Genomic DNA, 111,523 nt, shown 5'->3' on the forward strand with positions numbered 1-111,523 from the left:
ACCTTAATTCATCCATCAAGTATAAGGGTGGAGCAAAAACCTGCAGACACTCTGCCCTCCGTGGAATGAGTTTGACACGTGGTCTAGTTGCATGCTAGCTGCTCCTGTTGACTTCCAGTCATTACATTAACAGTAGTTAGTAATGGCTCCAGAAACTACCTTCAACTTCCTTCATATTGCACACAGTTAATCGCCTCTGGTAAGTAGAAGAAAAAAGGGCTTCATTGGCAAAATCTTGAACTATTCCTTTAAAGGTTGATCCATCCTACAGTACAGCCAGAAGAGGACTGGCCACCCCTCATAGCCTGGTTCCTCTCTAGGTTTCTTCCTAGGTTTTGGCCTTTCTAGGGAGTTTTTCCTAGCCACCGTGCTTCTACACCTGCATTGCTTGCTGTTTGGGGTTTTAGGCTGGGTTTCTGTACAGCACTTTGTGATATCAGCTGATGTAAGAAGGGCTATATAAATAGATTTGATTTGATTTGATAGCAGTCAAGGTCTCTGTCGTCTCTATGGAACCATGGGTGGTGACCTTTGCTAGCGCTTCACTGTTTGTTTGCAAGTCTTGGCTGTCTGACATCAAATTGCAAGATAAAGACAGAAACCATTGAGGCTGACAAAGTGCACTGAAAAGTACATGCACATTGAGCCCTCACGTAAGCCAGCCCACGTGCCATGAGGGCATTTAACACACCAGGATGGCCCAAAGATATTATCAGTGTGATTTTTTTTGGCATCTTCCTGAAATAAAGGGTCATTTTGGGGAAGGATGTTTGGCATACCTTACAAATCTGTATCCAAAACAATTATTTCAAAATAACTAATAACATTTGGTAAATTTGTGACATTTTGGCCTTACCCATTCCTTCTTTAAAACCCATAAGAGTCTAAGCCCTGTCTAAGCCGGGGGGGTACTACTAAGATATATGAAATAGTTTTAAGGTCATACCAAGGATAATTTTAAGACCCCTTGAAGTAACAAAAAATATATAGTCAGGAGCTATCAGTAAAGCCAGTGCTTGAAGGGGGGGTCAAGTGTTGATCTGATTATTGTTTTATAATCCTTTTTTGATGGGGGGGTTGAGGTGAGGGATTATATAAGAAACTCTTTGAAGAGGTACGGTTTCCTTGGCGTCCACATCACTACAGTGCCTTTCAAAAGTATTCATCCCCCTTGCCGTTTTTTTCCTATTTTGTTGCATTACAACCTGCAATTTAAATAGATTTTTATTTGGATTTCATGTAATGGACATACCCAAAATAGTCCAAATTGGTGAAGTGAAATGAAAAAAATAACATGTTGCAAAATAAATAAATGTTAAACGGAAAAGTGGTGCGTGTATATGTATTCACCCCCTTTGCTATAAAGCCCCTAAATAAGATCTGGTGCAACCAATTACCTTCAGAAGTCACATAATCTGTTAAATAAAGTCCACCTGAGTGTCACATGATCTCAGTATATATACACCTGTTCTGAAAGACCCCAGAATCTGCAACACCACCAAGCAAGCGGCACCATGAAGACCAAGGAGCTCTCCAAACAGGTCAGGGACAAAGTTGTGGAGAAGTACAGATCAGGGTTGGGTTATAAAAAAATATCTGAAACTTTGAACATCCCACAGAGCACCATTAAATCCATTATTAAAAGATAGAAAGAATTAGGGCGCAGCGGTCTAAGGCTGTGCCACCAGAGATTCTGGGTTCGAGCCCACGCTCTGTCACAGCCAGCCACGACCGAGAGACTCATGGGGCGGCCGCACAATTGGCCCAGCGTCGTCCGGGTTAGGGAGGGTTTGGCCGGCAGGGATATCCTTGTCTCATCGCGCACTAGCAATTCCTGTGGCGGGCCGGGAGCAGTGCACACTGACCAGGTCGCCAGGTGTACGGTGTTTCCTCCGACACATTGGTGTGGCTGGATTCCGGGTTGGATGCGCATTGTGTCAAGAAGCAGTGCGGCTTGGTTGGGTTCTGTTTCGGAGGACGCATGGCTCTCGACCTTCGCCTCTCCCGAGTCCGTGCAGGAGTTGCAGCGATGAGACAAGACTGTAACTACTACCAATTGGATACCATGAAATTGGGGAGAAAAAAAGGGGTAAAAAAAATAGAAAGAATACGGCACCACAACAAACCTGCCAAGAGAGGGCCGTCCACCAAAACGTACCTTTATTTAACTAGGCAAGTCAGTTAAGAACAAATTCTTATTTTCAATGACGGCTTAGGAACAGTGGGTTAACTGTCTTGTTCAGGAGCAGAACGACAGATTTTTACCTTGTCAGCTTGGGGATTTGATGTTGCAACCTTTCAGTTACTAGTCCAACACTCTAACCACTAGGCTACCTGCTGACCAGCTGAGCTTTATGGAAGAGTGGCCAGAAAAAAAGCCATTGCTTAAAGAAAAAAATATGCAAACACGTTTGGTGTTCGCCAAAAGGCATGTGGGAGACTCCCCAAGCATATGGAAGAAGCTACTTTGGTCAGATGAGACTAAAATTGAGTTTTTATGCCATCAAAGAAAACGCTATGTCTGGCGCAAACCCAACACCCCGAGAACACCATCCCCACAGTGAAGCATGGTAGTGGCAGCATCATGCTGTGGGGATGTTTTTCATCGGCAGGGACTGGGAAACTGGTCAGAATTGAAGGAATGATGGATGGCGCTAAATACACATTAAATTCTTGAGGGTAATCTGTTTCAGTCTTTCAGAAATTTGAGACTGGGACGGATGTTCACCTTCCAGCAGGACAATGACCCTAAGCCTACTGCTAAAGCAACATTTGAGTGGTTTAAGGGGAAACATTTAAATGTCTTGGAATGGCCTAGTCAATCCAATTGAGAATCTGTGGTGTGACTTAAAGATTGCTGTACACCAGTGGAACCCATCCAACTTGAAGGAGCTGGAGCAGTTTTGCCTTGAAGAATGGGCAAAAAGCCCAGTGGCTAGATGTGCCAAGCTTATAGAGACATACCCCAAGAGACTTGCAGCGAAATTACTGCAAAATGTGGCTCTACAAAGTATTGACTTTGGGGGGGTGAATAGTTATGCACGCTCAAGCTCTGTTTTTTGTCTTATTTCTTGTTTATTTCACAATAAAACATATTTTGCATCTTCAAAGTGGTAGGCATGTTGTCTAAATCAAATGATACACCCCCCAAAAAAATCAATTTTAATTCCAAGTTGTAAGGCAACAAAATAGGAAAAATGCCAAGGGGTGTGAATACTGTCGTAAGCCAATCTAAAGACATAACATGAAGTCATGAAGAGATAACGAAAGCGCATTTTCCCCTTCAGGAGTCTGAAAAGATTTGGCATGGGTGGGCCCTCAGATCCTCAAAGTTATCCAGCTGCACTATCCAGAGCATCTTGACTAGCTGCACCACTGCTTGTTATGGCAAATGCACAGCCCTCGAACACAAAGTGCTACAGAGGGTGGTGAGGATGACTCAGTACATCACTGGTGCCGAGCTCCCTGTCATCCAGGACCTCTATATCAGAGGAAGGCCCAATAAATTACCAAAGACTTCAGCCACTCAAGCCATAGACTGTTCACTCTGCTACCGTCTATGTGCTCTGAAATATGAGTAGTGTTTAGATTAAGAATACAAATTCTTTACATCAATCTATGGATAATTACAAAAATAAACATAAATATCTAAAAAGTACACTTTTTGCTTTTGTAATTATTGCTTTTTTTAATTAATTTTTTTACATATTCTTTTAAACAATATACTCATGTACATCACATTTCCAGAGTGGCCTAACATCCTTCCCTCAAAGGACCTTTCTATGGTTTTTATTTCCAGAGGATCCAAAACATCATAAATATCTTTGGGCCATCCTGGCATTGTTTTGCCTACAAGTCCAAATCACTTGACTGTTCCTTTTTCTACTGGCCCCTGATAGGAAATGCTCAATCAAAGGAGATCTTGTCTCAGCGGAATCATGCATTCAACACAAAAATGAAAGATATAAACAGCAACCACATATTGTGTTCCTTCATTTTGCTATAAATCTTCACATAATCTTTTGGTGGAGCACTGGCGGGGGAGGGGTTTACTTGAAAAAAAAATCTAATCAAATTGTATTTGTCACATGCTTCGTAAACAACAGGTGTAGACTAACAGTGAAATGATTACTTACGGGTCCTTTCCAACAATGCAGAGTTAAATATAAAGATAAGCAGCTTACAGATCATTGCACCTGTACATAGCCCATCTGTACATAGCCCATCTGTAAATAGCCCACCCAAATACCTCATCCCCATATTGTTATTTATTTTTTTGCTCCTTTGCACCCCAGTATCTCTACTTGCACACTCATCTTCTGCACATCTATCACTCCAGTGCTTAATTGCTAAATTGTAATTATTTCGCCACTCTGGCCTATTTATTGCCTTACCTCCCTAATCTTACTTCATTTGCACACACTGTATATAGACTTTTCTATTGTGTTATTGACTGTACGTTTGTTTATTCCATGTGTAACTCTGTGTCGCACTGCTTTGCTTTATCTTGGCCAGATCGCAGTTGTAAATGAGAACTTGTTCTCAACTAGCCTACCTGGTTAAATAAAGGTGAAATAAATACAAATAAATAAATAAAAATGTATTTAGATATATTAGCGACACAAGGAATAAATACACATTGAATAACGAATAACAATAAAGAGTAAAAATGACATGGCTATATACAGTACAGGGAGTACCAGTACTAAGAATATGGGTTGTGTCATGCAGTTTCCACACATTAAATAGTCATAAATATTCATAATAGCCTCAGGACCCAAAACAATGTAACCAAAGGGAATGAAAACAGTGGGACTTATAAAGAGGATGTAATTCATGAACCATGTTTTGTCTCACAAACTGGGTCCATTATATTTTTGGGATGTTTTTTAGGTCATCATGCCAACAATAGGCTTTCATATCAGGCTTGATCATACACAGTACCCCAGACCAATTCTGTAGACCAGCCTCTGTCAATTGACTTAAGTTGCTATCTCTCCATGTAGCTGTGCAAGTATTGAACTGGTAAAGATGAATTCACTTATCGTATTGTTTTCACTTCACCCTTTGACCTCATTGGTTCAGATGAAACAGAGGTGCCAATGAGAGGTCACTAGAATACAGATGCACTGTGGACAAAGTCTGACTTGTTCTGCTGAGAAATAGGGTACACTAGGATTGTAACTCTCACCATTGTCTGTTCAGGGTTTCTCTTTGAGCAAACAAGGACTCTAAAAATAGGTTGTTGGTTTTGAGGAGTCACTGAACCCTCTATGCTTGCTGAGAGAACATGTTTGAAGAAATAATGCTTGATTTCAATAGTGATTTCAAAATATACCCCAAAACTTACTGCCATTGCTGAACTTTTTTGAGAGTGTAATTTGATACATTGTCATCTGCATACATGGACTCATTCCATTATAACCCAGTTTTCAAACATACAGTTGAAGTCGGAGGTTTACATACACCTTAGCCAAATACATTTAAACTCAGTTTTTCACAATTCCTGACATTTAATCAGAGTAAAATGTCCCTGTCTTAGGTCAGTTAGGATCACCACTTTATTTTAAGAATGTGAAATGTCAGAATAATAGTAGAGAGAATGATTTATTTCAGCTTTTATTTCTTTCATCACATTCCCAGTGGGTTAGACGTTTACATACACTCAATTAGTATTTGGTAGCATTGCCTTTAAATTGTTTAACTTGAGTCAAATGTTATGGGTAGCCTTCCACAAGCTTCCCACAATAAGTTGGGTGAATTTTGGCCCTTTCCTCCTGACAGAGCTGGTGTAACTGAGTCAGGATTGTAGGCCTCCATGCTTGCACACGCTTTTTCAGTTCTGCCCACAAATTTTCTATAGGATTGAGGTCAGGGCTTTGTGATGGCCACTCCAATACCTTGACTTTGTTATCCTTATGTCATTTTGCCACAACTTTGGAAGTATGCTTGGGGTCATTGTCCATTTGGAAGACCCATTTGCGACCAAGCTTTAACTTCCTGACTGATGTCTTGAGATGTTGCTTCAATATATCCACATAATTTTCCCCCCTCATGATGCCATCTATTTTGTGAAGTGCACCAGTCCCTCCTGCAGCAAAGCACCCCACAACATGGTGCTGCCACCCCAGTGCTTCATGGTTGGGATGGTGTTCTTCGGCTTGCAAGCGTCCCCGTTTTTCCTCCAAACATAACGATGGTCATTATGGCCAAACAGTTTTTTTTTTTCATCAGACCAGAGGACATTTCTCCAAAAAGTACGATCTTTGTCCCCATCTGCAGTTGCAAACCGTAGTCTGGCTTTTTTATGGTGGTTTTGGAGCAGTGGCTTCTTCCTTGCTGAGCGGCCTTTCAGGTTATGTCGATATTGGACTCGTTTTACTGTGGATATATATACTTTGTACCTGTTTCCTCCAGCATCTTCACAAGGTCCTTTGCGGTTGTTCTGGGATTGATTTGCACTTTTCACACCAAAGTACGTTCATCTCTAAGAGACAGAACGCGTCTCCTTCCTGAGCGGTATGACGGCTGCGTGGTCCCATGGTGTTTATACTTGCGTACTATTGTTTGTACAGATGAACGTGGTACCTTCAGGCGTTTGGAAATTGCTCCCAAGGATAAACCAGACATGTGGAGGACTAAAAAAAAGAATCTGAGTTCTTGACTGATGTCTTTTGATTTTCCCATGATGTCAAGCAAAGAGACACAGAGTTTGAAGGTAGGCCTTGACATACATCCACAGGTACACCTCCAATTGACTCAAATGATGTCAATTAGCCTATCAGAAGCTTCTAAAGCCATGACATAATTTTCTGGAATTTCCAAGCTGTTTAAAGTTACAGTCAACTTAGTGTAAACTTCTGACCCACTGGAATTGTGATACAGTGAATTATAAGTGAAATAATCTGTCTTTAAACAATTGTTGGAAAAATTACTTGTGTCATGCACAAAGTAGATGTCCTAACCGACTTGCCAAAACTATAGTTGGTAAACAAGAAATTTGTGGAGTGGTTGTAAAACTAGTTTTAATGACTCCAACCTAAGTGTATGTAAACTTCTGACTTCAACTGTACATGTTTGGGGACGAGCAGTTGCATGTCATAGCCACCAGAGGGTAACCTTGTCTAATTTAGCTACACCTCTACATCTGCTGGAAACACAGAACAAATGTCAATATTTTAACATCCTTTTTTTTAACATCCTTGTTTGCTACACTGATGGGTTAAATAATTACTTTAAAACTAGTATCTCCATTTTGACGGGTTACCAAAGTATTAACCAGAGTCTTTGGGAAAATAAAAGAATAATCAATCACCAATTAACTGATCAGCATTACGCAGACCAGCTGGCAAGTGTCTTCACTGACATTTTCAATCTCTTCTTGTCCCAGTCTGTAATCCCAACATGTTTTGAGCTGCCCCCCATTGTCCCTGTTCCAAAGAACTCCAAGGTAACCTGCCTAAAGTACTACCACCCTGTAACACTCACAGCTGTAATTATGAAGTGCTTTAAAAGGCTAGTCATGACACACATCAACACCATCATCCCAGACATCCTGGACCCAGTCCAATTCATATACTGCCCCAACAGATCTACAGGAGACACAATCTCAGTTCCACTTCACACTGCCCTCTCCCACCTGGACAAAAGCGGAAATAACTATGTGAGAATGATGTGCATAGACTACAGCTCAGCGTTCAACATCATAGTCCCTTCCAAGATCATCCCCAAGCTCGGGACCCTTGGACTGAACGCCTCCTTCTAGATCCTGGACTTGCTGACCGGCCGGCCTCTGATGTTGAGGGTTTAGTCCCTCGGGTGCATGCTTAGCCCCCTTCTGTACTCCCTGTTCAACCACGACTATGTGGCCACGCACGACTCCAACACCATCGTCAAGTTTGCTGACGACGGTGGTAGGCCTGATCACCGACGATGATGAGACCGCCTACACGGAGGAGGTCAGAGACCTGGCAGTGTGGTGCCATGACAAAAACCTCTCCCTCAATGTCAGTAAGACAAAGAAGCTGACCGTGGACTACAGGAGAAAGAGAGGACAGCACATCCCCATCCACATCGACAGGGCTGTAGATGAGTGGGTGAGGGGTTTAAGTTCGTTGCATTTTAGTAATTTAGCAGACCCTCTTATCCAGAGCAACTTACAGTTTGTGCATTCATCTTAAGATAGCTAGGTGGGACAGTCACATTTCACAGGCACAGTAAGTACACTTTTCCTCAATAAAGTAGCTAACAGCAAAGTCAGAGCTAGAAGGGGGAGGGCAAGTGTTGGATCAGGATTTTATTTTAGTATTTTGGGTGAGGAGGGGGATTATTTAAGATACTCTTTGAAGAGGTTGGGTTTCCTTGGCGTCCACATCACTAAGGACTTAACAAGAAGTTATGAAGAGGGAACGACAGCGCCTTTCTTTCCTCTCAAGAGGCTGAAAAGATTTGGCATGGGTAGGCCCTCGGATCCTCAAAGTTCTTCAGCTGCACCATCAAGAGTGTCTTGACTAGCTGCATCACCGCTTGGTATGGCAAATGTACAGCCCTCAACCTCAAAGCGCTACAGAGGGTGGTGCGGACAACCCAGTACATCACTGGGGCTGAGCTCCCATTCATCCAGGACCTCTATATCAGGCGGTTTCGGTGGAAGCCAAGCCATGGACTGTTCACTCTGATACCATCCGGCAAACGGTACCGGAGCATCGGCTTTCGGATCAACAGGCTCCGAGACAGCTTCTACCTACAAGCAACTAGCCTGCTAATTAGCCAAAAGACTACTAAATAGTAAATTAAATGGTTGCCTGGACTATCTGCATTGACCTTATCTTGCACTGACTCTATGTAGTCACGAGACTATATATAAACACTGTATAAGCCTTCACACACACTACACTGACACACAAAATCACACATAAATCCATACATATACACACTTTCACATTCATCATTGATGCTGCTACTCTGTTCTGTTCTCTTACTCTTATTAGTATCTATCTGATGCCCTTACAAATTGGTACTGGTACTCCCGCTATGTAGATTAATTGTGTATTTTATTCCTCTTTCTATTACTATTTTTGTTATCATTAATATATTCTACATTGTTATGAGGCTCGTAGGCAAGCATTTCACAGTAAAAGTCTGCAGTAAAAGTCTGTATTCTGCGCATGTGACAAATACAAAAATATTTTACTTGTTTAGCATCTGGTTGGGGAGGGGGTTTGGAAGGGTTTTGGGAGATGGTGAGGGTTCGTTACAAGGTAGTAGTGCTCTTTAATTTATTTATTTTCGTGAAGAAGAAGATGATCGCCTGGGATCAGCTCTCAATGTATGTCGCAACAGGAAGTTGTTGGCATTCGGATCAGACAACAACAACAACATCAGCAGAACAGCGGAGTTCTCAGTCGAAGTCCATCCGACGAAGTAATAACGACTTATATTAATATGATGTCAGTAATATGTGCTTGCATATGAACCTCTCGGGTTTCCCTGGCTAATGTTAATCTTGCTTGCAAGTGTTATGTGAGTGTGGCTGCTGTTTGTGCTAACTTGTTAGTTAGCTGCCTTGGTTGGAGACACTGTTGTAGATGTCAGTCCATAGCTAACGTTAGCTAACCACAAAAGCCAGTCGAATATGATAACACATTTTAAAACAAACAGAGCTAGCTAACTAGCCAATGTTAGCCCGATGTATTAGCTAACTAACGTTAGCTCACATAGCTAGGGCCCTGAGAACATTAGTGTAGCTATCCAGTTAACGATAGGTGGATGATTCCTTTGCTTTGAACTCTTTCCTTTTGGACCATGACCTCATTCTCTCTCTCTCTCTCTCTCTGTGTGTGTGTGTGTGTGTGTGTGTGTGTGTGTGTGTGTGTGTGTGTGTGTGTGTGTGTTCAGTATTATCGATGGATAACACCGGATATTGCAACGATAGCTTCAATAGCATACGAAGTAGCACAAGTGACGAGGACATGGTGGAGATAGCAGGGTCGACATTAGACTTCTCTAACACGGAGGATGTACCACCCTTGGACCGAGACTATGGTTCTGGTAAGACCAAGGCCCATGTCTCTGTTGTAGTGTTTACGCGCACACACACAAAGCATGGATTTGTTAATGTGTGTCTTGTCTGATCAAATGTCTACTAGTTATTAGTAAACGGTAACACATTAATCTAGGCCAGACTACATTGCTGGGATTTAATATAAGTGACAACAAAGTCCTCTTTGCATTTCTTCCTTACTTTGTTTAGATTTGGTTTCATTTGACACCAATTGAATTTGGAATATGCCGTTATTAGGCCTAAACTATTCTGATCACATCCCAAACCTCACACTCAGTGAGGTGCCACTGTTTTTCATCAATATTTTCCAGCTATTTTATCTGTAACACATTGTTCCCTTTAGGTATGTGTCATTGATATGAATGTAAAACCTTTGTTATTAGATAAACGCTAAGGGGTAGTTTCCCAGACACTGATTAAGCCTAGTCCTGGACCAATGGATAATCTACATTTAAAAATATATATATATATATATATTATTAGTCGAAGACTAGGTTTCAGCCTAATCTGTGTCTGGGGAAACTGCCCTTCAAGCAATGCCAGCTCTAGAATGTGTTTTACCTCGGTCCTTTGAATCTCTTCAATTCCTCACATCTCTCCTTCCTTCCTTCCTTCCTTCCTTCCTTCCTTCCTTCCTTCCTTCCTTCCTTCCTTCCTTCCTTCTCCTCCAGGGGATAACCCAGGTATGGAGGAGGTGAATGGGGTTCCTAAACTGATGGACCTGCTTGATGAGCCTGTGCCTGGGGTGGGCACCTATGAGGACTTTAACACCATAGACTGGGTGCGGGAGAAGTCCAAAGACCGTGACCGGCACAGAGAGGTGACCCACATCCTATTTATCTCCTTGTCCTTTTAATTCTTAGTCTTAACCCACTTCCCAACCCATAAGAAAACGCGTGTCTCAAACAGGCTTAAGATCAGTATCTATGTATACTTGTCATCATTATTAGGTGTAGTAGCAACACCTGTATAAGTTACATGGCATTACTGTCTGAATCAAAAGCATCATAGTATTATAACAACAATATTTATGTCACCTGTCTGATGTGTAGATTACCAGTAAAAGCAAAGAGTCTACATGGGCACTGGTGAACAGTGTCTGTGATGCTTTCTCTGGATGGCTGCTCATGCTGCTGATTGGACTCATGTCAGGTCAGTCTAATTGTATACAGATTGATGATACATAAATGCTTTTTCATTTGATTCCCTCTACTAAGACCCACACAGCAATGCACCTGGAAGCCATTGGTAGTGTTAGTAATTTACCTTGTGGTCTATTCCAGGCGCGTTGGCAGGTGGGATTGACATATCAGCCCACTGGATGACAGACCTGAAGGAAGGGGTTTGTCTGAACGGGTTCTGGTTCAACCATGAACACTGCTGTTGGACCTCCAACGAGACCACCTTCCAAGAGAGGGACAAGTGTCCACAGTGGAAAAGCTGGGCTGAGCTCATCATCGGTGCAACAGAGGTGTGCTAAAATATTACTACTTGACCCATTGTGTTTATTGTATGTGATTATTTTGGTCACAGTCTGATTGTGAAATGTCTGTCTGCAGGGTCCCTTTGCGTACATTATGAACTACTTAATGTACGTGTGCTGGGCTCTGCTATTCTCCTTCCTGGCCGTGACACTGGTCAGGGCCTTCGCTCCCTATGCCTGTGGTTCTGGAATCCCAGAGGTAAGATTACTTCATTCCTTTACCCTTATTTGATATGTCTTCTTTTGAATGAGGACAATGGATGTGGTTTATTTTCCCATGCTATTTATTTTCTCTCCCAGATCAAAACCATTTTGAGTGGTTTCATCATCCGAGGGTACCTGGGGAAGTGGACCCTGGTGATTAAGACCATCACCCTGGTCCTGGCTGTGTCATCGGGGCTCAGCCTGGGGAAGGAGGGGCCCCTGGTCCACGTGGCCTGCTGCTGTGGCAACATCCTCTGCCACCTCTTCACCAAGTACCGCAAGAATGAGGCCAAGCGCAGAGAGGTGAGAGATGAGGCCTAAAATTCACTTTTTTGTCCACCAGCCACTGGCAGGTAGATGGAAAAATATACCAGCCACTCAGATTTTTTTACCAGACAAAATATTTTTTTATTTTATTCCATAATTACCTAAAAAAAACAAGATGACCATGCTTACTGTTTATAAAACAAGAAATGTATTAGTAAGAAGCATTGTGATATATATTGGGATCTATTGCTCATTCATTTCATTTCTTTTAACCAAAATATCAGATGAGACAAAATGTTAAGCTGCCCCTTTAATGGTGGGAGGATACCATGGTAACGGGACCACTGAGTCGTGTGTCTGTGTGTGAGATTTTGGGATCTGACTTGTAGTAGACAGCATGTCTTCGCTATCAGTTGAAGCAGCAGACTCAAACTAACATTGAAAAACAACTGTCCTTGTGAACAAAACAATGCAAATAGCCAAGAAACACGAGGACAAAGTCTCACTTTGTAGACTTTCGAGTAAATTAGACCAATTTTTATGCCTGTGCGCTTTGCCTCCAAAAATGAATCTATCAGCACAATGCACAAAGCATCCCAGACAGCAGGTACTGTTGCTGTGCGAAGTGGGATATAGTTTAGTATTTATTTGTGCAATAAAACAGAAGAAATACTTTGAAAAAAGCTACTGCAGCATTTTTCATACTTTTCACAATTTTTATTTGTGACTAACGCTCGATTTGTAGAGCCTTGCAAATTGACCACCCACCAGCGTGGCTGGGGAAATAGACATTCTTACCCGCTAATACCTAAATCTACCTGCATTTGGCGGGTGTTAATTTTATGCTGCACTGGGCTATTCACAAACATCTGAACCCTGTTTTAAATGGATGGATACAATACTAGTTAACCTTTTAAGTATTTCTTTAAGGAACTGGCACAAATTGCAAAAGCTAGGACCATTGATGTTGTTTTGACGCAAATCAAGCTGTATCAAGAGTGAGAGCCTCAAGTCAGATTCAGCAGGAAAACCCCATTCATCTATTAATAGCCTGTGGCTGGTTTCATGATTTCAACAAACACATACCCCAAGGTGATGTTTTTGCTCCTCTGCTACAGTGAGATGGTATTAATGGAAGTACAATGCCACAAACATGCGGTGACTCTGTCTCCCTTCTGTAAACATTGTGGCTGAGATTTATTTTCCAACACAGAGATATTGAGTCATGAATCATCGTGTTATATTATCTGTTATTTAGCCGTGTTGCTGAGCTGTGTTGTAAAGCATTAATGTACTGACACCGATCTCCTTCCTTTGCTTGGTGGTTTGTGTGGCAGGTTCTGTCTGCCGCTGCAGCAGTTGGTGTGTCTGTGGCTTTTGGGGCCCCCATAGGAGGAGTGCTCTTCAGTCTGGAGGAGGTAACAAGTGCCTTAGCTTCCTCCTTGTGCAAATCTATGGGCTCTATGACTGTCAAGTTGAAACACTCCTAAAGGTAACTATTGAATGTAGTAAAGTTGACTATAATCACTGTGTAACTGTCTGTCTTCTCATGGCCCTGTCAGGTGAGCTACTACTTCCCTCTGAAGACCCTGTGGCGGTCGTTCTTCGCGGCCCTGGTGGCAGCCTTCACCCTGCGCTCCATCAACCCGTTTGGCAACAGCCGCCTGGTGCTGTTCTACGTGGAGTTCCACACCCCCTGGCACCTCCTGGAGCTCATACCCTTCATCCTCCTGGGCATCTTCGGGGGCATCTGGGGCGCCTTCTTCATCCGTGCCAACATCGCGTGGTGCCGGAGGCGTAAGACCACGTGGCTGGGCCACTACCCGGTCCTGGAGGTTCTGGTTGTCACCGCAGTGACGGCGGTGGTGGCTTTCCCTAACAGCTACACCCGCACCAGCACCAGTGAGCTCATCTCTGAGCTCTTCAACGACTGTGGCCTGCTGGACTCCTCCAAGCTGTGTAACTATGACAACGCCAACGTCACCAAGAGCAGCAATGAGCTGCCGGACCGCCCGGCTGGAAATGACGTTTACACGGCCATGTGGCAGCTGTCCCTGGCCCTGGTCTTTAAGATGCTCATCACAGTGGTTACCTTCGGCATGAAGGTACTGGAGAACCTCCGTCACATCTGTATGGCACATCTGTGATTTGAGCGTTAATATAAGGATGTCGTTCCTCCAGGTTCCCTCTGGGCTGTTCATACCCAGCATGGCGGTGGGGGCGATCGCAGGCAGGCTGCTGGGTATAGGCATGGAGCAGCTGGCCTACTACCACCATGACTGGGCGATCTTCAGGGGCTGGTGTTCTCCTGGCGCTGACTGCATCACCCCAGGCCTCTATGCCATGGTGGGGGCTGCTGCCTGCTTAGGTAAGGCCTGCGTGGCTACTGTATGTTGGCACCTTGCATGTTTAACAGCTTTTCCTTCACTTGTTTTGTCTTTACTCTAGGCTCCTTTTTCCTGGTTAAATGGTGTCTTGTGGTTAGAGGTTGACCGATTATGATTTTTCAACGCCGATACCAATTAATCGGACCAAAAAAAGCCGATACCAATTAATCGGCCGATTTTTATGTATATGTGTTATAATGACAATTACAACAATACTCAATGAACACTTTTATTTGAACTTAATACATAAAGAAAATATATTTAGTCTCAAATAAATAATGAAACATGCTCAGCTTGGTTTAAATAATGCAAAAACACAGTGTTGGAGAAGAAAGTAAAAGTGCAATATGTGCCTTGTTAAAAAAGCTAACGTTTAAGTTCCTTGCTCAGAACATATGAAAGCTGGTGGTTCAATATTCCCAGTTAAGAAGTTTTAGGTTGTAGTTATTATTGGAATTATGACGCATCGACTATTTCTCTCTATACCATTTGTATTTCATATACCTTTGACTATTGGGTGTTCTAATAGGCACTTTAGTATTGCCAGCCTAATCTCAGGAGTTGATAGACTTGAAGTCACGAACAGCGCTGTGCTTCAAGCATTGCTAAGAGCTGCTGGCAAACACAGTAAAGTTTGAATGAATGCTTACGAGCCTGCTGCCGCCTACCACCGCTCAGACTGCTCTATCAAATATCAAATCATAGACTTAATTATATTCTAATAAACACAGAAATACGAGCCTTTGGTCATTAATATGGTCAAATCTGGAAACAAAATGTTTATTATTTCAGTGAAATACGGAACCGTTCTGTATTTTATCTAACGGGTGGCATCCCTAAGTCTAAATATTGCTGTTATATTGCACAACCTTCAATGTTGTGTCATAATTATGTAAAATTCTGGCAAATTAGTTTGTAACGAGCCAGGCGGCCCAAACTGTTGCATATACCCTGACTCTGCGTGCAATGAACGCAAGAGAAGTGACACAATTTCCCTAATTAATATCGCCTGCTTACATGAATTTCTTTTAACTAAATATGCAGGTTTAAAAAAATATACTTCTGTGTATTGATTTTAAGAAAGGCATTGATGTTTATGGTTAGGTACATTCGTGCAACGATTGTGCTTTTTTCGCGAATGCGCTTTTGTTAAATCATCACCCATTTGGTGAAGTAGGCTGTGATTCGATAAATTAACAGGCACCGCATTGATTATATGCAACGCAGGACAAGCTAGTTAAACTAGTAATATCATCAACCATGTGTAGTTAAGTAGTGATTATGTTAAGATTGATAGTTTTTTATAAGGTAAGTTTAATGCTAGCTAGTAACTTACCGTGGCTCCTTGCTGCACTCACGTAACAGGTAGTCAGCCTGCCACGCAGTTTCCTCGTGGATTGCAATGTACTCGGCCCTAATCGGCGTCCAAAAATGCAGATTACCGATTGTAATGAAAACTTGAAATCGGCCATGTCGATTAATCGGTCGACCTCTACTTGTGGGTATGCCTAATGTTTTCTGCCTCCGCCCCTCTCTCTGTGCCACCCACTCCCTCCCCACTGGCTTTGTGCCCACAGGTGGGGTGACCCGTATGACCGTGTCCCTGGTGGTCATCATGTTCGAGCTGACCGGAGGGCTGGAGTACATCGTGCCCCTGATGGCTGCGGCCATGACCAGTAAGTGGGTGGCGGACGCCATCGGGCGCGAGGGGATCTACGAGGCTCACATCCGCCTCAACGGTTACCCCTTCCTGGAGGCAAAGGAGGAGTTCAGCCATAAGACCCTGGCCATGGACGTGATGCGTCCGCGTCGCAGTGACCTGCCGCTCTCCGTAGTGACCCAGGATGGCATGACGGTAGAGGACGTGGAGACCATGATCACTGACACCACCTACAGCGGCTTCCCCGTGGTGGTCTCCCATGAGTCCCAACGCCTAGTGGGATTCGTGCTGCGAAGGGACCTTACCATCTCCATAGGTAGGGATGACAGATCATCATCATGCTGAGGTGCTGTCTTTTGACCCACATGCTCTGTCACCTTTGTCAAAACAATGTCATGTATTCTTAATAATAATAATAATAATACATTATATTTATATAGCGCTTTTCAAGGACCCAAAGTCACTTCTTATTTGGTTTTATCCCACTGCCAGCCCTCAGTAACCCCTCCCTCTCCTCTCAGATAATGCCAGACAGCGTCAGGATGGGATAGTGAGCACATCGAGGGTCTTCTTTACAGAGTACACGCCCCCTCAGCCCCCCAACAGCCCCCCTCCTCTGAAGCTCAGAGGCATCATGGACCTTAGCCCCTTCACCGTCACAGACCACACCGCCATGGACATTGTGGTGGACATCTTCAGGAAGCTGGGCCTGCGCCAGTGCCTCATCACACACAATGGGTAACACACCTGCTACTGAGAACTAGCTATGTAATAAGGGACCTCTACTTTCATCTATAGTGGACTGATTTCATAAGTAGAATAGAGCAGCCCTCCCCCCCAAGACAGACACAAAAACTGACTTCAATTGGCTTATACATTTATTTTTATTTTTTATCCTTCCTAAAGTTTTGTTTATGGTAAGAAGTCCAGACCTCTTTGACATTTTGTCCCTCTTTTTTACAGCCGCTTGCTGGGTATTATCACAAAGAAGGACATTCTGAAGCACGTGGCTCAGATAGCCAACCGGGACCCAGACTCGATCCTCTTCAACTGATGCTATAGTACCAGCTGCAGCACCGTGGGCCAGACATCTCTGTGGAACCACCGCTTTCACCCAGGCCTCTCTACACTGCACTATGTTCATGTCTAGTGGACTCTTCCCTGCTGTGACAACTGGCCACTCCATTAGAACTCTAGTGGATTCCTCCCTGCTGTGACAACTGGCCACTCCATTAGAACTCTAGTGGATTCCTCCCTGCTGTGACAACTGTCCACTCCATTAGAACTCTAGTGGATTCCTCCCTGCTGTGACAACTGTCCACTCCATTAGAACTCTAGTGGATTCCTCCCTGCTGTGACAACTGTCCACTCCATTAGAACTCTAGTGGATTCCTCCCTGCTGTGACAACTGTCCACTCCATTAGAACTCTAGTGGATTCCTCCCTGCTGTGACAACTGTCCACTCCATTAGAACTCTAGTGGATTCCTCCCTGCTGTGACAACTGTCCACTCCATTAGAACTCTAGTGGATTCCTCCCTGCTGTGACAACTGTCCACTCCATTAGAACTCTAGTGGATTCCTCCCTGCTGTGACAACTGGCCACTCCATTAGAACTCTAGTGGATTCCTCCCTGCTGTGACAACTGTCCACTCCATTAGAACTGGAGAAGTAGAGGATTTGTTGTTCTTCAACAGCAAGATGGCTTTCCAGGATTGGCCCAAAAGATGAGTTGGATTTAGAAAAGGTGTTTGACTTCTTAAATGAGCCTCAGTAACTGGGAGAATATTTTTTCTTGGCTCTGTTGGCAGGAGTGGTCTTCCTTTTCAGTTGACAGATGAGAGCAGGCATGCTGGGTAGGGCATGTGTCTCTGGAGAGACCAAGGATTATAAAGGAGCAGAAACCAAGTCTGGAGTCTGATATAAACCACACCACTGCCAAGACATACTCTATCCTCCCTCCTCCACAAAGACATCTCAACCCACACAATCACTAAGCTAGGAGTGAAAATGATCAGCTCCTACCTATCAAAGTATCATGAAGAAATGCACCGTTTAAAATGTGATGTATGCCTGAAATATTTGTCAAGAATGAGCACTTGCATATGGCTGTCAAGACTAAATGTATTTTCTCTGGTGTTTCTTTCCTTGGAAATGTCATATTCCTCAGTTTTTTTCATGTAATTAGTTGTGGTTTATCACAGACCTGGAGATGATGTCCTCTTCGTACAGGGACACTGTAAGGCAGCATGGATTTCTTATTTACCAGGATAAAATAAGCTCCGTAAATAACCCTCCTCTGAAACCTGCATGCTGTGGTTCTCTTTGACCACAGGGAGGCGCTGCTGTGGTTAGTCACATTACTATACTTTATTACCAGGTCATCAGTAACAAACACTCAAAAGATGAATTGTATTACTCATTTAGAATATGCATCTCTATATATTTCTGGGTTGTATTACCTTTTCAATGAATATTATGTATTGTATAAGTTTATGGATCACTTTATCCAACACTCTAGAATCCTCAGTGATGAACAGCCTAACAGGCAGTCTGAGTACGAGGTCAAAGAGAAGAGTAGTGTTGGATGAGGTGATGGGATGATTGAGGGAGAGGACTCCAGTGTGTCGCATCTCTTTTCATCCTCCAGCTATTACCTCTCCTCTCGCAATGTCTATGGATCTGCATGGCCTTACCTGCTGGCCAAGCAGGGGATCTAGAGACAGGACGGGCCTGTCAACAGTCTAGTAAATAACTCTGGATCTCTTCTCCCTTTTACCTCATGCTCTTACCCTCCCTACAACATCAAAGTCCACACTAAGAATGAGCAATTGAAATGTAGCATATACTGTCTCTTATACATGAACAAAGCAGAGGAACCTCAAATCTCCCTTTTATCTAGAGCAGATACCCTTGGAGGTTGATGGTGGACATTCTTAAACTAGATTCATGTATTCTTGTCAGTCATGTCTTATCCTTTAAGGACAAGTGTGACTTCAACCAAGTTCAACCATTTTTTTTGTATTGTATACCGTAGTTCATTACATCAGTAAAAGGTTTGACTTTGGGGTCTCAAAGTTAAACACATTGTCATTTAAAAAGCACTCCATTTCAAAATAACATGCTTATCAGTTGTTTTTGGAGATGCAACTACAGTAATCGTATTTAACATCATCAAGCCATGTCTATTTGTATTTCTGCAAACTGCAATGGGTTTGTATCACTACCGTCTTATGTAAACATGCAACTGAGATTCAAAAACATTGAAATATCAATTTATTCCCCGTCATTTCATATTTGCCTTGAATTAAAACAACGTTGACTTCCACATGAGTACTTTTGTGCTCCTTGTGCCCAGTTACTCAGCAATAAGTGTTATACATACATGTTTGGAGTCATTCTCACTCAAACATCATGAACCCATTGAATCCCTCCCTGAGGATCTAACCATTATGACTCACTGCTGTGGGCTGTGGGCTGTGTGTGGGTGGCCTGTCATGCCTTTCATGAGAAAGTGACAGGAAGATGTCTAGACAGTAAATGTTTATAGTTTCAAACAATGGTCAAATACACAGTCAAAGAGTCACTCTTTTTAGACATTGCAAACAGTTTTACATCAAACCCAAACAAACCAATAACACATTGTCCATTGGGATGTGGCCCTGAACAGTGCTTAACAGGAAGTTCAAAATTGGCTATTACAATACTTAACATCCTTTGCATTCTTTTTTCACAGGTATGTTGCCTGTAAAAATAAAACAGGCAATGTTTTTTAAAACCCAATTCATACAATCTCATTTTTACCACATTCTTCCCGAGATAGGCCTTTTTTTTAAATCGCCTGTGCCGGCAAGTTTACATTTACGTCATTTAGCAGACGCTCTTATCCAGAGCGACTTACAGTAGTGAATGCATACATTTCATTTCATGCATTTTTTTTGTACTGGCCCCCTGTGGGAATCAAACCCACAACCCTGGTGTTGCACACACCATGCTGGCATTGCAAACACCATGCTCTACCAACTGAGCCACAGGGAAGGAGTAGATGTGGGTGGGCAGTAGTTCAGGAGTGGAAGTAGATGTGGGTGGGCATCTACAGTATTTTAATAAACCCATTGAATATAGACTACACCGTCACAAAGAAATCCATTATTAATTCGTTTTTAGGCAAATCCTAAAAAACAGAAGACTAATAAAATGTATTTTCAAAAGAATAGAATGGCATATATTGAGTTTAATTATGTGACTGGTCTGTGCAGGCTATGGGCTACATGGCTACGCCATGCACATGAAATCCATAGTTATTTTGTTCATTTAACAGACAAAACACATGTAGGCTACCTTGATCACAATCAACACATTTTATAGTAGGCTAAGAATATAATGAAATACAATAGAATAAAATACAAATAATATTTTTGCCACAGAACGTGTGGAACCGCTGTCATAAAACAAGTGATATTTTGAAAACAGCCCAAGGCAAGATCTATTTTTTTATCCATGTTTCAGCTCTTTCTTACCATCACTCCGCTTTGTTAGGGAGCAGACGTAGGGTCTTACATTGAGAGTAACTTGGCTAACATGATAACAGTCTAATTGTAGAGGCTTTGTCGCCAACATGGTCTCAGAGCATTTTGTATGATATGTTATGTTTCGTATGGTGTGTTAATTAGTGGGATGTCCATCATCCATTTCATATAACATGTTAGGAATTGCAATTTTTTGTTGTGGCTAACGTTAGCTAGTTGGCTAGGTGGCTTCCGCTAATGTTAGCTAGTTGGCTAACATTAGCTCTAGGGGTTAAGGTTAGGTTATTGGGTTAAGGTTAGGGTTAGGGGAAAGGTTAGCTAAACGGGTTAGGGTTAGGGGAAAGGTTAGCTAAACGGGTTAGGGTTAGGGGAAAGGTTAGCTAAACGGGTTAGGGGAAAGGTTAGCTAAACGGGTTAGGGTTAGAGTTAGGGGAAAGGTTAGCTAAACGGGTTAGGGTTAGGGGAAAGGTTAGCTAAACGGGTTAGGGTTAGGGGAAAGGTTAGCTAAACGGGTTAGGGGAAAGGTTAGCTAAACGGGTTAGGGGAAAGGTTAGCTAAACGGGTTAGGGGAAAGGTTAGCTAAACGGGTTAGGGTTAGAGTTAGGCAACATGCTAAGTAGTTGCAAAGATGCAACAAAAAAAAGTAAGTAGTTGCTAATTAGCTAAAATGCTAAAGTTGTCAGTGATGAGATTCAAACAAGCAACCTCTGGGTTGCTAGATGTTTGCGATATACTTATTATTATAGTATTATTAGCTAGTTGTCTACAGTAGTACTAAGTTACTGTCCAGTGCTGAATCTGTCCCACTGGGCACACGCTGGTTGAATCAAACAGACGTTAAATTGATGCATATGCTCAGTGGAGACTAGTACTGGTATCTGGTTAACTGTAGTAATCAGTAATACCTCCACCCACGGCATAGATCAAACAAAAGTTGTTGCTGAAAAAAGCAGTTCATTGCCATTTTATTTAACTATTTAACTAGGCACGTCGGTTAAGAATTCTTATTTACAATGATGGACTACTTGTAAAGCCCCCCCCAGCCAAACCCTCCCCTAACTCGGACGACGCTGGGCCAATTGTGAGTCGCCCTATGCTAAACGGAATAAATAACATAATTCTCAGTATAATGAAGGAATCCCAAAAGGGCCATTACCAAAATCCCTTCGAGCCTTACCGATGCCCATTAAATAAGATTTTGTACAAATTAGAAGATTACGCCAGGATCAAGAAGAACTTTCACCATTCATTGTTTTTACCCCTGGAGCCCATTGTTTGTTAATCATCCATAATTAGCTATAGTTATGAAACTACAGCCCCTCAGAGCTTGTAATGATATTCTCAATAGGTACATTCAACACTAAAATAACGCCCTGATGCAAGAGTGCTTGTTTAAATCAAAAACAAATGTTAAAATTGGAATCAAATTTAGTGCAAGTTACAGGTCAGATCAGAGCTAGTCTTGGAAATCCCAGACCTAGGGCAACATGTACATTGTGAGAAGCAACCGGTATGTCTAGAGAGATCAGGGCTGAAGAGTGGTTACATATGGACACCACAGCTATAGTTGTAGTTGGTAGTGCTGCATGCCATACTGTATATGGAAGAATTCACACATTCCTTAGTCTTATGCATTTCCACTATCCCTCTCAGTGCTTTAGATTCTTATTTGTGATTGTGCTACAGTACCAAAGCGGGATGTCAATTAGTCCGCACCACTCTATTCAAATATATAGTTCTAATGTAGCCATCTGTGAGCCAGTTTTATTAATGGCCTGTGCACCAGTCTGTGGCTGGCTATGTCAGAACCATGGTGATTTGTAGTCTATGTACAGTACATGTTTAGTATTCTCTTGTGTGAGAGAGCTTTTTGCCTCCTTAACCTCCATGCTCATGGGTCAAATCGGAATGCCCCAAAATAGCTGGATGAGTCCTCTGCGTGCACGGCTGTAGGCGACGACACAGAAACAAATATCTCATCCCCGGCCCTCAGCTCAAACAGGCCTCCCTGGTAGACAGAGAGGAGGGCATACTCAGTGTCAGGCGCCCAGCACTTGGTGCCCACCCCCTTCAGCAACTGAAGGGGTCTGGCGTATGACGTCTTCTTGTAAACACACTGGACCAGCTGGTAGCTGGAGGTGCCCCCATGGTGGTTACCCCCCTCGTGGGTGAGGGAGGGGTAGCGGAAGTACACCTGGGCATACAAGTAATAACGTCCGGACCGGGGAATGCGGAGGCGTCCATGAGACAGGGTCATGTTGTGGAGATGGGAGCCGAAACTCTGGTTGCCCCAGGACCGAACCGGGTGGCGGCAGGACTGATGCAGGTCTTTCTGAGAGGCCAGGGATATAGGGCCTATAAGGAGGACAAAGGAAGATATTTCAATACAGACAGTCCATTCAAAGCATTACTACTGTAGACTCAAAGATGAGTCGGCCTATACAGTGGCATGCGAAAGTATTCACCCCCCTTGGCATTTTTCATATTTTGTTGCCTTACAACCTGGAATTAAAATATATTTTTTGGGGGTTGTATCATTTGATTTACACAACATGCCTATCACTTTGAAGATACAAAATATTTTCTCTTGTGAAACAAATAAGAAATAAGACAAAGAAACTGAAAACTTGAGCGTGCATCACTATTCACCCCCCCCAAAGTCAATACTTTGTAGAGCCACCTTTTGCAGCAATTACAGCTGCAAGTCTCTTGGGGTATGTCTCTATAAGCTTGGCACATTTAGCCACTGGGATTTTTGCCCATTCTTCAAGGTAAAACTACTACAGCTCCTTCAAGTCGGATGGGTTCCGCTGGTGTACAGCAATCTTTAAGTCATACCACAGATTCTCAATTGGATTGATGTCTGGGCTTTGACTAGGCCATTCCAAGACATTTAAATGTTTCCCCTTAAACCACTCAAATGTTGCTTTAGCAGTATGCTTAGGGTCGTTGTCCTGCTGGAAGGTGAACCTCCGTCCCAGTCTCAAATCTTTGGAAGACAAACAGGTTTCCCTCAAGAAATTCCCTCTATTTAGCCCCATCATTCCTTCAATTCTGACCAGTTTCCCAGTCCCTGCCGATGAAAAACATCCCCACAGCATGATGCTGCCACCACCATGCTTTACTGTGGGGATGGTGTTCTTGGGGTGATGAGGTGTTGGGTTTGCGCCAGACAGCGTTTTCCTTGATGGAAAAAAAAATCAGAGTAGCTTCTTCCATATGCTTGGGGAGTCTCCCACATGCCTTTTGGTGAACACCAAATGTGTTTGCTTATTTCTTTCTTTAAGCAGTGTTTTTTTTCTGGCCACTCTTCCGTAAAGCCCAGCTCTGTGGAGTGTACAGCTTAAAGTGGTTCTATAGACAGATACTCCAATCTCCGCTGTGGAGCTTTGCAGCTCCTTCAGGGTTATCTTTGGTATCTTTGTTGCCTCTCTGATTAATGCCCTCCTTGCCTGGTCTATGGAATTTTGGTGGACGGCCCTCTCTTGGCAGGTTTGTTGTGGTACCATATTCTTTCCATTTTTTAATAATGGATTTAATGGTGCTCCGTGGGATGTTAAAAGTTTTTTTATAACCCAACCCTGATTCTGTACTTCTCCACAACTTTGTCCCTGACCTGTTTGGAGAGCTCCTTGGTCTTCATGGTGCCGCTTGCTTGGTGGTGCCCCTTGCTTAGTGGTGTTGCAGAATCTGGGGCCTTTCAGAACAGGTGCATATATACTGAGATCATGTGACAGATCATGTGACACTTAAATAAAGTCCACCTGTGTACAATCTAACTAATGATGTGACTTCTGAAGGTAATTGGTTGCTTCCAGATCTTATTTAGGGACTTCATAGCAACGGGGGTGAATACATATGCACGCACCACTTTTCCGTTTTAAAAATAAATACATTTTAAACAAGTTATTTTTTTCACTTCACCAATTTTGACTATTTTGTGTATGTCCATTACATGAAATCTAAATAAAAATCAATTTAAATTACAGGTTGTAATGCAACAAAATAGGAAAAACGCCAAGGGGGATGAATACTTTTGCAAGGCATTGTAGGTAATTGGATTCCTTTAGCATGGGTTTCTTTAACTTTGGCGAAATCTGTGCAGCAGGGAAACAGCATTAAGATGGATTGGATAGGAGAAAGAGAAAGTGGCAAGCAAAAATTCAGTCAACAACCAAGTATAGCTATTCTTACGTATTTGTTAATGAGGACAACATTACTGCGTTCCTGGATACATGATCAGAGAGATTGCTGGTGATCTGAATGTGAAAACAGCACCCTGTATGTGAAGCCTGAGGTTTATGTGAAATTGTGACATAGTTTCAGTGAATTGGTTTCAGAGATGATGTTCAGGTTTGGTTCCAGGCATAAGCGGCATAAGCGGTCGCTTCGGACCCCCGAACGTAAAAAAAAAAATATTTTTAAGAAATTAGTCAGGGTCTCAACTTACAATTGAGAGTAAGAATAGTAGAATACACAATGTGTAATTTTTTAACATTTGGTTGTGCATCAGCAGTTTCTCTTGTTATGTCAGTCACTCAATTAGCCATGTCAGCTAACAATGTTGAGACTGGTAGTTAGTCTAGCCAGCTATCAAAACTTGTAGTAATCGGCCAAATACCGACCGGGCCCACATTGATTTTCTAAGTCATTCTCACTCATTAATCATATTAACATGGCATAAGTCATTAAAGAATGTGTAGAATTGCAAGGTTTTCTTTCCGATCCATGGCAAAATGTGTAGAATTGCAGAAAACGTATTTAAAACTGCAATATTTTCCCTATGTTCCATGGAAAAATGTGTAGATTTGCATGAAATGAACTAAAACTTAAATACTTCACTACACTGTCAACAGGGGTGCCACCAAAATATTTGCAGTGAGTTGGGGTGCCCCCCAATCAAATTGCTTAGGGCCCCCAAAAGTATAGATCTGACACTGCAGATGTTTGATATTAGTACAGTGTTTTTAAAGCTATACTGTTGAAATTGACTGACATTCTGCAAATTTATCCCAGCATAAAAACATTAGATTACATTAGATTAAACAAAATCAAAACAACTGACAAAAGTGAATGTCCCACCAAAAGAACAAGCAAGCACAAACATACTAGTCTCCCATACCCTGTAAGCTACTGTCTCGGAGTGTGAGGTGAGCAGAGGGCTTCTGATGCCCTTCAGAACTGACTGGCTTGGTTCTGGGCTGGGCACTGGGCTCTGAAAAGGAGCATAGCAGTGAGAGAACAGTAGCACCAGGAGTGGATATTAGATAGATAAGATGATGATGACTGAATGATTACCTGGAACAGCGTGTTTTGAAATAATATTTTCTGTCACCTGAAAGACAAAAACTCTTTTTAAGATGTGGCATAGATCTCAATAGTGAACACACAGCGTAGGATTGAGTATAGAACCGCCTATCTATGACATGCAGTGCAGCATTCTACTTGAGCAATCCAATTCTTTGTAATTCCAATTTCATGCTGAACACAATTTTTTATTTACAAGCTCTTTTGACAAAGTCGAGAGGGTACACATTTTATTGGGACCTGGACACATCCCAGTAAATTATCTCACTCCCTAGATTTCATGGAAAAACACAAGGAGACAGACCAGATATGCGACTGCCTCAATTGGTTTTTCAACTGAAATAATGAAAAACAGCTGTGCTCTTTGAAGATGAATCACCATGCACTCTCAAATGCTTCTCCCACCCACCCCGTGATCAGGATCTACACTACCGTTCAAAAGTTTGGGGTCACTTAGAAATGTCCTTGTTTTCCATGAAAACATACATGAAATTAGTTGCAAAATGAATAAGAAATATAGTCAAGAATTTGACAAGGTTAGAAATAATGATTTTTAATTGAAATAATAATTGTGTCCTTCAAACTGCTTTCGTCAAAGAATCCTCGATTTGCAGAAATTACAGCCTTGCAGACCTTTGGCATTCTAGTTGTCAATTTGTTGAGGTAATCTGAAGAGATTTCACCCCATGCTTCCTGAAGCACCTCCCACAAGTTGGATTGGCTTGATGGGCACTTCTTACATACCATACGGTCAAGCTGCTCCCACAACACCTCAATAGGGTTGAGATCCAGTGACTGTGCTCTGCCACTCCATTATAGACAGAATACCAGCTGACTGCTTCTTCTCTAAATAGTTATTGCATAGTTTGGAGCTGTGCTTAGGGTCATTGTCCTGTTGTATGAGGAAATTGGCTCCAATTAAGCACCATCCACAGGGTATGGCATGACATTGCAAAATGAAGTGATAGCCTTCCTTCTTCAAGATCCCTTTTACCCTGTACAAATCTCCCACTTTACCACCACCAAAGCACCCCAGACCATCACATTGCCTCCACCATGCTTGACAGATGGCATCAAGCACTCCACCAGCATCTTTAATTTTTTTCTGCGTCTCACAAATGTTCTTTTTTGTGATCCGAACACCTCAAACTTAGATTAGCCTGTCCATAACACTTTTTTCCAATCTTCCTCTGTCCAGTGTCTGTGTTCTTTTGCCCATCTTAATCTTCTATTTTTATTGGCCAGTCTGAGATATGGCTTTTTCTTTGCAACCCTGCCTAGAAGGCAAGCATCCCGGAGTCGACCCTTCACTGTTGACGTTGAGACTGGTGTTTTGCGGGTACTATTTAATGAAGCTGCCAGTTGAGGACTTGTAAGGCGTCTGCTTCTCAAACTAGACAATCAAATGTACTTGTCCTATTGCTCAGTTGTGCACCGGGGCCTCCCACTTCTCTTTCTATTCTGGTTAGAGCCAGTTTGTGCTGTTCTGTGAAGGGAGTAGTACACAGCATTGTACGAGATCTTCAGTTTCTTGGCAATTTCTCGCATGGAATAGTCTTCATTTCTCAGAACAAGAATAGACTGACGAGTTTCAGAAGAAAGTTCTTTGTTTCTGGCCATTTTGAGCCTGTAATCGAACCCATAAGTGCTGATGCTCCAGATACTCAACTAGTCGAAAGAAGGACAGTATTATTGCTTCTTTAATAAGAACACCAGTTTTCAGCTGTGTTAACATAATTGCAAAAGGGTTTTCTAATGATCAATTAGCCTTTTAAAATTATAAACTTGGATTAGCTAACACAACGTGTCATTGGAACACAGGAGTGATGGTTGCTGATAATGGGCCTCTGTATGCCTATGTAGATATTCCATTAAAAATCTGTCGTTTCCAGCTACAATAGTCATTTACAACATTAACAATGTCTACACTGTATTTCTGATCAATTTGATGTTATTTTAATGGACTTTCTTTTTTTCAAAAACACAGACATTTCTAAGTGACTCCATACTTTTGAATGGTAGCTTCCTGCCATCCAGGACCTATATAAAAGGTGGTGTCAGAGGAAAGCCCATAAAATTGTCAGAGACTCCAGTCACCCAAGTTATAGACTGTTTTCTCTGCTACCGCACGGCAAGCGGTACCGGAGCGCCAAGTCTAGGACCAAAAGGATCCTCAACAGATTCTACCCCCAAGCCATAAGACTGCTGAACAATTAATAAAATCGCAACCGGGCAATTTACATTGACTGACTCCCCTCCCTTTTGTACACTGCTGCTACTCGCTGTTTGTTTGTTTGTTATCTATGTATAGTCACTTCACCCCCACCTACATGTACAGATTACCTCAACTAGCCTGTACCCCCGCACACTGACTTGGTACCGGTGCCTCCTGTATATAGCCTCGTTATTGTTATTCTTATTGTGTTACTTTTTATTTTAGTCTACTCTGTAAATATTTTCTTAACTCTTCTTGAACTGCACTGTTGGTTAAGGGCTTGTAAGTAAGCATTTCACGGTAAAGTCTATACTTGTTGTATTCGGCACGTGTGACAAAGAAAGTTTGGTTTGATTTTTTACGTGTATGTCAGAAAGAGACCATGACGGATGATTCTCACAGCCTTACCTAATTAGTGCTGCAAGAATTTGTTCTTAACTGACTTGCCTAGAAAGGTTAAATAAATAACACTTTTTTTCTTTTTTTTTAGATCACGTGATCACATTAAATTCATGTGGTTTTTCGTAAGAGTAAACTAGAGAATTGAGTATGATGCAATGTGGACCATGGGAAGAGGAAAGCTCATATCTGGAGAGGAGCTCTGTCTGATATTTGGATTTAAGCTGAGGTTAAACAACCATGCTGATGAGGGTGATGCATCAGAGAGGAAGTTGTTGTACGTAAGGTTCTGAAGAATTCCATCACTGGACTAAGCTCGGAGTTCAGAAACGTCAACACAGCATGTTATGAGTAAGGCAAAAGTGAACGCTATAATAACTCTCTCCCTTGTTAACAATTCCATAACCATGTGTATGTAGTACTTTCACATACATCGGTCCGTATTTCAATAGTTTGAAATGAACAAACGTTCATGTAAAAATCGATGACTGTGTAACTGAGACATTGACAGTTAAGCTCCTGCAGCCCTCCCACTCAAACACATTATGGATGACGGAGTGGGTGACTCAAACACATTATGGATGACGGAGTGGGTGTTCCCCTCCTCATCTACGGGTTGAATCAATGTTTCCTCGTCATTTCAATGGAATTACGCTGAACCAACGTGGAACAGATGTTGAATTGACGTCTCAGATCAATTCAAACCTGTCGTTGAACAAAGACATACATCATGGCGGCATCAAACAGCCGGTGGTACCCACCTTGGTAACATAGGCCCTTATTCCCTGGGCCAGTTTGATGCAGGGCTCCCCAAACAGTTGAACCAGAGACTCCGGTATCTCCTGGTCTTTCTCCAGAGCATTAAGGAGCCCCAGGCAACGTAACTCCTCAGCCACCCCTTGACTCCTCACCTGCACAGCACAACCCACACAGGACAGGGATAAGTAGGTATCTTTGTCTGTATCTGTATTAGAGGACAAGGATGCAACTACTTTGTTTTGGGTTTCCCCCATAAAAACATAGACCTAGTATCACCATAACATCTGAATTCTTTGAAATATTATTGTTCTATTTTCAAAGGATTAACTAACAGGCTTGATGGCACAGACCAGAAAGAGCGTGCAGCTTTTCATAAATACTATATATACTATATATAAATACTTCCTGACTGATGTGTTGAGATTTTGCTTCAATATATCCACATAATTTTCCCGCCTCATGATGCCATCTATTTTGTGAAGTGCACCAGTCCCTCCTGCAGCAAATCACCCCCACATCATGATGCTGCTACCCCCGTGCTTCACGTTTGGGATGGTGTTCTTTAGCTTACAAGCCTCCCCCTTTTTCCTCCAAACATAATGATGGTCATTATGGCCAAACAGTTCTATTTTTGTTTCATCAGACCAGAGGATATTTCTCCAAAAAGTATGATCTTTGTCCCCATGTGCAGTTGCAAACCGTAGTCTGGCTTTTTTATGGCGGTTTTGGAGCAGTGGCTTCTTCCTTGCTGAGCGGCCTTTCAGGTTATGTCGATATAGGACTCGTTTTACTGTGGATATAGATACTTTTGTACCTGTTTCCTCCAGCATCTTCACAAGGTCCTTTGCTGTTGTTCTGGGATTGATTTGCACTTTTCGCACCAAAGTACGTTCATCTCTAGGAGAGAGAACGCGTCTCCTTCCTGAGCGGTATGACGCCTGCGTGGTCCCATGGTGTTTATACTTGCGTACTATTGTTTGTACAGATGAACGTGGTACCTTCAGGCATTTGCTCCCAAGGATTACTTTTTTCTGAGGTCTTGGCTGATTTCTTTTGATTTTCCCATGATGTCAAGCAAAGAGGCACTGAGTTTGAAAGTAGGCCTTGAAATACATCCACAGGTACACCTCCAATTGACTCAAATTATGTTAATTAGCCTATCAGAAGCTTCTAAAGCCTTGACATCATTTTCTGGAATTCTCCAAGCTGTTTAAAGGCACATTCAACTGAGTGTATGTAAACTTCTGACCCACTGGAATTGTTATGCAGTGAATTATAAGTGAAATAATCTGTCTGTAAACAATTGTTGGAAAAATTACTTGTGTCATGCACAAAGTAGATGTCCTAACCGACTGGCCAAAACTCTAGTTTGTTAACAAGAAATGTGTGGAGTGGTTGAAAAACGAGTTTTAATGAATCCAACCTAAGTGTATGTAAACTTCCGACTTCAACTGTATTGACGTGTGCTGTTAGTCACACTGCTGCAGTTGTACTTTTTCCAACACGATAACAACAAATGGCAAACATTCCCAGAAACTTGTTTTTGTTATTATAAGTAATGCAGTACAAGATCAGTCATGTACATGATTTGATCGCTCTGCTTGGGTGCAAGTGAAACAACACCTTTCCATGCCCCCATTGCCAACACCGCTACAGAACTTTGCTGACTCTAAACTTGGCAGCTTTTGTAACTTTGTACAATACTTAATGCATTGTTAGTCAGGCCTTATGATAAAGTTTGACATAGCATTGAGTTGCAGTAAGCTACAAATCCCTTCCCTCTCAACTAGTATTTGCCTGGTGACTACCAGTTTGATAAACTTTAATTGTTACTTCCAATGTGAGTGTTTTATTTCCTGAGGGATGTGGTTCATTTGGGTTTGTTTCTTCGACCCCATACTCATATTAGTGACTCACTGGCTCTTTGTTTGTGCTGCTAACAGGCTCTGCCATCATTGTAACAAACAATCCCATGCCAGTACAGAAAGAGGAGAATTTGACCCATGTAACTAGTACACTGATTAGACCTGACAGCTGCAGACTACATTGATTATTACAGTCATATTAATCTACATCCAATTCCAACGTCTTCACTGATACCTTATGTAGACAGATTCCACTTTTAATCAGCAGGTATCATACAATCTAAATGGGAAAGTGTACTGTCTGGATAAGTACTCATTATAGTTCTGATTAGGAGGTGAAGAATAATGTAGCCTACTGTATGTGTATGTATTATCTGTAGCTAGAATACTGCTTTTTAGAGTATTTGAAACAGGTTTATATAGGGTAGTTAGTTCATATACTCTTAATTAATGTTATTTTATTGGCAGACTGAGTTGCATCACCTCAAGAAGACTATATAGGCAACTACATACTTAATACATGTTTTTATGCATGTACTCTGAATGTGTTGGCATAACTTTCCTGACTGGAGAACCAACTGTGAGCTGGAAAAAAGAGCCTAAACAGAAGTTTTCTGGTTATCATGCGAACATCAGCTGTTTTGTAAAAGAAAACGCCTTACCTGAGCAACTGACATGTTCAAGAAGATGAGGAGTCCAGTTGTCGAAGCGACTTGCAGTACAACCACGACAATAACAATCATTGGGACCCATAACTTTGACTGGACGTCTCGTCGGCTGTTTGATGCGGCCATGATATGTCTTTGTTCAACGACAGGTCTGAATTGATCTCGAGTTGCCATAAAATACAATTGGTGGATGAGGGGGGCCACCCACTTCGTCATCCATAACACTGTCAATATTTTCTCTATTGAGTGGGCGGACTGCAAGGGCTAAACTGTCCAAATTCAACATCGCCCACGTGTCATTGTTGCCTGAACAAAGGCGCTTTTTTCCCTGAGCGTTTTTCTCCCGTGGGAAGATTCTGTAGCCTATAGCCTGCTACAAGTATTCGCTTTTCTAATTTGAACAGTCAACCTCACTATTTTAGTTGGCTCTAATGCTATATGTTTGGATCTGCTTTTTGCAAATAGGTAAGCTACGTTTGACTTGTTTGGTTTATTGATGCTTGATTTGTGTTCAACTAAAATGTAGCCTTTTCTTGTGGTCCTACGTGTTCAGTAGGTTATTGATATTGAGCTTTATTTGTAACACTCAAAGGCTCACATTCCCTCAGATAGCGTGAGAAGAAGACATGTTGTCTGTCCACAAGCCAAACTGGCAGCCCCCAGTTTCCTCACTGGTCCAGGAGACTCTAGCTGCAGACCTCATCTTTCAGGACCCTCATCTCTCAAGCCCCTCTCTATACTGCCACCTACTGGAGACCTCATCTCTCAGGCCCTTCCCCTCATCTCGCAGGCCCCTCTGATGAACCGCCCAGGGAAAACGAACCCCCTCTTTCAATTGGCTCCTGACTACTTCCTCATTCTATGGGTCACAGTAGCAGCCATTTTTTTAAACTTCATTTTGATTTGTCTACCTGAATAGAAATAGCCTATTGTTGCTGCTTCATATGATTATTTATGCATTTTAGTTCATGGAATGCTGCTCGGGTCACTATCCCAATTTGTTTAACTTACTTGTTTATTTCATTCTACTTGGGAGACAATGAATTTAAACATATTTTGCATTATTGAAATATTATGAATTATGTTGGATGATGACAATAATCCTGTCTAACAGAGAGTTCAGTCCTATGGCAATCCTGGAAGATGGGTTCTAGATTACTCCTGCCGGGAATTATATATTTTAACTAAGCCTACCTTTCTCTTCAAGACAGTAGGTTCTATGTCAACATTTCTGACTGACTGCCGAAAGAATCTCTCCTCTCGTGCACATGACATGGTTCTGGTCATAGAGGCTGGTGCGTAGCATAGATTGGAAATATGAAAAGGCTGACAGCTCCCCTCACCCAGTTCATATTGGACATAGACGGCTCAGATGTTATTACACTGCGCATCCATAGGCCTACCTCTGCAGTGTTTTAACCTGTCACAAGCAGTGGCTCAATTCAACTCAACTAGGGTATTTCTCCAAGACTAACGCTTCGATGTAGCAAGCGCAAAAGAGTGGGTATTCAGCCCTGTTTCCCAGCGCAGCCCGCGGTTTGTCCAAGGAAGAAGTGGAGTCTGTTTGGCTACGAGGTAGAGGATGAGCATGTGACTGACCCTCAGCAAAAATTCAAAGTGCATTTTTTAAAATCAGATTCTTGATTCTGCTATCCAGTCCATCAACAAGCGCTTTATGCAGTTTGAGGAGCACAGAAGTGTTTTCAGCATCCTGTACATCCCTACCATCAAAGGCATGGTCATTGCGACGCTTACCAGGGACTGCGCAAAACTGGAAATAGCTTCCAAGGACATCGACACAAAATATTTCTGCGATTAGCTCAAAGTCTTGAGGCTGAACCAATCGACGCATTGGAGCACATCTCCAGAAACCAAATGGCCTCCTTGTACCCCAATGCCTTTGTTGCCCTGAGAGTTTGCCTCACACACCCTGTGATAGTGGCAAGTGGAGAGCGCCCCTTTTCCAAACTCAAACGAATCAAAAACTGCCTGCGCTCTACTACAATCTAAAAAGAAAAGGTTCCTGGAGTATCCTTTAGGGGTTCTTCAAATTGAAACTGTGGGGGAACCCCTATCAGTTATTTTTCAAATAACCCCTTTTAATTAAGGATCCAGTCCTTTTTTTCAAATTTTTGCCTAAAATGACATACCCAAATCTAACTGCCTGTAGCTCAGGACCTGAAGCAAGTATTTACATATTCTTGATACCATTTGAAAGGAAACACTTTGAAGTTTGTGGAAATGTGAAATGATTGTAGGAGAATACAACACATTAGATCTGGTAAAAGATAATACAAAGGGAAAAAAAATCATTTTTTGTAACATCATTTTTGAAACGCTAGAGAAAGGCCATGTATTATACCAGCCCAATGTAGATTTTGGCCACTAGATGGCAGCAGTGTATGTTCAAAGTTTTAGATTGATCCAATGAACCATTGCGTTTATCACATTTACATTTTAGTCATTTAGCAGACGCTCTTATCCAGAGCAACTTACAGTAGTGAATGCATATATTTCATTTCATGAATCCACCCGAAAACTATCTTTTGGTATTTGTTTCATTAGTCCATTGTTGAGATTGTCCCAAAATGTTTTGCATGTTAGCAATGAAGTTTTCAAGATATATAACTTTCAAAATACAGAAATACAGCCAGTATGATGGATTTTGCATCATATGGACTAATGAAACAAACAAAAGATAGTTTGTCGGTGGAGTTTTCCTTTGAACAGAAAGAAGTCTTCCGCTACCGTCTCATGTGCCATGCCTGAAGGTGACGTTTACTCTGGCGTTGGAGAGGGGGAGAGGGGCCTGAGAGATGAGAGAGGACCTAAGAGATGAGTGGGGCCTGAGAGATGAGAGGGGCCTGAGAGATGAGAGGGGACCGAGAGATGAGAGGGGACCGAGAGATGAGAGGGGCCTGAGAGATGAGGTGTCCAGTGGGTGGCAGTATAGAGAGGTGCCTAAGAGATGAGAGGGGCCTGAGGGGTAAGGTCTCCAGTAAGTGGCAGTATAGAGAGGGGCCTGAGAGATGAGAGGGGCCTGAGAGATGAGAGGGGGCCTAAGAGATGAGGTGTCCAGTGGGTGGCAATATAGACAGGGGGCCTGAGAGATGAGGTCTTCAGTAGGTGGCAGTATAGAGAGGGGGCCTGAGAGATGAGGTCTGCAGCTGGACCCAATGGTCTGGTCACAGCTGAGATGTGTGGGTGAAATGGCTTAACTGTAATCAGAGCTATGTGTCCCTAGACATCATATAGGCCTACTCAAACTTGTGCTGGCTGTTGAGCGGGGACTTTTCAACATAATCTGCATTTTCACTGCATTCTCAGTCCTCCCTGTGTCCTCACTGCCTTCTTTGGCACTGTCTATTCCAACACAGCTGGATTGTGTGTATGCAGAGGCCTTATGGACCTTGCAGCTGTGCATCAGACTGCAGATTTAATACACACACATACATTCCTGGTGTTAAATGATTTGAGGGATTTAGGCCTATTTTTCCAGATATAATGTTTCAAGCGGGCTTCCATGTCTCAAGCAGTCAATGGCATAAGGATTCAAATGCATAGAGTGTCCTCTACTGTCAGAAATCTCATTACATAGCCTACTACAGCAGCATAATGCTGCCGCTGGCTGGGGTGTTGGTCACCAGCGATGGTAACGTGATGTTACGGTTCATAAACCCTTTATATGGTTCATCGGCCCTTTATAAGGCCTACATAAACACTTCACAAATCATGTAAGTAAAGTAATGACACATTTGGCAAAGCATAGGTGAATTACTGGTGTAGCACAGGCCTAGGCAATGTGACAGTACCAGAAACATAGAAATATAATCTCAATCTAGCTGTGACCAGCACTCTGTGGCCACCATTCTGGAGCATCATAATTTGATTTCTCAGTCACTTCCGCTGAACTCTTGATGAAGAGCAAAACACAAACCTATCAGCAACCTATTGGCCTGAGTGACACCCGAGTCTAGATACTTGACCTCATCAGTTGGAAATGTATAGATATTTAATTTCTTTCCTTTTTTTCCCCCATCTATTTTTTTCCCCACTGACCTGAAAACCCAGAGAGAGAACAACAGATGATCCTTGTGCTCTGAAAAATAATCTGTAGCCTAATCTTTAAAAAAATGTTTAGTCATTTTAGCAGATACTCTTATCTGCAGCGACTTACAATAGTGAATCCATACATTTTCATACTTTTTATTTTATTTTTTTGTGCTAATCAAGTGGCCATGTGTGGGCTATTTTCTTAAACAATCTGGCTAACTGTTATAAAGTTATACAATGCCCCCTCTGTTAGCAAGTGTGATTAAATCTGACTAGATCTGTTTTACTGTTAGTCAATAATGGGGATTCATTTTAACTGCCTAGACTGGACTAGACTGAAGTGGACTAGACTGATCTGGGCTGAATATCATATAAAAGAATAGAATAGCAACCGGCAGCATGTGTTTGTGTCTCTCACAAACAGAGATTAATTGGTTGGGTTAATTGACTGACTGCTTAATTGGTTGGGTTAATTGACTGACTGATTAATTGGTTGGGTTAATTGACTGACTGATTAATTGGTTGGGTTAATTGACTGACTGATTGGTTGGTTGGGTTGAATAGTTTGACTTATTGATTCATAAATATATATACAAAAAAAAATTGGGGGGGTATCTAACACACCCATCCTCAGTACAGTGCTCCTGGAACAGTGTTGGGGTTCAGTGTGGACAACAGCAGGTGGTGCCGTCTGCCAGCAACCCTGGTGAGCAGCTCACATTTCACTAGATGTCTTTTCTCTCCCAGCCTGCTCCTCAGATGGAGAGAGAGAGAGGGCTAGAGGAGAGAAATGGAAAGGGAGATAGAGAGTAAAGGAGAGTGTAGATGCAGAAATGCATGAAGACACTGAATATTCTCTATAAACTGCTGGAGAAAATACAAAAGGAGGGAGAGATGGTGAAAATAAAGGAGAAAGGTGATGAGAGTGCAAAGGAAGAAATTAAGACAAGGATGGAGGAGGTAGAGAGGAAGGAGAAGGAGGTGGCAAGGCAGAGAGATGAGATCCAGAGGGTGAGGAAGGAAGACAAAGAAGTGAAGAAGAGGGAGGAGGTAGAGAGGAAGGAGAAGGAGGTGGCAAGGCAGAGAGATGTGGTGGTGGAGGAGATCCAGAGGGTGAACAAGGAAGACAAAGAAGTGAAGAAGCGGGAGGAGGATGGATGAAACACGAGGGTCTGGATAGGTGCAACTCCACATGATTCAAGGTTGCTGCATTTATGTCAGGGGAACATAGCAGGGGTGAAACTTAGGTGCAACTCCATACAATATGATATGTGGCTCTGTTCATGCCAGCGGAGATGAGCAGGAGTTAACGACTTGGGTGAAACTCCACATGATTATTGCATTTCACTTGCTTTCAGCAGCATCTATGAGTCACATGATTATCAACCAATGACACAGATGGTTCCTGATGTTGTGAGATTCTCTCTGGTGTTTACAGAACAATTGGTGCTGTGAGATTAGGATATCAGGATTCAAGAATGCTGTCAGGGTTAGGATACCAGGATTCAAGAATGCTGTCAGGGTTAGGATACCAGGATTCAAGAATGCTGTCAGGGTTAGGATACCAGGATTCAAGAATGCTGTCAGGGTTAGGATACCAGGATTCAAGAATGCTGTCAGGATTAGGATATCAGGATTCAAGAATGCTGTCAGGAATAGGATATCAGGATTCAAGAATGCTGTCAGGAATAGGATATCAGGATTCAAGAATGCTGTCAGGATTAGGATATCAGGATTCAAGAATGCTGTCAGGATTAGGATATCAGGACCTGCTTCGACAAAGCAACTGTAACACTAGTAGCAAAGGATGCAATATATGGGATATTATAAACTGGGTGGTTCGAGCCCTGAATGCTGATTGGCTGAAAGCCGTGGTATATCAGACCGTATACCACAGGTATGACAAAACATGTATTTTTACTGCTGTAATTACGTTGGTAACCAGTTTAAAATAGTAATAAGGCACCTGAATAAACTACCAAATACTAAGATGGAGAAACTGGAGAAAAAGAGTAAGAACCTGGAAACGTTGGAGAAAGTTGGAAAAGGAGAAAGAGAAGTTGGAGAGGAAGAATAAGATAGTGGAACAGTTGAAAGTGGAGGTGGATGAAAGACTGAAGAAGACAGCAAGAACAGGAGAGATGATTAAAAACAGAGAAGGAAATGGGACAGAATGAAAATAGATGTGGAAGAGAAGACAAAAGAGGGAGGAAAAAGCAGAGAGAAAGAGGGAGGAGTATGAGGAGCGGAAGGAAGAGAAGGGGGAGAAGCTGAAGATAGAGGTAGGGAGGGTGACGTCAGAGAAGGGGGAGAAGCTGAAGATAGAGGTAGGGAGGGTGACGTCAGAGAAGGGGGAGAAGCTGAAGATAGAGGTAGGGAGGGTGACGTCAGAGAAGGGGGAGAAGCTGAAGATAGAGGTAGGGAGGGTGACGTCAGAGAAGGGGGAGAAGCTGAAGATAGAGGTAGGGAGGGTGACGTCAGAGAAGGGGGAGAAGCTGAAGATAGAGGTAGGGAGGGTGACGTCAGAGAAGGGGGAGAAGCTGAAGATAGAGGTAGGGAGGGTGACGCCAGAGAAGGGGGAGATGCTGAAGATAGAGGTAGGGAGGGTGACGTCAGAGAAGGGGGAGAAGCTGAAGATAGAGGTAGGGAGGGTGACGTCAGAGAAGGGGGAGAAGCTGAAGATAGAGGTAGGGAGGGTGACGTCAGAGAAGGGGGAGAAGCTGAAGATAGAGGTAGGGAGGGTGACGTCAGAGAAGGGGGAGAAGCTGAAGATAGAGGTAGGGAGGGTGACGCCAGAGAAGGGGGAGAAGCTGAGATAGAGGTAGGGAGGGTGACGCCAGAGAAGGGGGAGAAGCTGAAGATAGAGGTAGGGAGGGTGACGTCAGAGAAGGGGGAGAAGCTGAAGATAGAGGTAGGGAGGGTGACGTCAGAGAAGGGGGAGAAGCTGAAGATAGAGGTAGGGAGGGTGACGTCAGAGAAGGGGGAGAAGCTGAAGATAGAGGTAGGGAGGGTGACGTCAGAGAAGGGGGAGAAGCTGAAGATAGAGGTAGGGAGGGTGACGTCAGAGAAGGGGGAGAAGCTGAAGATAGAGGTAGGGAGGGGGACGTCAGAGAAGGGGGAGAAGCTGAAGATAGAGGTAGGGAGGGTGACGTCAGAGAAGGGGGAGAAGCTGAAGATAGAGGTAGGGAGGGTGACGTCAGAGAAGGGGGAGAAGCTGAAGATAGAGGTAGGGAGGGTGACGTCAGAGAAGGGGGAGAAGCTGAAGATAGAGGTAGGGAGGGTGACGCCAGAGAAGGGGGAGAAGCTGAAGATAGAGGTAGGGAGGGTGACGTCAGAGAAGGGGGAGAAGCTGAAGATAGAGGTAGGGAGGGTGACGTCAGAGAAGGGGGAGAAGCTGAAGATAGAGGTAGGGAGGGTGACGCCAGAGAAGGGGGGAGAAGCTGAAGATAGAGGTAGGGAGGGTGACGTCAGAGAAGGGGGAGAAGCTGAAGATAGAGGTAGGGAGGGTGACGCCAGAGAAGGGGGAGAAGCTGAAGATAGAGGTAGGGAGGGTGACGTCAGAGAAGGGGGAGAAGCTGAAGATAGAGGTAGGGAGGGTGACGCCAGAGAAGGGGGAGAAGCTGAAGATATAGGTAGGGAGGGTGACGTCAGAGAAGGGGGAGAAGCTGAAGATAGAGGTAGGGAGGGTGACGTCAGAGAAGGGGGAGAAGCTGAAGATATAGGTAGGGAGGGTGACGTCAGAGAAGGGGGAGAAGCTGAAGATAGAGGTAGGGAGGCTGACGTCAGAGAAGGGGGAGAAGCTGAAAATAGAGGTAGGGAGGGTGACGTCAGAGAAGGGGGAGAAGCTGAAGATAGAGGTAGGGAGGGTGACGTCAGAGAAGGGGGAGAAGCTGAAGATAGAGGTAGGGAGGGTGACGTCAGAGAAGGGGGAGAAAAAATAGAAGGAGGTAGATCAGGCGAGGGAGGTGATAGAGGAGAAATGGAAGCCTAAGATGCAGAGAGTGTATTAAGATTGTGGCAGAAAAGATAAACGACAGAGTCCGAGAAGATTTGGAAGGAGTGATGAAAAAGTTGAAACAGAAAACATGTTTAAGAAGAAGGTGGAGAAGGTGAAATTGGAGAAGAAGGAGGTCGAGAGAGTGAGGGGTGAAATGAAGGATAAGAGAGAGAAGGCGGTAAAGACTGAGGTGGAAGAGAAGGTGAAGACAGATATGGAGAGAGAGAGTGAGTGAGAGAGAGTGTGAGAGAGCGAGAGAGAGTGCGAGTGAGAGAGAGTCAGAGAGAGAGATAATGGAAGGCGAGAATGAAAGGATGAAGGAGGAGAATGAGAAAGAGAAGGCAATACTGAAAAGAAAAGCGATGGAGTTGGAGAAACACCGAAAGGTAAGACAGAACCTGTTGCACCTGAGACTGAACATAGAAAAGACTAGAGATACCCTCATAAAGAGCAACGAAAGAGAGCACAGCTATGAGATGAAGATCAGAGCAATGGAGAACGAGAGGAGGGAGTAGATCCGTGGACTTATCAAGAACAACACGGGTGGCAGGTAGCATTGAGGTTAGAGCGTTGGGCCAGTAACCAAAAGGTTGCTAGTTAGAATACTGGAGCTGAAAAGGTGAGAATACTGTCGCTATGCCCTTGAGCGAGGCATGACCTTCTGTAAAGTTTCCTTTAATACCTTGATAGTAGTCTGAGATCTACACCCTGGTGTATACTGCACATAGGCAGAGCCTTAGGATAATAATATTATACAGGTACTGTACCTCTATGGCCACCGCCATCAATCCCTAATATTACCTTGTATATAGCCAGAGACACTATTCAGTTGAGATGAAATGAATCCCAGGTAGCATGCTCCTGTTTGCATGAACTAGATCAAAGTAATGATGCTGGAACTGCAAAAGGCAAACCCCTGTTAGGCCCAATGATGCATATAAACCCAGGATTGCTGATGCTGTGAGAGGCTTTGAAGCCAGCGGTCGGCCATTTCGGCCATATTGGTAGGAGCAGTCCTCCATAGGAATGAATGATATTCTACAGAATTTAAATTAAATGTTTCAAGGACGAAATTGCATGTACAGTGCATTCGGAAAGTACTCAGACCCCTTCACTTTTCCACATTTTGTTACATTACAGCCTTATTCTAAAATGGATTAAATTAATGTTTTTCCTCACCAATCTACACACAATACCCCATAACGACAAAGTGAAAACAGGTTTTTAGACATTTTTGCAAATCTATTAAAATAAAAAACTGAAATACCTTATTTACATAAGTATTCAGACCCTTCGCTATGAGACTCGAAATTGAGCTCAGGTGCATCCTGCTTCCATTGATCATCCTTTAAATGTTTCTACAACTTGATTGGAGTCCACCTGTGGTAAATTAAATTGATTGGACATGATTTGGAAAGGCACACACCTGTCTATATAAGGTCCCACAGTTGACAGTTTATGTCAGAGCAAAAACAATCCATGAGGTCGACGGAATTGTCCGTAGAGCTCCAAGACAGGATTGTGTCGAGGCACAGATCTTGGAAAGGGTACCAACACATTTCTGGAGCATTGAAGGTCCCCAAGAACACAGAAGTTTGGAACCACCAAGACTCTTCCTAGAGCTGGCCACCTGGCTAAACTGAGCAAATGGGGGAGAAGGGCCTTGGTCAGGAAGGTGACCAAGAACCTGATGGTCACTCTGACAGAGCTCCAGAGTTCCTCTGTGGAGATGAGAGAACCTTCCAGAAGGACAACCATCTCTGCAGCACTCCACCAATCAGGCCTTTACGGTAGAGTGCCTAGAAAGAAAGCACATAAGGGACTCTCAGACCATGAGAAACAAGATTCCCTGGTTTAATGAAACCAAGATTGAACTCTTTGGCCTGAATGCCAAGAGTCACGTCTGGAGGAAACCAGGCACCGCTCACACCTGGCCAATATCATCACTACTGTGAAGCATGATGGTGGCAGCATCATGCTGTGGGGATGTTTTTCAGCCGCAGGGAGTGGGAGACTAGTCAGGATCGAGGGAAAGATAAACAGAGCAAAGTACAGACAGATCCTTGATGGAAAAACTGCTCCAGAGCGCTCAGGACCTCAGACTGGGGCAAAAGTTCACCTTCCAACAGGACAACGACCCTAAGCACACAGCCAAGACAACGCAGGAGTGGCTTCGGAAACAAGTCTCTGAATGTCCTTTAGTGGCCCGGCCAGAGCCCGCACTTGAACCAGATCAAACATCTCTGGAAAGACCTGAAAATAGCTGTGCAGCAATGCCCTCAATCCAACCTGACAGAGCTTGAGAGGATCTGCAGAGAAGAATGGGGGAAACTCCCCAAATACAGGTGTGCCAAGCTTGTAAAGTCATACCCAAGAAGACTCGAGGCTGTAATCATCGAGTAATGGGTCTTTTACTTATGTAAATGTGATATTTCAGTTTTTCATAAATTTGCAACAATTTCTGCTTTGTCATCATGGGGTATTGTGTGTAGATTGATGAGGGGAAACATTTTTTAAAAATAAATTTTAGAATAAGGCTGTAACGTAACAAAATCTGGAAAAAGTCAAGGGGTCTGAATACTTTCCGAATACACAGTATTTCAGTATTGTGTTGTTGTAGTGGGGACAGTAACATTAGTAATCTCTAAAAACGATAATATAAGGAAAATGTTTTTAAGTATATTTAGCTGTTTAATGTTTTTAAGTATAATATAATTTAAAAGTAATAATTGTGGCTGTAATATCATAAATATGGCAAAAACAAATGTAGACATTAATACATGGATATCTATAGCTTCCAAAATATTTGTTTGCCAAGATGGAGTCACAGTGGCTTCAACACAGTGACCCCTGTCAGTCATCTAGAGTAGCCATAAATCATTGGTTAGGACTTTTTTTATATATATATTTTTATTTTACCCTTATTTTACCAGGTGCCAGGTAAGGTGACTGAGAACACATTCCCATTTACAGCAACGACCTGGGGAATAGTTACGGGGGAGGAGGGGGGTTGAATGAGCCAGTTGTAAACTGGGGATGATTAGGTGGCCGTGATGGTATGAGAGCCAGATTGGGAATTTAGCCAGGACACCGGGGTCATGGGATCTTTTGGTGACAACAGAGAGTTAGGACACCCGTTTAACGTCACATCCGGAAAACGGCACCCTACACAGGGCAATGTCCTGGGGGCATTGGGATATTTTTTTAGACCAGAGAAAAGGGTGCCGCCTGCTGGCCCTCCAACACCATAATGGATATACTGACAAGGTACATGTCTTTCCACCCTAACAATGGGAGTCGTTGTCCACATAGCCTCCTCTTTCTTTGTATGGGTGGATACATCTCATTATTGTAATACTTTTTTTCAATATTCGATATGTATTGCTGAAGTGAACTGGCTGTATTCAATGGAGAGAGATGCTATGCTACTAGCCTCACGTTTTAATATGCATAGTCATCTCGAGACAACTCAGATATACAGTGTTTTTCTCAAAGTTGCCGGGATGTCACCTGTCCTACTTTATCAGTACAATTTTAGCAATAAAAACATTACAACTTCTATTCGATCAAATACGCCTCACATAGCAAATAAGCCATTCATTTTTGTTGGTTGACAAAATTCTACACTCTCATTTGATCTCCATACAAAAATGCCTTGCTTGGTGGGTGAAACAACGAAAAAACCCAATCTGCTGGAGGGAGACAGATTTTCTACCGAGTTAGGCCTCTCTCTTCCTCTCTGGCTGGAGGATGAAGAAAATCTAACTGTGTAGTGTTTATTCCTAGATTGATTTCCCTTGCAAGCAACTGAAGCGAATGGGTTAGTATAAATAAAAATGCTATTCATCTCTGGTGTATGCAGCTTGTAGGTTACTAATGTATCCAACATGTATCTCAATTCAATTCAAGGGGCTTTATTGGCATGGGAAACAAATGTTAACATTGCCAAAGCAAGTGAAGTAGATAATATACAAAAGTGAAATAAACAATAAAAATAAACAGTGAACATTACACTCACGGAAGTTCCAAAAGAATTAAAGACATTACAAATGTCATATATATATATATATATATATATATATATATATATATAAATAGTTAAAGTACAAAAGGGAAAATAAATCAACATAATAAGGACATGGTTTTGTTCATGAAACAAGGAGGTTAACAGACCCGCCTCTTATCAACGATGGTCTTGTGACTCTCGCGTGATTCGGTAGAACTTTATGAGAGTGGACCAATCCACGCGGCCGAAATGTGTAATCAAACTTTCAAATCCCCAGTCCAAGCTTTCTTTCCCTGAGAGCAATTTCTTATTTAGCTAGCTAAACATTCGTGTTTTCTCTTTATTATCAACAAAAGCACAGCATGAGTCATTGAGGCCAACAGTTGGAGATCTGCTGTACAGAAGGTAAATAGCTACCAAAGTTACTTTGTTTCCGACACTGGTAATTGTCTGATATAATACTAGCTAATGTTGTTATAGCTAGCTAGCTTCAGTAAAGCAACGGTAGTCTGCTGTCCCCAGCGTCTAGATAGACATGCCTTGCTAGTGCCAACTACTTCAGCAAACTAGCTAATGACATGGCTTTTCCCACAGAAACGACTGTTAGCTACAAAACAAAGTATAACGTTACCGGTGAATGCCTTTCTCAAGGGGAAAGAACCCCTCTTCCATCAAAGTTCCTGGAAAAGGATCAGTAGGTGGGATGGAGAATCAGGTAACTAGCTAGAAGTTAACGTTATCAAACTCACATCTGCTGTTTGATGAAATCCTGCCTTTTTGAAAAAGTGTTAAAATGATTGAACATGATGCACTGTTTTCTGATCAGGCAAAAGTGTAGTAGCTAGCTAGAACAAGGTCTAGCTAATTGATTTTTGTTCTCTGCAAAAATAAAACACGACCCTGTCTTTGTCTTCCTCAGGAGGGTGTTCACAGTAAGAGGTCCCCATCTTCTCCACAGGGTGGCGTAAAGAAAAGGTCTGCCTTTGTTGACATCACTAATGTAAGCTGACCAAGGTTGTTCATCAGTGATGTTTGTGAATGTATGTGTGAAGTGATACTGAGAATAACCTCTTTGGTTAAACCGTTGCCAATATTTCTCTTTCATCAGGGGAACTTTTCAAATAAATATTACATATCTCAAAGTATCCCATTTATAACTACAGTATCCACAGCGTTTCTGTAACTCATACTTGGACAAGCAATATTAAATAAATAATTCAGAAATGGTCTCCGTTATACCAGTTGAGGAGGCGCTTGAAGTGTCATCAGGTATAAACACTGCACATGTGACACTGTTTCAAAGCAGTTTACGGACTCATTGAGGGGATTAGATTAGTCTGGCCTGGGTAGGCCAGAGAGATGTTGAGAGATATGTTGTATGTGTCTGGACAACGCACCATGCTGCCTTGTTGACAACATGGCAGAGCCCTGCAGATTACTGTTAAATTTGAGAAGAACGCTCCTACCTCGCCGCGTTTGCCCGTTCACGTCACGGGCCATAGACCGGTTCCCCGCGGCTTATCATAATCGAATCATCCCATTATTAGAGTTTAGAATAAACCGCTGATTTGTGTGAAGGAGCCCAAAGCCACTGTAAGAGGGTGTTGGTCAATACTAAGCACTGCATCACAATAATGTGTTAGTGGTACATTTTTTCCATAGATGTTTGTTTTTGTCTTGATCCCCACCCTTCCTAATATTGACTTGCACACCCCCCACCCCCCCTTTTGCCCTCAGAACAGCCTCAATTTGTTGGGGCATGGACTCTACAACATGTTGAAAGCGTTCCACAGGGATGCTGGGCCATGTTGACTACAATGCTTCCCACAGTTGTGTCAAGTTGGCTGGATGTCTTTTGGGTGGTGGACAATTCTTGATACACATGGGAAACTGTTGAGGGTGAAAAACCCAGCAGCGTTGCATTTCTTGACACAAGCTGATGCGCCTGGCACCTACCTCAATTGTCCCAAGTCTTAAAAATCCCTCTTTAACCAGTCTCCTCCACTTCATCTACAATGATTTGAAATGGATTTAACAATAAGGGATCATAACTTTCACCTGGTCAGTCTGTCATGGAAAGAGCAGGTGTTCCTAATGTTTTGTGTATTTTTATATATATTTAAGGCACATCAGTTAAGAACAAATTCTTATTTACAATGATGGCCTGCACCGGCCATACCCGGACGACGCTGGGCCAATTGTGTGCCGCCCTATGGGACTCGCAATCATGGCTGGTTGTGATACAGCCTGGATTTGAACCAGGGTGTCTGTAGTGACGCCTCAAGCACTGAGATGCAGTGCCTTAGACTGCTGTGCCATTATTGTGTAATAAGCAGCTTTGATCCTGTAAATGTTGCCATTATGTGTAATGAATGGTGTAGCACTGCCTGGTTGGTACCCTATGTACTGCCTGGTTGGTACCCTATGTACTGCCTGGTTGGTACCCTATGTACTGCCTGGTTGGTACCTTATGTACTGCCTGGTTGGTACCCTATGTACTGCCTGGTTGGTACCCTATTTGGCCCTTTAAAATGTAAACGTGTCTTCTGAGGAAATTTCACAATCTGAATGGTCATAAAGATTTACTTTTGTCTCTCTCATTTTACCCCTTTTGAATAGGCCACCAAGATTCAAATTAACAACCAGACCAAGATTGGGAAGCCTGCCAAGAAGGCACTTAAGAGCAAAGAAGCTGCCAAGAATGAAGCTAATCTGAAAGAGTAATGTTCCTCAGAGCCATTTCTTCGCCACACTGATCATCATTTACTAAAAGCTTAAGATCTAGATTGGATAGAATGGGTTAGACACGGTCACTGATGAGGTGACACAAAATGCCCTTGGCCTGAGTAATAAAGAGCATTTCTGTTCATCTCATTATGGAGCAGGTGACTTGGGCAGCTCGGATATCTTGCAGTCAGAACACACTGAAAATGACCGGAGGTCTATCCGATAGGTTTAGAATTAGATCAGTCTACTCTAATGGGATAATTAGCTGACTAATCAGCATTTGTGACATTTCCATCAACTACAATGCCCATGAATGTATTCAGTTCATAACAGCCTAAACTATTGTAGCTACAGTGCATTCGGAATATATTTAGACCCCTTGACTTTTTCCACATTTTGTTACGTTACAGCCTTATTCTAAAATAGATTAAATCATTTCTTCCCTCAATCTACACACAATACCCCATAATGACAAAGCAAAAACAGCTTTGTAGAAGCTTGGCAGACCTGTATTTGGGGAGTTTCTACCATTCTCCTCTGTAGATCCTCTCAAGCTGTCAGGTTGAATTGGGAGCGTCACTGCACAGCTATTTCCAGGTCTCTCCAGAGATGTTTGATCGGGTTCAAGTCCGGGCTTTCGCTGGGCCACTCAAGGACGTTAAAGCCTCGGCTTATCTCAGCTCACTGGTCACCATAGCAACACCCACCTGTAGCACGTGCTCCAGCAGGTATATTTCACTGGTCATCCCAAAAGCAAACACTTACTTTGGCCGCTTTCCTTCCAGTTCTCTACTGCCAATGACTGGAATGAATTGCAAAAATCACTGAAGTTGGACTCTTATATCTCCCTCTCTAACTTTAAGCATCAGCTGTCAGAACAGCTTACCGATCACTGTACCTGTACACAGCCAATCTGTAAATAGCATACCCAACTACCTCATCCCCATATTATTACTTACCCTATTGCTCTTTTGCACCCCAGTATCTCTACTTGCACATCATCATCTGCACATCTATCACTCCAGTGTTAATGCTAAATTGTAATTATTTCACCTCTATGGCCTATTTATTGCTTTACCTCCCAACTCTTCTGCATTTGCACACACTGTACATATATTTTTCTATTGTGTTATTGACTGTACGTTTGTTTGTGTAACTCTGTGTTTTTGTCGCACTGCTTTGCTTTATCTTGGCCAGGTCGCAGTTGTAAATGAGAACTTGTTCTCAACAGGCCTACCTGGTTAAATAAAGGTGAAATAATTTTTTTTAAAAAGGACATCCAGAGACTTGTCCCGAATGCTTCACCGTAGGGATGGGGCCAGGATTTCTCCAGACGTGACGCTTGGTATTCAGGCCAAAGAGTTAAATCTTGGTTTCATCCGACCAGAGAATCTTCTTTCTCATGGTCTGAGAGTCCTTCAGGTGCCTTTTGGCAAACTCCAAGCGGGCTGTCATGTACCTTTTACTGAGGAGTGGCTTCCGTCTGGCCACTCTACCATAAAGACCTGATTGGTGGAGTGCTGCAGAGATGGTTGTCCTGGAAGGTTCTCCCATCTCTACAGTGGAGCTCTGGATCTTTCAGTGACCATAGGGTTCTTGTTCACCTCCCTAACCAAGGCCTTTCTACCCCGATTGCTCAATTTGGCCAGGCGGCCAGCTCTAGGAAGAGTCTTGGTGGTTCCAAACTTCTTCCATTTATGAATGATGGAAGCTATTGTGTTCTTTGGGATCTTCAATGCTGCAGACAATGCTGCAGATCTGTGCGTCGACACAATCCTGTCTCGGTGCTCTATGGACAATCCCTTTGACGTCATGGCTTGGTTTTTGCTCTAACATGCACTGTCAACTGTGGGACCTTTTTATATAGACCGGTGTGTGCCTTTCCAAATCATGTCCAATCAATTGAATTTACCACAGGTGGACTCTAATCAAGTTGACTCAAGGATGATCAATGGAAACAGGATGTACCTGAGCTTCATTTTGAGTCCCAAAGCAAAGGGTCTGAATACTTAATAACGTTATTGTTTAAATTTATTCTCTAAACCCGTTTTCGCTTTGTCATTATGGGGTATTGTGTGTAGATTGAGGGGAACATTTTAGAAAAGGGCTGTAACGTAACAAAATGTGGACAAAGGGAAGGGGTCTGAAAACTATCCGACTGTACTGTATATCAGATGTCTCCATTTTGTGTTCGTATATGTTCTCTCTCATCCCAACACAGCTAAAACATATATATACATATTTATTTATTTAAAAACTTTTTTTTTTTTTTTTACCATTGTAGACCTAAAGCTGTGTGCTCTAATGGGCAATCTATGACGTTGGAGGTGGGCCTATCCCCAGAGAAAGACCTGGTGGTATGGCCACAGGAGGAGACCACTCTTTGCCCAGGGAGACAGGTGAGAGACAGACACATCCATGCTATCAGCCCTCTGGGTTCAACAAGGTAGTCATTCTCCTCTGCCTGTGTCCTATTCCCAGGTGGTGCCTGACGAGTTTGACATTGACAAGGAATTCCATGGTGACGTTTCCATGAGCGCCGAGTATGCCAAGGAAATATTTGACTACCTGAGGGAGAGAGAGGTAAGGTGTTGTCTTGGGGCGTTTTCATATAGGAGTTCATATGGTGGATGATATAACATCCTCTGAATGAAATGTTATCATTTTTCTTCAGGAGAAGTTTGTTTTAAAGGATTACATGAACAGTCAGCCGGACTTGAACAAAGACATGAGAGGGATTCTGGTGGACTGGATGGTTGAACTTCAGGTGACTTTTGGTTACAGATCACTTTGTTTGGTTGGCCTATTGATTATCTTCACAACAACATGTGTTTTGGGTATAGCTGCCCTAACACATTCCAGATCTGAATGTCTACCTCGGCTCCATCTTCAGGAAAACTTTGAGCTTAACCACGAGACCCTGTACCTGGCGGTAAAACTGATGGACCACTACCTGGCCTGCAGCGTCATCATGAGGGAGAGCCTGCAGCTCATTGGCTCCACAGCCATGCTCATCGCCTCCAAGTTCGAGGTGAGGCCCTGAGGGGTACGGGACTGGTCAGAAATCTGAACATCAGAATATCTCATGTTGCTTAGAAGCTTAAGAATTCTGTCCTAATCATGAATTGCTATTAAAGTTAAACATTATCCTTCAATTAGTAAGTATTGAGTATTGTCTTCCTCCCTTAGGAACGCACTCCGCCATGTATCGATGATTTCCTGTACATCTGCGACGACGCCTACAAGAGGGAAGAGATTATCGCCATGGAGATAAACATCTTGCAGGCACTGCAGTTTGATATCAACATTCCGGTCCCTTACCGCTTTCTCCGACGCTATGCCAAGGTGAGACCCTCCTTGTCCTTGGGCAGTACTCAAGAATGTATTTTGAAACAAGGATCCACAGGAGGAAAACAACCTGCTTCAGAGGTCATCCATATTTTTAAGGAGATGTATTCGTTGATATGCTGCGTTAGTAAGTAGATGGACAAATGATTGATTCTGCGTCCTCTCCCCAGTGTGTGAGCGCCAGCATGGAGACCCTGACGTTGGCTCGCTATGTGTGTGAGCTGAGCCTTCTGGAGCTGCAGCAGGTTCCTGAGAGAGGTTCTCGCCTGGCTGCTGCCTGCCTGCTCCTGGCCCTCATCACTAAAGGCCTGGGAGGATGGGTGAGTGGGTGTACAATAATCAAATCAAAGTTTATTAGTCACATGCGCCGAATACAACCGTTGTAGACCTTCCAGTGAAACACTTACTTACGAGCCCCTAATCAACAATGCAGTTAAAAAAAAAAAAACGGATAAGAAATAAAAGTAACAAGTAATTAAAGAGCAGCAGTAAAATAACAATAGCGAGACTATATACAGGGGAAGACTGATACAGAGTCAGTGTGCGGTGGGCACCGGTTAGTTGAGGTAATATGTACATGTAGGTAGTTATTAAAGTGACTATGCATAGATAAAAACAGAGGGTAGCAGCGGTGTAAAATAGGGGGAGGGGGGGCAATGAAAATAGTCTGGGTAGCCATTTGATTAGGTGTTCAGGAGTCTTATGGCTTGGGGGTAGAAGCTGTTTAGAAGCCTCTTGGACCTAGACTTATCTCTCTGGTACCGCTTGCCGTGCGGTAGCAGAGAGAACAGTCTATGACTAGGGTGGCTGGAGTCTTTGACAATTTTTAGGGCTTTTCTCTGACACCGCCTGGTATAGAGGTCCTGGGTGGCAGGAAGCTTGGCCCCAGTGATTTACTGGGCCGTTCGCACTACCCTCTGTAGTGCCTTGCGGTCGGAGGCCGAGCAGTTGCCATACCAGCCAGTGATGCAACCAGTCAGGATGCTCTCGATGGTGCAGCTGTAGAACCTCAGTCTCCCGAGGGGGAATAGGTTTTGTTGTGCCCTCTTCACGAGTGTCTTGGTGTGCTTGGACCATATTAGTTTGGTGATGTGGACACCAAGGAACTTGAAGCTCTCAACATGCTCCACTGCAGCCCCGTCGATGAGAATGGGTGCGTGCTCGGTCCTCCTTTTCCGGTAGTCCACAATCATCTCCTTTGTCTTGATCACGCTGAGGGAGAGGTTGTTGTCATGGCACCACACGGCCAGGTCTCTGACCACCTCCCTATAGGCTGTCTCGTCATTGTCGGTGATCAGGCCTACCACTGTTGTGTCATCGGCAAACTTAATGATGGTGTTGGAGTCGTAGCCTGGCCGTGCAGTCATGAGTGAACAGGGAGTACAGGAGGGGACTGAGCACGCACCCCTAAGGGGCCCCTGTGTTGAGGATCAGCATGGCGGATGTGTTGTTACCTACCCTTACCACCTGGGGGCGGCGGGTCAGGAAGTCCAGGATCCAGTTTCAGAGGGAGGTGTTTAGTCCCAGGGTAGCTTATTGATGAGTTTCGAGGGTACTATGGTGTTGAAAGCTGAGCTGTAGTCAATGAATAGCATTCTCACATTTTGTCCATGAGGGAAAGTGTGGTGTGCCATAGAGATTGCATCATCAGTGGATCTGTTAAGGCGGTATGCAAATTGGAGTGGGTCTAGGGTTTCTGGGATAATGGTGTTGATGTGAGCCATGACCAGCCTTTCAAAGCACTTCATGGCTACAGACGTGAGTGCTATGGTTCGGTAGTAATTTAGGAAGGTTACCTTAGTGTTCTTGGGCACAGGCACTATGGTTGTCTGCTTAAAACATGTTGGTATTACAGACTCGGACAGGGAGAGCTTGAAAATGTTAGTGAAGACACTTGCCAGTTGGTCAGCGCATGCTTGCAGTACACGTCCTGGTAATCCGTCTGGCCCCGTGGCCTTGTGAATGTTGACCTGTTTAAAGGTCTTAGTCACATCGGCTGCGGAGAGTGTGATCACATAGTCTTCTGGAACAGCTGATGCTCTCATGCATGTTTTAGTGTTATTTGCCTCGAAGCGAGCATAGAAGTAGTTTAGCTCGTCTGATAGGCTTGTGTCACTGGGCAGCTCTTGGCTGTGCTTCCCTTTGTAGTCTGTAATTGTTTGCAAGCCCTGTCACATCCGAAGAGCGTCAGAGCCGGTGTAGTAGGTTTCGATCTTAGTCCTGTATTGATGCTTTGCCTGTTTGATGGTTTTTCGGAGGGCATAGTGGGATTTCTTATAAGCTTCCGGGTTAGAGTCCCGCTCCTTGAAAGCGGCAGCTCTAGCCTTTAGCTCAGTGCGGATGTTGCCTGTAATCCTTGGCTTCTGCTTGGGGTATGTACGTACTGTCACTGTGGGGAAGACGTTGTCGATGCCCTTATTGATGAAGCCAAAGACTGATGTGGTGTACTCCTCAATGCCATCGGAGGAATCCCGGAAAATATTCCAGTCTGTGCTAGCAAAACAGCATCTGCTTCATCTGACAACTTTTTTTATTGATCTAGTCACTGGTGCTTCCTGCTTTAATTTTTCCTTGTAAGCAAGAATCAGGAGGATGAATTATGGTCAGATTTGCCAAATGGAGGGCGAGGGAGAGCTTTGTATGCGTTACTGTGTGTGGAGTAAAGGTGGTCCGGAGTTGTTGTTTTTTCCCTCTGGTTGAACTTTACATACTGATAGAAATTTGGTAAAACGGATTTAAGTTTCCCTGCATTAAAGTCCCCAGCTATTACGAGCGCCGCCTCTGGGTCAGCGTTTTCTTGTTTGCTTATGGCAGAATACAGCTCATTCAATGCTATCTTAGTCCCAGCCTCTGACTGTGGTGGTATGTAAACAGCTATGAAAAATACAGATAGTGTGGTCTACAGCTTATCATGAGATACTCTACCTCAGGCGACCAAAAGCTCAAGACTTCCTTAGATATTGTGCACCAGCTGTTATTTACAAAAATACATAGTCCGCCGCCCCTTGTCTTACCAGACGCTGCTGTTCTATTCTGCCGGTGCAGCGTATAACCAGCCAGCTGTATGTTGATAGTGTCATCGTTCATCCACGACTCCGTGAAGCATAAGATATTGCCGTTTTGAATGTCCTGTTGGTAGTTTAATCTTGCGTGTAGGTCATCGATTTTATTCTCCAAAGATTGCACATTTGCTAGCAGAATGGAAGGAAGTGGGGGTTTATTCGATCGCCTACAAATTCTCAGAAGGCAGCCCGCCCTCCTGCCCCTTTTTCTCCGCCTCCTCTTCTCACAAATCACAGGGATCTGGGCCTGTTCCCGAGAAAGCAGTATATTGTTTGTCGGGCTCGTCAGACTCGTTAAAGGAAAAAAATAATTCTGCCAGTCCGTGGTGAGTAATCGCAGTCCTGATGTCCAGAAGTTATTTTCAGTCATAAGAGACGGTAGCGGCAACATAATGTACAAAATCATTTTTAAAAGAAGTTACAAAAAACGCTAATAAACGTACAAAAAAACACAATCGGGTTGGGGACACGTAAAACGTCTGCCTTCTTCTCCTGGTGCCATTTTCTTAAGCTGCGATAGTCACGTCAACTCTTCCTTTTGTAAACACCAATCCCATACCACATGGCTCCCATTTACTCTGATTGTCATATCTCAATTTGATTCACTGCAATCAAGAGGTTTTCACAACAGACTGATCAGCACAGACACACATGATAGTTTTAAATGGAAGAAACATGGAAGAATGGCAGATGGAAGATACATTGGATATTGCTGGATATCGCTCTGTGGATTTGAGCTACACTGAACAACAATATAAAAAAATATATATAAAAAAAAATGCATCAAATGAAATGTATGCATTCACTACTGGAAGTCGCTCTGGATAAGAGCGTTTGCTAAATGACTAAAATGTAAATAAATGCAACATATTAGAGGTCGACCGATTTATGATTTTTCAACGCCGATACCGATTATTGGAGGACCAAAAGGGGCCGATAATGATTAATCGGCCGCTTTTTCTATTTTTATTTTATTTATTTATTTGTAATAATGACAATTACAACAATACTGAATGAATGCTTATTTTAATATAATACATCAAAATAAATTTAGCCTCAAATAAATAATGAAACATGTTCAATTTGGTTTAAATAATGCAAAAACAAAGTGTTGGAGAAGAAAGTAAAAGTGCAATATGTGTCATGTAAAAAAGCTAACGTTTAAGTTCCTTGCTCAGAACATGAGAACATATGAAAGCTGGTGGTTCCTTTTAACATGAGTCTTCAATATTCCCAGGTAAGATGTTTTAGGTTGTAGTTATTATAGGAATTATAGGACTATTTCTCTCTCTACGATTTGTATTTCATATACCTTTGACTATTGGATGTTCTTATAGGCACTTTAGTATTGCCAGTGTAACAGTATAGCTTCCGTCCCTCTCCTCGCTCCTACCTGGGCTCGAACCAGGAACACATAGACAACAGCCACCCTCGAAGCAGCGTTACCCATGCAGAGCAAGGGGAAGAACAACTACTCCAATTCTCAGAGCGAGTGACGTTTGAAACGCTATTAGCGCGCACCCCGCTAACTAGTTAGCCATTTCACATCGGTTACACCAGCCTAATCTCGGGGGTTGACAGGCTTGAAGTCATAAACAGCGCAATGCATTGCGAAGGGCTGCTGGCAAAATGCAGTAAAGTGCTATTTTGAATGAAGGCTTACGAGCCTGCTGCTGCCTACCATCGCTCAGTCAGACTGCGCTATCAAATCATAGACTTAATTATAACATAATAACACACAGAAACACGAGCCTTAGGTCATTAATATGGTCGAATCTGGAAACTGTCATCGCGAAAACAAAACGTTATTCCTGTTACATTGCACAACCTTCAACGAGCCAGGCGGCCCAAACTGCTCCATACACCCTGATTCTGTTTGCAAGAGAAGTGACACATTTTCCCTAGTTAAAAGAAATTCAAGTTAGCAGGCAATATTAACTAAATATGCAGGTTTAAAAATATATACTTGTGTATTGATTTTAAGAAAGGCATTGATGTTTATGGTTGGAGCAACGTGTACCTAAACGATTATATGCAACGCAGGACAGGCTAGATAAACTAGTAATATCAACCATGTGTAGTTGTTTTTTTATAAGATAAGTTTAATACTAGCTAGCAACTTACCTTGGCTTCTTACTGCATTCGCGTAACAGGCAGGCTCCTCGTGGAGTGCAATGTAAAGCAGGTGGTTAGAGCGTTGGACTAGTTAACCATAAGGTTGCAAGATTGAATCCCTGAGCTGACAAGGTAAAAATCTGTTGTTCTGCCCCTGAACAAGGCAGTTAACCCACCGTTCCTAGGCCGTCATTGAAATTAAGAATGTGTTCTTAACTGACTTGCCTGGTTAAATAAAGGTCTAAAAAAAAAATCGGCGTCCAAAAATACCGATTTCCGATTGTAATGAAAACTTGAAAAATGCTCCTAATTAATCGGCCATTCCGATTAATCGGTCGACCTCTACAACATATTGTAAAGTCCAATGTTTCATGAGCTGAAATAAAAGATTCCAGAAATGTTCCATAAGCACAAGTTTTTTTTCTATCAAATTTTGTGCAGAAATTTGTTTACATTGTTGTTAGTGAGCATTTCTCCTTTGCCAAGATAATCCATCCACCTGACAGGTGTGGCATATCAAGAAGCTGATTAAACAGCATGATCATTATAGAGCTGCACCTTGTGCTGGGACAATAAAAGCCATTTTAAAATGTGTAGTTTTGTCACAACACAATGAGAAAAAAGAAGAAACCCCCACAGTGCTCTTGTTAGTATTACTGCTCTTTAATAAGCTTTATGTGTCGGCCTCAAGGCTTATAGTGATGCTAGCAAAAGCAGTGTGTGGGTTTCAATCTTATTGAACTGTTACCATGCACCTGCAACGAAGATAGCTCAGATGTGCGAGTGCCTTTTCAATTTTGAGTTACACAATACAATGCCACAGATGCTTCAAGTTTTGAGGGAGCGTTCAATTGGCATGCTGACTGCAGGAATGTCCACCAGGGCTGTTGCCAGATAATTGAATATTCATTTCTCTACCATAAGCTGCCTCCAACATTTGTTTTTAGAGAATTTGGTAGTATATCCGTCCAACAGCTCACAACCGCAGACCACGTTTATGGCGTTGTGTGGGCGAGCGTTTTGCCGATGTCAACGTTGTGAACACAGTGCCCCATGGTGGCAGTGGGGTTATGGTATGGGCAGGCATAAGTAGCTTATAGCATTTTATTGATGTCAATTTGAATGCACAAATATACCGTGACTAGATCCTGAGACCCAGGTATCTGAGACCAACCGATACCAACTGTATTCCCAGTCGTGGGAAATCCATAGATTAGGGCCTAATGAATTTATTTCTATTGACTGGTTTCCTTATATGAACTGTAACTCAGTAAAACCAATGAAATTGTTGAATGTTGCGTTTTTATATTTTTGTTAATTATAGTTAAAAGCGCATTTCTAATTAATGAGATGTATCTTTGTACCCCAGACAGCCATGCTAGAGTACCACACTGGCTACACTGTGAAGGAGCTAACCCCCTTGGTGAAGACGCTGCGCACCATGCTAGCCTGTCCTACTGATGACAAGCTGACAGCCGTCACGACCAAGTATTCCCACAAGTAAGGCACCGTGCTCTGTTGTTGGTGACAGACATACCTTTCACGGAAATGTACTTGCTACGATTGATATGTTGCCGTCTCACCTAGCTATCTTAAATTGTAAGTCGCTCTGGATAAGAGCATCGACTAAATGACTAAAATGTAAAATAGAACAAGGAAAACAAGTGTTCGGCAGAGTGTCAACGTAGACTTGCATGTTTTTAGATTCATTCTATGTCCAGGAAGAAAACAACATGTATTTTATTTCTGAATCTCTTGTATTTCAGAGTGTTCTTTGAGGTAGCGTGTATTCCCTTGGTGGCTGTCCAGACACTAGAAGATGCTCTGATAGAGCAGCACATCTCCTAAGTGAACCACAGGTCTGCTAATAGTGTAAATAGGTTATTTATTTGTATGTCATATATTTGTTGTCTCCTTGTACAGGAAAATGTTTACAAATCAACAAGAGCACAATCTGTTGAATTTGTTTTAGTAGTTATTTTTACACTAATACAAAATGCATGTAATAGGAAGAATGTCAAACAGACAGTAGGGTTTAACAATGTTTTTTTATGTAGCATTCTAGATTTTAAGATTTTGTATGAAAAACTCAATTATCCACTTGTTAATTGACACTTGAGAAATTAAATATCTGTGTACTGTATGTGTTTTTCTATGAGATTGTACTTCTGGCTGGACCCAGACATGTCCAGCCAATAACACAATCACCGTCAGCTACTTCACCGTCAGCTACTTCACCGTCAGCTACTTCACCGTCAGCTACTTCACCGTCAGCTACTTCACCGTCAGCTACTTCACCGTCAGCTACTTCACCGTCAGCTACTTCACCGTCAGCTACTTCACCGTCAGCTACTTCACCGTCAGCTACTTCACCGTCAGCTACTTCACCGTCAGCTACTTCACCGTCAGCTACTTCACCGTCAGCTACTTCACCGTTAGCTACTTCACTGTTAGCTACTTCACTGTTACCTACTTCACCGTCAGCTACTTCACCGTCAGCTACTTCACCGTCAGCTACTTCACCGTCAGCTACTTCACCGTCAGCTACTTCACCGTCAGCTACTTCACCGTTAGCTACTTCACCGCCAGCTACTTCACCGTTAGCTACTTCACTGTTACCTGCTTCACCGTCAGCTACTTCACTGTTAGCTACTTGAGTGAGTACACCCAGTATGTCAATTATTTTCTCTTCCTTATGCAATGATTTTAGTACTTAATTTGCTGTCAGCAATCAATCAAATGTATTTATAATTTATAAAGCCCTTACATCAGCTGATATCAAAGTGCTGTACAGAAACCCAGCCTAAAACCGCAAACAGCAAGCAATGCTGGTGAAGAAGCACAGTGGCTAGGAAAAACTCCTTAGAAAGGCCAGAACCTAGGAAGAAACCTAGAGAGGACACAGGCTATGAGGGGTGGCCAGTCCTCTTCTGGCTGTGCCGGGTGGATATTATAACAGAACATGGCCAAGATGTTCAAATGTTCATAGATGACCAGCAGGGTCAGATGATAATAATCACAGTGGTTGTAGAGGGTGCAACAGGTCAGCACCTCAGGAGTAAATGTCAGTTGGCTTTTCATAGCCGATCATTCAGAATCGATCATTCAGAGTCTCTACCGCTCCTGCTGTCTCTAGAGAGTTGAAAACAGCAGGTTTGGGACAAGGTAGCACGTCCGGTGAACAGGTCAGGGTTTCATAGCCGCAGGCAGAACAGTTGAAACGAGCATCAGCACGACCAGGTGGACTGGGGACAGCAAGGAGTCATCAGGCCAGGTAGTCCTGAGGCATGGTCCTAGGGCTGAGAGAGAATATACTTAAATTCACACAGGACACCAGATGTGAGGATAAATACTCCAGATATAACAGACTGACCCTAGCCCCCTGACACAAACTATTGCAGCATAAATACTGGAGGATGAGACAGGAGGGGTCGGGAGACACTGTGGCCACGTCCGACGATACCCCCGGACAGGGCCAAACGGGCAGGATATAACCCCACCCACTTTGCCAAAGCACAGCCCCCACAGCACTAGAGGGATATCTTCATCCACCAACTTACTATCCTGAGACAAGGCCGAGTATAGCCCACGAAGATCTCCCCCACGGTACGCACCCGAGGGGGGTTCAGTTATCACACTACTTGTGTACAATGTTCAATTCATAATTTGTATACGTTACTCAGACTCATTAAATGTTACATAGAAATGTCTCTGTCAGTGTGGGGCCATTTCCTTTATTCAAACGTACTGCATGTCAACATACGGTCACACATCTAAACTCAGCAAAAAAAGAAGCGTCCCTTTTTCAGGACCCTGTCTTTCAAAGATAATTCGTAAAAATCCAAATTACTTCACAGATCTTCATTGTAAAGGGTTTTAACACTGTTTCCCATGCTTGCTCAATGAACCATAAACAATTAATGAACATGCACCTGTGGAACGGTCGTTAAGACACTAACAGCTTACAGACGGTAGGCAAGTAAGGTCACAGTTAGGCCTCTTTAGTGTCCTAAGTTTTCATTTCTACTGACTTAGAGAAACACCAAAAGAAAGATGCCCAGGGTCCCTGCTCATCTGCGTGAACGTGCCTTAGGCATGCTGCAAGGAGGCATGAGGACTGCAGATGTGACCAGGGCAATAAATTGCAATGTCCGTACTGTGAGACGCCTAAAACAGCGCTACTGGACGGACAGCTGATCGTCCTCGCAGTGGCAGACCACGTGTAACAACACCTGCACAGGATTGGTACATCCGAACATCACACCTGCGGGACAGGTACAGGATGGCAACAACAACTGCCCGAGTTACACCAGGAACGCACAATCCCTCCATCAGTGCTCAGACTGTCCGCAATAGGCTGAGAGAGGCTGGACTGAGGGCTTGTAGGCCTGTTGTAAGGCAGGTCCTCACCAGATATCACCGGCAACAACATCGCCTATGGGCACCAACCCACCGTCGCTGGACCAGGCAGGACTGGCAAAAAGTGCTCTTCACTGACAAGTTGCGGTTTTGTCTCACCAGGAATGATGGTCGGATTCGCGTTTATCGTCGAAGGAATGAGCGTTACACCGAGGCCTGTACTCTGGAGCGGGATCGATTTGGAGGTGGAGGGTCCGTCATGTCTGAGGTGGTGTGTCACAGCATCATCGGACTGACATGACCCTCCAGCATGACAATGCCACCAGCCATACTGCTCATTCTGTGCGTGATTTTCTGTAAAACAGGAATGTCAGTGTTCTGCCATGGCCAGCGAAGAGCCCGGATCTCAATCCCATTGAGCACGTCTGGGACCTGTTGGATCGGAGGGTGAGGGCTAGGGCCATTCCCCCCAGAAATATCAGATAACTTGCAGGTTTTTTGATGGAAGAGTATATACAAATATTTACACTTGTTAATTTTGCTCAAAATAAACGCAGTTGACAGTGAGAGGATGTTTCTTTTTTTGCTGAGTTTATATTATTTGCATAGCAGTCTTACAATGAACAGTAGCCTTTAGAGGGTGTTTGTCCAACTTGTCAGTGAATTGTTCCTCCAGACCATGTTGTTTTGAGATATATCAGGTATAATTGCAAATTGAGTGGGAAGGGGAGAATGGAGGAGAGAAACAGGAAGTAAGGATGCAGTCGGTGAAGGGAGGGAGGTAGTCATTAGAGCTGTAATTGAAGTGTGACATATGGAGACACAGAGCTATAGCTGTGCTTCTCTTCTCATTAGACTGGTTGCATGTCAGAGGTCATCCTGGTCTGCAACGTTCCACCTTGTTTAGTAGCACCAACACTTCTGTCCTGGTCTGTGTCAAGGAAGTCACTCGGAGACATGTCTTATCAATACAGTGTTGGTCAGTGAATACTAATAAACTTTAGTGTTTCAGATGCTGGTTAATGTGTCACAAGCTGGTCATAAAACTCCATGATTTAAGATACCTTTACAGACCCATCTTATTGACAGAGTAGGCTAACAGAAGGAACATTGCATACCCTTGATATGATTGTTCTCCTCTCCAAAGATTCATTTGTGGAATGTCCGAACTCAAAAATAAATACATGTCAAAGTTATTTTATTCTCCTGTTTCACATCTCTAACCCAGCAGGTGCAGCCTGGCAGTAACCAGAGTTCCCTGATGTCTCCAGTTGATTGGGGTCTCTGTTATGTCCCTATATTGTATGTTCTTGCTGAGATGTCCATGGGCTGCCCATTGGTCGATTGGTCCAGGGACAGAGGGCTCTCATGAGACGGCAAGGTTCCTCCTCACTGTCCTGGATATGTCATAGCTGGTAACTCTCCCCTGGCCTGAGGTCAAAACATGGGCAGAAAATAATACTCTTTTTCTGTGTTTTGGGTGCCAGACGTTTGTGAGAAAAAAGTTAATTTCCGATTTTTCAGGGGCTGTTTCAGCACCATTACTTCCCACGGCTATGCCCTCGGCTATAGTTGTGTTAAGTAAACATAGGCTATGGATAAACACTATGTCGAATTGACTGGATCTGAGGGATTGTCCTGTGTGTGCGTTCGTGACTATGACTCAGGCTAGCGCATGCACCGTAGGCTCAGCCTCTGGCTAGTACAGATGGAACAAACATGTATATACCATTAAAGGGGTCAGGGACAGAAATAAAACATGTTATTTACAATGTTGCTATTGACAGTACAGTAGTAGGCCTACTGTATAAACAAATATGAAGTAAGTATATTTTATTTCACTTTGTGCAAGAAATGCACATTCAGATGAGGAAAGCGAAAACCCTATCTAATTGAACAAGTAATTTGCAAGCGGAATGAAGTCTTCAAAACAGACTGCAATTTACGTGCATTATTAATTAAGCAATATTGAACCAGAAGTAGAGCGGCATTGTGAGCGTGGCAGCGTCTTTGGATGGATGGAAGGCGTGGAGATGAGAACATTGGGTTTGTTCTAGACTCGAAGTCAGGATACGCCTCTACTTCTGCCGCAGATTTTACACGGAGAGTTCTCACTTTACCATGAAAGGAGGCTGATATACATGATGGGTTTATGAAGGAAATACGTTTTGAGGAAGTGAAAACGAAAAGTGCGCGCAGAAGGTCCGACAGTATCATTGGCGGTATGTAACGTCTCGCTTTTAAATAGGTGTATATCCTATGTAGACATGCAAGCGCTGTCAAATAAGATATTTGAATTAATTTGCATCGGTTCGCTATAGGGCTATACAGACAGTTTTAGGATCACTTTATATTTAGTAGACGCTCATACCCAGAGCTATTAACAGGAACAATTAGGGTTAGGTGCCTTGCTCAAGGGCGCATCGACAGATGTTTCACCTAGTGGGCTCAGTGATTCGAACCAGCGACCTTTCATTTACTGGTCCAACGCTCTTAAGGCAAGCTACCGTCCATATAAAGCCTTAATTCGTTTTCAATCAAATGGCAGCCACTTAATTGGCTGTAGCCTAAAGCTAAGGAATGGTGCTGGGAAAATGTAACCACTCTCAAATACATAGATAGATAGAGTTTTGGTGCAAGGACTGACAGTCCATGAGAACAACATTATAGTTTTACACTTTTGAAGCCCTTTGAGACATTGTTTACTAATGGAGTAAATTAAGCAACTTTGCATTGGGTGATGATGGGGTAAGACAGTTGTAGGTCATGAGGCAATGAGTTATATTCTGCAAGAAGACGTGCGTAGCATGTTAAACAGCAGTAAATATTGCAGATTGTACCGTTTTGTTAAAGTAGCCTATGGCCTGTAAAATGTCCCCTGCTCATTGATCATTTCATGAAGAACAAGCGACACACCTTCATTTAAAGAGACCTTATTAAAAGGTCTTCTGCAGTCACCTTTTCACTAAATTAGTTGATTGGCTTAGCCACAGAGATTGATATTAGGTATTGATCTTGGATCTCATGGTTAATTGATTGCATTAGGTGAATGACTGCCCTTGTATAGTCTGATTAGTGTTGAGTCAGCAGGTCTGTTCTTGACTGCAATGTAATCCTTTGCACAAATCCAGGCAAAAACATATATATTTATCAAGTGCATAGGGTCGATTCTGACCGGAGTTAAGTGTAAATGGAACGTAAATCACTTTTTATGCTATTTTCTCTCTGTGTGTATTCTGACCTTGAAATTAAGCATATAAATAGAATGCTATTAACCCGTTATTCGTTTGTATGAAGTTATGAATGTGTAGCGGACGTGTGTCTACAGATACGCTGTATACTGATCTTGAATTAAATCCCTTAATAATTCCACTACCCTTACACACGAGGAAACTAATTCATAAGGTCCAGCGAACCTACCTGTTCCAAGTGGTAAAAGCATCTACTTTTCTCTCTCCATAGAAGTAACACCATTCTCCACGCACTGTAATGTACAACTTGATAAGAGCTATTGATACGAGGTAATCTGTTTGGATAAGGGAATTTTAAATATTTTGTTTTAGATACATTTTACTTTATAATCCTGGAGACATGTGAACTCACTCATATGACAGAAAACTGATGAAGCATATCAACATAACTTTCCCACAGTAAAGTTTATGAAATGCTGTGCCATGATGCAGAATTTAAATTGTACAGCCTTTTAACTTGCAGGGATGGGCACTCCAGAATATCTTAGTTACAGGCTACCACGACTTTCTCTGACTCCTATTTCTTTCATGTTAAATATTAGCCACAATCAGTATCGACCTTCAGTAGGCCTAATAACCTCATATTCAACTGCCAATTTACTGTTAGTTCCCTTCAGGTTGTATAGCCTACAGCACATTATCATTCCATTTCTTTACATTGTTTCGTGTACCTTCATTTGCATCCTCTGTAAATGCTGTCACTGCCGTGTGGTTGTTGCAGAGGATCATTAGTAACAGTTGCTAATTTTTTGTTGTTGTAAGTAGTCTAATTAAATGTTATGGAGCAGATGCTCAAGCCATAACAGTTTGAACCCAATGCATGGCGCATCACACAGTTCCATGGTTAAGCAATAGCGCGGGTATAACCTACTATTGTACACTATTCTCCTTATTATAATGATATGTACACTAATCTTCTAACATTACCATGGGCTCTAGAACTGAATGTGACAATTTTCTGAATGAATCAAACCACCGTTTTATTTCTTTCATGCATAAAGGCTCTCCAAACCTGTTTTTTATTATTCATAAATACTTAAACTTAAACCTAAATAATCAACAAGATCATAGTATTTTTAAATCCACCAATTGGTGCTGAAATTGAGACATATGTGTGTATTTAGATGGCTTTCTTTCATTGATCCCTAATATTCAGGAACGTTCTCTCCATATATTCTATTGAGTCTGTCGACTAAATTCAAACTTAAAGGGATGGCTTAAGATAAATGTATTGAAAACCCTATTGAATGAAAACTCCACAAGAAAATATGTTTGGCAGAATGTGGGATGGTTTTTAGCAGTTGAATTACATTTATTCAAAGCGTGTTACTCGATTGAATAAGGTAAGTGCGAATACCAAATACTGACAAGTGCTTAAGAAAGGCGTGCGTAAAAAAGGCGTAAATTCCTATGTTGGAATCGGACCCATAATGTCTGAGGTTCCTATTGTAACCGATGTGAAATGGCTAGCTAGTTAGCGGTGGTGCGCGCTAATAGCGTTTCAATCGGTGACGTCACTCGCTGTGAGACCTCAAGTAGTTGTTCCCTTGTTACACTATGAATAAGTCCTTATAAGAAAACAATCAAATGACAGTTCTTAGGAAGAGGATATCCCTTTGGCATGGTACAATAATGGTGATGTTTCTTTGGTAACTATTGATTATATTATACTATTATACTATATTATACTACTATTATATTACACACTGTATAAAGACTTTCTTTTTTTCTATTGTGTTATTGACTGTACACTCTGTGTTGTTGTTTGTGTTGCATTGCTTTTTTGCTTTATCTTGACCAGGTCGCAGTTGTAAATGAGAACTTGTTCTCAACTAGCCTACCTGGTTAAGTAAAGGTGAAATAAAAAATAAAATAAATATTGCATATGCCCATTTAATAAGAGAAAGCATTTTCCAATGGCAGAGTTTATCTGACTTTGGATCTTGAAGAATAGTTTGGCCTTGCCCGCCAAGTCAATTTAACAGTCAAGTGGTAGGCTAAGCTTTCATACTTTCTAACATTTATCGGGCTGTACATTAACCTGGGTTGAACGTGCCAGACATCATCGGCACCTGGGATGAAGATCATAGTGTTTTTTTCATCTATTCTGACTGTGGAAATGGACGGAGGACCTATTTGCCTACACCACAAGCTTGCAGACAGGTTTTTATTTTAGCATGCTGTCCCCATAGGAGAGAGCCAGTCATCATGAATAATCAGCACTACATGGACCATTTCAAAAAGTTTTTAACGGCTACTGACATGTGGTGTTTCATCCATGGTTTAATACTAACCCTCACAATATAGGAACATGTGATGTCATAGCTTATGTCTACAACACGTAAGCCTACCTAAAATATATACAAGTAAAATTTAAGAAACAACAGTATTACCATTTTGAAACATACCTGGGCTGTTTACTAAGATCAAATAATATACTTTATTCTCTCTATCTGGTATGCGTCAGGCAGTTGAATTCAGTTGAAGTGAATCAACAGTCTCACATCTCTACATCCATCATTTATAATGTTGATTAGGGTTTATAGGGAAGCTTGTAGTTCTTAACTTACAGTCTACATAGTGTACATACTGCATCACATGTGGATTTGTGTAAACTCTGCTTCTTCATATGTTGTATGTATATCCCGTTTATCGTCTGACTGTATATCCTGTTTATCGTCTGTATATCCTGTTTATCGTTTGTGTATATCCAGTTTATCATCTGACTGTACATCCTGTTTATCATCTGTATATCCTGTTTATCGTCTGTCTGTATATCCTGTTTATCGTCTGTCTGTATATTCTGATTAATGTGGCAGGACCATTTCACCAAGTCCAATTCATTTACATGTAAATGTATTTGGCAAATAACGGTGATTCTGACTCTGATTAAAGGTTCCTAATGTGTGGGAAACCTATGCTGTCACATTGAGGACAATTCCCCTTGCTGAGGACAGAATTACCTCTGCCAGCTCTAGATTTCAAGTTAATTAGTTTCTTCAGAACCACTCCTGCAAGTGAACAATTTCAGAATAGCCTATCCTCTCCTGAGAATCCTGTCATAGCATCACCGACCAGGGCATTGTCCTGCGTTTGGTTTTTCCCAGGAACTCAGTCTGGGTTGTGTCTGTCCTTTAATGTTTGTCTGATGACTCTTGATTAGGGTAAGAAGTGGAATGAATTCTTGAGTTATAAACATAGGGCTATATGATACCATACATGGCATTACAGTGGTCAGAGGAGTTAGCTAAAGCTGGAACAGATCTGGATCAACACATTTAGTAGGACTTAAAGTGGAACTGACAGCGTTTTATCAACATGAAATCTGATAAGAATCTGTTAATGTACACCACCAGGAAGAATATGACGCCTTTAATTTTATAAATTATTATTATTATCCTTTTCACGTTTTCATACTTTCATAGAATGTTTGGGAATGACGTAGAGTAAGGCATTTTGAAAATTCTATAGCAATAGTGAGTAAACGGCCGTGCGACAATTAAGACACTGCAGTAAATAAAACCTAATAAAAACATGTCAGTCTTGTGCAGGACCGGACTCTACACAGACCGGTCCACCATGGCCAATCAGAGCTACAGTAGGCCTTGATGCAAAAGCCATTTGCCACACAGCCTGCCGTCATTCACTTTGAAATGGACTGTGTGTTTACAGACAGTAGCAACAGTGTGACTTTAGACCATTAGAAATCATTGCCAAAAGCCACAAAATACCTGAATGGATTTCTGCAAAGATGTAAATAACACGAACCCTCTTACATTTGGGAACTTTATAGTGCTATTGATCAAACAACCATGAAACGGTAGGCTCTCTCCCTCCCTAAGATCAACAACGAATGTTAGCCAGAGCGAGATGAGCTAAAATCTAACGAGGCAAGAGTAGATAAACCCTCTAAAACTTTTTCAGCTTGTAGTTGGCCATCAAAATTGCACTAATGGGCCTCCTGAGTGGCGCAGTGGTCTAAGAAACTGCATCGCAATACTAGAGGCGTCACTACAGATCCGGGTTCGACCCATGAGGCGGCGCACAATTTACCCAGCGTCATCCGGGCAGTGGTGTAAAAATACTTTAAAGTACTACTTAAGTCGTTTTTTGGGGGTATCTGTACTTTATTATTCATATTTTTGACAACTTTTACTTCAATACATTTCTAAAGAAAATAATGTACTTTACTCCATACATTTTCCCTGACACCCAAAAGTACTAGTTACATTTTGAATGCTTAGCTGGACAGAAAAATTGTCCAATTCACACACTTATCAAGAGAACATCCTTGGTCATCCCTACTGCCTTTGATCTGGTGGACTCACGAAACACACATTATTATTTTGTAAATGATATGAGTGTTGGTGTGCCCCTGGCTATCCGTAAAATAATAAAACAAGAAAATCATTCCGTCTGGTTTGCTTAATATAAGGAATGTGAAATGATTATACTTTTGCTTTTACGTAAGTATATTTTAGCAATTACATTTACTTTTGATACATAAGTATATTTAAAACCAAATACTTTTGGACTTTTACTCAAGTAGTATTTTACTGGGTGACTCACTTTTACTTGAGTCATTTTCTATTAAGGTATCTTTACTTTTACTCAAGTATGACAATTGTGTACTTTTTCCACCACCGAGTCAGGGTTAGGGGAGGGTTTGGCCGGCTGGGATGTCCTTGTCCCATCGCGCTCTAGCGACTCCTTGTGGCGGCCGTGTGCATGCATGCTGACTTTGGTCGCCAGCTGTACGTTGTTTCCTTCGACACATTGGTGCGGCTGGCTTCCGGGTTAAGCGAGCAGTGTGTCAAGAAGCAGTGCGGCTTGAGGTACCGTGTTTCGGAGGACGCGTGGCTCTCGACCTTCGCCTTTCCCGAGTCCGTACGGGAGTTGCAGTGATGGGACAAGACCGTAACTAGCAATTGGGTATCATGAAATTGGTGAGAAAAATGGGTAAAAAGTAAAAAAAAAATAAAATGCAATTTGCACTGATAAACATTGGGGAATAGTAAACTGCTCGCCCCTTCTTCAACTTCTCTGCCAATGCACGCTTGTCCTAACCCATGTTTTGACAATTGAATGGGAACTGCCTACTCGCCCATTTGATCGATGCCAAATACATTTGAAAAAATAATATGATGGGAAAAAGTCGGCCACTCACCCACTCGCACAATGGCATGACAGCCTCCCAGCAGCTAGCTAGCTAGCTAACGTTAGGCTCCGGGTTTTTAGCTTGCTAAATAAATAGCAACATAAATAGATACACTAGTTTATTTGCAACATTACGACTGACTTGTGATCATTGCCTTTGCTAGATTGATTGTATTGACATTCCCAGCCTTAGTTACATTGTCCATTTTTGTCCAAAATATTGAGTCATTGAAACTGAAACGGTGCATCCTGAATGGAGGCAGTAAACAGTGTACCAGGCCAGCTGTGATTTACAACCTGATAGCAATATGTTTTGGACTAACAAGAAATGTATTGGGGAATTCATATTAATCATGCATTGAACTGCCTCCATCTATTCTGCCAACAATACACTTACTCTACTAGTCTTGCTAATACCAGCCTCTCTACGTCCTTGACTTGAGTCTGCAACGGCTACTTTGGTGTGTCTTCTTTGGTATTATGGCAGTCCGCAAACAAATGTCATAGGTGCATGCCACCACCTACTGTATTGGCTGTGTATTAGCCTATTCTCTATATCCTCTATGATTTACGTTATGGCCATGAACGCCTAAAAACCAACCTTACTGAAGCACATGTTATTCCTATCACACTCTATTGGCCTCGGCCAACACAGAGATCCTCTTAGGATTCTTCACCCTGGATACATCTTCTTCGACTACTCTCTTCAGTGCCTCTGCAAACGACACCTTCTGCACTACTCTGAGCATGGCAACCTCGACCTGTCTTTCTCTCACCGGACACCTCTGATCTTCAGCACCATGGGTACCCCTACAGTTAAAGCACACACTTTTTCCACTGATACTACACATTCCTTTGTCTCATGTCCTCCTGCACACTTCTCACATCTCAGAATCTCCCTGCTACACACTGCTGCCACATTACCATACGTTTGACACCTAAAACACTAATGGGTTTGGGACAAAAGCTCTCACGGGATAACAGACAGATCCTAACTTGACTTTATCTGGTAAAGACTTTCCAGTAGTCCAGACTGTGTCTTTTCCATTTCATCGCGCTCTCCACCGGGTCTGCGTCAAACCAAATGGCGGGCGTCACAGACACAGGGAATCTTCCACTTCAGTTGATCTTCCTCAACACTTAACGTCACGCAAGTTATTTGTATTTATTATGGATCCCCATTAGCTGGATCCCCATTAGCTGGATCCCCATTAGCTGGATCCCCATTAGCTGCTACCAGAGGGAGCAGTGCCCTGCTCTGGAGAGGAAAGCAAGTCACAGTTCATGTCCCCAGTCGCGTTGTACAGAGCGCACGCTCCCTCTGGACAGCAGAAACGCACACAATCTACATGATACCACTTTGAGTCACTTTCACCGAACAAACATTCCCTAACCTCTTTTCCACCCAACCTGACACCACATATGCATCAGCCAGAAGGCAAAGATCCATTCTCTCAAAGTCTCACTCCCACTGGGCCAAAATCACCTTCATCACCATCTGGACGAGGCCTGAACTCAGCAGTCCTCACCGCATGTACTACATCCATACCCTCGTCAGGTTCCATCTCTGAGCTATTAGAGCACGTATTCCTCTTTGCACTTGACTCCAACCATCCTCACCACATTGCTTCCCAGTACTGACTTTCAAGTCAGCTTGTCAAATTTCTGCCCTGCTAGAGCTGCCCCGGTCAACTGTAAGTGATATTGTGAAGTAGAAACATCTGGGAGCAACAACGGCTCAGCCGAAGTGGTAGGTCACACAAGCTCACAGAACAGGACCGGTGACTGCTGAAACGCATAGTGCGTAAAAATCGTCTGTCCTCGGTTGCAACACTCTCTACCGAGTTCCAAACTGCTTCTGAAAGCAACATCTGCACAAGAGCTGTTCATCGGGAGCTTCATGAAATGGGTTACCATGGCTGAGCTGGTACATACAAGCCTAAGATCACCATGCGCAATAACAAACGTCGGCTGGAGTGGTGTAAAGCGTGCCACCATTGGACTTTGGAGCAGTGGAAATGCGTTCTCTGGAGTGATGAATCACGCTTCACCATCTGACAGTCTGACTGTCAAATCTTGGTTTAGCGGATGTCAAGAGAACGCTACCTGCCCCAATGCATAGTGCCAACTGTACATTTTGGTGGAGGAGGAATAATGTTCTGGGGCTGTTCATCATGGTTCAGGTTAGGCCCCTTAGTTCCAGTGAAGGGAAATCTTAATGCTGCAGCATACAATGACATTCTAGAGGATTCTGTGCTTCCAACTTTGTGGCAACAGTTTGGGGAAGGCCCTTTCCTGTTTCAGCATGACAATTCCCCCATGCACAAAGTGAGGTCCATATAGAACTGGTTTGTCAAGATTGGTGTGGACGAACTTGACTGGCCTGCGCAGAGCCCTGACCTCAACCCCCATCTAACACCTTTGGGATGAATTGGAATGCCGACTGCGAGCCAGGCCTAATCACCCAACATCAGTGCCCGACCTTGTAGCTGAATGGAAGCAAGTTCCAACATCTAGTAGAAAGCCTTCCCAGAAGAGTGGAAGCTGTTATAGCAGCAAAGGTGGGACCAACTCCATATTAATACCCATGATTTTAGAATGAAATGTTTAAGCTGGTGTCCACATACATTTGGTCATGTAGTGTATATTCCACTTCCTCCTTTTTTTCCTTGTCTGCCATCTTCTTTGCTACCTTCTGTTATGTTTGCAATTATCTCCAGTACTTCAATTTGACTGCTGTCATCGCGAATCCCCATGGACCTGCTTCAACCTAACTAACCTGGTTCAGCTTATCAACCAGCTAATTTTTAGAATCAGGTGTGCTAGATTAGGGTTGGAGTGAAAACATACAGGATGTTAGCTCTCCAGGAACAGGGTTGGAGTGAAAACCTACAGGAGGGTAGCTCTCCAGGAACAGGGTTGGAGTGAAAACCTACAGGATGTTAGCTCTCCAGGAACAGGGTTGGAGTTAAAACCTACAGGAGGGTAGCTCTCCAGGAACAGAGTTGGAGTTAAAACCTACAGGAGGGTAGCTCTCCAGGAACAGGGTTGGAGTTAAAACCTACAGGAGGGTAGCTCTCCAGGAACAGGGTTGGAGTTTAAACCTACAGGATGTTAGCTCTCCAGGAACGGGGTTGGAGTGAAAACCTACAGGATGTTAGCTCTCCAGGAACAGGGTTGGAGTGAAAACCTACAGGAGGGTAGCTCTCCAGGAACAGGGTTGGAGAGCCCTGTTCTACATCATGGATTTCTTTGTCAAATAGAACCTATTTTTAAAAACTCTTATAAAGTTGGTTTTGTAGCCTAAACTGTGAATTAGATTTTTTTCACTGATATTATGATTGTCTTTTTGTTTCATATCTGCAAAGTAATTAAAACGCTGTTAGTTCCACTTTAAGACTTTAAAAAGATAACACAGATACTGTACATAGAGGAACACAATGGTGATGTCATCTTTCCTACAGACCATTGGAGGCTGGTGGGTGGAACTATACAAGGACAAGCTCATTGCAATGGCTGGAATGACATGGAACAGTAACAAACACATCAAACATATAGAAACAACATGTTTAACTCCGTTCCATTTATTCAATTTCAGCCATTACAATGAGCCCATCCTCCTGTAGCTTCTCCCACCAGCCTTCACTGCTACAGACATTGTCAGTGCAGGGATGCATTTTAAAACATTAAACTTTCCACCACTCCCCCAGGGCTAAATTCGTGTAGCTTGGTGTTTGGGATAAATTCGTGTAGCTTGGTGTTTGGTGAGCAAATTAAACGTGACAATTTTTATTTATTTCAGATGATTGATTCACCATAGCCTCAATGTTTCCCGGAGGAATGAAGACATCCAAGGACTAAAATGAACTCAGATTATTTCTAATTTGTCTTTCTCTTTAGCCTTTAGTCCCTTTGAAGGGTAATACATTGACATGGTTTGGGATTATAGCACGGTATGGTATGACATTTTTATGTTTTTACGGTGGTAGTGACTTCTAGTCTGACTGTCAAAGATACAGCATATTACCCAGACTCCCGATGTGGCACAGAGACCAATGTGATACACATCAGCAGCTGGCCGTTCTTACCAAAGTATAGCATGCAATACCATCTGGGGTCTTCTTCAATAGCCAAGCTCTGTATCATTTCTTTGCTATTTTAATGAAATCAACTTTTTGTCACATGCGCCGAATACAAGTGTAGACTTTACAGTGAAACGCATACTTACAAGCCGTTAACCAACAGTGCAGTTCAAGACTTAGTCTCTGCCAATCTTATTGATGCTGCATGCTTTCTGGCAGCGGTCCAGCTGTTCCTTGACTCCGTGGATCAGAACCGGATCCATGTCCCGTGATCACACACTGCACATCCTCTTTGGCACCAGCAGAGAGCCCAGAGCATCCAGACCATCTGTCAGGAATAGCGGACTTTAACCAGAGTAATTAGGGAATCACGCCTTCTGCCATCTGCTCTAAATGTATACTCTGTATGATGTGCACATGCGAATAGAATGTCATGTCTACTAGTACGTCATTTGAATAAATAAAATAGCTTAACCGTTTAGGGGGGTGTAAACAATGGAAAAATAACATTTGCACATCCAGTACACATATTTGTTATGCAAAGTCTCCTATGACAACAAAAACAATCCCACAATAGGTCCTTAGTTTTGTGGTTATGATAAGGAGAGTGTATCGCTGAAATGCATTACTGTTCAATTTACAGTTGAATAAACAAAAGATTGTCTGCTGAGAATCACAGACAGATGTGACATACATTGGACCAGAGGTCGATGTGGCTGTAATGTTCTGTTAATACACAAGATAAGTTGTCTGTTTACAGTGGAAATGTGTTTACAGAAATGTGACTAACTCAGAACTGTTTCGGTTTATTTTGCAGATAAAAAAATAAATATCATCACAAATAACATCTGAGTGCTCCAGGGGTATGAAAAACTAAACCTTCTGTCTATCATTGGCACCGCAGGAAGTTCAATGTTTGTTGAGCACCATAGTGCTGCTTTGGAACACAGGTGATGGATGGCTGAGCACAGCTGCAGCCCTGCTTGGAGGGTCTAGCCTATAGCCTCTCTCAGTGACAGGATGACTATGCCAGAGAGCACTACGGTTTCCGTTAATCTGAGCTTCCCCGTGGAGTGGAATCAGTCTGAGTCCAGACTGGAGACACCTGACAAGGAGAAGAACTGGCCTGCTCTGCTCATCTTAATGGTCATCTTCTTCACTGTGGTGGGCAACATCCTGCTCATCTTGGCTGTGTCTCTGGAGAGGAAGCTGCAGAATGCCACCAGCTTCTTCCTGCGCTCCCTTGCTGTGGCAGACATGCTTGTGGGTTTTCTCGTCATGCCGGTCTCACTGATCAACATTCTCTATGGTAGGTAGGTAGGTGGTAGGTTGAGCTCTTTTAGCAAAGCAGCGTTTGTTTACCCTCTGAATAATGATCAATTGAAAGCAGCTAGGGATACGAGGCTTTATTGTGAGGGGATGTTCAAGTGGATGAGGAAGACGGTGAGGAAAAAGATCCTGGTTAACATGTTATGGCATGTCTATCGGAGCAAACAAATCAGGCTTTTATTGTCTATGTTAATTGGTACAATTGGTCAAGACCCTTAGACGAGGATAAAGGAACAGTTCATGTTTACCGCAACCAAATGAAGATCATCTGAGTAGACAGAAAGACATTCTAATGTGAGAGTACCCCGTTCCCACACAATTCCCTTGTCTCAGTAAGCCCCATTACTTTGAATGGCATTGAAGAGTTAGTTTATTTTAGATCAAATGGGTTTGTGTGCTAATGTGCAACAGCCAGATAAACTCTTCCCTCATAAACATTCATTATTTTCATGTCATTAAGAATGAAAGACTTTGATCCATTACATCATTACATGATTTTTCTAGTTGCATCATGGCAGTCTATATGATGCTATATGAGACTGAAAAATGACCTTGGATTTATTTGCCTGGTCACAAAGCAGGTGTGCAGATTTGATAATGACATATCAGTAATTGTTAGTGAACTGTGTCTGTCCATCCCTCAGACTACGTGTGGCCCTTCCCCAGACCCCTCTGTCCCGTCTGGATCTACCTAGACGTGCTGTTCTCCACAGCATCCATCATGCACCTGTGTGCCATCTCACTGGACCGCTATGTGGGCATCTGTAACCCCATCCAACATAGCCGCTCCAACACCCTCTCCAAGGCCAAGGCTAAGATCGCCCTCGTCTGGACCATCTCCATAGGTGAGTTCATGCTGACGTAGTTGTTGTAAATCAGGAGGGGGAAAAACGATTGAACAAGAGATCTAGCTAAATAATGTCCTCCTACTGTGTTGTCTGTGTGTCTGGAGAGATAGACATTCTTTCTGTTTTGCCTTTTTGAAGAAAAAAACATCAGTGCTTTTTTTCTACAGTCTGTCAGAAAGCCAAACGGACCCTTTTTCTCTGACCTCTCCTGGGGCTCCCTGACATCTTCACGCTGAGAGATGCTCTAAACAGGGACGACAGGACAAGCCATTATGGTCTCATGGCTCAAGGCTTTTTTGGTTTCACAGAAATCGGACAGCCAGTCAACCTGTTAGCTTGTTGACTTCATCTAAAAACCTCAATCCACTTTCTCTGCCCTCATGTGCTTCCTTGAAACCACCTGCTGGTTGTTTAATCATTATGATTACCTCTTCTAATCTAATAATATGTTTTTGAGATAGATGTAGCCATGTTTGTGCATTGGTTTAAATATGACAATAATAAGTGATATTAATTGTCCTGTGATCTCCATGTCCATCTCTCTCTCTCTCTTTGACAGTGATCTCCATGTCCATCTCTCTCTCTCTCTTTGACAGTGATCTCCATGTCCATCTCTCTCTCTCTCTCTCTGACAGTGATCTCCATGTCCATCTCTCTCTCTCTTTGACAGTGATCTCCATGTCCATCTCTCTCTCTCTCTCTCTCTCTCTCTCTCTCTCTGACAGTGATCTCCATGTCCATCTCTCTCTCTCTCTCTCTCTCTCTCTCTCTCTCTCTCTCTCTCTCTCTGACAGTGATCTCCATGTCCATCTCTCTCTCTCTCTGACAGTGATCTCCATGTCCATCTCTCTCTCTCTCTGACAGTGATCTCCATGTCCATCTCTCTCTCTCTCTCTGACAGTGATCTCCATGTCCATCTCTCTCTCTCTCTCTCTCTCTCTGACAGTGATCTCCATGTCCATCTCTCTCTCTCTCTCTCTCTGACAGTGATCTCCATGTCCATCTCTCTCTCTCTCTCTGACAGTGATCTCCATGTCCATCTCTCTCTCTCTCTCTCTGACAGTGATCTCCATGTCCATCTCTCTCTCTCTCTCTCTCTCTCTGACAGTGATCTCCATGTCCATCTCTTCCTCTCTCTCTCTGACAGTGATCTCCATGTCCATCTCTCTCTCTCTCTCTCTCTCTGACAGTGATCTCCATGTCCATCTCTCTCTCTCTCTCTCTCTCTGACAGTGATCTCCATGTCCCTCTCTCTCTCTCTCTCTCTCTCTGACAGTGCTCTCCATGTACCACTCTCTCTCTCTCTCTCGTCCTCTCCTCTCTGACAGTGGATCTCCATGGCCATCTCTCCTCTCTCTCTCTCTCTTCTTCGCTCTCTTCTCCTCTCTCTCTCTCTCTCTCTCTCTGACAGTGATCTCCATGTCCATCTCTCTCTCTCTCTCTCTCTCTCTCTCTCTCTCTCTCTCTCTCTCTCTCTGACAGTGATCTCCATGTCCATCTCTCTCTCTCTCTCTCTGACAGTGATCTCCACACCCATCCCTGTGATTGGCCTGTATGACGAGGGGAAGGTGTTTGTCAACGGGACCTGTGTACTGAACGAGCACAGCTTCGTCCTGATTGGCTCCTTCGTAGCCTTCTTTGTCCCTCTGGTCATCATGGTGGTCAGCTACTGTTTGACTGTGCGTGTTCTGCAGCACCAAGCTTCTGACTTCCTGCATGGAGGCCAGGCTTCAATCAACCGGCCGGCCCTACTCAGGATCACCCCAAGGTCCCCTGCAGGGGACAGTCTCCGTCTCCTCAAACAAGACCCTGCCCCTGAGGCCTTGCCAGCTGTTGGTTCCTCCGATGTTTCCGTCTCTCAAGCCTCCCTTCAACCCATCTCTCCAGCAGGGAGACAGGAGCCAGGGGGAGCTGGCATGGCTCAATCAATCAAAAATGAGAGGAGAGCTTCCATGGTCCTGGGTGTGGTGTTTTTCCTCTTCCTGATGATGTGGTGTCCATTCTTCATCACCAATGTGCTGAGCGTGTTGTGTGAGGACTCGATAATAAGCCTGTGCAATAAGCCTGTGTTGGCAGTGCTCCTAAAGGTCTTTGTTTGGGTGGGATATGTCTCCTCTGGTGTCAACCCACTGGTCTACACTCTATTCAACAGGACCTATAGACAGGCCTTCCACCGCTACCTACAGTGTATCTACCAAAGCCCGCCAGCCAAGAGCACCAACAGTATTTCTGTGAATACCGTCACGCCTATTCTATGCAGTAAAGATGCCAACGACAGTAGCCGTAACAGCCACAATGGGCATAAAGGGGAAATGAAAGGAAGAATGGGGTTGGAGAGAGAGGGTACAGGGTCTGGGATGCTTGAGAAGTTGGCCAGTGTCTGTCCCACCACCGCTGAGGACGTCAGCTGTGTCTGAACTGGCTGGCTGGCCGACTGTCTTTCCCCTCCAGGCTCTCTACATACAAAACATTGTTGTGACACAGCTGTTGCTTCATGTCACTGCCTGGATTCTCCAGCTCATCTTCCTGTTCAATCACAGGAGATGCACTGGATTCTCAATCTCCACTTCCTGTTCAAACACAGGAGATGTACTGGATTCTCCAGCTCCGCTTCCTGTTCAATCACAGGAGATGTACTGGATTCTCCAACTCATCTTCCTGTTCAATCACAGGAGATGTACTGGATTCTCAATCTCCACTTCCTGTTCAAACACAGGAGATGTACTGGATTCTCCAGCTCCGCTTCCTGTTCAATCACAGGAGATGTACTGGATTCTCCAGCTCCGCTTCCTGTTCAATCACAGGAGATGTACTGGATTCTCCAGCTTCACTTCCTGTTCAAACACAGGAGATGTACTGGATTCTCCAGCTCCACTTCCTGTTCAAACACAGGAGATGTACTCAATGTCTCCCTGTTGCTGGACCTGTAAACATGACTCAGTGAGATATGAAATAGTGTTAAGTCTGCACAATGTGACCAAAGACATGTGTCAGACTTTAATTACAGCTAGTGAGTAATATGTGTGTAGTCAGTGTGGTTATTGTAATGAAATGTCTATTAACTGCACTACTAGTAAATCAAAAGGCGTTTGCATCTCTCACAATAGGGCTTTGAGAGGGTCATTTACAGGAAAACCACTTGCTGTATCTCTCTGTAATCCTGGAGCCACAGTGCCACCTAATGGAAATAGACTGTACAATACATAAAAATGTAATTTCTTACTAGACGTTTTTTTCTGTCTGTATGATAGATTCAAGTCAAAGATAATAGTATTGCACTTGAATGGGAAACAAATGTCTTCATGAACAAGGAGTGGTTTCACTCCCCATTACTTCAAGACTGGTTCACATTTCTGACAGAGTGAGGCCAGGAACCACACCCTTGAGTATTTGTTTTATCATCATATATCACAGTCAACTTTTACTAGTTACATTTTTATATATTTTTCCCCCCTCTGAAATACTGTATTAAAATATACAAATGAGGTGATATCTCATTAAATATGCACATATTTGCCTATTATGCAAAGTGAGTTTGGGAAACCCTGGTCTAAGGATAACCACTGAAAATGTTCTGAATGCAGATGCTTCTGAGGCTGAGAACAATTTGTTGGCGTGTGGATAGAGTCTGACTTTCGGGAAATGGCAGTTAAAGACAAACCCTATGAATTTAGACAACCAAACATCATACACCTATTTAGACCCAATCATCATATCTTCAAGGTAAGTTACTACATTATTTTCTTTTAATTTTTTTGGGGGGGGAAAAATGATTTTTATTTTCATTTCACATTCAAATACAATTCCAAATTCAGTGCATTACGTTGTACATAACATGGTTTCATACAAACAGTATCAAAGAGTACCGTAACAATATAAAAATAACAACATTCCTCAAAAAAGTGCTGTTCTGCGGAACCTGACCAGTATTATAGGTCTACATTCAAAATGAGCAAAAAGGAATACAAACAGTTCTATAAATAAAAACATACACATATGCCACAGTGAACTCTGAATATAGGCCAGTTTGTAACATTGAAATGGGCTTTTAAATTATGTGTGATTCAATGTAGTGAGTTTTGAAATTATGGATGTATGTCCATTTAAGGGGTTACAATTTATTACATTTTGATGATAAACTAACAAAAGTAATAAATATACATTTTCATCAACTTGTTTTACTTTTTAATTTATTGGACCAAAATACCAAAAAATCTCGAAATTGATAAGTAAATGCAAAATGTAATTTTGGCCTGTGGTGCTTAATATGATATGAGCTGTGTTTTTTTCTTCTTCAGTTCTAACGTATAGGGTTCTATTTTCGGCTGGCGTTAAGGCGGCGCCAGTGTCAAACGCATGTTAGTTTGCAATTTCGTCATGTGAAAACTTGTGCACTGGCATTTTCCAGCCCTAACGCCAGGTTTGGTAATTTACCTGTCTAACATCAGCACGCTTGGGCTCAAATGGGCGGGGTGGAAATATTTGAGGCGTGTCCTTAAAAACATGATCTTTAAGTGGTAATTTCTGGCAGCGCTGGTCGGAATATTTAAGACCAACCAAAAGCTGGTTTTAGCAGTAAAGCAGTTGGTTATGGCATGAATTTTGACCGCACACTGCCCATTATGTGCATTGAACAAGATGTGAGTTGGTGCCTGTATACTTCCTATTTAGAAACATAAAACAATAATGGTTTTTTTCCCCATTTCGTTTTATTTGATTGAAAACCAAGCATAGCCTCCTGTCACATCCTGACCATGGTAAGCTGTAATTTTCTATGGTAGAGTAGGTCAGGGCGTGACAGGGGGGTTTATTCTATGTGTTCTATTTCTATGTTCTTAGGTTCTAGTTTCTGTATTTCTATGTTGGTTTGTTTGGGATGATCTCCAATTAGAGGCAGCTGGTCCTCGTTGTCTCTAATTGGAGATCATACTTAAGTAGGGGTTTGTGTGTGGGTGATTATTTTTGAGTAGTGTTTGTTTCTCCTCTACGTCACGGTTTGTTGTTTTGTCTATTCAGTTATTTGATGTATTGCATAGTTTCACAGAGTAAATAAAATGTGGAACTACACACAAGCTGCACTTTGGTCCTCTCCTTTTGACAGCCGTGACACCTCCTCTCAATGTCTGTTTTATTTTTGTCCTGCCCAATGTAATCAAGTAGACTAGTCAAGACCGTTGATGAAGTGTTTGGCTCGTGAGACTGTTTGGAAATAAATCTTAATCACCAAAGCTTAATTAAAATATCCAGTCTGAGAGGAGTAAAACAGTGAGCTAACATTCCCTTTTTTACCTACAGTGCATTTGGAAACTATTCAGACCCATTCAGTTTTTCCTCATTTTGTTACGTTACAGCCGTATTCTAAAATGGATTAAATTGTTTTCAATAAGGGATCATAGCCGTCACCTGGATTCACCTGGTCGGTCTAGGTCATGGAAAGAGCAGGTGTTCTTAATGTTTTGTACACTCAGTGTATATTTGTACTAAATTCAGCAAAAAAAGAAACGTCCCTTTTTCAGGACCCTGTCTTTCAAAGATAATTCGTAAAAATCCAAATAACTTCACAGATCTTCATTGTAAAGGTTTTATAAACAATTAATGAACATGCACCTGTGGAACGGTTGCTAAGACACTAACAGCTTACAGACGGTAGGCAATTAAGGTCACAGTTATGGAAACTTAGGACACTAAAGAGGCCTTTCTACTGACTTTGAAAAACACAAAAAAAAGATGACCAGGGTCCCTGCTCATCTGCGTGAATGTGCCTTAGGCATGCTGCAAGGAGGCATGAGGACTGCAGATATGGCCTGGGCAATAAATTGCAATGTCCGTACTGTGAGACGCCTAAGACAACGCCACATGAAGACAGGATGGACAGCTGATCGTCCTCGCAGTGGCAGACCACGTGTAACACCTGCACAGGATCGGTACATCCGAACATCACACCTGCAGGACAGGTACAGGATGGCAACAACAACTTCCCGAGTTACACCAGGAACACACAATCCCTCCATCAGTGCTCAGACTGTCCGCAATAGGCTGAAAGAGGCTGGACTGAGGGTTTGTAGGCCTGTTGTACTGTTGTATGGCAGGTCCTCACCAGACATCACCGGAAACAATGTCGCCTATGGGCACAAACCCACCGTCGCTGGACCAGAAAGTACTGGCAAAAAGTGCTCTTCACTGACGAGTTGTGGTTTTGTCTCACCAGGGGTGATGGTCGGATTTGCGTTTATCGTCGAAGGAATGAGCGTTACACCGAGGCCTGTACACTGGAGCGGGATCGATTTGGAGGTGGAGGATCCGTCATGGTCTGGGGCGGTGTGTCACAGCATCATCGGACTGAGCTTGTTGTCATTGCAGGCAATCTCAACGCTGTGCGTTACAGGGAAGACATCCTCCTCCTTCATGTGGTACCCTTCCTGCAGGCTCATCCTGACATGACCCTCCAGCATGACAATGCCACCAGCCATACTGCTTGTTCTGTGCGTGATTTCCTGCAAGACAGGAATGTCAGTGTTCTGCCATGGCCAGCAAAAAGCCCGGATCTCAATCACATTGAGCACGTCTGGGACCTGTTGGATCGGCCCAGAAATGTCCAGGAACTTGCAGGTGTCTTGGTGGAAGAGTGGGGTAACATCTCACAGCAAGAACTGGCAAATCTGGTGCAGTCCATGAAGAGGAGATGCACTGCAGTACTTAATGCACCTGGTGGCCACACCAGATACTGACTGTTACTTTTGATTTTGACCCCCCCACCCCCTTTGTTCAGGGACACATTATTCCATTTCTGTTAGTCACATGTCTGTGGAACTTGTTCAGTTTATGTCTCAGTTGTTGAATCTTGTTATGTTAATACACATATTTACACATGTTAAGTTTGCTGAAAATCAACGCAGTTGACAGTGAGAGGACATTTCTTTTTTTGCTGAGTTTGTGACTTTTCACCCTTTGAATTGTCGTTAGTGTATATGATGTAGAGTGAGTGCTAGAGAAATACTTTGAATGTGCATCCAAGCTTCTAGATCATTCTTTCCACTTTAAAAGGCTTGAATCGTGTGCCTCCTACACAATCGCGCGCACACGGACACACACACAGAGTTCTCAACCCCAACAATGAGAGCCCCTTGTATTCCGCTCCCCTTTCCCACAGATTCCACAGCATAGCACTCTATGCACAGTACTGCCCCTCACCCTGATGCATGGCAACATGCGATTATCACATAGACTGGCCTATGCATATTGGATGAAGCCACATTGTCACAGCTAGGTCATTCTATTCATGCGTCTATTTTTGGGGGATGTAATTTTTGTGTCCTAAATAGTTTTTTTGTTTTGTTCTGCGGGTTCTGGGCATCTTTGAAACACTGGGTGGTGGTCCGTGTTAGCCCATACACGCATGCGCAGTGGTTTCGTTGCCGCAGAGTGTTTGTCGAGTCGAGGAAAGCCGATCCCCCGAAGGAAACACATGCAGGCATAGGGACTCCAGATTTCAGCATCGTCCTCTATTCCCTTCACGTCGACAATGCATCGTTAATGATGGTAGCGCGCAGCAATGCCTTCGATCTATTCCATGCGTGATGTCTAAATAGCTGCCAAATAATACAGCCAAAGATTGGAGGTAAAACAAGGTTAAGAAAAACAACCAGTGGTAAGTAGATTTATGTACCATTTTACAATTTTTAGATCACTAGAATAGACTACATTTTTATATATTGCACAATAAGAATTTCAAATTCTATAAAAAAAAATTGCGTGGAAAAATACTAATCCAGAATAGAGTGGGTGGAGGTGACTGCGGTTGTATTTATTATCATCTTACAATAGAAGACATTATATCATGGGGAACATAAAACATTTTCGTGTGACAGACATGGTGCCTCCGTAGTGTCATAGGTTGACGCTCTCATCACTCCAAATGCAATCAACCCACCCTATCCTATTCATCCTGGTCAATTCTAACCAATCAATATATTGGTTTTCCTCTTCACGTTCACGTTTATTAGATTTCCAGCTGTACTTGAACACTGACTGGTTATCTGCTGCTGTAGCCCAATGGTTCTAGTGGCGAGCACCTGTTCCCTTTTCTTTACAAATCACATGCACGTGCAGAAGCAGCAACGGTCGGAGGTATGGTGACGTAATCGTCAGTCCAACTGCATGAACTCACTAATGTCATTATTTTTCTTCTAATCAGTCATGTCCAATCAAAGACAACTACTAATTAAGCCATGGATATTTTTGGAAAAGCAATCTGCCTGCATGATGCAGCAGATTTAGAGCCACATGTCTGCCCATCGATCTATTACTAAGCAGTTACCAATAAATGAGGCTACTGTGTAGCATTTCAATACTACAGTAATTACGTGTTAATACACAGGTGTTAACTAAGTGTTACCTAATGCACATGTTCGTAAAGCATACCATATATCCTACAGGATGAGAAGTCCAGGTGCATGCTCGCCTTAGATTACCAAGACAACAGCATTAACAGCAGTATCACTAGTCTTCAAATCAAATCAAACTTTTTGTCACATGCACTGAATACAACAGGTGTAGACCTTACTGTGAGACACTTACTTACAAGCCCTTAACCAACAATGCAAATCAAGAAAGATTTAAGAAAATATTTACCAAATAAACTAAAGTAACACAATAAAATAACAATAAGGAGGCTATATACAGGGGGTACCAGTACCGAGTGAATGTGCGGGGGTACAGGTTAGTCGAGGTAATTTGTACATGTAGGTAGGGGTGAAGTGACTATGCAAAGATAATAAACAGTGAGTAGCAGCAGTGTCAAAATAAATGGGGGGGGGGGTCAATGTAAAAATCCAGGTGGCCATTTGTTAAATTGTTCAGCAGTCTTGAATGTCACCCTGATATTTATGCATATTTCAACCATTTCTTAAGAAAAGTGGCACCTTTCTGCCACCAAGTGCCGGAACAGCTTGTAGGAAAGAAATAGGAGTAGGTCCTCAGAGCTGATATGGAACACATTTAGGTTAGCCTTGGTAGAGTATGACTTTGCATGGTTGATTTGTCAGCCCGAATGGTACCTTGACAATCTTGATTGATTTAGGGGTTACAAAGGGTAGGCCATAAAATGTAGTCTTAATTGCTAAGGAGAAAGTTTGCAAACTGTTACTTGTAAAGCAGAGGATATCACGTTTCAGGTAAGACCCAGATGCAGACAACCTCGAAGTAACAACAGTTTATTAATATAACAGGGAGGGGCAGGCAAAAGACAGGTCAAAGGCAGGCGGAGGTCAGTAATCCAGATAGGTGGGGCAAAGGTACATGACGGCAGGCAGGCTCAGTGTCAGGGTAGGCGGAGGTCAGTAATCCAGATAGGTGGGGCAAAGGTACATGACGGCAGGCAAAAGACAGGTCAAAGGCAGGCAGGGGTCAGTAATCCAGATAGGTGGGGTAAAGGTACAGGACGGCAGGCAGGCTCAGTGTCAGGGTAGGCGGAGGTCAGTAATCCAGATAGGTGGGGCAAAGGTACAGGACGGCAGGGAGGCTCAGTGTCAGGGTAGGCGGAGGTCAGTAATCCAGACAGGTGGGTCAAAGATACAGGACGGCAGGCAGGCTCAGTGTCAGGGTAGGCGGAGGTCAGTAATCCAGATAGGTGGGGCAAAGGTACAGGACGGCAGGCAGGTTCAGTGTCAGGGTAGGCGGAGGTCAGTAATCCAGATAGGTGGGGCAAAGGTACATGACGGCAGGCAAAAGACAGGTCAAAGGCAGGCAGGGGTCAGTAATCCAGATAGGTGGGGCAAAGGTACAGGACGGCAGGCAGGCTCAGTGTCAGGGTAGGCGGAGGTCAGTAATCCAGATAGGTGGGGCAAAGGTACAGGACGGCAGGGAGGCTCAGTGTCAGGGTAGGCGGAGGTCAGTAATCCAGACAGGTGGGTCAAAGGTACAGGACGGCAAGCAGGCTCAGTGTCAGGGTAGGCGGAGGTCAGTAATCCAGATAGGTGGGGCAAAGGTACAGGACGGCAGGCAGGCTCAGTGTCAGGGTAGGCGGAGGTCAGTAATCCAGATAGGTGGGGCAAAGGTACATGACGGCAGGCAAAAGACAGGTCAAAGGCAGGCAGGGGTCAGTAATCCAGATAGGTGGGGCAAAGGTACAGGACGGCAGGCAGGCTCAGTGTCAGGGTAGGCGGAGGTCAGTAATCCAGATAGGTGGGGCAAAGGTACAGGACGGCAGGCAGGCTCAGTGTCAGGGTAGGCGGAGGTCAGTAATCCAGATAGGTGGGGCAAAGGTACATGACGGCAGGGAGGCTCAGGACAGGCAGAAAAGGTCAAAACCGGGGAAAACTAGAAAACAGGTACAATCGAGAGACCGGAACAGAGGGAAAACTGCTGGTAGGCTTGACGAAACAAAACTGAACTGGCAACAGACAACACAGGTATAAATACACAGGGGATAATGGGGAGATGGGTGACACCTGGAGAGGGGTGGAGACAATCACAAAGACAGATGAAACAGATCAGGGTGTGACAGTGGAAGGTTATGGAGTCAGGACTTCAGCAGTCTTAATAGAGTTTTTTCAGGTGTACTTTTTTAGGAGCAGGAGGAACCTTTAATGTGGGGTGCTGTGATTGTATATTTTACTTATAACTGTGCTGATCTTTGAATACTGCTCATTGCTTTTACCTAGTTTTAATAGATTCACTCACTGTATGGTGGCTCTGATTGAACTGCTAGGTCTGTGATGGGAGGAATGCAGTGGATCATTGATTTCTACTATCTTGTTCTGAACATACCGTAGATTATGTCAAAGGAAGCCTGGAGTCAGTGTCATGCTAACAGCACGGTGGAAGCGTTGCTATGGTTTCCACTCATTAATCAGTTTTGTTCCTGTGACTGTTAAGTCCGGGCTGTGGCGGCATGCTACACACAGGCTCCAGTAGAGGAGATAAGAATTAGAGATGAGAGAGAAGTCACCCAACTTGACGTTTTAGAATCAATGGTAGCATTTAGATAGATGCTAAGAGCCTCTCTTAGTTTGAATAGTGAGAAACTCCAACAACAAAGAGACAGTGTAAGCAATGGAGAGGATGGCGAAAAATGTGGTAGAGACTGTAGTGGTTAGAAGATGCCAGCAACAGATGCCAATAGATTCTCGAGAGGACGGCAGTGTTTGGTGTGAAGTAATCATTCATGAAGAACTATCAAAGGAGAACAAAGTTTACTCATTCATATTTGAACAATAAGCTGTAGTGTGTCAGGACATAAATAAGCATAATATTTAAGAGGTGAGGTCTCAGTGATCTCAGCACTAGGAGTCATGTATAAATGATTACCGGGATCGTTCACCAAGATAGTAAATGTATCTTCTTAAGGATACAGAAAGATAACTATCGCTGCAGAGACTGTAAGCTTTGGATTTGTTTACTCAGCTGCCACTTGGCATGCTCATTGTTGAAGTCAAAACAGTGAGTGGCAGGATTCCTGTTAAGCTTGCTCTAAGTGGAAGGCCTAATTACAAAGTAGGCTTCAAATGAATCCTCTCACTACCTGGGATAGGATAAAGTAATCCTTCTAACCCCCCCCCCCCCCTTAAAAGATTTAGATGCACTATTGGAAAGTGGTTGTTCCACTGGATATCATAAGGTGAATGCACCAATTTGTAAGTCGCTCTGGATAAGAGCGTCTGCTAAATGACTTAAATGTAATGTAAATGTAAGTTGCAGCTGTGAGTATCTGATATTAGTTTTCTCCATAATAGTGAAGTATGAAATGTTTTTTGATCCTGTCGGAACCCTTCTGAAGCTGAAAGCTTTCACCACTCAAGAATTCATTCTCAAAAATAAGCTGCATTTTTGACTATTCAACTGCTCATGGTTTTGAACACAAGGTTCGCACAGTGTAGCGTAGAGCAGAGAGGGGTTGCAACCTAGGAGCTGCAGAGCAGACATGTTACGAGGCCAGCTCCCATCCTCCAGAGTATCATGGGCCTTTCTCAGTGTGAGGATGTACGGTCACGTGCACTGCTCCAGCTTCCCATCTAGAGGTTCCCGTTGAGGTTGTTTACACATGTTCATTATTTCGCTGTGCCAATTCATCGGAATTCTGACAGCTGCAAAAAGGACTCTGTAGCCTTGGAACATCTTGTCCCATTTCTTTTAAATAAGATACATTTCCTTAAAACCTGACATTTATTCATTTATTTTCTTTTATAAACAATACAAAACATACACATAGAAACGACAACATCCATACAAACATCAACAACATCACACCTGCCAAGACCCACTAGCACACCCCTCCAGCTCCCTCATCACTTTCTGCCACCTGGCCTGAAACTTCACCATTTTGTTTCTCTCCGTAGCTCACGCGATTTCAATATTTAAATAATAAATCAATACATTTTTCCATTGTGTTAATGATGGAGGATTAATTGATTTCCATGTTTTAAGTATACATTTTTTCAAGATGAGTGATGAGAAGAGACCCAATGGACTGGACGATTATCTCACTACACCCCATATGACATGTCTTGAAATATGTAAACTTCCGAATTTTATAGCGTTCCCAGAAAGCATGGATTATTGAGTCATTATGCATTTTACACATGACTGCTATAGAATTTGAGAATTTTGTCTCTTGTATAATAAAGGCTATACATAAGCTTATACTGGATTAAGAGTACATTTTCGTTAAATGTAATCTCGTTTGTTATGCTCCAACTTTCCCTCCATCTTGTGCCAACATCAGCTCTTTTTAAGTCATTATTCCAATAGTTTTTTTCTAAGAGATTGTCAGTTGGATAGGCTCTCAGCAAGGTTTTGTATATCTTCCCAATCATAGGATCATCATCTTTTCACTCAAATTATATTCCCTCGAGGTTGCCAAAATTCCGTGTTCTGTAACTTTTAAGTTGCATGTATTTGAATTTATTTACATTGGTCAGTCCAAAATTACTTTTTAATTCTGTCATGGAAATACATTTATTTCCTGTTACCAAGTCATTTACTGTTTCTATGCATTTAGTTTTTCAAAGCCTGACATTTCAAGATGATATGCTGATGTAGGAAAAGTAATAATGTTCTTTGTCTTCCATTGATATTGAACAGAATAGCCCTATTTCTATGTAGAGTATATACTGTATATATTTAGATTAACGATAGCGATATATCTCCCGATATACTATGTTACAGCGGAAAATTGAAAAGTGTACTTTTTCCACACTGAAATCTCATATATTGCCATCCAAAAGAACAATTGTCCAATAGCTATGCTTTAAATGTTGATTTTAAACATTGTGATAATAATGACATGAGAAAGGCTACGTGTTCAGATAAGCATGAGATTCCCTTTATTCATCCTATTTATTGAATTTAGGTTATCGGTTGAATTATGGGACGAAACTGATACACAGTTCATTCTAAAATCAATCAAACTTGATTGAAGTCCATCTGTGGTAAATTCAATTGATTGGACATGATTTGGAAAGGCAGACACCTGTCTATATAAGGTATCACAGTTGACAGTGCATGTCAGAGCAAAAACCAAGCCGTGAGGTCAAAGGAATTGTCCATAGAGCTCCGAGACAGGGTTGTGTCGAGGCACAGATCTGGTGAAGAGTACCAAAAAATGTCTGCAGCATTGAAGGTCCCCAAGAACACAGTGGCCTCCATCATTCTTAAATGGAAGAAGTTTGGAACGACCAAGACTCTTCCTAGAGCTGGCCGCCCGGCCAAACTGAGCAATTGGGGGAAAAGGGCCTTGGTCAGGGAAGTGACCAAGAACCCGATGGTCACTGACAGAGCTCCAGAGTTCCTCTGTGGAGATGGGAAAACCTTCCAGAAGGACAACCATCTCTGCAGCACTCCACCAATTTGGCCTTTATGGTAGAGTGGACAGACGGAAGCCACTCCTCAGTAAAAGGCACATGACAGCCAGCTTGGAGTTTGCCAAAAGGCACCTAAAGGACTCTCAGACCATGAGAAACAAGATTCTCTGGTCTGATGAAACCAAAATTGAACTCTTTGGCCTGAATGCCAAGCGTCGCGTCTGGAGGAAACATGGCACCATCCCTATGGTGAAGCATGGTGGCATCATGCTGTGGGGATGTTTTTCAGAGGCAGGGACTGGGAGACTAGTCAGGAACGTAATAATCATTTATTACATTTCTATAACGCTTTTCATAATCCCCAAGCTCTTCAAAAGCAAAAAACAAACAACCAATACATCATCATGAGTAGCCTAGCTATAGTTAGCTAGGTCAACCAATACATCATCATGAGTAGCCTAGCTATAGTTAGCTAGGTCAACCAATACATCATCATGAGTAGCCTAGCTATAGTTAGCTAGGTCAACCAATACATCATTATGAGTAGCCTAGCTATAGTTAGCTAGGTCAACCAATACATCATCATGAGTAGCCTAGCTATAGTTAGCTAGGTCAACCAATACATCATCATGAGTAGCCTAGCTATAATTAGCTAGGTCAACCAATACATCATTATGAGTAGCCTAGCTATAGTTAGCTAGGTCAACCAATACATCATCATGAGTAGCCTAGCTATAGTTAGCTAGGTCAACCAATACATCATCATAAGTAGCCTAGCTATAGTTAGCTAGGTCAACCAATACATCATTATGAGTAGCCTAGCTATAGTTAGCTAGGTCAACCAGTAGACACCAAGTCTTTGAGTTTGTGCATCATCCAATGATAGAGAGGAACAGTTCATGGCTTGTTCAGAGGAAGGTTGGTCAGGTAGCCTAGTCAAATAATTAACATCCACTACCAGATTTCTGGATAGCGCTGCCTTGGCAAATCGTGCTGTTAAGACACTGATGCCCTTTGCAACCACATACCTATGTGAGAGGGGATTCTCGGCCCTCACTAGCATGAAAACTAAATAGAGGCAGAGACTGTGTGTGTGGAAAATGATTTAAGACTGAGACTCTATCCAATACAACCCAACATTGCAGAGTTATGTGCACCCTTTCAAGAACACCCTTCTCATTAACCTGTGGTGGGTTATTCACAATTTCTGATGAACAAATAAGGTTTTATATGTAAGATGGCTAAATGAAGAGCAAAATTATTGATTATTATTATTATATTATTATTTGCGCCCTGGTCCTATAAATCTTCTTAGCGATAGGGGGCAGTATTCGGAAGTTCGGATGACTGACATGCCGAAAGTAAACTGCCTGTTACTCAGGCCCAGAAGCTAGGATATGCATATAATTACTAGTATTGGATAGAGACCACTCTGAAGTTTCTAAAACTGTTAACATAATGTCTGTGCGTATAACAGAACTGATATGGCAGGTGAAAACCCGAGGAGAATCCATCTGGAATTTCTTTTTTTTTGAGGTGACCACCATTTTAAAATGTCTGTCTATGGGAAAATCAAAGAAAATCCTCGCCTTTAATTAAGTAATTAAGAGTCCTTATGATTGCACCCTTGCATGTATTTAATCGGTTGATTACATGGTCATTATTGCGTCTCTCCGTTCTCTCTCCCGTCTATTGACTCTTTCTTTATTCGGTGCTTCTAATTGACGTGTCACACAACAGGAAGTTCAATATATACTGAACAAAGATATAAACGCAACATGCAACAATTTCAATGATTTTACTGAGTTACAGTTCATGGAAGGAAATCAGTCAATATAAATAAATTCAATAGGCTCTAATCTATTGATTTCAATATGACTGGGCAGGGCTGCAGCCAGGCCCACCCACTGGGGAGCCAGGTCCAGCCAGTCAGAATTAGTTTTTCCCCACAAAAGGGCTTTATTACAGACAGAAATACTCCACAGTTTCATCAGCTGTCCGGGTGGCTGGTCTTCAACGATCCCGCAGGTGAAGAAGCCGGATGTGGAGGTATTGGGCTGGCGTGGTTACACGTGGTCTGTGATTGTGAAGCCAGTTGGACGTACTGCCAAATTCCCTAAAATGACATAGGAGGCGGCTTATGGTAGAGAAATTAACATTAAATTCTCTTGCAACAGCTCTGGTGGACATTCCTGCAGTCAGCATGCCAATTGCACGCTCCCTCAAAACTTGAGACATCTGTGGCGTTGTGACAAAACTGCCATTTTAGAGTGGCCTTTTATTGTCCCCATTACAAGGTGCACCTGTGTAATGATCATGCTGCTTAATCAGCTTGTTGATATGCCACACCTGTCAGGTGGATGGATTATCTTGGTAAAGGAGAAATGCTCACTATCAAGGATGTAAACACATTTGTGCACAAAATTGGAGAGAAATATACGTTTTTTGTGCACATGGAAATTTTCTGCAATCTTTTATTTCAGCTCATGAAACATGGGACCAACACTTTACATGTTGCGTTTATATTTTGGTTCATTATAGATGGCTCCACTGAAGTCTAAGTTATATTGTTTTAAAGCTGTCATGAATGTGCTAATTGGAGTGTTTTTTTTAACCCTTCCTCCCTGGCTCTCTGTAGGTGAGTGTGTGACTGTGTGTAGGGCGCAGCCGCCATGCCGCTGGTTAAAAGATGCATCGAGCCCAGGCACCTGTGCCGTGGAGCCGTGCCGGACGGGGTCACCAGCGAGCTGGAGTGTGTCACTAACAGCACCCTGGCAGCCATCATCAAACAGCTGGGGGGCCTGAGTAAGTCTATTCACCTGACTGACTGACTGCTGACTGGCTGAATGACTGTTGAGCTGGCTGTCTGACTGCTAACTGACTGACTGGCTGGCTGCTGACTGACTAACTGCTGACTGACTGACTTGCTGACTCAGGGGCTCACTGCCCTTCTCTGTCCCTGACCCATGTCTATGCATGGTGTGTGTGTGTGTGTGTGTTTTGTGAATGCAGGTCGACATGCAGAGGACATTTTTGGAGAGCTGTTCAACGAGGCCAACAGCTTCTACATGAGAATGAACAGCCTCCAGGAGAGAGTGGACCTGCTGGCGGTCAAAGTCACCCAGCTGGACTCCACTGTGGAGGAGGGTAGGTGGAGGCAACGTGGGGGGGTCACAGCTGGGGGATAAGAAGGGTATAATTATCTGCTGAGCATCATACAATACATGCTATATCGCATGATCACTCCCAGGACAACATACAGCACAGCATGTGGTATGAGAGCATGAATGAGCATCAAATGAAGAGCACCATAGTAAGAGAGTGTAGTATAACACACAGTAGCAAAAAGCTAGGGCTTCGCCAGGGCTTAGAACCCAACAGCTGAGTCCCAGACTCCCTGCTGCTCCAATCACCAATACATTGGTTGTCATTATACAGGCTGGGATACAGTGGATATTGTATGTTCATCCTGTTCGAAGACTCTGCTCACAGTAATCCTGACCCTATGTTTGCTGTTCTATTAAATGGTGTTCTTATTGAAGAGGAAGCATTGATACACCACTAATAAATGTGGTTTGTTTTCATGTTATTGAACATTCCACACTTGTAAACATTCTGGGTTGCCATGGGACTTCATTCATAGCTGCCAATGAGTCAGTGTTGTAGTGTTCATTCATTGTGTTGATCCTTGGCATTCTGGTCCCAGTTTCGCTGCAGGACATCAACATGAGGAAGGCCTTCAAGAGCTCCACCATCCAAGACCAGCAGGTGGTGTCCAGGAACTCCATCCTCAACCCTGTCATGGAGATGTACCATCGCTGTGACAAACCTCCACCCCTCAACATCCTTAGCCCCTACAGGTTAGCTCTCAGCCAATCACATTACGACTTACTGAACACCACTTTAGTCATTGCACTTCTCCTTTTACATTAAGGTACAGAATTAAGCATTGGGGATGTGCAATTTATGTGTATTATAACACAAGAGTTATAAAATGTAGGTACCAATTGCATTGCCAAGGCCAGTGTCTCAGGTCAGGATGTGTTGTCATACAGGGATGACAACAAGGATGGTCTGAAGTTCTACACAGACCCGTCCTACTTCTTTAATCTGTGGAAGGAGAAGATGATCCAAGCAACAGAAAATAAGAGGAAGGAGAAAAGGCGGCAGAAGGCAGGTGACAAGGTAAGTGAGTTTGTGTGTATGTGTATGTGCACGTGCGTGAATGTGTGTTTTATGTGTATCTGTGATGAATCACTACTCTCTCACATTTTCTATATTTCGCTGCAAGCTCTTTGCTCTTTCTCTCTCTCTGTCTCTCTCTCTCATAAATAAATATATATATCTTAAATTGTCTATATATATATATTGTTATGACTGTTGGCTGTTTTTTCCCTCTCAGACCCTCTCTCCTTTCCTCCACCATTTGACATCCGGCCTGTCAGGATTAGCTCATTGCTCTTTTTAGACTGTCTGTGCAAAAGCCTTGGGATGTGGATGTGTGTTTAGACAGACATAGAGCATGGGAAGGAAAGAGAGAATGAGGCCGTATGGAGAGTGGGAGGGATGTGGACATGTGTTTAGACAGACAGAGCATGGGAAGGAAAGAGAGAATGAGGCCGTATGGAGAGTGGGAGGGATGTGGACATGTGTTTAGACAGACAGAGCATGGGAAGGAAAGAGAGAATGAGGGTGTATGGAGAGTGGGAGGGATGTGGACATGTGTTTAGACAGACAGAGCATGGGAAGGAAAGAGAGAATGAGGGTGTATGGGGAGAGGGAGGGATGTGGACATGTGTTTAGACAGACATAGAGCATGGGAAGGAAAGAGAGAATGAGGGTGTATGGGGAGAGGGAGGGATGTGGACATGTGTTTAGACAGACATAGAGCATGGGAAGGAAAGAGAGAATGAGGCCGTATGGAGAGTGGGAGCGAGCAAGAGAGGAAACATGGTTTGTGAATAGCCTTGTCTAATGTGTTTAGCAAAATGAACAAAACCTCTTTCTAACACTACTAAGATACTGTATACATCTTAAATTGTCTAGGGGCTGTTTGATCTGTATGGCTGAAGAGTTACAGTATGGCTGGCGCGATAGAAATGGAAAGCTAATTTCCTATTGAGCCGTCATCTGCAGCGTTTACCGTGAATGCAGTCTCCACAGGAACTTTGCCTTTAAATTTCAATCAAACTGTAACGCTGAATTTCCGCGATATGAATTGAATAGAGCTCTTAATTAGAGGAAGCATGATGATTTATTTAATAACAACTAAGACGTAACTCCACCACCAGCTGTAGCAGAACTGAAATGTATTACATTAATAAATGAGCTCGTACATGTCCTACAGAACCTTCAGGAAGTAATCTCACCCCTCCACTTTTTCACATTTTGTTGTGTTAGAGCCTGACTTAAAAATGTATTCAATTGAGATTTTGTGTCACTGGCCTACACACAATACCCCATAATGTGAAAGTAGAACATTGTAGTTACTCCACAATACTAGCCTAATTGACAGAGGGAAAATAAGGATGCCTGTACAGAATAAAATATTCCAAAACATGCATCCTGTTTGCAAAAAGGCACTAAAGTAATACTGCAACAAATTTGGCAAAGAAATTCACTTTTTGTCTCTCCATATTTTCAAGCATAGTGGTGGCTGCAGCATGTTATGGGTATGCTTGTAATCATTAACCTCTACGGGCCACGGGGGCAGTATTGAGAATTTTGAAAAAAATATGTGGCAATTTTTAACTGCCTCCTACACCAACTCAGAAGCTAGGATATGCATATTATTAACACATTCGGATAGAAAACACTCTGAATTTTCTAAAACAGTTTGAATGGTGTCTGTAAGTATAACAAAACTCATATTGCAGGCAAAAACCTGTGAAAAATAGATTAAAAAAAATGAGAATTTTGTGACTGTACTATTTAGTGTCATTGTTTTAAAGATACCACAGTGAGAAAGGATTCAGTTCGCAACTCCTACTGCTTCCACTAGATGTCAACGATCTTTAGAAAGTTGTTGGAAGCATCTGTGATGAATACAGACCGAATAAGAAAGCTTACAAATTGACACGTCATCACTTCATTTTTTGCGCCTGCGCATGAATCTGAGAAGAGTGCCTTTCTCATTATCGTTTATTCTAGACACTTGATAGGTTGTGTGAAAATATTACTGATGTTTACTGATGTTTCACGTTAAAAATGGACCAAAAGATTAATGATGAACAACGTTTGACATGTTTAAACAAACGTAAATAGATTATTTACTAGGTTTTCTTTAGCTTTTCGACGTGACTTTACACTGCCCACCTCATTTTGTGGGAGCCTACTGAACGCTAACTATTTGGACATAAATTATGAACTTTGTCAAAAGAAACCACATTTGTTCTGGACCTGGGATCTCTGGCAGCGCCTTCTGATGGAGATAATCAAAGGTAAGGGGATATTTAGAATGTTATTATCGATATTAGATGATGCTAATGCTAACGGTATAGCTTAGCTTAGCTTAGCATATAGCTTATTGTTGTTAGCATAGTACCCAGTTTATGCAAAATGTGATTTCCCAGTAAAGTTATTTTGAGATCTGGCCATTCGGTAGCAATTACGAGATGATAATATATTATTCTTTGAATGACAATATTATAATTTACCAATGTTTTCGAATAGTAATTCCGTGATTTGTAATGCTGGATTCACTGGGTGCATTCGAGCCGAAAAAAATTCTGAATTTCACCGCGACTGTAAATGCTGTTTTTGGATATAAATATGAACTTGATGGAACTAAAAATGCATGTATTGTATAACATAATGTCCTATGAGTGTCATCTGATGCAGATTGTCAAAGGTAAGTGCATAATTCTAGCTAGTTTTCTGTCTGTTGATGCCCTTCTTTGAATTGGCTAAACATTACACGCAGCTATTGTCAATGTACTCTCCTCACATAACCTAACTTTATGCATTCTCCGTAATGCCTCTGAAAATCGGACAGCGTGGTTAGATTTAGGAGATATATCTTTCAAATGGAGGAAAATAGTTGATTATTTGATTTTTTGAAATGATTACTCTTGCAGTTTTGAATTCCCCGCCATGGTCACATGACAATGAATCCCAATACCGGGATAAGATCGGGATAAGATCCTCAACAGGTTTTAAGGACTGGGGATAAAAAATAAATGGAATGGAGCTAAGCACAGGCAAAATCCTAGAGGAAAACCTGGTTCAGTCTGCTTTCCACCAGACACTGGGAGAGGAATTACCATTTCAGCAGGACAATAACCTAAAACACAAGGCCAAATCTACACTGGAGTTGCTCACCAAGAAGACCGTGAATCTTCCTTATTGTCAGAGTTACAGTTTTGACTTAAATCTACTTGAAAATCTATGGCAAGACCTGAAAGTGGTTGTCTAGCAATGATCAACAACCAATTTGACAGAGCTTAAAGAATTTTGAAAATAATAATGGGCATTTTTGCACAATCCAGGTGTGGAAAACTCTTCTACTTACCCAGAAAGACCCACAGCTGTAATCACTGCCAAAGGTGCTTCTACAAAGTACTGCCTCAGGGGTGTGAATAGTTATGTAAATTAGAGATTTCTGTATTTCATTTTCAATACATTTGCAAAAATGTCTAAAAACACATTTTCACTTTGGAATTATGGGGTATTGTGTGTAGATGGGTGAGAAAAAAAATGCATTTAATCCATTTTGAATTCAGGCTGTATGTAGAATAAGTAAAGGGTATGAATACTTTCTGAATGCGCTGTATGTATGGTTTATGCTAGTCCTATAGTGAGTTTTGATTGTTTTGTCCCATACGGAGGGTTTATACTATCTAGTATGGCTGAAGTCCTCCTGACTTCAGAGTTTGAAGAGGCTCTTTGATGTGAAATGGTAATGCGTGGACAGCCACACCCAGCCCCAGAGAGCCGCCCCCTTCCATTACGGGAGGTCTCAACCCCCCAGAAAAAAGGTATGAGAGAAGCAATCAAAATTCTCCATTTCTGGGTATGAGAGAACCAATCAAAAGTCTCAACATTTCTGTGTGAATATTGCATTAGAACGGACGGACTCCTTTCCAGACCAGTGGGTCACAGGTCTCCCTCACTGTGTACCAGCTCATGTTATGTGTGCTTTCTGATGGTGTCAAGTCTAGTTTCCTCGATATTACGAAAGGTGTACCGCAGAGGTCGATTTTGTTCTATAAATAATATTGGTCTATCTATTGGTCTACCAACTGTTGACCAAGCTATGTTAGAGTTGCAATCTGATTTTGTTACATTACAGAAAGCCCTTGTTGATTTAAAGCATGAACTTAATGCGGGCAAAACAAAATATATGTTCTCTAATTCACACAAAAATGTCTCAGATGGACTACATACATTATTTACACAGCAGCATGTGGACACCTCTTCAAATTACTGGATTCGGCTATTTCAGCCACATCCGTTGCTGACAGGTGTATAAAATCAAGCACACAGCCATGCAATCTCCATAGACAAACATTGGCAGTAGAATGGCCTTACTGAAGAGCTCAGTGACTTTCAACGTGGCACCATCACCACCTTTCCAACAAGTCAGTTCATCACATTTCTGCCCTGATAGAGCTGCCCCAGTCAACTGTAAGTGCTGTTATTGTGAAATGGAAACGTCTAAGAGCAACAACGGCTCAGCCGTGAAGTGGTAGGCCACACAAGCTAACAGAACAGGACCGCCAAGTGCTGAAGCGCGTAGCACTTAAAAATCGTCTGTCCTTGGTTGCAACACTCACTACCGAGTTTCAAACTGCCTCTGGAAGCAACGTCAATCCCAATAACTGTTAGTCAGGAGCTTCGTGAAATGCATTTTGTGGAGTGATGAATCACACTTCACCATCTGGCAGTCCAACGGACGAACTGGGTTTGGCGGATACTTTGAGAACGCTACCTGTCCGAATGCATAGTGCCAACTGTTTGGTGAAGGAGGGAGATCTTAACGCTACAGCATACTTTGTGGCACTAGTTTGGGGAAAGCACTTTTCTGTTTCAGCATGACAATGCCCCCGTGCACAAAGCGAAGTCCATACCGAAATGGTTTGTCAAGATCAGTGTGGAAGAACTTGACTGGCCTGCACAGAGCCCTGACCTCAACCCCATGAAACACCTTTGGGATGAATTGGAACGCCAACTGCAAGCCAGGCCTAATCACCCAACATCAGCTCTTGTGGCTGAATGGAAGCAAGTCCCAGCAGCAATGTTCCAACATCTAGTGTAAGTCGCTCTGGAGAAGAGCGTCTGCTAAATGACTAAAATGTAAATGTAGTGGAAAGCCTTCCCAGAAGAGTGGAGGCTATTATAGCAGCAAAGGGGGGACCAACTCCATATTAATGCCCATAATTTTGGAATGAGATGTTCGATGAGCTGGTGTCCACATACTTTGGCCATGTAGCGTACTTACTCATTGGATGATTCTCTCATCGAGTGCTTTACGCCGATAAATATCTGGGTGTTTGAATTGAATAAGATTTAACACCTAAAAAACATACAGAACAGCTAGTTAAAAACATAAGATTTAAAGTGGATATATATATATTTTTTAAATATGTCTTGCCTCTCTCTAAACAGCAGGAAGCAGATTGTACAATCAACTTTCCTGTCAATTTTGGACTATGGTGACACCATTTATCAAAATGCAGCAGACACCACTCTAAAACCTTTGGCTGCAGTGAACCATAGCACACTTCGCTTTATCACTGATGACAGGTTTAATACTCATCACTGCATCTTGTATCAAAAGGTCGGCTGGTCCTCGCTAAAGTCTCGTAGATCACTTCATTACTCCCTTTCTGTTTACAACGCTCTGCTGAAAAAGCTTCCAACCTACCTCACTTCACTGTTATGAGACACCAAACCTGCTCACAGGGATGGTTAACTCTCTAGGTTCCACTAGTCCGTACCGATCTAGGTAGATCCGCTTTCAGTTTTAATGGCCCCCATTCTTGGAATAGCCTGCAGAACTCCCTGTTTTGTGAATGCAGGTTCCCTGGTGTCGCCATGGCACTTTAAGACTAGTATTAGATGTGTTGCAGTTGTTTTGATTTAATGATGAGATTGTTTTGATTGTAATGTTGAAAGTTGTAACTTGTAGTTTTTTAAGTGATCATTTTGTATTGTTGTATTGCTTTTTTGCTGTGCTTGGGGCACCTTTGAAAATGAGACTCTGGTCTCAATGGGTTTCTCCTGACTAAATAAAAGTTAAATCAAATAAATGTATAGGTTTGTCTCTTCCAGGAGCAGAAACAGGTGGAGGACCCCAGTCTTATAGGTTTGTCTCTTCTAGGAGCAGAAACAGGTGGAGGACCCCAGTCTTATAGGTTTGTCTCTTCTAGGAGCAGAAACAGGTGGAGGACCCCAGTCTTATAGGTCTGTCTCTTCTAGGAGCAGAAACAGGTGGAGGACCCCAGTCTTATAGGTCTGTCTCTTCTAGGAGCAGAAACAGGTGGAGGACCCCAGTCTTATAGGTTTGTCTCTTCTAGGAGCAGAAACAGGTGGAGGACCCCAGTCTTATAGGCTTGTCTCTTCTAGGAGCAGAAACAGGTGGAGGACCCCAGTCTTATAGGCTTGTCTCTTCTAGGAGCAGAAACAGGTGGAGGACCCCAGTCTTATAGGTCTGTCTCTTCTAGGAGCAGAAACAGGTGGAGGACCCCAGTCTTATAGGTCTGTCTCTTCCAGGAGCAGAAACAGGTGGAGGACCCCAGTCTTATAGGTCTGTCTCTTCTAGGAGCAGAAACAGGTGGAGGACCCCAGTCTTATAGGTCTGTCTCTTCTAGGAGCAGAAACAGGTGGAGGACCCCAGTCTTATAGGTCTGTCTCTTCTAGGAGCAGAAACAGGTGGAGGACCCCAGTCTTATAGGTTTGTCTCTTCCAGGAGCAGAAACAGGTGGAGGACCCCAGTCTTATAGGCTTGTCTCTTCTAGGAGCAGAAACAGGTGGAGGACCCCAGTCTTATAGGTTTGTCTCTTCTAGGAGCAGAAACAGGTGGAGGACCCCAGTCTTATAGGTTTGTCTCTTCTAGGAGCAGAAACAGGTGGAGGACCCCAGTCTTATAGGTCTGTCTCTTCTAGGAGCAGAAACAGGTGGAGGACCCCAGTCTTATAGGTCTGTCTCTTCTAGGAGCAGAAACAGGTGGAGGACCCCAGTCTTATAGGTTTGTCTCTTCTAGGAGCAGAAACAGGTGGAGGACCCCAGTCTTATAGGTTTGTCTCTTCTAGGAGCAGAAACAGGTGGAGGACCCCAGTCTTATAGGTCTGTCTCTTCTAGGAGCAGAAACAGGTGGAGGACCCCAGTCTTATAGGTCTGTCTCTTCTAGGAGCAGAAACAGGCGGAGGACCCCAGTCTTATAGGTTTGTCTCTTCTAGGAGCAGAAACAGGCGGAGGACCCCAGTCTTATAGGCTTGTCTCTTCCAGGAGCAGAAACAGGTGGAGGACCCCAGTCTTATAGGTTTGTCTCTTCTAGGAGCAGAAACAGGCGGAGGACCCCAGTCTTATAGGTTTGTCTCTTCTAGGAGCAGAAACAGGCGGAGGACCCCAGTCTTATAGGTTTGTCTCTTCTAGGAGCAGAAACAGGTGGAGGACCCCAGTCTTATAGGTCTGTCTCTTCTAGGAGCAGAAACAGGTGGAGGACCCCAGTCTTATAGGTCTGTCTCTTCTAGGAGCAGAAACAGGTGGAGGACCCCAGTCATATAGGTTTGTCTCTTCTAGGAGCAGAAACAGGTGGAGGACCCCAGTCTTATAGGTTTGTCTCTTCTAGGAGCAGAAACAGGTGGAGGACCCCAGTCTTATAGGCTTGTCTCTTCTAGGAGCAGAAACAGGTGGAGGACCCCAGTCTTATAAGTTTGTCTCTTCTAGGAGCAGAAACAGGTGGAGGACCTCAGTCTTATAGGTTTGTCTCTTCTAGGAGCAGAAACAGGTGGAGGACCCCAGTCTTATATGTTTGTTTCTTCTAGGAGCAGAAACAGGTGGAGGACCCCAGTCTTATAGGCTTGTCTCTTCTAGGAGCAGAAACAGGTGGAGGACCCCAGTCTTATAGGTCTGTCTCTTCTAGGAGCAGAAACAGGTGGAGGACCCCAGTCTTATAGGTCTGTCTCTTCTAGGAGCAGAAACAGGTGGAGGACCCCAGTCTTATAGGTCTGTCTCTTCTAGGAGCAGAAACAGGCGGAGGACCCCAGTCTTATAGGTTTGTCTCTTCTAGGAGCAGAAACAGGTGGAGGACCCCAGTCTTATAGGTCTGTCTCTTCTAGGAGCAGAAACAGGTGTAGGACCCCAGTCTTATAGGTCTGTCTCTTCTAGGAGCAGAAACAGGTGGAGGACCCCAGTCTTATAGGTCTGTCTCTTCCAGGAGCAGAAACAGGTGGAGGACCCCAGTCTTATAGGTTTGTCTCTTCTAGGAGCAGAAACAGGTGGAGGACCCCAGTCTTATAGGCTTGTCTCTTCTAGGAGCAGAAACAGGTGGAGGACCCCAGTCTTATAGGCTTGTCTCTTCTAGGAGCAGAAACAGGTGGAGGACCTCAGTCTTATAGGTTTGTCTCTTCTAGGAGCAGAAACAGGTGGAGGACCCCAGTCTTATAGGTCTGTCTCTTCTAGGAGCAGAAACAGGTGGAGGACCCCAGTCTTATAGGTTTGTCTCTTCTAGGAGCAGAAACAGGTGGAGGACCCCAGTCTTATAGGTCTGTCTCTTCTAGGAGCAGAAACAGGTGGAGGACCCCAGTCTTATAAGTTTGTCTCTTCTAGGAGCAGAAACAGGTGGAGGACCCCAGTCTTATAGGTCTGTCTCTTCTAGGAGCAGAAACAGGTGGAGGACCCCAGTCTTATAGGTCTGTCTCTTCCAGGAGCAGAAACAGGTGGAGGACCCCAGTCTTATAGGTCTGTCTCTTCCAGGAGCAAAAACAGGTGGAGGACCCCAGTCTTATAGGTTTGTCTCTTCTAGGAGCAGAAACAGGTGGAGGACCCCAGTCTTATAGGTCTGTCTCTTCTAGGAGCAGAAACAGGTGGAGGACCCCAGTCTTATAAGTTTGTCTCTTCTAGGAGCAGAAACAGGTGGAGGACCCCAGTCTTATAGGTCTGTCTCTTCTAGGAGCAGAAACAGGTGGAGGACCCCAGTCTTATAGGTCTGTCTCTTCTAGGAGCAGAAACAGGTGGAGGACCCCAGTCTTATAGGTCTGTCTCTTCTAGGAGCAGAAACAGGTGGAGGACCCCAGTCTTATAAGTTTGTCTCTTCTAGGAGCAGAAACAGGTGGAGGACCCCAGTCTTATAGGTCTGTCTCTTCTAGGAGCAGAAACAGGTGGAGGACCCCAGTCTTATAGGTCTGTCTCTTCCAGGAGCAGAAACAGGTGGAGGACCCCAGTCTTATAGGTTTGTCTCTTCTAGGAGCAGAAACAGGCGGAGGACCCCAGTCTTATAGGTTTGTTTCTTCTAGGAGCAGAAACAGGTGGAGGACCCCAGTCTTATAGGTTTGTCTCTTCTAGGAGCAGAAACAGGTGGAGGACCCCAGTCTTATAGGTTTGTCTCTTCTAGGAGCAGAAACAGGTGGAGGACCCCAGTCTTATAGGTCTGTCTCTTCTAGGAGCAGAAACAGGTGGAGGACCCCAGTCTTATAGGTCTGTCTCTTCTAGGAGCAGAAACAGGTGGAGGACCTCAGTCTTATAGGTCTGTCTCTTCTAGGAGCAGAAACAGGTGGAGGACCCCAGTCTTATAGGTCTGTCTCTTCTAGGAGCAGAAACAGGTGGAGGACCTCAGTCTTATAGGTTTGTCTCTTCTAGGAGCAGAAACAGGTGGAGGACCCCAGCCGGGAGGTGAAGAAGGTGAGGAAGGCCCGTAACCGTCGTCAGGAGTGGAACATGATGGCCTACGACAAGGAGTTCCGTCCAGAAAACCGCCTCACGCCTTCCCCCTACCATGGCATGTCCTCTGAGGGATCTCTCTCTCCAGACAGGTCAGTAGGGATGCACTGAAACAATCAATCATTCAGTCATCAATCAACCAAACAATCAATCAACCAACAAACCAATCAATCAAGGAACTTTTTATGAACAATTGTATGATATTGTGATATGTGCGCCACTAAATGTAAATTTACAAAATCTGCTCTCTGCTGCCATCTACCTAAAAGCCTGAAAGCCTGCATGCTCCCTAAAACCCTTTACACTGCTGGAAATTGGCCTGGTTGGGCTACATTGGAATATTTCTTACAGAATAAATATGAAAATGCATGAGCATGGTAGCAATTGAAAGAGAACAGTTAGGAGATTATGAAACAATGTTTGACTAAAGTTGAGGACACAACAGTTTGCCTGACACAGGACTGAATCCAAACATTACACTGTTGATTTTATGTGCATTTTACATTTCCTTTTTGCCGCATTTGTTGATAACGAAATCTGAAAATACTCTGGATACATTCAGTAACATGATAATACTATTCCTGGAAAATATGGGGTAGGGCAACATAAGACAAAACAAATACAAGGGTTTGAGTGAGAAGACTAACTGGTGTCTCCAAGTGGTCACACACCTCTCCACAGTGTACACAGTTCCTAGGTCATTCCAATACACTTTTATGACTCAGAGAAGAGTCTTCAACTATTGGGTACTTTTACTTCTAGCTCTGCCTTTGAGGAACTAGAGCAAGCACACTTGGTTGTTTTGTTTGGAACTCAGCCCTGCATCCCCGCCATCACACAATTACTGTTGTTGTTTACGCAATCCAAAAACGTTCCATTATAAATCAATCTGGGTCAGGTGGGCATCATTTGAAAGCTTGGTCTATTGCCAACATGTCTAGATAAGTTATAACATACGACCTTACAGTGTTAGGCTTCCACAGGGCAATTCAGGGAAACCGATCATAATTTGTGTGCATACAAAGGAATCATGCATGCATTCAGGTGCGTGTTCCACAGCAAATTTCCTTCACAATAGACAAACAGGCTCATTCTGTTCAGAAGAAACCAGGGTATGAGCCCATGTAATCTGGTAACTAACTGTATATCAAACAGGCTTGTTCAGAAGAAACCAGGGTATGAGGCCATGTCATCTGATAACTAACTGTATATCAAACAGGCTTGTTCAGAAGAACCCAGGGTATGACACCATGTCATCTGATAACTAACTGTATATCAAACAGGCTTGTTCAGAAGAACCCAGGGTATGACACCATGTCATCTGATAACTAACTGTATATCAAACAGGCTTGTTCAGAAGAACCCAGGGTATGACACCATGTCATCTGATAACTAACTGTATATCAAACAGGCTTGTTCAGAAGAACCCAGGGTATGACACCATGTCATCTGATAACTAACTGTATATCAAACAGGCTTGTTCAGAAGAACCCAGGGTATGAGGCCATGTCATCTGGTAACTAACTGTATATCAAACAGGCTTGTTCAGAAGAACCCAGGGTATGATACCATGTCATCTGGTAACTAACTGTATATCAAACAGGCTTGTTCAGAAGAACCCAGGGTATGACACCATGTCATCTGATAACTAACTGTATATCAAACAGGCTTGTTCAGAAGAACCCAGGGTATGACACCATGTCATCTGATAACTAACTGTATATCAAACAGGCTTGTTCAGAAGAACCCAGGGTATGACACCATGTCATCTGATAACTAACTGAAAATCAAACAGGCTTGTTCAGAAGAACCCAGGGTATGACACCATGTCATCTGGTAACTAACTGTATATCAAACAGGCTTGTTCAGAAGAACCCAGGGTATGACACCATGTCATCTGATAACTAACTGTATATCAAACAGGCTTGTTCAGAAGAACCCAGGGTATGACACCATGTCATCTGATAACTAACTGTATATCAAACAGGCTTGTTCAGAAGAACCCAGGGTATGATACCATGTCATCTGGTAACTAACTGTATATCAAACAGGCTTGTTCAGAAGAACCCAGGGTATGACACCATGTCATCTGATAACTAACTGTATATCAAACAGGCTTGTTCAGAAGAACCCAGGGTATGACACCATGTCATCTGGTAACTAACTGTATATCAAACAGGCTTGTTCAGAAGAACCCAGGGTATGACACCATGTCATCTGATAACTAACTGTATATCAAACAGGCTTGTTCAGAAGAACCCAGGGTATGACACCATGTCATCTGATAACTAACTGTATATCAAACAGGCTTGTTCAGAAGAACCCAGGGTATGATACCATGTCATCTGGTAACTAACTGTATATCAAACAGGCTTGTTCAGAAGAACCCAGGGTATGACACCATGTCATCTGATAACTAACTGTATATCAAACAGGCTTGTTCAGAAGAACCCAGGGTATGAGGCCATGTCATCTGGTAACTAACTGTATATCAAACAGGCTTGTTCAGAAGAACCCAGGGTATGACACCATGTCATCTGATAACTAACTGTATATCAAACAGGCTTGTTCAGAAGAACCCAGGGTATGACACCATGTCATCTGGTAACTAACTGTATATCAAACAGGCTTGTTCAGAAGAACCCAGGGTATGACACCATGTCATCTGGTAACTAACTGTATATCAAACAGGCTTGTTCAGAAGAACCCAGGGTATGACACCATGTCATCTGATAACTAACTGTATATCAAACAGGCTTGTTCAGAAGAACCCAGGGTATGATACCATGTCATCCGATAACTAACTGTATATCAAACAGGCTTGTTCAGAAGAACCCAGGGTATGACACCATGTCATCCGATAACTAACTGTATATCAAACAGGCTTGTTCAGAAGAACCCAGGGTATGACACCATGTCATCTGGTAACTAACTGTATATCAAACAGGCTTGTTCAGAAGAACCCAGGGTATGACACCATGTCATCTGGTAATTGTCCATCATAGTGATGATAAACTTTGACACTGTAAATGACATGTATTTTATGATATGGAAACGTGAAGTGCACGTTTGGGCTCACGGGTGTTTGGCTTGGTTGTATGACAGAGGTATTTATTATGACCCTCAACGTCTCATCTTTCAGAATACACTGAGTTCTCTTAATGTACAGCATGTCTCTCACTCAGACAACAAACATGGCAAAAGTTGCCCAATTAGCAGGAGGGATGGGGGCAACTTGTTGCGTTCAGAACGGCTGTCAGTCAAAACACATACAGCGCTGTGAAGCGCATAGCATGAGCTCTGACATCATTTACTGCGTTCCAAATCTGCATTCTTAAAGGGATACGATATAATATTCTACATTGTACTCCAGCAATACTGTTATGTTTTAATAGTTGGCTCCTTGGTTTTAGATGACACATCCATTCTTTAAGACCTCCATTGACATGAGACTAGGTGTATGTTGAAAGTCTTTGATGATCCCTTGCTCCACATCAACCTCTATCTGTGGTTTAAATGTTCCAGGTCTGGTATGTCTGATGAGCTGTCCTACCCTGCCAGCCCTAACCACCCACCCCAAGAGGGAGCTGTCTTGGGTCCTGATGGGAAGGAGCACCTCACAGGCCCCAACCAGACCCAGTCTCTGGACCGGGCCTTTCGACCCCCTGCTGCTGGCACCGCTGCAGCTCAAGCCCGCCAGCACTCCCTGGGCCGCGTGCAGCCCAACCAAGGACCCACACCCACAGACCCCTCCCTAAACGGACCCCGGCCTGCAGCTGCCAAAGAGGCTAGGTGTGTAGCTGGCTACTCCTCTTGTCTCTCCTTTCATCTCTCATCTCGTCTCTCCTCTCGTCTCTCCTCTCTCCTCTCGTTTCTCCTCATCTCTCCTCTCATCTCTCCTCTCGTCTCTCCTCTCGTCTCTCATCTCTCCTCTCGTCTCTCAGCTCTCATCTCCTCTCATCTCTCCTCTCCCCTCTCATCTCATCTCTCATCTCTCACCTCGTCTCTCTTCTCACCTCGTCTCTCCTATTGTCTTCCCTCTCATCTCTCATCTCTCTACTCATCTCTCCTCTCATCTCTCCTCTCATCCCCCCATCTCTCCTCTCGTCTCTCCTCTCGTCTCCCCTCCCCTCTCATCTCGTCTCTACTCTCTTCACTCACCTCATCTCTCATCTCTCATCTCATCTCTCCTCATCTCTCTCTCGTCTCTCATCTCTCCTCTCCCATCTCTCCTCTCTTCTCTCATCTTGTCTCTCTTTTCTCCTCTGTCATCTCTCCTCTCATCTTCTCTCTTCTCTCCTCTCTCATCTCTCCTCTCATCTCTCCTCTCATCTCTCCTCTCTCCTTCTCTGACTACATTTCTTCTATTGTATATAAGTTGAATGAAAATCTCAAAGCCCATTCTATGTACAGTAAATGCCACAGGCATATATTTGATTATAATGTAAAGGATGTAGTGCTGGACAGGCCCTGTCTGACTTGATTGGTTTTCTGTCATTGTTCCACAGCGGTCACCAGATGCCAGAGCACTTTATCCCTCCGGCCCCACCCCCACCTCCTCCCATCATCCCCTCAGCCCAGACGGCCTTCGACAGCACAGCAGGGCCCCCCACCCTGGCCCCTGCAGGTCTCCCCACCCTGGCCCCTGGCACCATGGCCGCCCTGTCCCGCCCATACTGCCCCTCACCCCCTCCACCCCCACCCGCCAGCTACTTCCCCTCTCCATCGCACCCTGTCACTGGGGGACCCCCTGTTGCCCCTCCTCCACCCCCACCTGGTGGCCCCCCAACATTCGCTCCCTCCCCAGCCCATGCCATGCACCCCTCTGCGGGAACACTGCCAAGGAAGGGCAAGGTGCTAGGCATCCCGATAAGCGACGCACGCAGCGACCTGCTGTCAGCCATCCGCAGAGGTGAGACCCTCTGGTTCACTAGGTGGAAGGGCCAGGATTACACAGAACGATCTGTTTACATTAATGTACATGGAAAGATAGCCAAGCTACTAGTAACATATATACAGTAGAGAAAGTATCTTTTAACAGTTATAACCAGCAGATGACTTGTGTTGTGTCCTCAGGCATCCAGCTGAGGAAGGTGCAGGAGCAGCGTGAACAGGAAGCCAAGAAGGAGCCAGTAGGGAACGACGTGGCCACCATCCTGTCCCGACGCATCGCAGTGGAGTACAGCGAATCAGATGAGGACTCGGAGCCTGAGGAGAACGAGTGGTCAGACTGAGGCGGAGAGGAGAGGGCTAGGACTTACTGTACTCACCTACATACTGCTGCTATTCCAATACCAGGACACACACACACAGCATACTCCATCTCGATTGACCTCTTGTTAGGGAAAGTAGATGAGACACTTACACAGTATGACAGTATCCATTAACTAGTCAGATACTGTATGGGGAAAGGAGGGGAAGGAGAGGAGAGGAGAGGAGAGGAGAGGAGAGGAGAGGAGAGGAGAGGGGAGGGGAGGGGAGGGGAGGGGAGGGGAGGGGAGGGGAGGGGAGGGGAGGAGAGGAGAGGAGAGGAGAGGAGAGGAGAGGAGAGGAGAGGAGAGGAGAGGAGAGGAGAGGAGAGGAGAGGAGAGGAGAGGAGAGGAGAGGAGAGGAGAGGAGAGGAGAGGAGAGGAGAGGAGAGGAGAGGAGAGGAGAGGAGAGGAGGAAGCCACAGTGGGTCTGGGGGGGATCTGTTGGAACCAAGCACAGCAAGCTTATACGTACATACAGTGCATTCGGAAAGTATTCAGACCCCTTGAGTTTTTCCACATTTTGTTATGTTACAGCCTTATTCTAAAATTTATTAAATCGTTTTTTCCCCTCATCAATCTACACACAATACCCATAATGACAAAGCAAAACTGTTTTTTAGAAAATTAATACAAAATCAAATACCATTTACATAAGTATTCAGACCCTTTACTCAGTACTTTGTTGAAGCACCTTTGGCAGCGATTACAGCCTTGAGTCTTCTTGAGTATGACGCTACAAGCTTGGCACACCTGTATTCGGGGAATTTCTCCCATTCTTCTCTGCAGATCCTCTTAAGGTCTGTCAGGTTGGATGAGGAGCGTCGCTGCACAGCTATTTTCAGGTCTCTCCAGAGATGTTTGATCGGATTTAAGTCCAGGCTCTGGCTGGGCCACTCAAGGACATTCAGAGACAGAGGCAGAAGCCACTCCTGCGTTGTCTTGGCTGTGTACTTAGCGTTGTTGTCCTGTTCATCAAGGATCTCTCTGTACTTTTCTTCATTCATCTTTCTCTCGATCCTGACTAGTCTTCCAGTTCCTGCTGCTGAAAAACATCCCCACAGCATGATGCTGCCACCACCATGCTTCAACGTAGAGATGGTGCCAGGTTTCCTCCAGACATGATGCTTGGCATCCAAGTTCAATCTTAGTTTCATCAGACCAGAGAATCTTGTGTCTCATGGTCTGAGAGTCCTTTAGGGGCCTTTTGGCAAACTCCAAGTGGGCTGTCATGTGCCTTTTACTGAGGAGTGGCTTCCGTCTGGCCCCTCTACCATAAAGGCCTGATTGGTGGAGTGCTGCAGAGATGGTTGTCCTTCTGGAAGGTTCTCCCACCTCCACAGAGGAACTCTGGGGCTCTCTCAGAGTGACCATCGGGTTCTTGGTCACCTCCCTGACCAAGGCCCTTCTCCCCTGATTGCTCAGTTTACCCGGGAGGCCAGCTCTAGGAAGAGTCTTGGTGGTTCCAAACTTCTTCCATGTAAGAATGATGGAGGCTACTGTGTTCTATGGGACCTTCAATGCTGCAGAAATATTTTGGTACCCTTCCCCAGCTCTGTGCCTCAACACAATCCTGTCTCTGAGCTCTATGGACAATTTCTTCGACCTCATGGCTTGGTTTTTGCTCTGACATGCACTGTCAACTGTGGGACCTTATTAATATAGACAGGTGTCTGCCTTTCCAAATCATGTCCAATCAACTGAATTTACCACAGGTGGACTCCAATCAAGTTGTAGAAACATCTTAAGTAAGGGCCGGCAGCTGGCCTAGTGGTTAAAGCGTTGGAATTCTAACCGAAAGGTTGCAAGGTCGAATCCCCGAGCTGACAAGGTAAAGATCTGTCATTCTGCCCCTGAACAAGGCAATTTACACTGTTCCTAGGCCGTTGTTGAAAATACGAATTTGTTCTTAACTGACTTGCCTAGTTAAATAAAGTTAAAATAAAAATAAATAAAAAGGATGATCAGTGGAAACAGGATGCACCTGAGGACAATTTCAAGTCTCACAGCAAAGGGTCTGAATACTAATGTAAATGAAGTATTTCTGTTTTTTATCTATTTTAGAATAAGGCTGTAACTTATCAAAATGTGGAAAAAGTAAAGGGGTCTGAAAACTTTCTGAATGCACTGTAGAGGTAAAAGGCCAATATCACAGATAGTAATAATAATTTTTGACATTTCTATAGCGCTTTTCATAATCCCCAAGCGCTTCAAAAGCAAAAAACAAACAAGCAATACATCATCATGAGTAGCCTAGCTATAGTTAGCTAGGTCAACCAATACATCATCATGAGTAGCCTAGCTATAGTTAGCTTGGTCAACCAATACATCATCATGAGTAGCCTAGCTATAGTTAGCTAGGTCAACCAATACATCATCATGAGTAGCCTAGCTATAGTTAGCTTGGTCAACCAATACATCATCATGAGTAGCCTAGCTATAGTTAGCTAGGTCAACCAATACATCATCATGAGTAGCCTAGCTATAGTTAGCTTGGTCAACCAATACATCATCATGAGTAGCCTAGCTATAGTTAGCTTGGTCAACCAATACATCATCATGAGTAGCCTAGCTATAGTTAGCTAGGTCAACCAATACATCATCATGAGTAGCCTAGCTATAGTTAGCTAGGTCAACCAATACATCATCATGAGTAGCCTAGCTATAGTTAGCTTGGTCAACCAATACATCATCATGAGTAGCCTAGCTATAGTTAGCTAGGTCAACCAATACATCATCATGAGTAGCCTAGCTATAGTTAGCTTGGGGTCTGAATACTTTCCGAATGCACTGTATATGATTATAATATAATACACACGGTCCAGTATAAAGGTGTTTATATCATGAGTCATGATATTGTAGTTTGAATATTATTTGTGGTTTCAGTTGCATATCTTCCACCTGTAAATGAGTCAGACAAAAACCACAATGTTGTTTTCAAGGTGAAGAGGCCAAGGCATTCTTTCAACTAGTCTGATCTGTAACTTAATGCACTTAAATATTTGTCTATTGAAAAGTATTTAGTGTTCTGTTCTGGTTCTACTGTGCATATGAAGAAGATGCCACGTCAAGTGTATATCAGGTTGGTTGATACTTTTGGACACATGGTACTGTAGTCGTAACTGTGTCATCAACACAACTTCTTGTTATCTGAGGGACATCCCTTTGTTTTACTTGTCTACAGTGTTGTGGTTAAGTATTGATACCCTCATTGTCAGTGTGTAACATCAGCTGTCGTTTTTGGTGAAGATCATTTGCTGGTTGACTAATGACTACCGTGTCTGTGTGTGAGCCTTGCTGTTCCTTTCTTTTCTGACTCGTTTTAATGTTGAAGGCCTGAAGAGATATTTGTTCTTTTCTTTTATTTAACCAGGTAAGGTGACTGAGAACACATTCTCATTTACAGCAACGACCTGGGGAATAGTTACAGGGGAGAGGAGGGGGATGAATGAGCCAATTGGAAACTGGGGATGATTAGGTGACCGTGATGGTATGAGGGACAGCTTGGGAATTTAGTTTGGGAAATAGATAGTCCTGAAGAGGTAATGGTTGACTTTTGGTGTGCTTGTCGTCCAGTTTGACTAATGTCCTGCTGGAGCAGACGAAATAGCAATGTTTCAGACATACTGGTCCTATGTTCTATCAAGTTATATGTTTATATTACTACTAATGTGTTTTACAATTCATTGTTGTATAGATTTTTGTAGCACCGCTTGTAAAATGAATTTGGGTATCTAGATATGAAATGACTATCACATTGATCAAACCTAGTAACAATAGTACACGTATGAGTAGCTAATAAAATGAAATAAGTGTTATGATACCTTACTTTTGTCTTGGATCCTCTTGTGACTGCTTATCACTGACCTATTGCACTGATAGAACTACCCTATTGTACTGCATCACTATGAATATGAATAACCAATTTATGCACTGGTCTGAGAGACATTTGTACATTGTTATTTTTGCATGTACAGTATGACCCCCACCCACCTCGCAGGCCATCTGGCCATCTGGGACGACAAGAAGGGCATAGAGACAAATGAACTCATGAGAACCACGACATGGGAGGGAACAGCTCATTCTGAGCCAAGGACATGACAGTATTTCTTGTCCAGCTGTAGAGCCACATCCTAAGGATGATATTTTAATAAGGTCAGGTAAATCCCCACTGGATGTGGTACTGGATGTATAATGATAAACTAGCTAATGCATTTATAGAGTCTGTGTTGTCTGTTTTTGAATGCGTATTGTTTCTTTCCAATGTTTGTAGAAGGTACCGGAACCTTCCAGTGGTAAGTGTTTTGGAAATGACTCTGTATCTCTTTCTGGTCCCATGTGAAGCAGCACTGATATTAGTGGAGTGTTTATTATTCTAAAAATATTAAATGTAATTTAGCAGATGCTTTTATCTTAAGGTACTTGCAGTCATGCATACATACATTTTCTATACGGT

At 43.2% G+C, this 111,523-nt stretch overlaps 5 protein-coding genes across 10 annotated transcripts; 4 read left to right on the top strand and 1 right to left on the bottom strand.

Moving 5' to 3' along the window:
* Positions 1-9,208: 9,208 nt before the first annotated feature.
* On the top strand, positions 9,209-19,440 carry LOC115204477 (H(+)/Cl(-) exchange transporter 5). Of its 2 annotated transcripts, none has more exons than XM_029770089.1 (13): positions 9,209-9,449; positions 9,898-10,050; positions 10,735-10,883; positions 11,116-11,215; positions 11,347-11,534; positions 11,623-11,745; positions 11,847-12,053; positions 13,355-13,435; positions 13,580-14,122; positions 14,199-14,385; positions 15,982-16,380; positions 16,586-16,802; positions 17,028-19,440. In XM_029770089.1, the coding sequence occupies exons 2-13, from the start codon at positions 9,906-9,908 to the stop codon at positions 17,116-17,118; spliced, it is 2,430 nt and encodes an 809-aa protein (XP_029625949.1). In that variant the 5' UTR covers positions 9,209-9,449; positions 9,898-9,905; the 3' UTR covers positions 17,119-19,440. The 2 variants fall into 2 exon arrangements, with proteins under 2 accessions (XP_029625949.1, XP_029625948.1); XM_029770088.1 differs by having other exon boundaries at positions 9,209-9,423.
* Positions 19,441-21,525: 2,085 nt separating this feature from the next.
* LOC115204478 (tumor necrosis factor ligand superfamily member 10) lies at positions 21,526-32,257 on the bottom strand. The gene is made up of 5 exons (XM_029770090.1): positions 31,799-32,257; positions 29,274-29,423; positions 25,890-25,926; positions 25,714-25,806; positions 21,526-22,946 (listed from the first exon to the last, which is right to left on the bottom strand). Exons 1-5 carry the CDS (start codon positions 32,018-32,020, stop codon positions 22,483-22,485), a joined length of 966 nt encoding a protein of 321 aa, XP_029625950.1. The 5' UTR covers positions 32,021-32,257; the 3' UTR covers positions 21,526-22,482.
* An 11,832-nt stretch (positions 32,258-44,089) lies between these two features.
* Positions 44,090-61,293, top strand: LOC115204480 (G2/mitotic-specific cyclin-B3). 4 transcript variants are annotated; one of them, XR_003880370.1, is made up of 14 exons: positions 44,090-44,265; positions 44,455-44,575; positions 44,780-44,860; positions 46,480-46,580; positions 48,872-48,986; positions 49,069-49,170; positions 49,262-49,354; positions 49,481-49,618; positions 49,777-49,932; positions 50,106-50,255; positions 56,482-56,612; positions 56,879-56,971; positions 57,272-57,769; positions 60,700-61,293. XR_003880370.1 is itself a non-coding variant. In XM_029770095.1 (13 exons), the coding sequence occupies exons 2-12, from the start codon at positions 44,498-44,500 to the stop codon at positions 56,958-56,960; spliced, it is 1,227 nt and encodes a 408-aa protein (XP_029625955.1). In that variant the 5' UTR covers positions 44,090-44,265; positions 44,455-44,497; the 3' UTR covers positions 56,961-56,971; positions 57,272-57,888. The 4 variants fall into 4 exon arrangements, 2 of the variants coding, with proteins under 2 accessions (XP_029625955.1, XP_029625954.1); XM_029770095.1 differs by lacking the exon at positions 60,700-61,293 and having other exon boundaries at positions 57,272-57,888; XR_003880371.1 differs by lacking the exons at positions 57,272-57,769; positions 60,700-61,293 and having other exon boundaries at positions 56,486-56,612; positions 56,879-56,895.
* A 388-nt stretch (positions 61,294-61,681) lies between these two features.
* On the top strand, positions 61,682-77,361 carry LOC115204479 (5-hydroxytryptamine receptor 2C-like). Of its 2 annotated transcripts, XM_029770093.1 has the most exons (4): positions 61,682-61,693; positions 72,866-73,270; positions 73,935-74,135; positions 75,660-77,361. In XM_029770093.1, exons 2-4 carry the CDS (start codon positions 72,982-72,984, stop codon positions 76,553-76,555), a joined length of 1,386 nt encoding a protein of 461 aa, XP_029625953.1. In that variant the 5' UTR covers positions 61,682-61,693; positions 72,866-72,981; the 3' UTR covers positions 76,556-77,361. The 2 variants fall into 2 exon arrangements, with proteins under 2 accessions (XP_029625953.1, XP_029625951.1); XM_029770091.1 differs by lacking the exon at positions 61,682-61,693 and having other exon boundaries at positions 72,585-73,270.
* Positions 77,362-81,382: 4,021 nt separating this feature from the next.
* LOC115204481 (wiskott-Aldrich syndrome protein family member 3-like) lies at positions 81,383-107,249 on the top strand. The gene is made up of 9 exons (XM_029770096.1): positions 81,383-81,786; positions 90,576-90,742; positions 90,950-91,084; positions 91,644-91,797; positions 91,993-92,122; positions 101,738-101,910; positions 105,344-105,610; positions 106,327-106,730; positions 106,895-107,249. Exons 2-9 carry the CDS (start codon positions 90,610-90,612, stop codon positions 107,050-107,052), a joined length of 1,554 nt encoding a protein of 517 aa, XP_029625956.1. The 5' UTR covers positions 81,383-81,786; positions 90,576-90,609; the 3' UTR covers positions 107,053-107,249.
* The last annotated feature ends 4,274 nt before the right edge of the window (positions 107,250-111,523 follow it).

This window comes from Salmo trutta, chromosome 12, assembly GCF_901001165.1.
Source record: "Salmo trutta chromosome 12, fSalTru1.1, whole genome shotgun sequence".
NCBI lineage: Eukaryota > Metazoa > Chordata > Actinopteri > Salmoniformes > Salmonidae > Salmo > Salmo trutta.

Excerpts from the sequence above, each read along its gene's own strand:
- LOC115204477 (XM_029770088.1), top strand. The coding sequence starts at position 9,240 with ATGGTGAGGGTTCGTTACAAGGTAGTAGTGCTCTTTAATTTATTTATT. Across the intron at positions 11,216-11,346 it reads GCTGATTGGACTCATGTCAG|GCGCGTTGGCAGGTGGGATT; the intron begins GTCAGTCTAATT and ends GGTCTATTCCAG. Across the intron at positions 12,054-13,354 it reads ATGAGGCCAAGCGCAGAGAG|GTTCTGTCTGCCGCTGCAGC; the intron begins GTGAGAGATGAG and ends TTTGTGTGGCAG.
- LOC115204478 (XM_029770090.1), bottom strand. The coding sequence starts at position 32,020 with ATGACGAAGTGGGTGGCCCCCCTCATCCACCAATTGTATTTTATGGCA. Across the intron at positions 25,927-29,273 it reads TAAGGGCCTATGTTACCAAG|GTGACAGAAAATATTATTTC; the intron begins GTGGGTACCACC and ends TTTGTCTTTCAG. Across the intron at positions 22,947-25,713 it reads CCGAGACAGTAGCTTACAGG|GCCCTATATCCCTGGCCTCT; the intron begins GTATGGGAGACT and ends TCCTCCTTATAG.
- LOC115204480 (XM_029770095.1), top strand. The coding sequence starts at position 44,498 with ATGCCTTTCTCAAGGGGAAAGAACCCCTCTTCCATCAAAGTTCCTGGA. Across the intron at positions 44,861-46,479 it reads CCTTTGTTGACATCACTAAT|GCCACCAAGATTCAAATTAA; the intron begins GTAAGCTGACCA and ends CCTTTTGAATAG. Across the intron at positions 50,256-56,481 it reads CTAAAGGCCTGGGAGGATGG|ACAGCCATGCTAGAGTACCA; the intron begins GTGAGTGGGTGT and ends TTTGTACCCCAG.
- LOC115204479 (XM_029770093.1), top strand. The coding sequence starts at position 72,982 with ATGACTATGCCAGAGAGCACTACGGTTTCCGTTAATCTGAGCTTCCCC. Across the intron at positions 73,271-73,934 it reads ACTGATCAACATTCTCTATG|ACTACGTGTGGCCCTTCCCC; the intron begins GTAGGTAGGTAG and ends TCCATCCCTCAG. Across the intron at positions 74,136-75,659 it reads CGTCTGGACCATCTCCATAG|TGATCTCCACACCCATCCCT; the intron begins GTGAGTTCATGC and ends TCTCTCTGACAG.
- LOC115204481 (XM_029770096.1), top strand. The coding sequence starts at position 90,610 with ATGCCGCTGGTTAAAAGATGCATCGAGCCCAGGCACCTGTGCCGTGGA. Across the intron at positions 92,123-101,737 it reads GGCAGAAGGCAGGTGACAAG|GAGCAGAAACAGGTGGAGGA; the intron begins GTAAGTGAGTTT and ends TGTCTCTTCTAG. Across the intron at positions 105,611-106,326 it reads GCAGCTGCCAAAGAGGCTAG|CGGTCACCAGATGCCAGAGC; the intron begins GTGTGTAGCTGG and ends ATTGTTCCACAG.